The following is a 141,739-nucleotide window of genomic DNA, read 5'->3' as shown; positions in this document are numbered from 1 at the left end:
CTGTGACTTACCATTCGCTTAGCCAAGCGCACATGACCATCACCACCGTAGTTGTGGAACGACTCGGTCCCACGGTTTCCCCTGTTCCTTTCGGAAATGGCACGAAACTCAGGGGAAGCCCACCATCTGCACAATGCCCGATAACCCTCTGATCGGGTGGCCATCCACGGCACCGACACCTACATGAAATTTTTTAAATAAAGCAAGCAAATACATGGCTTCGTGCGATATGAGAGGCAAGAACCTGTTTACCTCTAGGTATTGCTCCTCCGTCAAGTAAATTGATGACCACTCGGCCTTGGTATTTGGCATCGGTCGATCATCAGCATTTGCTCTGTACCATGCCTTTATAGCCTGAATTCGTGCATAGTACATTGCATCTGCAACGACATCGTTCACGTTATACTCAAACACGTAACGAGCGTTCATATCATATGATCCATTGTCCGGCAACTTGTACCGTTTCTGCAAAAAAATTAGTGTTATCATAAAAGCAAACATGTATGGAATAACTAAAATAGTATAAATAATTCATACCCAGAATGCATCCCAAACTAGTGCCTGTGTGTTGCCAAACGTTCTACAGACACCATAGCGATAATGCTCCCAAGTGGTGGCGGGGACAGACTCGCCAGTAGGCAAAGTCACAACACCAGGCCAGTGCAGACGAACAAGATTACCAAGGACCATGTTCACCTACCTGTAGTGTCCTGTGCCTGTGAACGAGTCGTCGATCCAAGACCTGCAAATAGTATAAACAATGTGGAAATTAAAACATAACTTTCAATAACATTTAAGTAAAGACATGTCACTCACTTTCCACTAGGCTTTATCAAAACCCGAGATTCGGGTGGAAGCTCTGGAGGTGGTCCAACAAAATGCAGCTTCCTCATTCTCCTAACTCGAGAAGTTCCAGACCCAGCTGCGGAATCTCCACCAGCACCAGAATCCCCAGCATCGTCTCCAGCATCATCTCCCACATTATCTTCACCATCATCTTCAACATCATCTCTTGCATGATCCTCTACCACTGGTTCCTCAATTTCAGCATCCTATGAAACAAATACCTTACATCATACAATATTAAGTAACTCAAATAATGTAATTTAACAACTAACTTACATCTTGTGGAGGCAAATGTTCTGCCAGCGCTCTCCGTCTGCTCATGGTAGAACCTGTGCCCTGAAAAACTGAATCCTCACCCCTCGAGCTGCTCCTCGAGCTACTCCTCGTCCCAAGCAAACTACGAGCAAAAGACTTCATTTTCTTTGACATCCTATTTTAACAACAACAAGTTAGTACATAAATCGACAATAAAATATGCAACAAAATCATAAAATACGCAATAAAATAATAAAATATGCAATAAAATCATGTTCCATACTCGTCAATCGTAATCGTAATCAAAATCAGGATCTAGTTGCTTTCGTCGATTTAATGGACGCCAAGTAGCTTTCTTCTTTCTCGTCACTCGTTTTCGTTTTGGAGGAACCTCTACATCATTTTGATCACCTAATAAAGATTCTTCCAACATTTCAGTTTGTACATTAAACGTGCTTGTAAGTTCTTCGTCTTGGAAAATCTCAGCAGCCCCCACTTCGTGCTCGATTTGACTTTCAACATAACGAGCATCACCAGGAGCATATAGTCGTTCACGAGGATTAACTTTGTACACTACCCTCCAATCAACCAAACCCTTTTTCTTAGATGGATATGTCATATAATACACCTGCTCGCATTGGTGGGCAAGGATTATAGTGTCGTGGCCTTTTAATCTATCATTGTGTTTGACTTCCACCATGCCATATTGATTTTCTCGCGTTGAGTTTGGAGAAAACCAATCACAATCGAAGAACACCACTTTGAGTTGTTTATCTCCAAAAAACTTGTACTCGATTATATCATTAATGACTCCATAATAATTAGTCACCTTCCCTTCATCATCGACAACTCTAGTTACAACTCCGGAATTTGTCGTGGCTGCTAGAGGATGATCATCTTCGAACCTTGTGGAACGGAATCTAAAACCATTGACATCATACCGACCATAACGTCTGCCAGTTACTGCTCCTAGGGATAATTGTCGAAGGTCCGGGTGTATATTGTCATTTTTATCTACATAATCTCGAAACCAACACAAGAAATTAAGTCCCCCATCTTTTCCCTCTCGACGAATCTGGTCACGTTCACAGCCAGAGATGCAATTTTGAGAATCATATTCCCTGTTAGTACAAGGAAACAAACCTTTTAGTCTCACAACAAAAATTCTAGCGGCAATGACTAAAATAAAGTTTACACTTACAGGAGAAACTGACTCATCTCTTCCATGTTGTTATACATGTAGAGTAAAGCAGTCTTCCATTCGTCGTTGGTGAAACAGTATGTTGTGCTGGGTCCTACAGTTTTGCCCCTCCATTGAAAAAATTCAATATCACTGATAGGGGGCTCGTCGACATGATACCGCAACGTATGGGCATTGACATTGTGTTCCTCTGCAAAGTACAGGCCCGTGAACGATGCTATCTCTTTATATTTGAATTCTTCAGCGATGCAACCTTCAACTCGTCTCTTATTACCAACCATTGCATGTAGCTTCTTTAGTGTCCTTTCGATGTGATACATCCATCTATATTGCACAGGACCTCCTACCTTAGCTTCGTATGGTAGGTGAACAAGTAGATGTTGCATCGGATTGAAGAAACCTGGTGGAAATATTTTTTTCAAGTTTGCATACCAAAATCGGTATTTGTTGCTCAAGCTTCTCCATCATCTCTTTCTTTATTTCTTTGGCACAAAGATGTCTATAAAAGTAGCTTAGCTCCGCTAATGCTTTCCAGACATCATTTTTTACAAAACCACGAAACATAACTGAAAGGGAAATGTGCCCTTGGGCCATTTCTAAGTATTTTGGTGATTGAGTGTCAACACGAGTGCTTAAATGTGAATCAATGCCCATGGATGAACAAAGTGCAAATCTACAACAAAGGTATGTTTCTAAGTCTTAGTACATTGGTTTTGTGTACTAATATATTTGTCTAAGTGTTAGAAACAGATAGAAGAAGAGAAGAGAAGACTTGGCTGTGTACAGCCAAGGGGCTGTTTCGGTCTGGGGCATCGGACTGTCCGGTGGTGCACCGGACAGTGTCCGGTGGTGCACCGGACAGTGTCCGGTGCGCCAGGCTCCCTCGGCCGAAGAGCCCGCTCTCGGGAATTTGCTGACGGCGTACGGCTAAAATTCACCGGACTGTCCGGTGTGCACCGGACTGTCCGGTGAGCCAACGGTCGGCCAGGGCCAACGGTCGGCCGCGCGATCAGCGCAGGACACGTGGCCGAGCCAACGGTCGGAAGGGGGCACCGGACTGTCCGGTGTGCACCGGACATGTCCGGTGCGCCAACGGCTCCCGCATCTGCAACGGTCGGCTTCGCCATTTAAGGAAAGGAATCGGGCACCGGACACTGTCCGGTGTGCACCGGACTGTCCGGTGCGCCCGACGACAGAAGGCAAAGATGGCCTTCCAGATTTGTTCTCAACGGCTCCTAGCTGCCTTGGGGCTATAAAAGGGACCCCTAGGCGCATGGAGGAGTACACCAAGCAACTCTTGAGCATTCTTGATCATCCACACTCAGTCTTTGCGCATCCGTTTGTGATTCTAAGTGATTCGAGCTCTGTTCTTGTGAGAAACTGTGAGATAGTCTTTGAGCTCGAATCTTGGCCGTGTGTGTGCGCGTTTCGCTGTGGATTTGTGTGTGTTGCTTCCCTCCCTTACTCCGTGCTTCTTTGTGAATCTTAAGTGTAAGGGCGAGAGACTCCAATTTGTGGAGATTCCTCGCAAGTGGGATAAAGATAAGCAAGGCAAAATACTGTGGTATTCAAGTGGGTCTTTGGACCGCTTGAGAGGGGTTGATTGCAACCCTCGTCCGTTGGGACGCCACAACGTGGAGTAGGCAAGTTTTGTACTTGGCCGAACCACGGGATAAATCACCGTGTCTCCTCTGTGTTGAATTCTCTGTGATTGTCGTATTGTGCAAGATCTTCTCTTTAGCCACTTGGCAATTATTATGCTAACCTCTAACAAGTTTTTGTGGCTATAAATTAAGTTTTTACAGGATCACCTATTCACCCCCCTCTAGGTGCTCTCAATTGGTATCAGAACCGTTCTCTTCACAAAGGGACTTACCGCCCGAAGAGATGGATCCTAAGGGGAAGGGAATAGTGATCAACGACAAGGAAAAGGAGTTCTTCGTCAACGACCCAAAAGATGACAAATCCAACGACTCCGGCTCGGGGCATAAACGGAAGGAAGGGAAGAAGAAGAAGACAAGGCGCATCAAGGAGATCATCTACTACGACGATAGTGATGAGTCTACTTCTTCCCAAAAGGATGATGACAACGACTACAAAAAGACGGTCAATTCGAACTTTTCATTTGATTATTCTCGTATTCAACATAGTTCGAATTCGCATTTACTTTCCATTCCTCTTGGCAAACCTCCACACTTCGATGGGGAGGACTACGGATTTTGGAGTCACAAAATGCGTAGTCACTTATTCTCTCTCCATCCAAGCATATGGGAGATTGTGGAGAATGGAATGAAGTTTGATAGCTCGGATAGCCCTATGCTTATAAATGAACAAATTCATAGAAATGCACAAGCTACTACTGTTCTCTTAGCATCTTTGTGCAGGGAAGAGTACAATAAGGTGAGCGGCTTGGACAATGCCAAGCAGATATGGGACACCCTCAAGATCTCTCACGAGGGGAACGACATCACCATGCTCACCAAAATGGAGTTGGTGGAGGGCGAGCTTGGACGATTCGCCATGATAAGGGGAGAGGAGCCAACTCAAACCTACAACCGGCTCAAGACCCTTATCAACAAAATAAGGAGCTACGGAAGCACGCGTTGGACGGATCACGACGTCGTCCGCCTAATGCTCAGGTCCTTTACCGTTCTTGATCCTCATCTCGTGAACAATATTCGTGAGAATCCCAGGTACACGATGATGACGCCCGAGGAAGTACTTGGAAAATTCGTGAGCGGGCGGATGATGATCAAGGAGGCAAGATACGTCGACGACGCGTTGAACGGTCCACTCCACGAGCCTCAACCCATTGCTCTAAAGGCAACGAGGAGCAAGGAGTCGCTACCTAGCAAGATGGCGCAAGTTGAGGCGGCCGGGCTCAATGATGAAGAGATGGCCCTCATCATCAAGAGATTCAAGACGGCGCTAAAAGGTCGAAAGGGACAGCCAAGCAAGGCCAAGACCAAGGGAAAGCGATCATGCTTCAAATGCGGTAAGCTTGGTCATTTTATTGCTAACTGTCCCGAAAATGATAGTGACCAGGAGCAAGGGAAAAATGGGAAGAGAGAGAACAAGAAGGTTTACAAGAAGGCCAAAGGCGAAGCACACCTTGGAAAGGAGTGGGATTCGGATTGCTCTTCGTCCGACTCCGACGACGAAGGACTCGCCGCCACTGCCTTCAACAAATCGGCTCTCTTCCCCAACGAGCATCACACTTGCCTCATGGCAAGGGAAAAGAAGGTAATCACTCGTAATGCTAATACTTATGATTCTTCTAGTGATGATGAATCTAGTGAGGATGAAATTGATTACTCTAGTTTATTCAAGGGATTGGATAGAACTAAGATAGCTAAGATTAATGAGTTGATCGATGCCTTAAATGAAAAGGATAGAATCTTAGAGAAACAAGAAGACCTTTTATATGAAGAACATGATAAATTTGTTAGTGCACAAAATTCACTTGCTCTAGAAGTTAAAAGAAATGGAATACTTTCTTGTGAACTTTCTACTTGTAATGAAACCATTTCTTCTTTAAAAGGTGAAATTAACGATTTAACTGCTAAACTAGAAGTAGCAAGTAACTCGTATGTTGAAAATATTACAATTTGCACTAGGTGTAAGGATTTTGATGTTAATGCTTGTAGTGAACACTTAGTTTCAATTTCAAAACTAAATGATGAAGTGGCTAGTCTTAATGCTCAACTTAAGACTAGCAAGAGTGAAGTTGATAAAATAAAATTTGCAAGGGATGCCTACACAGTGGGTAGACACCCCTCAATTAAGGATGGTCTTGGCTTCAAGAGAGAAGCCAGGAACTTAACAAGCCATAAGGCTCCCATCTTTGTCAAGGAGAAAGGGAAGGCCCCTATGGCTAGTAGTGCTAAAAGGAACCATGCTTTCTTGTACTATGATAGGAGACATGCTAGAAATGCTTATAATGATTTTGATTCACATGCTTATGATTCTTATGCTATGACTGCTTCTAGTTCTCATGTTGTGCATATGCCTAGGAGAAATTTTGCTCATGTTCCTAGAAAAGTTGTGAACAAACCTTCTACCATTTATTATGCTTGCAATGCTCCCTTTGCTATTTGTAGAAAGGGTAAGAAGATAATTGCTAGGAAATTAGGGGCAAAATGCAAGGGTGACAAAACTTGCATTTGGGTCCCTAAGAAAATTTGCACTAACCTTGTAGGACCCAACAAGAGTTGGGTACCTAAGTCCCAAGCCTAAATTTGCCTTGCAGGTTTATGCATCCGGGGGATCAAGCTGGATTATCGACAGCGGATGCACAAACCATATGACGGGGGAGAAGAAGATGTTCACTTCCTACGTCAAGAATAAGGATTCCCAGGATTCAATTATTTTCGGTGATGGGAATCAAGGCAAGGTAAAAGGGTTAGGTAAAATTGCAATTTCTAATGAGCATTCTATCTCTAATGTATTTTTAGTAGAGAGTCTTGGATATAATTTGCTGTCTGTTAGTCAATTATGTCATATGGGGTATAACTGTCTATTTACAAATGTAGATGTGTCTGTCTTTAGAAGAAGCGATGGTTCATTAGCTTTTAAGGGTGTATTAGACGGCAAACTTTATTTAGTTGATTTTGCAAAAGAAGAGACCGGTCTAGATGCATGCTTAATAGCTAAGACTTGCATGGGCTGGCTGTGGCATCGCCGCTTAGCACATGTGGGGATGAAGAACCTTCACAAGCTTCTAAAGGGAGAACACGTGATAGGTTTGACTAACGTGCATTTCGAAAAAGATAGACCTTGTGCAGCTTGTCAAGCAGGTAAACAAGTGGGAGGAGCGCATCACAGCAAGAATGTGATGACCACTTCAAGACCCCTGGAGCTGCTGCATATGGACCTCTTCGGACCCGTCGCCTATCTGAGCATAGGAGGGAGTAAGTATGGTCTAGTTATTGTTGATGACTTTTCCCGCTTCACTTGGGTATTCTTTTTGCAGGATAAGTCTGAAACCCAAGGGACCCTCAAGCGCTTCCTCAGGAGAGCTCAAAATGAATTTGAGCTCAAGGTGAAGAAGATAAGGAGCGACAATGGGTCCGAATTCAAGAACCTTCAAGTGGAGGAATTTCTTGAGGAGGAAGGGATCAAGCACGAGTTCTCCGCTCCCTACACACCACAGCAAAATGGTGTGGTAGAGAGGAAGAACAGGACGCTAATCGATATGGCGAGGACAATGCTTGGAGAATTCAAGACCCCCGAGTGTTTCTGGTCGGAAGCCGTGAACACGGCTTGCCACGCCATCAACAGGGTCTACCTTCATCGCCTCCTCAAGAAGACTTCGTATGAGCTACTAACCGGTAACAAACCAAATGTATCTTACTTTCGTGTATTTGGGAGCAAGTGCTACATTCTAGTAAAGAAAGGTAGAAATTCTAAGTTTGCTCCCAAAGCTGTAGAAGGGTTTTTGTTAGGTTATGACTCAAATACAAAGGCGTATAGAGTCTTCAACAAATCATCGGGTTTGGTTGAAGTCTCTAGCGACGTTGTATTTGATGAGACTAATGGCTCTCCAAGAGAGCAAGTTGTTGATTGTGATGATGTAGATGAAGAAGATGTTCCGGCGGCCGCTATACGAACCATGGCGATTGGAGAAGTACGGCCACAGGAACAAGATGAACGAGATCAACCTTCCTCCTCAACTATGGTGCATCCCCCAACCGAAGATGACGAACAGGTACCTCAAGTGGAGGCGCTTGATCAAGGGGGAGCACAAGATGATCAAGTGATGGAGGAAGAAGCACATCCAGCACCTCCAACCCAAGTTCGAGCGATGATTCAAAGGGATCATCCCGTCGACCAAATTCTGGGTGACATTAGCAAGGGAGTAACTACTCGATCTCGATTAGCTAATTTTTGTGAGCATTACTCCTTTGTCTCTTCTATTGAGCCTTTCAGGGTAGAGGAGGCCTTGCTAGATCCGGACTGGGTGTTGGCCATGCAGGAGGAGCTTAACAACTTCAAGCGCAATGAAGTTTGGACACTGGTGCCTCGTCCGAAGCAAAATGTTGTGGGAACCAAGTGGGTGTTCCACAACAAACAGGACGAGCACGGGGTGGTGACGAGGAACAAGGCTCGACTTGTGGCAAAAGGTTATGCCCAAGTCGCAGGTTTGGACTTTGAGGAGACTTTCGCTCCTGTGGCTAGGCTAGAGTCCATTCGTATCTTGCTAGCATATGCCGCTCACCATTCTTTCAGGTTGTACCAAATGGATGTGAAGAGCGCTTTCCTCAACGGGCCAATCAAGGAGGAGGTGTACGTGGAGCAACCCCCTGGCTTCGAGGATGAACGGTACCCCGACCATGTGTGTAAGCTCTCTAAGGCGCTCTATGGACTTAAGCACAAGCCCCAAGAGCATGGTATGAATGCCTTAGAGACTTTTTAATTGCTAATGCTTTCAAGGTTGGGAAAGCCGATCCAACTCTTTTTACAAAGACATGTGATGGTGATTTGTTTGTGTGCCAAATTTATGTCGATGACATAATATTTGGTTCTACTAACCAAAAGTCTTGTGAAGAGTTTAGCAGGGTGATGACGAAGAAATTCGAGATGTCGATGATGGGCGAGTTGAACTACTTTCTTGGGTTCCAAGTGAAGCAACTCAAGGACGGCACCTTCATCTCCCAAACGAAGTACACGCAAGATCTGCTAAAGCGGTTTGGGATGAAGGACGCCAAGCCCGCAAAGACTCCGATGGGGACTGACGGACACACCGACCTCAACAAAGGAGGTAAGTCCGTTGATCAAAAAGCATACCGGTCAATGATAGGTTCTTTGCTTTACTTATGTGCTAGTAGACCGGATATTATGCTTAGCGTATGCATGTGTGCTAGATTTCAATCCGATCCTAAGGAGTGTCACTTAGTGGCGGTGAAGCGAATTCTTAGATATTTGGTTGCTACGCCTTGCTTCGGGCTCTGGTATCCAAAGGGGTCTACCTTTGACTTAGTTGGATACTCAGACTCCGACTATGCTGGATGTAAGGTCGATAGGAAGAGTACATCGGGGACGTGCCAATTCTTAGGAAGGTCCCTGGTGTCATGGAACTCTAAGAAACAAACCTCCGTTGCCCTATCCACCGCTGAGGCCGAGTACGTTGCCGCAGGTCAGTGTTGCGCGCAACTACTTTGGATGAGGCAAACCCTCCGGGACTTTGGCTACAATCTGAGCAAAGTCCCACTCCTATGTGACAATGAGAGTGCTATCCGCATGGCGGAGAATCCTGTTGAGCACAGCCGCACAAAGCACATAGACATCCGGCATCACTTTTTGAGAGACCACCAGCAAAAGGGAGATATCGAAGTGTTTCATGTTAGCACCGAGAACCAGCTAGCCGATATCTTCACTAAGCCTCTAGATGAGAAGACCTTTTGCAGGTTGCGTAGTGAGCTAAATGTCTTAGATTCGCGGAACCTGGATTGAATTGTAGCATACATGTACTTATGCTTTTGATCATGTTCCTTTTTGCATTTTATTGCTTATTATGGTGCTCAAGTTGTACAAACACTCCCTGGACCTTACAAGTCCGTTGCAAAGTGATGCACATGTTTAGGGGGAGATGTGTTACAACTTGACCCTTTGAGACTAACCATGTGCTTGAGTTTGATGATTTAGTCTCGAAGGAGGATTGAAAGGGAAAAGGTGGACTTGGACCATGAAAGACTTCCACTGCACTCCGATGAGAGGGTAACGTATTCCAAGTTCATCTCATGCAATATTATTGCCTTTGTATTCTTGTTGAAGATCTTGGTGAGGCAATGGGGTTAGAAGGCCAAGATTGATCCCGTTTTGGTGCTTGATGCCAAAGGGGGAGAAAATAAAGGCCAAAGTGATAAATGGATCAGCTACCACTTGAGAGATTTTGAAAATAGTAGAATAGAGTTTTTGTTTTGTCAAAAGCTTTTATTGTCTCTTATTGTCTCTATTGTCAAAAGTTGGCTTCTTGTGGGGAGAAGTGTTGATTATGGGGAAAATAGTAGAATAGAGTTTTTGTTTTGTCAAAAGCTTTTATTGTCTCTTATTGTCTCTATTGTCAAAAGTTGGCTTCTTGTGGGGAGAAGTGTTGATTATGGGAAATAGGGGGAGTTTTTTTTTTGAAATCTTTGATCAATCTCTTTTGAAATGACTCTCTTTATGCCTCAACATGTGTGTTTGACATAGAGATAGAGATTTGAGTTTGATTTGCAAAAACAAACCAAGTGGTGGCAAAGGATGATCCATATATGCCAAAATTGAATCAAAACCAATTTGAGTTTTTATTTGAAGTAATTTTGCACTTGTTCTATCTGCTTTATGTTGTGTTGGCATAAATCACCAAAAAGGGGGAGATTGAAAGGGAAATGTGCCCTTGGGCCATTTCTAAGTATTTTGGTGATTGAGTGTCAACACGAGTGCTTAAATGTGAATCAATGCCCATGGATGAACAAAGTGCAAATCTACAACAAAGGTATGTTTCTAAGTCTTAGTACATTGGTTTTGTGTACTAATATATTTGTCTAAGTGTTAGAAACAGATAGAAGAAGAGAAGAGAAGACTTGGCTGTGTACAGCCAAGGGGCTGTTTCGGTCTGGGGCACCGGACTGTCCGGTGGTGCACCGGACAGTGTCCGGTGGTGCACCGGACAGTGTCCGGTGCGCCAGGCTCCCTCGGCCGAAGAGCCCGCTCTCGGGAATTTGCTGACGGCGTACGGCTAAAATTCACCGGACTGTCCGGTGTGCACCGGACTGTCCGGTGAGCCAACGGTCGGCCAGGGCCAACGGTCGGCCGCGCGATCAGCGCAGGACACGTGGCCGAGCCAACGGTCGGAAGGGGGCACCGGACTGTCCGGTGTGCACCGGACATGTCCGGTGCGCCAACGGCTCCCGCATCTGCAACGATCGGCTTCGCCATTTAAGGAAAGGAATCGGGCACCGGACACTGTCCGGTGTGCACCGGACTGTCCGGTGCGCCCGACGACAGAAGGCAAAGATGGCCTTCCAGATTTGTTCTCAACGGCTCCTAGCTGCCTTGGGGCTATAAAAGGGACCCCTAGGCGCATGGAGGAGTACACCAAGCAACTCTTGAGCATTCTTGATCATCCACACTCAGTCTTTGCGCATCCGTTTGTGATTCTAAGTGATTCGAGCTCTGTTCTTGTGAGAAACTGTGAGATAGTCTTTGAGCTCGAATCTTGGCCGTGTGTGTGCGCGTTTCGCTGTGGATTTGTGTGTGTTGCTTCCCTCCCTTACTCCGTGCTTCTTTGTGAATCTTAAGTGTAAGGGCGAGAGACTCCAATTTGTGGAGATTCCTCGCAAGTGGGATAAAGATAAGCAAGGCAAAATACTGTGGTATTCAAGTGGGTCTTTGGACCGCTTGAGAGGGGTTGATTGCAACCCTCGTCCGTTGGGACGCCACAACGTGGAGTAGGCAAGTTTTGTACTTGGCCGAACCACGGGATAAATCACCGTGTCTCCTCTGTGTTGAATTCTCTGTGATTGTCGTATTGTGCAAGATCTTCTCTTTAGCCACTTGGCAATTATTGTGCTAACCTCTAACAAGTTTTTGTGGCTATAAATTAAGTTTTTACAGGATCACCTATTCACCCCCCCTCTAGGTGCTCTCAATAACAGGAAGGAGTCTTTCCATTATTATGTGGTAGTCATGACTCTTCAACCCAGAAAACTTGCCCGTCTTCAAATTCACAGACCTTCTAAAGCCCGCGGCGTAACCATCTGGGAACTTTAAGTTTTCAACCATTTCATCAATTGTTTCTTCCTTTTAGGTTTAATACTGAAAGGAGCACGTGGCTTCTTCTGATTCTCTCCTATCTCCATAGTTGGTCTTCTACAGATTAAGGCCAAGTCTTTCCTTGCCTTAGGGTTGTCTTTTTGTTTTGTGAGTGATATTCATGCAAGTGCTGATAATGCTTTCACCCATATTTCGTTCCTGGTGCATGACATCAATGTTATGCATTAGAATCAAGGCTTTCATATAAGGGAGTTCCCATAGACCACATTTGTGAGTCCAATTATGCTTGGTTCCATAACCTTCAAAATGATTTCCATGTTCGTTTAGTTTCAAATCATTAAGTCTCGCGAGAATCTCTGGACCACTTAGATGCTTGGGTGGTCCCCTCGTCACAATCGTGTCCTTTTTAAAAGCGTTCCTATCGAACCTGAATGGGTGATCCTCTGGCAAAAAACATCTATGGCAATCGAAGTAAAATATCTTTCCACCAAACTTTAGTCGAAAGCATGAAGTGTCTTCAACGCATATCGGACATGTCAAAATCCCATGACAACTCCATCCAGCAAAGATACCATAAGCCATAAAATCATGAATAGACCATAAAAACGCGACTCTCAGGTTGAACTTCTGTTTCTTGTAACAATCGTACGCCTCGTCTCCTTCCCACAAAATTTTCAATTCTTCAATCAGGGGCCTCATCATCACATCGATCTTTGTTCCAGGATGATCCGGACCAAGTATTACAAGACACAAGAAAATAAATTCATATTTCATGCAAAGAGCTGGTGGAAGGTTGTATGGAACAGCAAAGACGGGCCAACATGAGTAGGACGTTGCAGTTAGATTGAATGGCGAGAAACCATCTGTTGCCAAACCGAAGCGAACATTCCGCACTTCATCAGCAAAGCTAGAATCAAAAGCATCTAATGCCTTCCATGCATCTGTATCAGCTGGGTGCACCATGACATTTGGATTCTCACGTACCCCTTCTTTGTGCCACCTCATGTGTCTGGCTGTATTCTTGGAGATGAACAAACGTTTCAACCGAGGTATAAGAGGCATGTAACGAAGCTGCTTACGTGCAATCTTCGTAGTCACGGTCAAACCATCGTCGTTTTCAACCTCAACGAATCTACGCTCACCACATACAGTACACTCCTTCTCAACCGCGGTCTCCTTCCAGAAAAGCATACAATTATTTTCACAGACATCGATTTTTTCGTAGTCCATACCGAGCCCAGATAACAACTTTTTAGACCGATACATGTCCTTTCGCATCTTGTGATTCTCCGGAAGTACATCACTGATTAAGTTCAAAAGCTCCTTGTAACAGTTGTTTGAGAATGCAAACTTAGACTTAATAGCCATAAGTCGAGTCACAAATACAAGGACTGTCACTTTTGTGTGCTCATGCAACGGCTCTTCGGCAGCTTTAAGGAGCTCGAAGAACTTCTGAACCTCAGGTGTAGCTGGATCCTCAAACTCGGTGGGTTGACCGGGGTTCTCCCAATCGACTGTTAGAAGCTCATGGCGTACATCGTCAAGCATCTCTTCCATCCTATCGTAGTCCTCCTCTTCATGTGACTGAACTTCCGATACAATACGAGGAGGTGGATCCTCACCGTGGTGCACCCACACCTCATAGCCTGGCATATAACCGTTCTTGCAAATATGTATCGACATAGTCCTCCTGTCAAGGAAATTAATGTTCCGACACTTGCTACAAGGGCACCTAACATCGATTCCAGTCTCTGACCGAGCAAAAGCACGGTCGAGAAAAGCATCAGTCTTGGCAACCCACTCACTTGATAGAGCACCTCTTTTCTTCCAACCATCATACATCCATCGACGATTCTCCTCCATACTAGATACGAGACGTTAACTTAATTAGTTATGATTACTAATTAACCACACTAATACAATAGCCACTAATTAACCAAACTAATACAATAGCACTACAAAAAATCATTTCACGGGACCCTAAATCAAATAAAACAACCTTATTTCCGAGGGCTTAATAATTACCCTCGGAAATTAAAAGTTTAAATTATATAACCACTAATAAATAAATTAAAACAAGCTAATTTAATTGCATAATTAAATTAAGCCGTCGGACATAACAAAACTAAACATTGCTAATAGCAAACAATATATGCATATACAAAATTATACTAAACATTATAAAATTCCTTACTTTGTCGGACGATTAGCTGATGAAGCGGACGCCGGCGGGGTCGGGGCGGGCGTCGGTGGCGTCGGGGACGGGGGCAGAGGCTCCGGCGGCCGCGGGCGGCGTCGGGGCGGCTCCGGTGTCGCTTTGGCGGCGGTGGAGTTGCCGGTCGACGTGGACAGAGGATCGGGCGCGGGCTAGGCGTCGGGACGGGGCTGGAGGTCCCCGGGAGAGGCTTGGGCGGTGCTGGGCGACGACGGTGGCTCGTCGGCGATGGTGGCGGCGGCGTGGGCTAGGCGGCGGCGGCTACGCATGCGAGCAGGCGGAGAAGACAGACAGAAATGAAACCGACGCGGGGCGCGGGGCGCGGTTAAAATCCATTAGTTCCGACGGCCACCTAGGAAGCCGTCGGACATAAGCTTATGTCTGACGGCTTGCCTGACAGCCGTCGGACATAAGCTTATTGAAAGTCGCCTAGAGGGGGGGTGAATAGGGCGAAACTGAAATTCTCAAAAATAATCACAACTACAAGCCGGGTTAGCGTTAGAAATATAATAGAGTCCACGAGAGAGGGTGCAAAACAAATCGCAAGCGAATAATGAAGTGAGACACGCGGATTTGTTTTACCGAGGTTCGGTTCTCTCAAACCTACTCCCCGTTGAGGAGGCCACAAAGGCCGGGTCTCTTTCAACCCTTTCCCTCTCTCAAACGGTCCCTCGGACCGAGTGAGCTTTCTCTTCTTAATCACTTGGAACACAAAGTTCCTACAAGGACTACCACAAGATTGGTGTCTCTTGCCTCAATTACAAGTGAGTATGATCGCAATGAAGAATCAAGAAAGAAGAAAGCAATCCAAGCGCAAGAGCTCGAAAGAACACAAGCAAATCTCTCTCACTAGTCACTAAAGCTTTGTGTGGAATTTGGGAGAGGATTTGATTTCTTGAGTGTTTCTAGAATTGAATGCCTAGCTCTTGTAAGTAGTTGGAAGTGTGAAAACTTGGATGCAATGAATGGTGGGTGGTTGGGGGTATTTATAGCCCCAACCACCAAACTAGCCGTTTGGTGCAGGCTGGCTATCGTATGGTGCACCGGACAGTCCGGTGCACACCAGACAGTCCGGTGCGCCAGCCACGTCACCAAAGCCGTTGGGTTCCGATCGTTGGAGCTCTGACTTCTGGGCCCGCCTGGATGTCCGGTGGCGCACCGGACATGTACTGTAAAGTGTCCGGTGCGCCAGCATGGGCGTGCCTGACCTCTGCGCGCGCTGGCGCGCATTAATGCACCGCAGGTAGCCGTTGGCGCCAGAAGTAGTCGTTGCCCCGCAGTTACACCGGACAGTCCGGTGTACACCGGACAGTCCGGTGAATTATAGCGGAGCAGCTGAAATGAATTACCGAGGCTGGCGAGTTCCTGAGGCCGCTCTTCCTTAGAGCACCGGACACTGTCCGGTGTACACCGGACAGTCCGGTGAATTATAGCGGAGTTGTCTCTGGAATTTCCCGAAGGTGACGACTTTGAAGTCGGAGTCCTCTGGTGCACCGGACATGTCCGGTGGCACACCGGACAGTCCGGTGCGCCAGACCAGAGGTGCCTTCGGTTGTCCCTTGCTCCTTTGTTGAACCCAATACTTGGTCTTTTTATTGGCTAAGTGTGAACCTTGGGCACATGTATAACTTATACACTAGAGCAAACTAGTTAATCCAAATATTTTTGTTGGGCAATTCAACCACCAAAATTAATTAGGGACTAGGTGTAAGCCTAATTCCCTTTCAATCTCCCCCTTTTTGGTGATTGATGCCAACACAAACCAAAGCAAATATAAAAGTGCATAATTGAACTAGTTTGCATAATGTAAGTGCAAAGGTTGCTTGGAATTGAGCCAATAAATGTTACTTACTAGATGTGCATGGATTGTTTCTTTATTTTTAACATTTTGGACCACACTTGCACCAATTCTTTTTGTAAATCCTTTTCAAAGTCCTTTTGCATCATAGTCAAAGATAGATGAAATTTTTGCAAAGCATTTTCAAGTTTAAAATTTTCTCCCCTTGTTTCAAATGCTTTTTCTTTGACTAAACAAAACTCCCCCTCAAATAAATTCTCCTCTTAGTGTTCAAGAGGGTTTTAAGATATCACGTTTTGAAAATACTACTTGCTCCCCCTTTAGAACACAAAGAGATACCAATTTGAAATTTTCCAATTGAAAACCATTAATTTTAAAATTAGGGTGGTGGTGCGGTCCTTTTGCTTTGGGCTCATACTTTCTCCCCCTTTGGCATGAATCGCCAAAAACGGATATTTTGAGTGAGATATAAGCCCTTTTCTAACTACTTTCTCCCCTTTGGCAAATAAAACATATGAGTGAAGATTATACCAAAGATGGAGAGCGATGCGGAGCGACGGCGAAGGATGAGTAGTAGAGTGGAGTGGAAGCTTTTTCTTCGCCGAAGACTCCAATTCCCTTTCAATATACCTATGACTTGGTTTGAAATATACTTGAAAACACATTAGTCATAGCATATATAAAAGAGACATGATCAAAGGTATACTTATGAGCTATGGGTGCAAGTTTAGCAAAAGAAATTCCTAGAATCAAGAATATTGAGCTCATGCCTAAGTTTGGTAAAAGATTGTTCATCAAGTGGCTTGGTAAAGATATCGGCTAATTGATCTTTAGTGTTAATGTATGAAATCTCGATATCCCCCTTTTGTTGGTGATCCCTAAGAAAGTGATACCGAATGGCTATGTGTTTAGTGCGGCTATGCTCAACGGGATTATCCGCCATGCGGATTGCACTCTCATTATCACATACAAGAGGAACTTTGGTTAGTTTGTAACCGTAGTCCCGCAGGGTTTGCCTCATCCAAAGCAATTGCGCGCAACAATGACCTGCGGCAATATACTCGGCTTCGGCGGTAGAAAGAGCGACCGAATTTTGCTTCTTTGAAGCCCAAGACACCAAGGATCTTCCCAAGAACTGGCAAGTCCCCGATGTGCTCTTTCTATTTATCTTACACCCCGCCCAATCGGCATCCGAATAACCAATCAAATCAAATGTGGATCCCCGAGGGTACCAAAGCCCAAACTTAGGTGTATAAGCCAAATATCTCAAGATTCGTTTTACGGCCGTAAGGTGGGATTCCTTAGGGTCGGATTGGAATCTTGCACACATGCAAACAGAAAGCATAATGTCCGGTCGAGATGCACATAAATAAAGCAATGAACCAATCATCGACCGGTATACCTTTTGATCCACGGACTTACCTCCCGTGTCGAGGTCGAGATGCCCATTGGTTCCCATGGGTGTCTTGATGGGCTTGGCATCCTTCATTCCAAACTTGGTTAGAATGTCTTGAGTGTACTTCGTTTGGCAAATGAAGGTGCCCTCTTGGAGTTGCTTGACTTGGAATCCTAGAAAATACTTCAACTCCCCCATCATCGACATCTCGAATTTTTGTGTCATGATCCTACTAAATTCTTCACATGTAGATTCGTTAGTAGACCCAAATATAATATCATCAACATAAATTTGGCATACGAACAAATCATTTTCAAGAGTTTTAGTGAATAAAGTAGGATCGGCCTTGCCGACTTTGAAGCCATTTGCAATAAGAAAATCTCTAAGGCATTCATACCATGCTCTTGGGGCTTGCTTGAGCCCATAAAGCGCCTTAGAGAGCCTATAAACATGATTAGGGTACTCACTGTCTTCAAAGCCGGGAGGTTGCTCAACATAGACCTCTTCTTTGATTGGTCCATTGAGGAAGGCACTCTTCACGTCCATTTGGTAAAGCTTGAAGCCATGGTAAGTAGCATAGGCTAATAATATGCGAATTGACTCAAGCCTAGCTACGGGTGCATAGGTTTCACCGAAATCCAAACCTTCGACTTGTGAATACCCCTTGGCCACGAGTTGAACTTTGTTTCTTGTCACCACACCATGCTCGTCTTGCTTGTTGCGGAAGACCCACTTGGTTCCTACAACATTTTGGTTAGGACGTGGAACTAAATGCCATACCTCGTTCCTCGTGAAGTTGTTGAGCTCCTCTTGCATCGCCATCACCCAATCCGAATCTTGTAATGCTTCCTCTACCCTGTGTGGCTCAATAGAGGAAACAAAAGAGTAATGCTCACAAAAATGTGCAACACGAGATCGAGTGGTTACCCCCTTATGAATGTCACCGAGGATGGTGTCGACGGGGTGATCTCGTTGGATTGCTTGGTGGACTCTTGGGTGTGGCGGCCTTGGTTCTTCATCCTCCTTGTCTTGATCGTTTGCATCTCCCCCTTGATCATTGCCGTCATCTTGAGGTGACTCATCTCTTTGATTTTCTCCTTCATCAACTTGAGCATCGTCCTCATTTTGGGTTGGTGGAGATGCTTGCGTGGAGGAGGATGGTTGATCTTGTGCATTTGGAGGCTCTTCGGATTCCTTAGGGCACACATCTCCTATGGACATGTTCCTTAGCGCGATGCACGGAGCCTGTCCTTCACCTATCTCATCAAGATCAACTTGCTCTACTTGAGAGCCGTTAGTCTCATCAAACACAACGTCACAAGAAACTTCAACAAGTCCTGAGGACTTGTTAAAGACTCTATATGCCCTTGTGTTTGAGTCATATCCTAGTAAAAAGCCTTCTACAGTTTTAGGAGCAAATTTAGATTTTCTACCTCTTTTAACAAGAATAAAGCATTTGCTACCAAAAACTCTAAAATATGAAATATTGGGCTTTTTACCGGTGAGGAGTTCGTATGATGTCTTCTTGAGGATTCGGTGTAGATATAACCGGTTGATGGCGTAGCAAGCGGTGTTGACCGCCTCGGCCCAAAACCGATCTGATGTCTTGTACTCATCAAGCATGGTTCTTGCCATATCCAATAGAGTTCGATTCTTCCTCTCCACAACACCATTTTGTTGTGGCGTGTAGGGAGAGGAGAACTCATGCTTGATGCCCTCCTCCTCAAGAAAGCCTTCAATTTGAGAGTTCTTGAACTCCGTCCCGTTGTCGCTTCTAATTTTCTTGATCATTAAGCCAAACTCATTTTGAGCCCGTCTCAAGAATCCCTTTAAAGTCTCTTGGGTATGAGATTTTTTCTGCAAAAAGAACACCCAAGTGAAGCGAGAATAATCATCCACTATTACAAGACAATACTTACTCTCGCCGATGCTTATGTAAGCAATCGGGCCGAATAGATCCATGTGGAGTAGCTCAAGTGGCCTGTCGGTCGTCATGATGTTCTTGTGTGGATGTTGGGACCCAACTTGCTTTCCTGCTTGGCATGCGCTACAAATCCTGTCTTTCTCAAAATGAACATTTGTTAGTCCTAAAATGTGCTCTCCCTTTAGAAGCTTATGAAGATTCTTCATCCCAACGTGGGCTAGTCGGCGATGCCAGAGCCAACCCATGTTAGTCTTAGCAATTAAGCATGTGTCCAGTTCAGCTCTATCAAAATCTACCAAGTATAGCTGACCCTCTAACACACCCTTAAATGCTATTGAATCGTCACTTCTTCTAAAGACAGTGACACCTATATCAGTAAAGAGACAGTTGTAGCCCATTTGACATAATTGAGATACAGAAAGCAAATTGTAATCTAAAGAATCTACAAGAAAAACATTGGAAATAGTATGGTCAGGTGATATAGCAATTTTACCCAATCCTTTGACCAAACCTTGATTTCCATCCCCGAATGTGATAGCTCGTTGGGGATCTTGGTTTTTCTCATATGAGGAGAACATCTTCTTCTCCCCTGTCATGTGGTTTGTGCACCCGCTGTCGAGTATCCAACTTGAGCCCCCGGATGCATAAACCTACAAAACAATTTTAGTTCTTGACTTTAGGTACCCAAACGGTTTTGGGTCCTTTGGCATTAGAAACAAGAACTTTGGGTACCCAAACACAAGTCTTGGAGCCCTTGTGTTTGCCCCCAACAAACTTGGCAACTACCTTGCCGGATTTGTTAGTCAAAACATAAGATGCATCAAAAGTCTTAAATGAAATGCTATGTTCATTTGATGCACTAGGAGTTTTCTTTCTAGGCAACTTAGCACGGGTTGGTTGCCTAGAGCTAGATGTCTCACCCTTATACATGAAAGCATAGTTAGGGCCAGAGTGAGACTTCCTAGAATGAGTTCTCCTAATTTTGCTCTCGGGATAACCGGCAGGGTACAAAATGTAACCCTCGTTATCCTGAGGCATGGGAGCCTTGCCCTTAACAAAGTTAGACAAATTTTTAGGAGGAGCATTAAGTTTGACATTATCTCCCCTTTGGAATCCAATGCCATCCTTGATGCCAGGGCGTCTCCCATTATAGAGCATACTTCTAGCAAATTTAAACTTTTCATTTTCTAAGTTATGCTCGGCAATTTTTGCATCTAATAATGCTATATGATCATTTTGTTGTTTAATTAAAGCCATGTGATCATGAATAGCATTGATATCAACATCTCTACATCTAGTACAAATAGAAGTGTGCTCAACGGTAGATGTAGAGGGTTTGCAAGATTTTAGTTCTACAACCTTAGCATGCAACATATCATTCTTAGTTCTAAGGTCAGAAATAGTAGTATTGAAAACATCAAAATCTTTAGCCTTAGCAATTAAATTTTCATTTTCTACTCTAAGGCTAGCAAGAGAATCATTCAATTCCTTAATCTTAGCAAGCAAATCAACATTATCATTTCTAAGATTAGAAGTTGAATCAATACAAACATGAGAATCAACCTTAGCAATTAATTTAGCATTTTCTTTTCTAAGGTTGTTAATGGTCTCATGGCAAGTGCTTAGCTCACTAGACAATTTTTCACATTTTTCAACTTCTAGAGCATAAGCATTTTTAACCTTAACATGCTTTTTGTTTTCCTTAATAAGGAAGTCCTCTTGAGAGTCCAAGAGATCATCCTTCTCATGAATAGCACTAATCAATTCATTTAATTTTTCCTTTTGTTGCATGTTAAGGTCGGCAAAAAGGGTACGCAAATTATTCTCCTCATCACTAGCATTATCATCACTAGAGGATTCATATTTAGTGGAGGATTTAGATTTAACCTTCTTCCTTTTGCCGTCCTTTGCCATGAGGCACTTGTGCCCGACGTTGGGGAAGAGGAGTCCCTCGGTGACGGCGATGTTGGCGGCGTCCTCGTCGGAGGAGGACTCGGTGGAGCTCTCGTCGGAGTCCCACTCCCGACAAACATGGGCATCGCCGCCCTTCTTCTTGTAGTACTTCTTCTTTTCTCTCCTCTTTCCCTTCTTGTCGTCCCCCTGTCACTGTCACTAGATATAGGACATTTTGCAATAAAATGACCGGGCTTACCACATTTGTAGCACACTTTCTTGGAGCGGGGTTTGTAGTCCTTCCCCCTCCGTTGCTTGAGGATTTGGCGAAAGCTTTTGATGATTAAAGCTCCTCATTGTCGAGCTTGGAGGCGTCAATTGGTTGTCTACTCGGTGTAGACTCCTCCTTCTTCTCCTCCGTCGCCTTGAACGCCACCGGTTGAGCTTCGGACGTGGAGGGTTCGTCAAGCTCGTTGATCTTCTTTGAGCCCTTAATCATACATTCAAAGCTCACAAAATTCCCGATTACTTCCTCGGGAGTCATTAGTGTATATCTTGGGTTACCACGAATTAATTGCACTTGAGTAGGGTTAAGGAAAATAAGTGATCTCAAAATAACCTTAACCACCTCGTGGTCATCCCATTTCTTGCTCCCGAGGTTGCGCACTTGATTCACCAAGGTTTTGAGCCGGTTGTACATATCTTGTGGCTCCTCCCCTTGGCGAAGACGGAAGCGACCGAGCTCCCCCTCGATCGTTTCCCGCTTGGTGATCTTGGTGAGTTCATCACCCTCATGCGCGGTCTTGAGTAAGTCCCAAATCTCCTTTGCATTCTTCAACCCTTGCACCTTGTTGTATTCCTCCTTGCTTAGAGAGGCGAGGAGTATGGTTGTAGCTTGAGAGTTGAAGTGCTCGATTTGGGCCACTTCGTCCGTATCATAGTCTTCATCCCCTACGGATGGTACCTGTGCTCCAAACTCAACAACATTCCATATACTTTTGTGGAGTGAGGTTAGATGAAATTTCATTAAATCACTCCACCTAGCATAATCTTCGCCATCAAAGGTTGGCGGTTTGCCTAATGGAACGGAAATTATGGAGTATGTTTAGATGTACGAGGGTAGTGTAAGGGGATCTTACTAAACTTCTTGCGCTCTTGGCGCTTAGAAGTTACGGACGGCGCGTCGGAGTCGGAGGTCGATGTTGATGAAGTATCGGTCTCGTAGTAGACCACCTTCCTCATCCTCTTTTTCTTGTCCCCACTCCGATGCGGCTTGTGAGAAGAAGATTTTTCCTTCTTCTCTTTGTGGTGAGAAGAAGAAGATCTTTTCTCCTTCCGTTTGGAGGAGTCCTTCTTCTTCTCCTTCCTCTTGGTGCGGGACTCTTCCGATGAAGTGCTCCCTTGGCTTGTAGTGGGCTTGTCGCCGGTCTCCATCTCCCTCTTGGTGTGATCTCCCGACATCACTTCGAGCGGTTAGGCTCTAATGAAGCACCGGGCTTTGATACCAATTGAAAGTCGCCTAGAGGGGGGGGGTGAATAGGGCGAAACTGAAATTCTCAAAAATAATCACAACTACAAGCCGGCTTAGCGTTAGAAATATAATAGAGTCCACGAGAGAGGGTGCAAAATAAATCGCAAGCGAATAATGAAGTGAGACACGCGGATTTGTTTTACCGAGGTTCGGTTCTCTCAAACCTACTCCCCGTTGAGGAGGCCACAAAGGCCGGGTCTCTTTCAACCCTTTCCCTCTCTCAAACGGTCCCTCGGACCGAGTGAGCTTTCTCTTCTTAATCACTTGGAACACAAAGTTTCTACAAGGACTACCACAAGGTTGGTGTCTCTTGCCTCAATTACAAGTGAGTATGATCGCAATGAAGAATCAAGAAAGAAGAAAGCAATCCAAGCGCAAGAGCTCGAAAGAACACAAGCAAATCTCTCTCACTAGTCACTAAAGCTTTGTGTGGAATTTGGTAGAGGATTTGATCTCTTGAGTGTGTCTAGAATTGAATGCCTAGCTCTTGTAAGTAGTTGGAAGTGTGAAAACTTGGATGCAATGAATGGTGGGTGGTTGGGGGTATTTATAGCCCCAACCACCAAACTAGCTGTTTGGTGCAGGCTGGCTGTCGTATGGTGCACCGGACAGTCCGGTGCACACCGGACAGTCCGGTGCACACCGGACAGTCCGGTGCGCCAGCCACGTCACCAAAGCCGTTGGGTTCCGATCGTTGGAGCTCTGACTTCTGGGCCCGCCTGGATGTCCGGTGGCGTACCGGACATGTACTGTAGAGTGTCCGGTGCGCCAGCATGGGCGTGCCTGACCTCTGCGCGCGCTGGCGCGCATTTAATGCGCCGCTGGTAGTCGTTGGCGCCAGAAGTAGCCGTTGCCCCGCAGTTACACCGGACAGTCCGGTGAATTATAGCGGAGCAGCTGAAATGAATTCCCGAGGCTGGCGAGTTCCTGAGGCCGCTCTTCCTTGGAGCACCGGACAGTCCGGTGAATTATAGCGGAGTTGCCTCTGGAATTTCCCGAAGGTGACGACTTTGAAGTCGGAGTCCTCTGTGGCACACCGGACAGTCCGGTGCGCCAGACCAGAGGTGCCTTCGGTTGTCCCTTGCTCATTTGTTGAACCCAATACTTGGTCTTTTTATTGGCTAAGTGTGAACCTTGGGCACCTGTATAACTTATACACTAGAGCAAACTAGTTAGTCCAAATATTTGTGTTGGGCAATTCAACCACCAAAATTAATTAGGGACTAGGTGTAAGCCTAATTCCCTTTCACTTATGTCCGACGGTCCACCTGCCAGCCCTCGGATATTCTCCCTTATGTCCGACGGCTGCCAGTGGCCGTCGGACATAAGCTTATGTCCGACGGTTTCCTAGGCAGCCGTCGGATATAAGGTAGCCGTCGGACTTGTATCGTTTTACTGTAGTGTATGTAATAATTTATGTACTAAAATGAATAAAATAAAGGGATTAAAAATCAATCACTATAAACCAAACAACGCGTAGAGATACACTAGCTACTAGTATAGATGCATAACGCGGCCATTGGCGGATCCAAGAATTAAAGACAGCCTAAGTAAGATTACACTTGGCATGTTTGGTTGGCTTCTCTAAGTAGCCTAGCTGCATGAGCCAGGCCGATGGAGCCTAACTTCAGAGATGCGACCAATTTTCTCGCGCCTGCAGAACCTAGCCTAGGGTGCTTTGAGTATCATTCCAGTCTGGCTTCACATTTGCACGCAGGTAACCAAACACACACCTCGCACGTGTAGAGTCTGGTTGACAACAACCAAACACCAGCTGCGGGATGCAATCACCAGCAAATACAGACAACCAAACATATGGATAGGGTCAGATTGGTTGTCTCTAGAGCTCATCCAGATTCTCTAGGTGCAAATCACATATGTTTGATTACCTACATAGCTTTCCCAACCGGATCCAGATGACTTGTTTTTATTTATTTTTGTATGTTGTTAAAATATCTAATTACCAAACACAGTTCACATTCTTGATATTTTTACGAATGGAACCAGACTAGTTTTATCATATAAATTTATAAAGATAATAATAGTATTTTATTTAAAAAATATTCTATCTTTATGTTAATTGCTAATGCATCTAACCAAACAACACCAAAATTTAAAAATCATATACATATTCTCTTAAAGATGTTCTAGATCTTCCTTTTAAAGTAAAATAGTGTCTGGACTAGTAAGGGCACTATAAAATGTCACTGCCATATAATATCGTCTCGACACGATTAGACATTGTAGTATTGTGCCTGAATAGGATTAAGTGTAATATTTCCTCCACTATAGAAAAATACCAATATAGCTGTTGGTGACTTTTTGGGCGTCAATCACTGCGTGAGAACCGGCGGCGGTGCTCTCTGCACAGGCGCGGACGGTCCGCGACATGGGGCAGGTGTCGGCGTTTCGAGACAGGGGGGTCCCTAAGCCGACGAGTGAGTGTGCTGCGTGCCCCAGCCCAGATGGGTCGAGCGCGTGGGCGAGCGCGAAGGGGGGAGAGGCGAGGCGGCCGGAGCCGAGCGTGAGAGAGGTGGAAGTCCCGCGGCCTTCGTGTTCGTCCCGCGCCCAGGTCGGGTGCGCTTGCAGTAGGGGGGTTACAAGCGTCCACGCGGGTGAGGGAAGCGAGCGGCCCCAAGAGAGCGCATGTCCCGTCCTCGGTCCCGCGCGGCCAACCCTCTCTGAGAAGGCCCTGGTCCTTCCTTTTATAGTCGTAAGGAGAGGATCCAGGTGTACAATGAGGGGTGTAGCAGAGTGCTACGTGTCTAGCGGAGGGAGAGCTAGCGCCCTAAGTACATGCCAATGTGGCAGCCGGGGAGATCTTGGCACCCTGCTGACGTGATGTCGTGGCTGTCGGAGGAGCAACGGAGCTTGGTGGAAGGACAGCTGTCGGAGCGGTCGAGTCCTTGCTGACGTCCACCTGCTTCCGTAAGAGAGCTGAGAGCCGCCGCCGTCATGGAGCTTGGGAGGCGCCATCATTGCCTATCTGGCGGAGCTGGTCAGATGGGACACCGGTCTTGTTCTCTGCGGCCCGAGTCGGCTCGGGGTAGAGTGGTGATGGCGCTCCCTGTTGACGTGGCGGGCCCGCGCCCGAGGCCGGGCGACGTGGGGTTTCCTCCGAAGCCGAGGTTGAGTCTGCCTTCTGTTGCCGTGGCCGAGCCCGAGCCAAGGGGTCGGTCGAGGCGGAAGTCGTTCGGCCGAGGCCAGGGCGGAGTCCGAGCCCTGGGGTCGGGCGAGGCGGAGTTTCGTCGTCTTCCGGGTCTTAGCCCGAGTCCGAGCCATGGGGTCGGGCGGAGCGGAGTTTGCCGTCTTCCGGGTCTTAGCCCGAGTCCGAGCCCTAGGGTCGGGCGGAGCGGAGTTCGCCGTCTTCCGGGTCTTAGCCCGAGTCCGAGCCCTGGGGTCGGGCGGAGCGGAGTTCGCCGTCTTCCGGGTCTTAACCCGAGTCCGAGCCCTAGGGTCGGGTGGAGCGGAGTTCGCCGTCTTCCGGGTCTTAGCCCGAGTCCGAGCCCTGGGGTCGGGCGGAGCGGAGTTCGCCGTCTTCCGGGTCTTAACCCGAGTCCGAGCCCTAGGGTCGGGCGGAGCGGAGTTCGCCGTCTTCCGGGTCTTAGCCCGAGTCCGAGCCCTGGGGTCAGGCGGAGCGGAGTTCGCCGTCTTCCGGGTCTTAGCCCGAGTCCGAGCCCTGGGGTCGGGCGGAGCGGAGTTCGCCGTCGCGCCTTTGGCGAGGCCTGACTGCCTGTCAGACTTACTCTGTCGAGTGGCGCTGCAGTCGGAGTGGCGCAGGCGGCGCTGTCCTTCTGTCAGACTGGCCAGTGGAGCGGTGGAGTGACGGCGGTCACCTCGGCTCTGCCGGAGGCGCGTGTCAGGATAGAGGTGTCAGGCCTCCTGTGCGTTAAATGCCCCTGCAATTTGGTCAGTCGGTGTGGTGATTTAGTCAAGGTTGCTTCTGAGCGAAGCCAAGGCCTTGGGCGAGCCGGTGATGTGTCCGCCATAAAAAGGGGGCCTCGGGCGAGACGGAAGTCTCTCGAGGTCGGCTGCCTTCGGCCGAGGCTAGGCTCGGGTGAAGCGTGATCGAGTCACTCGTGTGGACTGATCCCTGACTTAATCATGCCCATCAGGCCTTTGCAGCTTTATGCTGATGGGGGTTACCAGCTGAGAATTAGGCGTCTTGAGGGTACCCCTAATTATGGTCCCCGACAGTAGCCCCCGAGCCTCGAAGGGAGTGTTAGCACTCGCTTGGAGGCTTTTGTCGCACTTTTTTGCAAGGGGACCAGCCTTTCTCGGTTGCATTTCGTTCCGGTGGGTGCGCGCGAGCGCACCCGCCGGGTGTAGCCCCCGAGGCCTCGGAGGAGTGGTTACACTCCTTCGAGGTCTTAATACTTTGGCTGGTCTGGTTGTTCCCTCATGCGAACTGGCCGTAGCCCGGGTGCACGGTCGGGGCCCAAGCTCTCGGGCTGGTATGTTGACGCTGTCAACGATTTGGCCGGAGCCGGTTTTTGCGAGAGCAGCCCCCGAGCCTCTGCACAGGGCGAGAGGACGATCAGGGACAGACTCGGCTTTTTACATACGCCCCTTCGTCGCCTTTCCGCAAGGAGGAGGGGGGGAGTGCGCCATGTTACCCTCGATGGGCACCGAACATGGTGTCTCCGGTGAGCTGCAAGCGGGTAATCCGAGTGGACGTCCGTGCCCCGTTCGTTGGGGGTCGGCTAGGGGCCCAGAGGCACGCCCAAAAGTACCTGCGGGTGATTTGCCGGACCCGGTCCCCTGGCGACGGGGTCCGAGGGCTCGATGCCTCCCTCCGATGGGATTCCGTTACAAGATCGTTCCCACTGGTCTCGGAAATGTCCTAGGGTACCTCGGGAGCGCAGCCCGAGCCTCGGTTATGTATCGAACGTACCCCTGGTCATCCCTCGCTCGGTGTCTGAGGCGACTGTGAACCCTTCGGGGGCCAGCCTTCGAACCCCTGATCAGTAATGGGCGCGGAGCCCGAGTAGCCTGAGGCGGCCATGAAGCCCTTCGGGGGGCTGGCCTTCGAACCCCTGACCAGTAGTGGGTGTCGGGCCCACGCGATCTGAGGCGACTGTTGAACCCTCGGGGGGCCAGCCTTCGAACCCCTGATCAGTAATGGGGGGCTCGGAGCCCGGTTCCTTCGCGGAGAAGGATCCCTTTCGGGGTATCCCCCTTTCCCGGTCCCTGTTGCAAGAGATAGAGAAAGAGGAAAACGGAAAAGGATACGAAATCGGACGACGTGGCGTACCTTTTCTGACGCGGTTATTACGGCGAAGGTGAAGCGTCGCGCGCTCCTCCTGCCAGAAGCGCCGCGTGTCTCGCCGCGGAGTTAATGCGACGGGGTGAGTGGTTGGCGGGGCGCCCGTTGCGCGCGTGCGATCCGTTCGAGGAATGGGTCACGGGTGCACCGTCTTCACGCCGTGAGAGGAGGCTCCCTTGCTGTCTCAGGATGGGACGTGAGCCTGGCTGACGACGTGACTGCTGCGCCCGCCCGCCTGCCACCGCCATTACTGCTGGCCCACTTTCGGTCGCTTTGACCGACGCGCCAGTCTGGCGCTGTTGGGTCGCCTCGAGTCGTGGCACAGGCTTCGCAACCGAAGAGGCGCGATGGTGGCACAAGTGGCGGTGCGGTTGCTTGCACGCAGTAACTGGCGTGCCGGTTGCTCGACGCGTGGGCCCGGGTTCCAGGCTGGCGTGTCAGAAGTCGGAGAAGCACGTCCATCTGGCGCGGTTGCATGCCGCCTGCATGGCTGCCCGCCCCTTCCGCCCGTTGGTCTGGGCGAAAATGGGGGGTCGCCTGTAACCGCTGGACGGTCGTGCGCACCATGCGCGGCGGTTTGGCTTCTTCTGCCCTGAGCCGACTTGCATGACATGCGGGACCCAGCCCCCGAGTCGCAGGGGAGGGCCTTGGAGCGTGTTGGAGAAGACTCGGCCCGCGGCGCTTGGGGGCGCATGTAGGGGGAGTTGCCTTTAAAAGGAGGGAGGCTCCCTTCGTAAGGCAACCATGTCTTCTTCCTCCCTTAAGCGTCGGGTCTTCCCGTCTTCCAAGCCCCCGGATGGGGGGTATCCGCCGCCTTTCCGCCTCCTCGTTGGAGGAACGCAACTCCATGGGAGTTGGTACCTCTCAGCCATCGTTCGGCTTCAAGGATTTTCATCACGCAGCCTGGCCATACCCCGCCACCGGCGGTCACCCAAGATGGTGACCTCTAGTTCGACGGTGGGGAAAACGGGCCAGGCCGCGGCTTCTACCCCTCTCCCGGCCTCAAGGATTTTCGTCATCCAGGCCAAGATGGAAGACGAGGCGAGTCGGGGGGCCGCCTCCGCGTGGGTCGGCTGCCCCTTTCTTCCCCCTGCGCCTGGGGGTGAAGGGCGTCCTTGAGCCCCACGGAGACTTCCTCCAGCCATGCCAGGATATGCAGGGCGCTAGGGGCCCTGGGTCCCCATCTCCCTGCCTGAATGGCTGGTTCTCGTCCTCAGCGGGGGGGGAGCCCTTCTGCCGTGACACCTCCCCCAAGGCTGCTGCTTAGGCTGCTTCGCTGTCTGGGGCAGGGGAGGTGGCCGTCGCGTTTGGAACGGGCGGCAGCGAGCCGCCCATCGTTCTTCAGCTACTCCGCAGGCCTTCCCCTTCGGAGGGGGGTTGTTCGTTCATTGTGGCTGTCGAGGCCTGAACGTGTATGTAACTTCGGCACTGAGCCGTGTTTTTTTTTCTCATTTTCGAGCAGCCTGTTTGATTATCTGAACCGCTTTACCAAGCATGAGTTGCCCCGCGTCAAGGTGACGGGTGAGGTATCCGTATCCCGGAGGCGTAGGAATCCCTCGGCCCGTTCGGCCTTGTTATGTGAGGCTCCTCTAGCTTAGTTGAAGAGACCCCTCGGTCGCCCTTCGGTGGATCGAGGCCGGGGGTAGCGATATCAGTATGAACAGAGGCGGAGTTGGCTCGAGAATGGGAACCTGGTTGGCCGGAGCCTAGTCGTGTTGTCCGTCAGCGGGGCCGACGCCAAAGTCGATCAGTCGAGGCCTCGGATCGGGCTGGCGCCCTTGGGAGCCGGTTGACCGAGGCCCCAGGGGTAACCGGTTGAGCCGCCTGCTCGGGCCGGATTCCCGGAGGAGCCCCTGGACCGCGACGCCGCCCGAGGCTGGGTCGGGCTTTGCTGAAGACGTCGTCGATGCCGAGGGTGCTACGGCTCCCTTCGGCGCGAAGACCCGAGCCTGCAGGATCCGATCATCTTGTAGCGTGTGCTTCCTGCGGCCGCCGAGGCCAGAAGAAAACACCCTCGCTGCACTTGCGAAGCTGCGCCTTTTTTCCTCCTGTTTCGAGCATCTGGACTTCGCCGGTAACAGGGATGTTTGTGTGAGCAAGAGCTGCTTTTCGCGGAAGGGACGAGTGAGGTATCCGTATCCCAGAGGCGTGGGAATCCCTCGGCTCGGTCGGCCTTGTCGCTTACGCGTACTTTCACCCGTCCATGAGGCCCTGTCCCCGACTTAGTCGAGAAAGCTTGAAGGACTGCTTCGGCAGGAGAGCTTCCGAACGTGATGACTCGTTCGGTCCACGGAGTCGCTTTATCCGAGCGCAAGTTACTTATCGCAGAAGGGGACGAGTGAGGTATCCGTATCCCGGAGGCGTAGGAGTCCCTCGACTCGGTCAGCCTTGGCTGCTTACGTGTACCTCGTCGTTTCCAGGATCCGCTTTCCGAAGTAATCAAGAAGCACGAAAGAAATCCTGCTAAAAAGAGATCCTTTTTCGAGGAAAAATTCGACGCAGAGGGGGTCTCCCCCCTTTTAGCCCCCGAGGGAGGGTCGGGTTTTGCCGAGGCTAGGCCGACCCTTCCTTGACAACTAAACTTTGCGTAGGTGCGAGGTATATGAACAACTTGAAAACATCTTAAGGATAGAAGCGACGTAGCTGTTTGATGTTCCAAGCGTTGCCGTAGATCTCGCCTTGATTGCTGGCCAGCTTGTATGTTCCGGGCTTCAGAACTTTGGCGATGACGAATGGCCCTTCCCAGGGGGGCGTGAGCTTGTGCCTCCCTCGGGCGTCTTGTCGCAGCCGAAGCACCAGGTCGCCCACCTGGAGTTCTCGGGACCGGACCCCTCGGGCGTGGTAGCGTCGCAGGGACTGTTGGTACCGCGCCGAGTGTAGTAAGGCCCTGTCCCGAGCTTCCTCCAACTGGTCCAGCGATTCCTCTCGGCTGGCTTGGTTGCTTTGTTCGGTGTAGGCCCTCGCCCTTGGGGAGCCGTATTCCAGGTCAGTGGGCAAGATAGCTTCAGCCCCGTAGACCAGGAAAAACGGCGTGAAGCCCGTGGCACGACTCGGCGTCGTCCTTAGGCTCCAGACCACCGAGGGGAGTTCCTTCATCCATCGCCTGCCGAACTTGTTGAGGTCGTTGTAGATCCGAGGCTTGAGCCCTTGTAGAATCATGCCGTTGGCACGCTCTACCTGCCCATTCGACATGGGATGAGCCACGGCGGCCCAGTCCACCCGGATATGGTGATCTTCGCAAAAATCCAAGAATTTTTTGCCGGTGAACTGGGTGCCGTTGTCGGTGATGATGGAGTTCGGGACCCCGAAGCGATGGATGATGTTGGTGAAGAATGCCACCGCCTGCTCGGACCTGATGCTGTTCAGGGGTCGGACCTCGATCCACTTGGAGAATTTGTCGATGGCGACCAGCAGGTGCGTGTAGCCCCCGGGCGCCTTCTGCAAGGGACCGACGAGGTCCAGACCCCATACAGCGAAGGGCCAGGTGATGGGTATTGTCTGTAGAGCCTGAGCGGGCAGGTGTGTCCGCTTCGCATAGAATTGGCACCCTTCGCAGGTGCGGACAATTCTAGTGGCGTCAGCCACCGCCGTTGGCCAGTAGAAGCCTTGCCGGAAGGCATTTCCAACAAGGGCTCGGGGTGCTGCGTGGTGGCCGCAAGCCCCCGAGTGTACTTCTTGCAGCAGTTCCCGACCTTCGGTGATGGGGATGCATCGCTGGAGGATGCCCGAGGGGCTGCGATGGTAGAGTTCCTCTTCGTCGCCCAGCAAGACGAATGACTTGGCGCGTCGCGCTACCCGCCGAGCCTCGACTTGGTCGAGGGGTAGCTCTCCTCGACGGAGATATTGCAGGTATGGGGCCTGCCAATCTTGGTCTGGCGTGGCCCCGCTCTGCCCTTCCTCGACGTTCAACGCCCCGCCCTCGGGGGCCGAGGGTACCTCGGGCTGAGCCGAGGGTACCTCGGGCTGAGCCGAGGGTACCTCAGGCTCGGGCGCGTCGTCGAGCTTGACGGAGGGTTGATGTAGATCCCGGGAGAAGACGTCCGGGGGGACTGTCGTTCGCCCCGAGGCTATCTTGGCCAGCTCGTCTGCGGTTTCGTTGTAGCGCCGAGCGATGTGGTTGAGCTCGAGCCCGAAGAACTTGTCTTCCAGGCGCCGAACCTCGTCGCAGTAGGCCTCCATCTTCGGGTCGCGGCAGTGGGAGTTCTTCATGACTTGGTCGATGATGAGCCGCGAGTCACCGCGGGCGTCGAGGCGTCTGACCCCTAGCTCGATGGCGATCCGCAATCCGTTGACCAGAGCTTCGTACTCGGCCACATTGTTGGACGCCGGGAAGTGGAGGCGCAGCACGTAGCGCAAGTGCTTTCCGAGGGGCGAGATGAAGAGAAGGCCTGCACCGGCCCCCGTCTTCATCAGCGACCCGTCGAAAAACATGGTCCAGAGCTCCGGTTGGATCGGAGTCGTTGGTAGTTGGGTGTCGACCCATTCAGCCACGAAATCCGCCAACACTTGGGACTTGATGGCCTTCCGAGGGGCGAACGAGATCGTTTCGCCCATGATCTCCACTGCCCACTTTGCGATCCTGCCCGAGGCCTCTCGGCACTGGATGATCTCCCCCAGGGGGAAGGATGACACCACAGTTACCGGATGGGACTCGAAGTAGTGTCGTAGCTTCCGCCTCGTCAGGATCACAGCATACAGCAGCTTTTGAACTTGTGGGTAGAGGATCTTAGTCTCGGACAGCACTTCGCTGATGAAGTAGACCGGCCTCTGAACGGGCAATGTATGCCCTTCCTCCTGCCTTTCGACCACAATCGCGGCGCTAACCACCTGAGTGGTCGCGGCGACGTAGACCAAGAGGGTTTCTCCGTCCGCCGGCGGCACCAAGACTGGCGCCTTTGTAAGGAGCGCCTTCAGGTTGCCGAGGGCTTCCTCGGCCTCAGGGGTCCAAACGAAACACTCGGCCTTCCTTAAGAGGCGGTACAGAGGCAGACCTCTTTCGCCGAGGCGTGAGATGAAGCGGCTCAGGGCCGCGAGGCATCCCATGACCCTCTATACCCCTTTTAAGTCCTTGATGGGCCCCATGCTGGTGATGGCCGCAATCTTCTCCGGGTTGGCCTCGATGCCTCGCTCAGAGACGATGAACCCTAGGAGCATGCCTCGGGGCACCCCGAAGACACACTTCTCAGGATTAAGCTTGACTCCTTTCGCCTTGAGACACCGGAATGTCACTTCAAGGTCGGAGAGGAGGTTGGGAGCCTTCCGTGTCTTGACCACGATGTCATCGACGTAGGCCTCGACTGTGCGACCGATGTGTTCGCCGAACACATGGTTCATGCACCACTGGTACGTCGCGCCTGCATTCCTCAGGCCGAACGGCATGGTGACGTAGCAGTACATGCCGAACGGCGTGATGAAAGAAGTCGCGAGCTGGTCGGACTCTTTCATCCGGATCTGGTGATACCCCGAGTAGGCATCGAGGAAGGACAGGGTTTCGCACCCAGCAGTGGAATCCACGATTTGGTCGATGCGAGGCAGAGGGTAGGGGACCTTCGGACATGCTTTGTTGAGACCAGTGTAGTCTACACACATCCGCCATTTCCCCCCTTTCTTCCTCACAAGCACAGGGTTGGCAAGCCATTCGGGATGGAATACCTCTTTGATGAACCCTGTCGCCATTAGCTTGTGGATCTCTTCGCCGATCGCTCTGCGCTTCTCCTCGTCGAATCGGCGCAGAGGCTGCCTGACGGGTCGGGCTCCGGCCCGAATATCCAGCGAGTGCTCGGCGACATCCCTCGGTATGCCGGGCATGTCCGAGGGACTCCACGCAAAGACGTCGGCGTTTGCGCGGAGAAAGTCGACGAGCACTGCTTCCTATTTGGGGTCGAGCCCGGAACCGATCCGGATCTGCTTGGTGGCGTCGCCGCTGGGGTCGAGGGGGACGGCCTTGACCGTCTCCGCTGGCTCGAAGTTGCCGGCATGGCGCTTCACGTCTGGGACCTCCTTGGAGAGGTTCTCCAGGTCGGCGATGAGGGCCTCGGACTCGGCGAGGGCCTCGGCGTACTCCACGCACTCCACGTCGCATTCGAACGCGTGTTTGTACGTGGGGCCGACGGTGATGACCCCGTTGGGGCCCGGCATCTTGAGCTTCAGGTAGGTGTAGTTGGGGACGGCCATGAACTTCGCGTAGCATGGCCTCCCTAACACGGCGTGGTAGGTTCCTCGGAACCCGACCACTTCGAACATCAGGGTCTCCCTTCGGAAGTTGGAGGGTGTCCCAAAGCAGACCGGGAGATCGAGTCGCCCGAGGGGCTGGACGCGCTTCCCAGGGATGATCCCGTGGAAGGGCGCAGCGCCTGCTCGGACGGAGGACGGATCGATGCGCAGAAGCTTGAGGGTCTCGGCGTAGATGATGTTGAGGCAGCTGCCCCCGTCCATCAGGACCTTGGTGAGCCTGACATCGCCGACAACGGGGTCGACGACGAGCGGGTATTTCCCCGGGCTCGGCACATGGTCGGGGTGGTCGGCCCGGTCGAAAGTGATGGGCTTGTCGGACCAGTCTAGGTAGACTGGCGCCGCCACCTTCACCGAGCAGACCTCCCGGCGCTCTTGCTTGCGGTGCCGAGCCGAGGTATTCGCCGCATGCCCTCCATAGATCATGAAGCAGTCGCGGACCTCGGGGAACCCCCCTGCTGGTTGTTCTTCGTTCTTGTCGTCGTCGTGGGCCCTGCCACCCTCGGCGGGTGGCCCGGCCCTGTGGAAATGACGCCGAAGCATAACGCACTCCTCGAGGGTGTGCTTGACGGGCCCCTGATGGTAGGGGCACGGCTCCTTGAGCATCTTGTCGAAGAGGTTTGCACCTCCGGGGGGCTTCCGAGGGTTCTTATACTCGGCGGCGGCGACAAGGTCCGCGTCTGCGGCGTCGCGTTTCGATTGCGACTTCTTCTTGCCTTTCTTCTTGGCGCCGCGCGGAGCAGACGCCTCGGGAGCTTCTTCCGACGGGCGGCCCTGGGGCTGCTTGTCCTTTCGGAAGATAGCCTCGACCGCCTCCTGGCCGGAGGCGAACTTGGTGGCGATGTCCATCAGTTCGCTCGCCCTGGTGGGGGTTTTGCGACCCAGCTTGCTCACCAGGTCGCGGCAAGTAGTGCCGGCGAGGAACGCGCCGATGACATCCGAGTCGGTGATGTTGGGCAGCTCGGTGCGCTGCTTCGAGAATCGCCGGATGTAGTCCCGGAGCGACTCCCCCGGCTGTTGCCGGCAGCTTCGAAGGTCCCAGGAGTTCCCGGGGCGCACGTATGTGCCCTGGAAATTGCCAGCGAAGGCTTGGACCAAGTCGTCCCAGTTGGAAATCTGCCCCGGAGGCAGGTGCTCCAACCAGGCGCGAGCAGTGTCGGAGAGGAACAGGGGGAGGTTGCGGATGACGAGGTTGTCGTCGTCCGTTCCGCCCAGTTGGCAGGCAAGGCGGTAGTCCGCGAGCCATAGTTCCGGTCTCGTTTCCCCCGAGTACTTTGTGATAGTAGTCGGGGGTCGGAACCGGGTCGGGAATGGCGCCCGTCGGATGGCCCGACTGAAGGCCTGCGGACCGGGTGGTTCGGGCGAAGGACTCCGATCCTCCCCGCTGTCGTAGCGCCCCCCACGCCTGGGGTGGTAGCCTCGGCGCACCCTTTCGTCGAGGTGAGCCCGACGGTCGCGTCGATGGTGCTCGTTGCCGAGGTGGCCCGGGGCCGCAGGCGCGGTGTTGCGCGTGCGCCCGGTGTAGACCGAGGCCTCCCGCATGAATCGGGAAGTCGCGGCATGAGGTTCCGAGGGATATCCTTGCCTCCGGGATGCAGTGCTCTCGGCCCGCCGGGCCGCAGCGCCCTCCAGGAGATTCTTGAGTTCTCCCTGGATTCGCCGCCCCTCGGTGGTTGACGGCTCCGGCATCGCGCGGATGAGCATCGCTGCGGTCGCCAGGTTCTGACCGACCCCGCTGGATGCGGGCGGCGGCCTGATCCTGACGTCGTTGGCGACGCGGTGCTGGAGACCTTGGGGCAGATGACGTATTTCTCCGGCCAGGGGTTGGCCCACCCATGCCTGTCCGGCGTCCCGACGGATCGGCTCAAGCGCCCCTGTTCCCTCATTGAGCCTGGCCTGCGCCTCGCGGACTTGCTCGAGTTGTGGGTCGTAACCCCCCGCCGGAGCGGGGACCACAGCTAGCTCCCGTGGGATGTCGGCGCGAGGCACCGGCCTAGGGAGATCACCATCCTCCGGCATGCCAAGATGGTTGCTTTCGGTGGGATCCCCTAGCTCGATGTGGAAACATTCGCGGCTTGGGCCGCAGCTCTCGTCACCGAGGCTGTGGCTTCCGTCGGAACGGTCGGATAGACAGTAGTCACATGCGGTCATGAAGTCCCGCATGGCACTGGGGTTGCCATGTCCGGAGAAATCCCAACCGATGCCGGGATCGTCATCTTCCTCGGACCCGGAGGGCCCGTAGGTCGAGACGTCCGTCAGTCGGTCCCAAGGCGACCGCATACAGAACCTCAGTGGGGTTGCACTCGCCTCAATGAGAGCGCCCGCCAAAACGAGGTCGTTTGGCGGGTTGAGGCCGAGTCGAAATGACGCAAGATGGGAGTTAGTCGTTACCTTTTGGTCGACGTGGAGCGACGTAGTCACATCGGGGACTGGTTGCGCCGTCATCTCTGGTTCGAGGGCGACGTCCTGCAGGCTTTCCGCGAGCGCGCCGGCGTCGTCTTCTTGCTCGGGGTCAGCGTGCCGCGGGGGGGACGGCGCTTGCCTCTGTCTCGAACGCGAGGTCGACGTCCGGCGTGCCTTCCGTCGGGGCGTCGGGGGCGTCGATTCGCTCGACGGCCGGCGAAGCGTGGCCTCCCGTCTGGCCTTGACGGCTCCGCCTCCTCCTCCGTTGGCGGGGGAGAGAACGGAGCGAGCCCGAATGTTGCTCTTCCACCACGCGGGGTAGACGTCGTCGATTCCGCCGCCGGCGGGCGGGTTGTCGGCCGCCATTGTCGTAGTCGCGCGGCGGTGGAAGAAGTGTCATGTCGTAGCTGCCGTCGAAGGACATGAACTCAAGAGTCCCGAAACGAAGCACCGTCCCGGGCCGGAGAGGTTGCTGGAGACTGCCCATCTGGAACTTGACGGGGAGCTGTTCGTCAGCACGCAGCAGGCCCCTACCTGGCGCGCCAACTGTCGGCGTTTCGAGACAGGGGGGTCCCTAAGCCGACGAGTGAGTGTGCTGCGTGCCCCAGCCCAGATGGGTCGAGCGCGTGGGCGAGCGCGAAGGGGGGAGAGGCGAGGCGGCCGGAGCCGAGCGTGAGAGAGGTGGAAGTCCCGCGGCCTTCGTGTTCGTCCCGCGCCCAGGTCGGGTGCGCTTGCAGTAGGGGGGTTACAAGCGTCCACGCGGGTGAGGGAAGCGAGCGGCCCCAAGAGAGCGCCTGTCCCGTCCTCGGTCCCGCGCGGCCAACCCTCTCTGAGAAGGCCCTGGTCCTTCCTTTTATAGTCGTAAGGAGAGGATCCAGGTGTACAATGAGGGGTGTAGCAGAGTGCTACGTGTCTAGCGGAGGGAGAGCTAGCGCCCTAAGTACATGCCAATGTGGCAGCCGGGGAGATCTTGGCACCCTGCTGGCGTGATGTCGTGGCTGTCGGAGGAGCAACGAAGCTTGGTGGAAGGACAGCTGTCGGAGCGGTCGAGTCCTTGCTGACGTCCACCTGCTTCCGTAAGAGAGCTGAGAGCCGCCGCCGTCATGGAGCTTGGGAGGCGCCATCATTGCCTATCTGGCGGAGCTGGTCAGATGGGACACCGGTCTTGTTCTCTGCGGCCCGAGTCGGCTCGGGGTAGAGTGGTGATGGCGCTCCCTGTTGACGTGGCGGGCCCGCGTCCGAGGCCGGGCGACGTGGGGTTTCCTCCGAAGCCGAGGTTGAGTCTGCCTTCTGTTGTCGTGGCCGAGCCCGAGCCAAGGGGTCGGTCGAGGCGGAAGTCGTTCGGCCGAGGCCAGGGCGGAGTCCGAGCCCTGGGGTCGGGCGAGGCGGAGTTTCGTCGTCTTCCGGGTCTTAGCCCGAGTCCGAGCCCTGCGGTCGGGCGGAGCGGAGTTCGCCGTCTTCCGGGTCTTAGCCCGAGTCCGAGCCCTGGGGTCGGGCGGAGCGGAGTTCGCCGTCTTCCGGGTCTTAGCCCGAGTCCGAGCCCTGGGGTCGGGCGGAGCGGAGTTCGCCGTCTTCCGGGTCTTAACCCGAGTCCGAGCCCTAGGGTCGGGCGGAGCGGAGTTCGCCGTCTTCCGGGTCTTAGCCCGAGTCCGAGCCCTGGGGTCGGGCGGAGCGGAGTTCGCCGTCTTCCGGGTCTTAACCCGAGTCCGAGCCCTAGGGTCGGGCGGAGCGGAGTTCGCCGTCTTCCGGGTCTTAGCCCGAGTCCGAGCCCTGGGGTCGGGCGGAGCGGAGTTCGCCGTCTTCCGGGTCTTAGCCCGAGTCCGAGCCCTGGGGTCGGGCGGAGCGGAGTTCGCCGTCGCGCCTTTGGCGAGGCCTGACTGCCTGTCAGACTTACTCTGTCGAGTGGCGCTGCAGTCGGAGTGGCGCAGGCGGCGCTGTCCTTCTGTCAGACTGGCCAGTGGAGCGGTGGAGTGACGGCGGTCACCTCGGCTCTGCCGGAGGCGCGTGTCAGGATAGAGGTGTCAGGCCTCCTGTGCGTTAAATGCCCCTGCAATTTGGTCAGTCGGTGTGGTGATTTAGTCAAGGTTGCTTCTGAGCGAAGCCAAGGCCTTGGGCGAGCCGGTGATGTGTCCGCCATAAAAAGGGGGCCTCGGGCGAGACGGAAGTCTCTCGAGGTCGGCTGCCTTCGGCCGAGGCTAGGCTCGGGTGAAGCGTGATCGAGTCACTCGTGTGGACTGATCCCTGACTTAATCATGCCCATCAGGCCTTTGCAGCTTTATGCTGATGGGGGTTACCAGCTGAGAATTAGGCGTCTTGAGGGTACCCCTAATTATGGTCCCCGACAGCAGGGTTAGAGTTTCCTGTCTGACGGACCGAACGGTCCGCGTATACAGGTTGTCGGCGGCGCCTGGATTTCGCCTACAGACCGTCCGGCTACTCATTTTGGTGCTCAACAATAGCTTCTTAATATGTCAAACACTATTCAATTTGAGCAAACAAATATAAAAAACTAATATTTATAATATGTAAAAAAATTGCTAGGCTAATTATTAGATATGATTTTTATAATAGATGCATTTGAAATTGCAGATGTTGATAATCGAGATTTAGGGGGGAGGGGGGTAACGGAGACGGTAGTTTGTAGCCGTGTTGCTATTATTAAAATAACACACACTCGTCGTGTGCATGCATGACTTGATCTGAGCCTCTGAGGTGGAGAGCTAGAGGGCCACCGCGGTGCGCGGGCTCCACCACCGCCAGACCCAGAGTCGTCCGACACGTCTGCCATGCCCGGGCCATCCTGATTTCTGATCCTAACGTCGCGCCGGCCCGGCGGCCCCGTCACCCGCACGAACACTCCGGCCCTGGCTGCTCCTCACAGCGCCCGCTGCACAAATGCATTGGGTTTGGCGGTGGCAGTGGAAATGGCAGTGGGCAGTGGCAGGCACTGCAGCTGCACTGTGGCGACCAGCAGGGTCGACCAGCGAAAAATGCGGCGCTCTCGAGCACCACCCCTGGCATGGTGGCCGGCCGGCGAGGTGAGCGGTGATGATGCACGCATGGAAGGGGAGCAGAGCAGATCAGAGGCTCCTAGGACTGTATGAGGATTGAGTAGTGGGAGTGGGAGTAGCCGAGTAGGAGTACTCGCGTCGCGTACCACGAGTGGTACGTAACGACTCGGAGCGGCGGGCGCATACTGATACCGCTTCTAGACGTACTGGCGCCTAGATCGAGGTTTGCCGCTGCAGGCACGAGCAGCAGCTGCTGGTATTGTCGCGTCAAGCGCCATTAACACTAGCGTCCCATAGACCTGTGAATCTGATCTGATGATGGCCTCAGATTACCTCAGCGGGACATTATTATGACCGCAGCGAACACGCACGTACCAATGTCCAATGGCAATGATGCTTCGCTTCACCTCCAAAGCTCATCAGTTCCGACGACGACCTCTGCACCCGACGTGTTCAGCATTCCGCGCCGCGCCTCCCTGGCGGCACCTTCGTCCCCCGCCACCACCGCCCGCTCCGCACGATGCACGGACGGGACTGGAACCGTGGAACACGGCGTCGACAGCTGCCGGTCCCGGAGGCTGGTGACCCGGTGGACTCGGAGCACGGCCGCCACCGACTTCCGGGGCACTCTCCCCAGCAGGGGCGGACCGAGAGGGGAGGGGGGGGCAAAGTAGGCCATGGCCCCCCTCAATTTTCTCTCTCTTATATATCTAATATTTATTTAGTGTTAGTATAGAGAAAAATTAAAGTTTTAGGTCGGTTGAAGTTTTCTGTTTATATAAGTATAACACTGTCTCCAGCAGGTAGTGTAAAATAGGGGACACAGAACTGTAGATGATACTGTTTGTAGAGTAAGGTTTCAAATAGAGGATAAGATAAGAAATCTGATAGAGATAGCCTAAGTTTCAATGGTATAATGAGATGATATTACACTGGTGTTAGTTTGTTATTGAAATTTTAGAACACGACCCTTGACCCATAGAATCAACCCGAGATCATCGGCCCATTAGAATCAACATACTAAATTCATAATATTCCTGTCCCATAGATGTATACTTTCCTTTTTAAAGTGTCGACCAACGACCCATGACACCGCTCTTCAATTCAATCGATCCAGAAACATTTTAACTATGGCCCAGTCCCATTCTTATCGATACCGTCTGATCCCGTCCCATAGATGTATACTTTCCTTTCTCGGCACACCTATCCATCGAAGAGATCAATATTCGACAAGGTATACCCAATTTTTTATTAGGCTAGTAAGAACTTAAGAGTATATTTACTTCTTTTGTTTATTTTTTTTCTTTGAATTTATGTCGTGTATTGATATAAAACTTGAATTCAATGCAACACTGGTTTTTACAATCTTTTGCTTGATTTGTCATGTGAGTTTTTGCCCCCATGAATTTTCGTCCTGCGGCGTCCGCCACTGCTCCCCAGATCAGAGGCCTCTCTGCTCTAGGCTCTGCTCTGCTCTGCTCTTCTGGAGTGTGGAGTGTTCTCATAAAAAAATCGGAAAGGGAATCCTCGCCGAGATCCTGTCGCTGCCGAAAGAAACATTTTTTTACTTTTAATCGCCGGCAGCGTGCGCTCTGCTTTTTGTCACGCCCGACTCGAGTCTGGAAATTCACCGTTCGTCCTCTGCTGTTACTCACGGCGTGTGTGGCACAATTGAGTAAGAAGAGTACACTGCCACGTATCTGGCCACGCCGCCACGGTCACGCTCGGCTCCGCTGCCTGCAGTGGGGTAAAACTGGAGAGAAGGCCTCTTTTGACTTGCCAATTGACCAAAGGGTCGGTCAAACGTCCGTTACTGCAGCTGCAGGCCAGGGGTGCACACACAACGCCCCGCGGCCCGACAAGACATCCACCAATTCCTTCATGTGCCCGTACTCGTCATAAAAAAACTTATCAAAAAAGGGGAAAAAATGCTGTGCCCCATTTCCCTACGCGCACGCACCCACCCACCGGGCGAACGGGCGAAACCAGACGGCCCGAAAAGCGGGGAGCAGAGGAGAAAGCACTTCCGCTCGGCCGGTCGGCTGCATTTTTTGTATTTTAGCCCTTAAACAGAAGTAAATTCACGTTTGGACCTAAAAAAATTTTAAATGCAGTTTTGGACCCTTAGCTCGGCGCCATAGGCTGTGGCGCCGAGCTAACGAGCTGTGACGTGGCCGCAACGGCTAGCTGCGTCCAGGGCTAACCTGGCGCTGACGTGGCGGCGGCGCGGCCTCGTAGCTCGGCGCCACAGATCTTGGCGCCGAGCTACGAATTCCTATAAAAACGCCCGCGCGGCTGGCCGAGAGCAGCTCATTTCATCCCATTTCCAAACTTCGTAAAAATTTCCTGGATTCAAAGATTTGAGTTGGTTCACTTCGTAGACCAAGGTATGATTTCCAACTGATTCCTTTTGTATATTAGATTGTTAGTTTAATAATTTGTATACACCTATTATATTATCATTTCGATTATTAGTTTGTGTAAACTTATTATAAAGCATAATAGGTACAAGTGATAATTATAATCGTTTATTAGATGAAAGACATGTACCGAGAGGCGTTGTGGCAGAAGAGAGGTCGTCCTCGGGAGTTATATCCGGACGTATCTAGTAAGGATGCTCCTGTTCCTCCTGAACTCCCCGTGCCTAACTGTGACTGTGGCAGACTGGCTTGGGTACATCAATCACAACATCCAGACACGGCTGCTCGCTGCTACTACCTTTGTGGCACTTTGGACGTACGTAGCTTATGACTTGTCACTTAATTTTGTTCGCGTTCATTATTTTGTAGATATGTAATAGTGCATCTTTCCATTATTTTAGGGACATCAGAGGTGTTTCTTTTTCCAGTGGATCGATGGCCCTGATAAATTTGACCCTCGATATCTTCTTTTCGTTAATTGGTTGAGTGGAAGGACCAGTCATGAGCGTTTTAAGCGTTGGGTACCTCCTCCCCCGAATCCTCCACCAATGACGGATGCGGAGAAGGAGGTAGCAACAGAAAGACGGATGGACTCACCGCCTCGATGCGATTGTGGAGACCGTGCTGTCATCGACGAAGACTATGACAAGCAGTTCTGTTGTCCGAACATTGATTATGTGAGCCCATTGATATGCTAAATGTATGAACTAGTTTTTATTTACAATAAATTACTAATTTTTTCTCTTGTAGCCATACGGGTGGCGTAAGTGTCGTTTCAGAGAGTGGTTGTATGGTCCTTTGTCCCATTGGCCAGAGCCAGAGGTAAAGGAAAAGAGATACATGGGGTGGGCGGCAGAAGAGGTCAAATTTGATCCAGTACTCTGCAAATGTGGTATTGAAGCTAAGTATGGATTAGTTCCTTCGGAGCTTGGTGTTGGATATTTTTGTGGACATATGGTCGATTACGATGAGGTTGGTATTTTTTTTGCACCAGATGTAATGTTATAGCGGTACTTACTATATTTTTTGTAGGAGACGAGGAAATGCAGTTGGGAGAGTTACGACGACAAAGGAGAGGTGATGCGCACAATAGAGTCGAAGAGAATAATGGGACAGAAGATGCGTTGTGGATCTCGGCTCGTTGATTCGTACATTAACGATCGCATACGCGACATGCGTAGGGAAGCAAAATCTGCCTTTTATGATAGCCCGAAGCGTGCAGAGTATAGGAGGTTGAAGGCGGCAGATGAGAAGAGAGCACAGGATGCAAGGGAATGGGAAGCGGCTCAAGCCGAGAAACAGATGTTGGATAATCTTGCTGATCGCCTCAAGGGAAGTAAGTGAGATAAATGATATTATAATTATGTTAGTACAATTTATTTATCCTGACTTTGCTAACTTAATTTTCTCATTATATTTGCAGAGATTGGAAGCGGCGTAAACTATTTGGCCGATGAGGCGCATGCGAGATATGTTCAGGATAAAATGGCAACGGTTGAGCTGATGGAGGAGGAGGACGACGACACATCTAGATTGAGTGAGCTTATCGCCCTCGCAGAGGCAGGATTACATGAAGAAGAGGAGGACGACATGTCAAGGTTGAGTGAGCTCATAGCACTAGCTGAGGCTGGATTACGTGCTCAAGAGGAAGAGGATGAGTTTATGTCACAGGCCGCCGCAGAGGTAGAGGCAGCTTATTACAAGAAGAAGTCTGATGAGGCTGAGGCTGAGGATGAGCTATTCTCCCAAGCTGCAGATGAAGCAGAAGCCAATTATTACAAAAGAACTGGTGACAAGTGTGATGCAGGACAATGCAGCAAGTGGAATGAGGTTGTTGTTGAGGATTGCGCGACGGATGACTCCGAAGATGAGTTACTCATAGATTGTGATTCAGACTGAAGAATTGTAGCCTATTATGTAGTATTTACGTATCAAAAATAATTTAGAACTCTAAAGATGCGTTACTTATTGCTTATTATGTTTTTTACAGTTCACAAAAAAAATTTGCAAGAGTTCCCCTTGTTTTATTAACAACCACAGTTCAAATAATCACATATCATAAGACATATAAGCATTTCAACATATAATACATCACAAAATAACATCGAATATAAAAACATCCACAGAACATAGTTCTTCATATAATGTCCACAAACAAAGTCCAAAATACAAGTTCCCCAACACATTGTCCAAAACACATAACATAGTTCATATTACAACGTCTCCAGCATAAGTCCAAATCACACAGTCCATATCACAAAAGTATTCATTTCCTCCTAGTCTTACCCTTGCCCTTGGCCCCAAGAGCGTCGGTGCCTGGAGTGTAAGGGTCTCGTGGACGCCTTCTACGTGGTGTCAGCTGTGATGGCTGAGTTGTAGGAGCATCCTGCAACTGAGACGGTCCAATCTCCACCTGACCTGCGGCGCCAGCGCCAGCGCCAGCGTCGTCGTCGTCGTCGTCGTCGTCGTCGTCGTCCTGGGCCATGTTCTCAAACGTGTCCCGCGTCGATCGCGACGAGCTGAGTCCTGCTGTAGATGGTCCAACTGCACACATGGGAGGCAGAACGTCCTGCTGCATACGAGGCACAGGCAGCTGCACGTCAACGCCCGCTAGAGACCGGCATCCACACCGAGCCGCTGCTCGACGAAGACGACGTGATACCCTCTGTAATCGAAATGTTAGTTAAAGACATATGTTACACCATACAAATAAACAAGTTTTCTGTTAGACATTGATACTCACTGATAGTAACGATAGCGTAGTAGTATCTGAAGTTCTCTGTGAGATACGCTCGAGTTCAACAACAGATACGAGCATAGAGTTTCCCTATCACAAGTTAAGACATTAGGATGCTCAAAACTAGACATAAAACATTGAATTGAAATCTCTAATTTTAGTAAAGAAATAGTTACCACTCTATCAAGGATTGGAGCAGCCTCAATTTGGGACCCGTGTCGAGCAGCTATGTCGAAAGCTGTGTCTTCGTCGTCTGACGATTCTTGCTCGGCGTAGTCTGCTGCTGTCCACTGTCCCTTCAGCTTGCACCTAGTCACACCCGAATACCAAATCAAATACCTCCGGAAGTTGTAGTTTGTGTGCGCCTGGTCATTCTCATAGTTCAGATCCCCCTGCTGGTCCCATTCATCAATGTAATCACGATGGTGCGTCTCGAAGTCTGTGACCTTCTTCTGTCTCTTTCTGTCGAACCTGCAAAAGTTAGAACCATATATTAGCGACTAACTGATATTTCAATTATTAGTTAGAATAACAAGTGCATGTAGTAACTCACTTATGAAGTTGTATTGAAGTCGAGAATGGCTCCACCGGAAACTCCTGGCGCAATCCGAACTGTCGAGCAACTCTGTGGGGCAAGTGGTACTCAACATGAAAGGGAAATAGGCTTTAAACCTTTTCCTAAATGATTTTGGTGATTGAATGTCCAACACAAACAAATTGGACTAATAGTTTGCTCTAGATTATATGTTCTACAGGTGCCAAAGATTCAACATAAAACCAATAAAAAGAACAAGACAAGAGTCAAAATAAAGGAGCAAAGGGGCAACCGAAGGCACCCCTGGTCTGGTGCACCGGACTGTCCGGTGTGCCACCGGACAGTGAACAGTACCTGTCCGGTGCACCAGGGAACGCAGACTCAAACTCGCCATCTTCGGGAAAGTCCAGGGCCGGCGCGCTATAATTCACCGGACTGTCCGGTGTACACCGGACAGTGTCCGGTGCGCCAAGGGAACGCGGCCTCAGGAACTCGGCAGCCTCGGGATTTCACGAAGACTGCTCCGCTAAAATTCACCGGACTGTCCGGTGTGCACCGGACTGTCCGGTGTGCTAGCGGAGCAACGGTCATCTTCGCGCCAACGGTCGACTCTGACGGTATACAGTGCAGAACAGTACACGCGGCAGAAGTCAGAGCAGAGGATCAGAGAGGCACCGGACTGTCCGGTGTGCACCGGACTGTCCGGTGCCACATGAGGACAAAAGCCTCCAACGGTCGACCAGCTCCAACCCCAACGGATAGGATGACGTGGCTGGGGCACCGGACATGTCCGGTGTGCACCGGACTGTCCGGTGCGCCCATCGACCAGCAGCTTCTCCAACGGCTACAAAATTGGATGGTGGCTATAAATACCACCCCAACCGGCCACTTCAAGAGGAGGGAGCCCAAGCAACATTCCAAGTCATCTAGTTGACATACTCAAGCCCTCCCAACCACCTATATTCATTGATCCATCCTATACACAAGATTTAGTCCACTACAACCAACACAAGTGCCACAAAAGAGAGAGCAAGCAATTGAGAGCTACTCAATTGAGTTTAGCCCTAGCGCCTTGTGAGATTCATTGAGAGATAGTGTGTGCTACATCTTCGTGTTCATTTGCGCGTGGAGTTTTTGACTCCCATTCGAACTTCCTCCAAAGTGTTGGAGGCTTGTAAAAGCTAGCAAGAGACACCAAAGATTGTGGTGGTCCTTGTGGGATCGAGAGTGATCCTTGAGAAGAAGAAGAGCTCGCCGATCCTTGTGTGATCGGGAGAGAGGGAAAGGGTTGAAAAAGACCCGTCCTTAAGTGGACTCCTCAACGGGGACTAGGCCTTCGAGGGCCGAACCTCGGTAAAACAAATCACCCGTGTTCATTGTGCTTTTGCTTGTGATTTGTTTGCTTTCCCTTACTCTAAGTTCTCTTGCGCTATTCTTTGCTCATATCATTTGGTGTTGCTTCAAGTTAAAATCTCATTTAAGCGAAGCAACACTCCGCAAGAAAAGAACTTGAGTTAGTGCTCTTTTTCATCTAAGCTTCCTTGCTTTGTTATCATAGAACTATTAGTTGTATTGATTTATCACTTCCGCATTATTTGAAAGCTATACTCCTTTCAAGCAAGAACTTAGTTTCTATTCTCCGATATTTGTATATCTTGTTCTAACCACTAATCAAGGGATCTAGTTGGGGGATAAAGTTTTAATTTTCAGGTTCCGCCTATTCACCCCCCCTCTAGGCGACTTTCAATTGGTATCAAAGCTAGGCACTTCATCTTGAGTCTAACAACTCGAAGTGATGGCTCGTAAAAGATCCCAAAAGAACAAGAAGACATCTTCCAAGGAAAACACGGAGGTAACTCTTGAAATATTACTTTCCGATTGTTCTAATTATGATTCATGGTCTACTAGAGTTATAAATGCCTTTAGAACCGTAGATCCACAATTAGAACAAATTTTAGACAAGAGTATTATCCCTCCTAACTATGCTAGGGAAAATGTTTCCGATGAAGACCAAAGATGTATTCGCTTAAACTATCTAGCTTTTGACATCTTGGTTAATTCTCTTAGCAAGGAAGATTATCATGCCCTCATAATGAATCATTATGAACATATTCCCGATGCGCATGATATTTGGACTAGAATTAAAAGCAAGTCTAATAAGTCCAAAAATGATAGTTCATTTTGTGCTTCTGCTTCCTTTGGTATTTGTGATACTAACCCTTGCAAAGGAGAAGAAGAAAATGAACGATGGAGACCAAACGATGAATCCACCTCTCCAAAAGGTTTGTCTTCCCATTTCGATTCCCACATGTGTTGTGTAGCTAATGAAAATGATAGCGGAAGCACAAACGAGGATGAGGAGGAAGAAAGAAGCTTTGTGCATCTCTACGCTCGCCTAAGCCAAGAAGATAAGGCGGTCATGCTCAAACTTCTAGAAAGAGCGAGAGAACAAAGCGAAGCTCGTCAAAGGCTAGAAGATATTCTCTCCATAAAGATGCAACACTTTGACGAGTTGACTAAAGAACATGAGGAGCTAAAGTGCTCTCATGTTGATTTGGTCCAAAGGTATGAAACTATTTCAATTGAGCAAGATAACGCTTTACATTGTATCGCTCAATTAGTAAATAGGAATACCTTGCTTAAGGACCAAATAGAAAAGCTAAAAGTTGAAAATCTAGCTTTTCAAAATAAATATGATATGCTTCTATGTTCTCATGAAAATCTTATAGATGATCATATCATATTAAACATTGCTCATGAGGTTGTGATAGAAAATTTAAAATCCCAACAACCTCACTCATGCACATGTATTCAAATTGATACTATATTACCATGTGCTAATGCTTGTTGTTCGTCGACAAGCAAATCTTCTTTTGAGCTAGAATCTACAGGAACAAATGATGATTCATATCAAAAGCTCAAAGAAGAAAATGAGAGGCTAAAGAAGAGCTTGACACAACTTAAAGGGAAATGCATTGCCCAACCTTCTCAAGATAACCGTGATCACATGGTGAAGAAGCTTGAGACGGGAACAACCGTGGCATGCACTACATCCCTTGAAGAAAATGTCAAGGATTTGAGGATTGCCAAGAGGAATAAACAAAAGAAGAAATTCAACACCTCCTCCAAAAGCCTCAACCACGCCTCCACAAAAGGTAACATCCAAGGTAATGATCAAGCCACACTTCACATTAAGAGGTGTAGTGAATGCTTTAAAGAGGGGCACTTGATTAGGTCATGTCCCTACATTAAAAATGGCTTGATTATTAACAAGGATGATAGACTTTGTTTTAAATGCTCCAAGAAGGGACACTTGCTTAGATCTTGTCCCCATTTAAAACAAAAAGGCATAGGGTTAGAAAAGAAGGTTTTTACTAACCATGTAGCAGGCAACAAACAAGGAAAGAAGAAATCTTCAAAATTTGGAAAACGCCTATGCTACACATGCCGAAAGAAGGGACATCAATGCAAAGATTGTCCCATTGGTAAAAATCTCACTCCTAACTTGTCATTTGATTCATATATAACTAGGCAACCCAAGATTGCAACTTGTGCTAGAAAGGTAACAAGTTTACCAAGCGCTAGCACAAAGGACACTTGGGTTCCTAGATCTTTGTTTACTAACCTTAACGGACCCATCAAGCGATGGGTACCAAAATGTGCTTGACAAGATTTGTAGGAGAAGGAGATGATATGAAGCCTTGGGGTGCTTGAGGGAGTTAATTCAATTCTTATCAACTCAAGCTATCAATCTTCAAATGATCTACATATTCAAGATTGACCCAAGGTTATTTCAATATTGTATTCAAAACCCATATCATCTCGGAAAGATATTAATGTTGTAGGAAATAAAAGATCATCATGTGCGGAATATCAAAGCCTACAACATGAAGGAAAGTCAAAGGATGGTAACACTTATATTCTTAAGTGCAATTATCTTAAATTGTCATGTGTCTTGTGTAGTCGCATAGAAATAGAAAGCACTTAAGCATGTTTTAAAATTATGTCATCATTCTTTGAAGAAATTCCTCTCATATGGTAGATTGTGTATTTATCAAATTCTATATTATGACAATCTACATGTCTTTAAATTGTTGCAAGTTTACATGGCATGTCTTTACATTAACTATTCTATTATTGCCATGTTCTAGATATAGAGAGATATTTCATGTTCTTAAAAGGAATAAGGTGTCATGTAAGAAATTCAAATTCTAAAGACACTTATAAAAGGGAATCTTTCTTTATGTCTAGAATAGTGAGTCTAATATCTAAGTAACTCATGTAGTCTCACTAGTAGAGAATATGTTTCTAGTTGGAGATGCGTAATTTATCATGACAAGGAAAATCAATCCAATAATGTATGTTATATGTTTTATTGCTTAAAATTGGATTTGATTCTTCTACATTTATCGCTCTCCATGTTATGAATTAGATTTATTCCCTTAAGTCTCAAGAATTTAACCATGCTTGTTTTATGAGTTAAAACTAGGCATACTTCATGGAATAATCTAGTTCATATTAGAAAGTTTCCATGCCAATAGTAATTCACTTTTCATTCTTTGTCAAAATGATTACTAAATGGAAACTAGTGCTTGTGTTACTAACGTATCTCTTGAGCTTGCTTATAAATATGCATAGAAGGGAAAGTACACAAGCCTCATGGGTTGATCTTCACCCAAAAGAAGAAAGGTAAAAGCAAAGGTATGGGAACTCATCTCTTTAATATAGTTCCCTTCAATGGTTATTCACTCTAAATTATCATTCTTGAAGAATAGATTCTTTGGAGGACTAAATTTGTCTTGATGTGCACTCAATCACATTCTCATAAATGCACTTATCCATTAGAATCTAATTCATGGCTTTGCTATATTTGTTTTCATATTGATAAGCTTTCAAGTCATGATGTTAAAATTCAATATGAAGAAGTAAAATTTCCTAAGATTGTTCAAAATGTTTAGAAGGTGCATATCCCTCTTTTTATGGTGTGCACCAATATTAAGGATTTTTCTTCACATCTATGTGACTTGTGGATGATGAATTATGCATGTTAGCTATCTAAAGAAATCATCCCTCGCCATATACTCCCTTGCGTCATTAACATCTCTCTTGAGTATTTTCAATGAGTTTGGAAGGAAAAAGAGACGACTACAAAGGGAGGACACTCAAATGAAAAAGGAAGAACATCAAGGACAACAACACCTACTTGGACAATAAGGTCTTCGCAATAATCAATGGTGTGGTTGTAAGCATTCTAAATTCTTTTTCATTATGAGATTACAAGGCTTAAGTTGTCTGTTGCTAAATTTGTGAGCCTTGATCAAAATGTATAATGCTTCTCCCTTTATGTTCTTTGAAGTAAATGCATCGAAATCATTTTTTTTATTACTTGATGCATATCTTTAGGGGGAGTCCATTATTATATTTTGATTATGTTGAGACTATTGCTTTGTCTTAAAAATTTCATATAGTCTCTTGCATGAGAATAATGTTTCTCATATAGTATGCTACTACACATCAATCCAACTTGTTAAAATAATGTCGCTTTTATCAAGGATTGTTGCTTTCATTTCTAAAGTAGCATGCTTATTGGATTCTCCTATTTTTAAGCCTGATTGAAAGTTTAATGTCCTTGTTGCTCTCTTGATCGCATATTGGTTGATCATTAAACAACTTCGAGTATCACTTATGCTTCTTAGTGCCTCATGTAATTTCAATTTGATCTCAATTGGTAATTTTAATTGACATCCATCTTGATAAGCACTAAGGAAAAAGGAGAATTCATGATTCATTTATGCAACTTGTGATCCATTTGATATATGCTAACAATAATGTGAAAAAGATCACTAGTTGTAGAACTCTCTCTTGTGCAAAGTATTTCCATATATTGTCATTGAGTATAGGTCTTAAGCAACAAAGACTAAGGACAAAGCACAATGAAGAGAGCGTCAACTTGTACCTAAATCTTCCTCTTATAAGCATTCTTTGCATATCTTATATATAAGGAAGAGAAAGCATGTTCCTTTGCATTTATCCCTGCTTCATACCTAGTTTAACCTCTTAAAATTCCACTCATGCATTATTGCATCTTTGCTAAAACTAGATGAAGTGATTCCATTGTCAAAGAGCTTAAAGCTTAACCTTGTAACGAGGATAAGCTACCTTTGTTCCAAAGGTGGATGGTCCTTAAGCCTCTTTGAAATCCTTAAGGGAAAATGCTTAAAATATTTGTAACATGCTTTCTGTAGTGCATAAACTGTCATGAGCATCACACTTATCCCATGACACAATGCACTTCACATTCTACATGATTTAGATATGTTCTCATTAAACCTAATTATGTGCAATTGGCATTTTAGGCCAAACTATGTGTTCTCTCCATGCACATATTTAGGGGGAGCAATCTATGTTGTATAGAACTATGATCATGCTTAATTGACATATCTCTTGATCATATCTCTTTCATTGTGGTACAAATGCATATATCCTATTATTCCCGTACCATGACTACGACTAATATATTTCCAAGTATATTACTATGCTAAGTCGTAGATTGAAAGGGAAATGGAGTCTTCGGCGAAAACAAAGGCTTCCACTCCGTATATCATACTTCGCCATCACTCCAAGCAACTCTCTATTCTTTGGGGGAGAAATGAGCATCAAAGAAAAGGACTTCGTCTCTGGAAGAGAGTAAGAGCCCAAAGCTAAAAGACCAGACTTCGCCTTTGGTATAATCTTAACTCATTTATTTATGCCCAAAGGGGAAGATAGCACTTCAAGGGCTCTAATGATTCCGTTTTTGGCGATTTATGCCAAAAAGGGGGAGAAATAAGCCCAAAGCAAACGGACCGAGCAAAAGGACCGCACCACCACCACCAAATTCAAAAACTTAGTACTTTCCAAAAGTCTTTATCATTTGGTATCCTATTGTGTTCAAAAGGGGGAGAAAGTAGTATTTCAAAATGGTATATCAAAACCCTCTTGAACACTAAGAGGTGGATATCTTTTAGGGGGAGTTTTGTTAAGTCAAAAGAAAAGCATTTGAAACAGGGGGAGAAAATTTCAAATCTTGAAAATGCTTTACAAACTCTTATTCATTTACCTTTGACTATTTGCAAAAGATCTTTGAAATGGATTTACACAAAGAATTTGCAAAAACAAAACATGTGGTGCAAGCATGGTCCAAAATACTAAATAAAATAAAGAAAGAAAGCATCCATGCATATTTTATGAAATGAATATTGGTTTAATTCCAAGTAATCTTTGCATCTATTCTATGCAAACTAGTTCAATTATTCTCTTATATATTTGCTTTGGTTTGTGTTGGCATCAATCACCAAAAAGGGGGAGATTGAAAGGGAAATAGGCTTTAAACCTTTTCCTAAATGATTTTGGTGATTGAATGTCCAACACAAACAAATTGGACTAATAGTTTGCTCTAGATTATATGTTCTACAGGTGCCAAAGATTCAACATAAAACCAATAAAAAGAACAAGACAAGAGTCAAAATAAAGGAGCAAAGGGGCAACCGAAGGCACCCCTGGTCTGGTGCACCGGACTGTCCGGTGTGCCACCGGACAGTGAACAGTACCTGTCCGGTGCACCAGGGAACGCAGACTCAAACTCGCCATCTTCGGGAAAGTCCAGGGCCGGCGCGCTATAATTCACCGGACTGTCCGGTGTACACCGGACAGTGTCCGGTGCGCCAAGGGAACGCGGCCTCAGGAACTCGGCAGCCTCGGGATTTCACGAAGACTGCTCCGCTAAAATTCACCGGACTGTCCGGTGTGCACCGGACTGTCCGGTGTGCTAGCGGAGCAACGGTCATCTTCGCGCCAACGGTCGACTCTGACGGTATACAGTGCAGAACAGTACACGCGGCAGAAGTCAGAGCAGAGGATCAGAGAGGCACCGGACTGTCCGGTGTGCACCGGACTGTCCGGTGCCACATGAGGACAAAAGCCTCCAACGGTCGACCAGCTCCAACCCCAACGGATAGGATGACGTGGCTGGGGCACCGGACATGTCCGGTGTGCACCGGACTGTCCGGTGCGCCCATCGACCAGCAGCTTCTCCAACGGCTACAAAATTGGATGGTGGCTATAAATACCACCCCAACCGGCCACTTCAAGAGGAGGGAGCCCAAGCAACATTCCAAGTCATCTAGTTGACATACTCAAGCCCTCCCAACCACCTATATTCATTGATCCATCCTATACACAAGATTTAGTCCACTACAACCAACACAAGTGCCACAAAAGAGAGAGCAAGCAATTGAGAGCTACTCAATTGAGTTTAGCCCTAGCGCCTTGTGAGATTCATTGAGAGATAGTGTGTGCTACATCTTCGTGTTCATTTGCGCGTGGAGTTTTTGACTCCCATTCGAACTTCCTCCAAAGTGTTGGAGGCTTGTAAAAGCTAGCAAGAGACACCAAAGATTGTGGTGGTCCTTGTGGGATCGAGAGTGATCCTTGAGAAGAAGAAGAGCTCGCCGATCCTTGTGTGATCGGGAGAGAGGGAAAGGGTTGAAAAAGACCCGTCCTTAAGTGGACTCCTCAACGGGGACTAGGCCTTCGAGGGCCGAACCTCGGTAAAACAAATCACCCGTGTTCATTGTGCTTTTGCTTGTGATTTGTTTGCTTTCCCTTACTCTAAGTTCTCTTGCGCTATTCTTTGCTCATATCATTTGGTGTTGCTTCAAGTTAAAATCTCATTTAAGCGAAGCAACACTCCGCAAGAAAAGAACTTGAGTTAGTGCTCTTTTTCATCTAAGCTTCCTTGCTTTGTTATCATAGAACTATTAGTTGTATTGATTTATCACTTCCGCATTATTTGAAAGCTATACTCCTTTCAAGCAAGAACTTAGTTTCTATTCTCCGATATTTGTATATCTTGTTCTAACCACTAATCAAGGGATCTAGTTGGGGGATAAAGTTTTAATTTTCAGGTTCCGCCTATTCACCCCCCCTCTAGGCGACTTTCACAACAGCATAAAAACAGATGAGGGGACACCTCATGAGGTAGAGGTTCTCGTCTATTGAGCACATGCTGCTCAACTGTATGCTGGCGAAATATGGATCAAGATACGGTTGCCAAGTCACCTGCAAAAGTTTTAGAAAGCCCATGTAAGCACGCTGGTGTCGTGTGATAAAAGTAGAAAGGACATGTAAAAAGAAAAAAGGAGACAACTGACCATCGAAGGAGTAAGTGCGTCGAGCTCGTTTGAGTACTCCACGTAAGCACGCTGGTGTCGTGCGAATGGCTCCTCGACCTGGTCCCAGCGGTAAGCAGCCGTGGGCTTAAGCCGATGTCCGGCTACCACGAACCACTCACGAGGAGGAAAATATCTCTTTGCCGTTCCTCCATTCATTAGGTTTGGGGATGTACTCGTAATGCATGCCTGGGTTTTTTGCTTTCATTGCATTGAACAATGCTGGTAACTTCTCGTAACCCTCCTCCCAATCCCCGTATATCATCTTCCATGCTCGCTGCTTTGCCCTCCATGCTTTCCCATATTTGATCCTGTAACCAAACAGCTCCGAAGTCATGGTCATAATTGACTTCACCTTCAAGTTTGGCTGACCCTTCAATATCCCCAATATCCTTTTCGCAATCAGGGTAGATGTCAACTGACGATGCTTAGAGCTCAGCTCTGTCTGGGCACAAGTGTGTGGACCTACAATTTTGGTGATCTTAAACTTTCCGGTGTCCTTCTGCCTTCGGGCACATACCCTCCAATTACATTCTGGCACCTCGCACACAACAGTGTAACGACGCTGTGCATACGAATGTCTCACCTTGAACGGCCTCTTCCGGTTCACAGAATATTCCTGTAGCCATCGTCTCAGTGTAGGCAGATCCTTGAAAAGTAAGCCAACCTTAATCTCAATGCTGTCGGCGTTATCCGGAGCCTCTAGCAGTTCATCGTCACGTCCTTCAGCATACGCACGGGTGGAATGACTTAAACTGCTAAATTCATGTACTGCAGGGTCTCGCTCCGGACACAAACGTCTTATGAGTTCAATTTCTTGCTCGGTCATTTCTTGAACCGGACGGTCATCATCAGAATCTACGGCCCGTGCAGCCTCATATGGCTCCTCCTCATCCTCAATCTGAACATCAACACTATTGGATGCCCTGCATATGTTGTCCATATTATATGACACAGGCACATCAATCTGAACATCAGCATTATTGATATGTGGAGATCCTGCATCGGGTCGGAGCAAGAAAAACCACATTAAAAAGTCTAATCAAACGAAATAATGATGGATACGAACAATGTGTCGAAGACACTTACTAGGATGATCGTCAACTGGATCCTGGGTCAATGGGATCTCTTGGGGGGGTACCACCGCATTAGAAGCCCCACAAACGCCGGGAATAGGACGAGAAATCCCATACTCGTGCGGACCCGATTGAGCATCGGGCACAACAACGACTTCTTCATGAAGCTCTACCAAAGGAGCTTCAATACGAGATGCATTTGGCATTTGTGGAGACAACCCGACTGGACCTCCGCAATGACTAACAGGTAACTTTTGAACAACCACATCCAAACATGGTGGAACCATCGTCTTCACAATTCTTAAATATATCACCCAATCATCTTCTGAGGTAATGGAGATCAACCGTCGGACAACTGTTCCATATGTAATATGGGACAACAAACCCTGAATTGATATTCTAGGGTCGTTTATGTCGCAACTAATCTCCTCACAAGCTCGAGCCAAAAGCTGGTCAAAAGTTGGTCTTTCAACGAACAACATGGTCACGATCTTCATACCATCAAAAGTAACACTCCAATAAGCATCTATCTCCACCCTTCCTCCATGGTATAGTGTTACTAGGCTGTCCATCTATTTCAAAAATGGATTACTAACTCAATAATGGCTACATACTTAAGCCTACTAACTTACTAAGTAATAAATATATATTAACTAATAACTATACAATAAATATTAAATAAACACATCAAACGAAATTACATAATCTATAAATAATGTACGAAAACTATGTATACCTGAGAACGCGTACGACTCCAGCTAACGGTGGAGAAGGTCAAGTCGGACGAACACCTACGTACAAAAAAACTTATTGTCAGTAAAAAATTTGGCAGCACCTCCCCTGTAAAGTGATGTTTATAGAACCTGCGAATAAACGACAACACGATGGTTGCCAACACAGAAAACATGTAATACCAATGCGCTAAACAAAATGGTAACTATATAATCACTAAGAATTTACTAAACACTAACAATATGCTAACAATTTACTAAACACGAACAAGAGCTAACAATTTACTAAACAATTTACAAGTAAATGGCTAGCTAGTATACTAAATACTAAACTAAATAAATACTAACTAAATGCTAAACACTAATGTAACCACTAACCCTAAACACTAAACCCTAAAATGCTAAAAGCTAAATAATAACTAACCACTAACGAACAACTAAACACTAAATAACTAGGTAATACCAACTAAATACAAAAATATTAAGTAATAATTATAAAAAATTATTACCTTGTGAGCTGGAAGGCCGGAGGGAGAGCGGCAGGCGGAGGAGAGCAGGCGGCGGTCGGAGTCGAGCGAGCTCGGCGGCGAGCTCGGCGGGAGAGGCGGGCGCCGGGCGAGCGGCGAGCTCGGCGGCGAGCTCGGCGGGCTGCGGGCGGGCGGCGCGCTCGGCGGGCTGCGGGCGGGCGGCGAGCTCGGCGGCGGCGGCGGTATGAGCGACGGCGGGCGTAGGAAAATGAAGACGCGAGCGAAACAGAGAAGAAACGAAGAGGAAAGGCGTTTCGGTTAAGTTTCCTAGCTCGGCGCCAAGATCTGTGGCGCCGAGCTAGGTGTGCCACGCGGCTGCCACGTCACGAAGCTCGGCGCCATAGGCTGTGGCGCCGAGCTGTGTTAGCTCGGCGCCACGGCCTATGGCGCCGAGCAAAGGGTCCAAAACTGCATTTAAAATTTTTTTAGGTCTAAACGTAAATTTACTTCGGTTTAGGGGCTAAAATACAAAAAATTCGGGCCGGTCGGCCACTTCCCACTTCTTCTTCATCGTCTCCCACTCTCCCTCCTGTTCTAAACAAGGCACCACCACCAGGCACCAGGCACCAGGCACCAGCCGCACCATCGCCTATTCGCCTCCTCTCGGGCTCGCTCGCTCGCCCCCACTCTCGTGCTTCTGCTTCCCCACCCAGTCACCTCGACCTCAGCCCCTCTCGCCCTCCCTAATCTCGACTCCGATGCCGCCGCCGCTCCTCCAGGCGCGCGACTACATGGGCGCCGGCGCCACCCCTCTGTCCTGCTCCTCCAGCGGCGAGGGCACGGGGCCGCACCTCGCGCTGCGGCTCGGGCTCCCAGGGTCCGACTCCCCCGGCCGCGACGCGGGGCCGGAGCCGGACCACGCCCACGTCGACGCCGCGCTCACCCTCGGCCCTGCCCCCGCCCCCGCCCCCGCGCCTCCCAGGGTCGGCGCAAAGCGCGGGTTCGCCGACTCCCGCGACCGGTGCGCGAAGCGGGACGCCACTGCTGCGGATGACGCTGCTGGGGGAGTGACCGGGGAGGAGAAGCGGGTAGGTGCGGCCGCTGCCGGAGCTCCGCCGGCTGCCAAGTAAGTGGGTGCTGCCTTTGCCTGCGCTTAATTTGTTTCGGTTCGTCGTATACTCGTATAGTCGTATGGTGCAACTTTTGCTTTTTGCTACCATGCTTTGTGGGAGGAGGACCGAGGATGTATGCGATTGGTAGCTTGCCGGTGGCAATATTAGAACTTAGAAGCAAAAGCAATAATTGGAACCTAAGCACAGAAACAGAAGACGTAGCTGCTGTTTTTTTAATTGCTTCAGAGAAAAAAAGTGTACGCCCGCTTTTATAGCAACCATAGTATATCGTCGTACTCCTAATTAACGCTGGGTTGCCTGACACACCATCAGGACCGGGCATTATTATCAATATGGTAGTCTGTTTTACCAAAGAAGGCTTTTGTGTTTTCCCTTGTCACTATCTCCACTGATAAACGGTGCGTGGTTCCAAGTTCAAGCTATAGCCACTTTTGGTGGAGTTGTCACAGAGGCCACAACGAAGTTGCTTGAGATGGAAGCGGCCACATTCTGTTTCGTGCAGGCTCTACATGCATCTAGGGTAGAATGGAATATGTGGAGTATCCCGGAGGTCTAGACATAACGCACTCAAATGGGTCTTGTGATTTTGTTCGGCAATCTTTCTCATGATGTCTTCAGTGGCATGGACTTAATTAAAATCTTTTGGCCCCTGGTGTTCTATAGGGCGCAAGTTGTTGGATGGCCGCCTGTTAGGAGCTACCGGAAGAACACACTAGCTATGAGTGCCACAAAGACAAACGGGGAAGATGAAGGTAGGAGTGAGGCGGGATGCTGTTATGTTAAGGTCAGCATGGATGGAGCCCCATACCTAAGGAAGGTGGACCTCAAGACCTTTTCGAGCTATGAGGACCTTTCGCTTGCTCTGGAGAAAATGTTCACCTGCTTCATCACTGGTGAGTGCTTCTGTTTTCTGTTAGTTCTTATGCCAGATTTACCAATTTACTTGTTCCACATCTGGTTATTTACCCCTGTTATAATGATGTAATGAGTTACTTTGTCACCAGTACATGTACACTTAGGTATACTGTTTTCCGCATAAAGTTTTGAGTATTTTATTGGAAGTAATTGGTAAAGGAGTAAAGGACGATGCATGGTTAATTCATAATTAGTTACATTAGCTGAACAATGGCCTCTGCACTTGACTTTCAATCTTGGTCAATAATCTACAAGAATGTCATTTCAAAAGAAAAAGAGAAGTGGCATTGCTTGATTGCTAACTAAGGTGCTAAGGTCGAACCTACCCAAGTTGATGTTGAAGCAGCTGATGGTGAAGTCCTCCTGACAGATGTGCATGGCCATGTTGAGTGCTACACCTTGCAGGGAACATGGTCACCATTGGTCACCGTGACCCGCATGTTGGTTTTTTTCTTTCTCGAAATGCGCATGAGAATTGTGCCCCATAATATATTAAGAAGATATAGGAAAAGGTCTAAAGAAGACCAGAAACAAAACAGCTTCCTTACGGAGGCCAGTAGCAAGCATACAAAACTGAATCCATCAAAAATAAACAAAGGAACACCCTAGAAATCAATTAATGGGGCAGCCAGAGAGCAAAGGCCTTTTGCCCCAGCTGTTTCCCAACGACTTCTCTCCTTATCAGCAGATGCCAAGATTGACGATAGACTTGGAGTCCTTCCATCGAAGACACATTTATTTCGATGATTCCATATTGTCCAAGCGTCCAGGATGATAAGGGAATCAAGACCTTTTTTTAGTAAGTCCGGAAACCACATCTGAAACCTCTTCCCACCAACTCCAGAAGGAGGTGACAGCCGGCTGAGGGGCAAGGGAGTGCAGCCCATATTTTCTCAGAAGCTGATACCAGAAAATTCTTGAAAAAGAACAAGCCACAAGGAGATGGTCCAAAGTTTCTGCCTCTTGGTCACATAAAGGACATTTCTCAGGGTGGTTTATCCCTCTCTTAGCTAATCTATCAGCTGTCCAACGTATGTTGGTGTTGTCCACCGTAACTTGTCCGATATGGCGCATGACCCTTGGAATTGATGAAGTTGTGGGTCTAGCTGGTTACCATGGATGTAGGTGTGGAGATGCATGATGACCTTGGTGCGTATGACAACGATTACGTGGAGGGAGACGACTGGGCGTTGGGCCCATCCTCAAGGACCACCTTAGTGCCCTCGTCGGCTTGTCCTCGGGTGCCTTGTCGAGCAGGTTGTTGTTGATCTCAAGATGGAACATACGTTGGCACTGTGCCCCCACACGTAGGTTCATCGTAGCTGTAACACAACCCTTGGCGATGGTGCTCGGTCATCTCTGCCATTGTGAGGCTGCTGAACTGGTACGAGGAAGCAATCATGGTCGTCATTGGAGGTGGTGCAGGCAACATATACGCAACTGCAGCAGTTTAGTGCGCCGGGCAGATACAACGGTGGGCGCTAGGGAGGCTGGGCAGCTTGCTGCTCCGGGTGGCCGCAGCATGACGCTCGTAGGCCGGTGCCAGGGGCATGGCTGTCTCCAGGTCAGGCAAGATAATTGCCTTGATTAGATTAATACATCTCCTCTCCTTATATAGAGAGGCTTACTTGACCCCAAAGCAAGTTATCCTTACTTTTATGGAAAACTTCTAATCAACAATCAATATTGATCGTATTTTATGAAAACAATGTAAAATATCTAAGGAAGGAAAATTTTGGCATTTCGCCAATAACTGTCCGGCGGTTGTAGGTGATGCCCATCATAACACCTTCCTTTGTTCTGTAAATATAGATGTTTCTCAAATAAATACATACATTTAAACTAGTGATATTTCAGGTCAAAGCGGTTCGTGCAAGACTTCAAGAAGGGAGAGGCTTACTGATGGTTCTAGGGCTGATGCCCTTCAGGACCAAGAATATGTCCTTACTTACGAAGATAAAGATGCTGACTGGATGCTCGTTGGTGATCTCCCCTGGGAGTAAGTTCCTAACTTGGTATAGTTTGCAATATTTATCCAAACTATAGTGTTCCTTTTCTGTTTATATGCAAATGATATAGGGTTCTTTTTCTTGAAACCAGTGGAAACCGATACGATTTTGGTGCAGCGGTCTAGACTGGGTGCAATTCATTAGAAAACACTTGCATTTAAGATGTGGCAACTGAAAAAAGAGGGAAAATGGTTCCAGTGAAGACTGTAATTTGATCAAATGTTTAGATTCACTCATGTGTGAAATTAGCTATTCTAGTTTTGCACTTATTTTGGATCAGAGGATTAAGATTAGCTAATGCGTGTATTCGTATGAATATCTCATTTCACCTTTGTAAGAGAGAAAGTGTTCCCTATACTCCATTCCAAATAGTTTACACTCTGGCTTTGTCACAATCAAATTTCTCGGACTACCAAGGTTTTAGAAAAAAAATATTAACATTTGCAAGATCATATAAATGCTTTATCAAAATATTTTTCATGGAGAATTTGATGAAACTAATATGGTGTTCTAGATGTCTGTGCATTTATTTTAATTTTTTCTTAAACAGTTGTTTGTGATCCATCCCTGACATGAATTATTCACATCTTTCTTACTTCCTTTCTTATTGCTTAAACAGCTATGGATGTATTAGACATTTACTAGTTATTTCTAATGTCCTTTTTTTGCAGCTTGTTCACCACAATTTGCGGGAAACTTAGAATCATGAGAGGCTCTGATGCTGCTGGCATGGGTATGTGGACATCTTTGACTGTTGGAGTCTCTTTGATGCTAAATATTATATGCTGTGGTTTTATTTTCTTGGGCTGCTTCTAATGTTAGTTCCTGATCACTATTATCTGTCCTTGTGTTAGTTTATATTGAACTAAACTATGCGTTTGGATATGTTTTTTTTATGCTGTACACATAAAAATAGATGTAGTAATAATGTTAGGGCAGATTAAATTTCAACGAAAATGTGAAGGCCCGTGGGAAAAGTGTTGGCTGAGCACGCATACTATGCTTCTACTACTATTACTGTCGCTGTCCGCTTATGACTTGGGCTGCAATTGAACATATATGCCCTTATTTTGCTTGGAAACTGCTAACGGTTATGACCAACTATAACTGTTTGCTGGATGGAACCAAGTAACTCGAAACCTTTCCGTGAAAGCAAATTGCATCTTGGGCCATCACCCTTTGTGCTGATACACGATGGCATTAGTGAACATTGTCTGCTCTTTCGTATAACTGTACTTGGTTGTTCACGCATGCACCAGTTTCGTATATAACTGTTTGTTGCTCTGGATTCAAAAAGTATCCAATCTTCCTGCAGCTCCAAGATCACCGGAGCAGATAGTTGGGACCAGAATAAGGAACGTTGCCCGGCATGCAGAGTCGTGAACTGAAAGGAAAGGACAGAGTTTACATGGCGCTGAAGGGAGCGGTGTTTTTACGTGAAGTGCTCCGGTTAAGTCTCTCTCTCTCTCTTTTTTTTTGTAACCCCCACATGTGCAATGAGATGTGTGTGGCCCTACTGTAAGACACCCCATTTTGCCCACGAGGTTGTCACGTGTTATTGTAGATGGTCGCCTTTGTGTTATGAACGATCAAACTCGGCAGTAGCCTGCTTGCTGCTTCCTCTATGATACTTTCCTCCGTATTTGGAAGCTCGTACTTCATATGGTAGAAGTAAGAAAAAAAAAGCCCATGTTGCCCATTAAGATTTTTTGTTCTCCTGATGTGTGTGCGAGTGAACTAAACTATTCAGTGGATCTAGAAAGAATCTGATCACTGAGTCTGTTAGTCAGCTCTGTTGTTTTACCTGATGATGGATACTCCTATAGAGCTCCGTTGTTTAGACCGTTGTAGCTGAAATCTATCTAGACAAAACCACTTTAGAAACAGTCGTTAAGCATACAGGCTGATTGTTTTTATTTTTTCAATAACACCCTATCCAAACAAGTGTACCACCTACACCTTTGGTAGGCGTAGTTGGTGGGAGAGCAAAAAGAAGAAGAAAAAAAGGGAGGCTGAATGACCGTGAAGGAAAGTAGTAATAGTACTGGAGCATCGGACGACAAGGAGGTGTGCCCGGGCTGGCGCTCGGTGAGATCTGGTCGGGCGGATGAGCGTTGCCAACCATCGCAACAACTCCAGATCCCGCGGCCCCAGACCAGTTCGCTGCCGCTGCCATTCTCGCAACCCGACACGTCTGCCGCTGCGCTGCGCTGCGCAGTGCGCACCTCGTGGGGCCCTGTAGGACCCGGACCCGGACCCGGATCCGAAGCTAGCGAAACTGCTTTATTAGCTGCCTGCGACTGCGAGAGAACACGCCTGGTTACTACTACTACTAGGTAGCAGCAGCGATCGATCGGGACAGTGAAAGGTCTCCAGCACAAAACTGGCACCCTGCCCCGTCCCTCTTGTGCCCCTGCAGTATTAAAAACATCGTCACGCAGAATTGCACGTCTGTCACGGGTCCTGTGCGTCCGGCTCCGGCCGCCGTGCCCCGTCCTGGCGCGCTGCCTCCGTGATTGTTCATTCGTTTAGCGCGGACGGGGGCCGACCCTGGCAGCTACAGCCTGGTGCTGGTGCTGGTGCTGGTGGCGGCGACCGGATCACCAGGCGTCCAGTCAGGCCGAGGGGGACCCAACGGCACGGTGGCCAGTGGCAGTGGGTGACGAGGACCACTGCGATCTCGACGCCACATGCACGGCTCGGGTTGGGGACTTGGGGTTGCGGGCTCGACGACCAGACCCAGCGTCCCGCGGCGCACGAGAGCGGGAGCGGGACCAGCCAGAGCAACCAGCATTGCCTCGGCAGTCAGCCCAGCGCGCGATGCCGATATGCCATCGGTGTTCGGCGGGCGACCGCGACGGAACACGGCCAGTTGCTTGCGCGCCTTGACTCGCAGTCGCAGTCGCAGCGGCGCAGCGCCCGCGGGCACGGACGGACAAGCCCCAGTGGCTGGTCACATGGCCGCGGGCCCGCCCCCTCCCCTCTCTGCCTACGCCTACGGACGCCGTCCCCGTTTCGCCATGCCGTTGCCCGTTGGAGCATGGGTATCCGCCCGTCTGCACGCGTTTGCAGTACGTACATCAGTAGATGAGTTGCTTTGCAGTTATGGATGTCACGCGCGCGTACATGCCATGCCATGCCATTGAATGGACACTCGGGCACGCATGTACTGCTGCGCCAAGTGGGGGCGACCCTTCAGAGAGTTTACACGAACACATGAACTGTGCCACGGCATGCATCTAGGCATGGTCCTCGCGTGTGCTCTGTGTCTTGCTCCATGTCTCTTTGCCTCTCTCTCTCTCTCTCTCTCTCTCTCTCTCTCTCTCTCTCTCTCTCTCTCTCTCTCTCTCTCTCTCTCTCTCTCTCTCTCTCTCTCTCTCTCTCTCTCTCTCTCTCTCTCTCTCTCTCTCTCTCTCTCTCTCTCTCTCTCTCTCTCTCTCTCTCTCTCTCTCTCTCTCTCTCTCTCTCTCTCTCTCTCTCTCTCTCTCTCTCTCTCTCTCTCTCCTCTCTCTCTCTCTCTCTCTCTCTCTCTCTCTCTCTCTCTCTCTCTCTCTCTCTCTCTCTCTCTCTCTCTCTCTCTCTCTCTCTCTCTCTCTCTCTCTCTCTCTCTCTCTCTCTCTCTCTCTCTCTCTCTCTCTCTCTCTCTCTCTCTCTCTCTCTCTCTCTCTCTCTCTCTCTCTCTCTCTCTCTCTCTCTCTCTCTCTCTCTCTCTCTCTCTCTCTCTCTCTCTCTCTCTCTCTCTCTCTCTCTCTCTCTCTCTCTCTCTCTCTCTCTCTCTCTCTCTCTCTCTCTCTCTCTCTCTCTCTCTCTCTCTCTCTCTCTCTCTCTCTCTCTCTCTCTCTCTCTCTCTCTCTCTCTCTCTCTCTCTCTCTCTCTCTCTCTCTCTCTCTCTCTCTCTCTCTCTCTCTCTCTCTCTCTCTCTCTCTCTCTCTCTCTCTCTCTCTCTCTCTCTCTCTCTCTCTCTCTCTCTCTCTCTCCTCTCCTCTCTCTCTCTCTCTCTCTCTCTCTCTCTCTCTCTCTCTCTCTCTCTCTCTCTCTCTCTCTCTCTCTCTCTCTCTCTCTCTCTCTCTCTCTCTCTCTCTCTCTCTCTCTCTCTCTCTCTCTCTCTCTCTCTCTCTCTCTCTCTCTCTCTCTCTCTCTCTCTCTCTCTCTCTCTCTCTCTCTCTCTCTCTCTCTCTCTCTCTCTCTCTCTCTCTCTCTCTCTCTCTCTCTCTCTCTCTCTCTCTCTCTCTCTCTCTCTCTCTCTCTCTCTCTCTCTCTCTCTCTCTCTCTCTCTCTCTCTCTCTCTCTCTCTCTCTCTCTCTCTCTCTCTCTCTCTCTCTCTCTCTCTCTCTCTCTCTCTCTCTTCTCGATCAGGAATACCTGATGCATCCTATTCTCACCTCCAACGACATGCTTGTTACGATTCTTATCCCACCGCAAGCCCACCCCAGCAAGCAATAATGCAGGGGGGCGATCCCACGAGCGCTTGTTTTATCAGTGGATCGAATTAAATTGTAAAGGGATTAAATCTATTTTAAGTCAACATTGAACATACCAGATTTATTACTCCCCTTAGTCTTCTATCTCGTGCAAACAAGGGCTAAGAGCAACTCTAAGAGAACGCTTAAAACAACCCGAAAAGAATTTATTAGCAAAACATCTCGTTTACACCATTCCAATAGTCCCTCCATTTTCTCCCCCCCCCAATACTTCGCATCGCGAATAAGTGTCCCTCCTCCCTCGCATATTTTCGCCTCGGTGACTACTTCCCCAATCGATCGCTCTCGGGGTTTTCCCATAGTCACTCTTCTATGATTCACCGAACTGTCCGGTGTGCCACCAGACTATCCGGTGAGCCAATGGAGCAACGGTCAACTGTGCCCAACGGTCAACTGCGGTGAACAGTGAACATTGTACAGTGCAGAAGTCAGAAGTCATAGCTCCGAAGTCAGAACACACTGGACTGTCCGGTGTGCCACTGGACTGTCCGGTGCCGCAAGAGGACAAAGGACTTCAACGGTCAACCGCTCCAAACCCCAACGGTCGACTGACGTGGCACACACCGAACAATGAACAATGTCATGTCCAGTACACCACTGGACTGTTTGGTGTGTCCATCGATAACAACGACTAGAATAGTGGTTGGGGCTATAAATACCCCCAACCACCTCCATTCAAGCCATCCAAGCTTCCTACACTTTACATTCAATACAAGAGCAAAAACATACACTCCAAGACACAATCAAAAGATCAAATCATATCCAAGCTTCAAAATCAACTCAATTGCTTAGTGACTTGAGAGAGAGTGTTCTGTGTTTCTTTTGTTGCTCTTGTTGCTTGGATTGCTTTCTCCTTCTCATTCTAATTCTTCTAAGTGCTTTGTAAAGCTAGCAAGAGACATCTAAGTGTGTGGTGATCCTTGCGAGGTCTTAGTGACCCAAGTGATTAAGGAAAAGCACTCGACCGGTCTTTTGTGACCGGTTGAGAGAGGGAAAGTGCTGGAATAGACCCGGCCTTTGTGGCCTCCTCAACGGGGACTAGGTTCTTTGGAACCGAACCTCGGTAAACAAATCACCGTGTTCATTTGTGTTGATCTCCACTCGATTTGTTTCCCCCATTTTCCTCTCTCTAAAGTTCCCTCGCTCATATTGATTTGAGTTTGCTCCCAAGGTTATCCGCATTGGTTGAGCAACTCATAGCAAGGAGAACTATCTTCCGCACTCCGATTTATTTCTAACACTAACCCCGGGCATAGTGCGTGTTCAAAGTTTATAATTTTCAGGTTTCGCCTATTCACACCCCCTCTAGTCAACTTTCAAAGGGAAACCACTCGAGTGGATCTCGCGCCTGGCCCCAGACCAACCTGTCATAAATGATCGGCCGCATTATCTGGGCATGGTGCCGAGCCACAGTGGAGGCACCGGTCCGCCTTCTACTCATGACCTACGAACCCTTTAGGTCGCACGTCACTCATGACCTACGAGCCCCTCAGACTGCGATGCATTTATGGCTCATGCATCCCCGACCTGTGATGCACTCATGAACTATCAAGACTAAGCTTGAGTGCACAGGCTGCTATTAGGGCGCAACATGACGAACCATGTCGAGCCCCAAGCTACAATAGGCCATGAGTCGGCATAGCCCGAATGATGATGTTTAGGCCCCACACTGCCCGCATCGTCTGCCATAAAGAATGCAAAACAACCAGGGGATCGTGAGCATGCGTGGCTTTACCCCGTGGTAGAACTGGTAGAACGTCCAGTTGTACCGCCATCCGGTTGCTCCTTCCTATGGAAGCCACCGCTGACTAACCCCCTCTTTGGCCTATAAAAGGAGGAGATCGGCCCCCTGATACGAAGAGGGTTCTTTTCTCTCGGACACACAACAGAACCCCAAACGAGGAGACGCTCAGAAGGACTGACGAACAAGAGGAGGATCGAGAGGTCGGAGCCCTGCTACCAAGCCAAGACTTAACTAGAACTCCACCTTATGACCACCTCCACCATGAATAAGACATTTGCGAGCCTCTCCTTCCTCTCTCGCCCCGCTTGTAACCCCTGCTACAAGCTTTGATGATCAATGGTGCCGGTAGCGTAAGCCGCCGATGTCTGAGAGTAGGGACGTTCTGTCCGAACAGTATAAATCTTGCGGCCATTGTGTATACCGCCTGGAGCTCAAAACACGTACAATAAATTACTTGTTGGAGCGAGGTTCTAAGCATCAACCTCATCCCTTGTTGTAGGGTCAAAGGCATCATCACCGGTGCCTCACAGGCGTTGTCCGAGCTGCGTCACCGGTGGTCAGGGCGGACATCAACGCCATCTCGCTCGTCAATCCCATAAATAATCCGATCTAGATTCTGGATTTTGTGACATTCTGTGCTTTTGGTTCGGCTATGCAGGGAACAATATAGGATTTGGATTTCGTGGTACGACTTATATATATATATATGATATAGGATAAATTTTGTTTTAATAAAACACAAAATATATGTTTTCTATTGATTAGGTGAGTGTGAAAGTGGAGCAAACAACTAAAATTAAACACTCACTTATATATAATTTTATCTTATTTTTTTATATACACTCTGTTATTATTGTAGTAGAGATAGAAAATATTATAGAAGTGTGGCTTGATTCTACAAAAATGTAGGTTTTTTTGAAAAATATTGACGCGGGATGACGGTTGAAACTGATGCTTTAATATAGTAAAAATAAAGATTGTTCTACAATTCAGCATGTATCACGTTGTTCTGTTGGCGTGTAAACAGTGTTGTTTCTCGTTACTAGGGAAATTAGCAAAATCCTCTTCCTCCGTAAAATGCGATCGTCCGTCAGCCGGAACAGTTCATTCGCTCTTATTCTCTTTCCAGCTGTGAATCGGATCCGTCTCCTTATCCAAGGACTGTTGGACGACACACGTCGAGCAAGAGTACGTCCATTTTAAAGCTGAGAGGAGAGAGACCATGTAAGTTTGGAGAGTGGATCACGGACATTGAATTTTGGTCTGTTTGTTTCGACTTCTGGCAGCTTCTGGCCACCAAAAACTGCTGTGGACTGCCAAACGCTCAGTTTTTCAGCCAACTTTTATTAAATTTGTTGAGGCAAAAACCATCCAAAATCAACATAAACACATAATCGATTAAGTCGTTGTAATAGTAGGAATCCATCACTTTCTAGATCCTGAGTCCTATGAACAACTTTATCTTTCTCCACGCGTAATCATAATGATACTCAGATTCTTCCCACAGCTAGATTCTCTCTATAGCCAGATTTTCAGAAAATCTGGTCAGAAAAAAGCTGAACCAAACAGACCCTTTGACTGCTGGATACGGAGTTTTCTGGAAGATGAATAGTGTCGCTTAAGGCCTTGTTTGGGAACAAAGTTTTTGAAAACCACAGTTTTTGAAATACTACAGTATACTTTAGTCATGACAATACCGCAGTTTACAATACCGCAGTTTTGAAAACTGAGGTCCAGAGCTAAGTTTAGAATGCCTTAAAACAATTGCAATACTTCAGTTTTGAAAACAGAGATTTTAGCTAGCTTGCCAAACACTATTCTGTACATAATACTGCAGTATTTGAGAATACTGCAGTATTCTTCCAAAACTGTGAAAAAACTTCACTCCCAAACACCCCCTAAACGTGTGCGGAGTTAGATACGGAGTTTGTGGAAAATACACAAACATAATCTAGAATATATGTGTTGATTATATTTGTTGTTCTGCGTTCTGCATTCTCTATCTATGTCCTGCAATTTGCCAATTTGATGCCCTTTTGTTGGCTTGCAGATAGTGTTATTTTTCTTTACCAGGGAAAATTGGCAAAAGCTAATCATGGCAAACACCTGTCACACCCGGTTTCGCTGTTGCCGGGCACTGGCAGTGTGGCCGTACGCCCGCGCAGGCACCGATCGCTATCAGCGAGGGGCGTCCGGGACGAGATGACGAGGCATCTGGTTGTAAGATTCATGGGTGACGCACGCAGGCACCAATCAGCCAGCAAGAGAACGGGGGACGAGGGCAGGGCGCAAGGCTACGGCGATCGCTGCCCCGCACATGCCACGGGCATGCTTGCCCCATATGGGCTATGGGGTGGTAGTGGTACCCGGATCCCGGCGGCAGCCTTGCTGATCGCTTTGCCTGTCCCCTTTTGATCCCAGTAAAACGTTGCCTCCATGCCCCGCTCGTCCTCTCCATCTGCGGTTTCATTATTTATTTTTTTACTGCGCCGTTAAACGCCACCGCCGCCGTACCCCGTACCTACCTACTTAAACGCCACCACCGCCGCGCCGGGCGCCGCTCGACAGCAAGAGCATTCAATACACTCCATATCAACCAGCTAGCTAGCTAGCTCGCTCTGAGCAAGGTTCGCGTTCGCGGCGATCAGCTCAGCGCGGTGGCGGCTGCGACGGCCGCGAGATGAGTCGCGCCGCGCAGACAGGAGGGGGCGGGGCCGGAGGGGCGGCGAGGCTCAAGGCGTCGCCACGGGCGCTCTTCTCCTGCGGCATCTTCAGCACCTGCACGCACCCTGCGCTAAGCCCGACGGCGACGCCCAACAACAATGTGGTGCCAGGGAGTGGCGGCGGCGGCGGCTCGGGCGCGCCCTGCGCCGAGGCGTCGTCCGCGTCGCCTGCGGTGCTGGAGGCGGCGGCGGCGGCGGCGGCGGCCACGGCACCTCCTCCGCAGCGGCAGCACCAGCACCAGCGGGCCGCGCAGAGGAACGCCGGCCCGTCGTCGTCGTCTTCCTCGTCGTCCTCGTCCGCGTCGCAGAGCTTCACGCAGTGGAGGCTGCCGGTGCACCACCCGCCGCAGGCCTCAGGAACCGGCGGCGACGCGCTGCTGAGCGCCGAGGAGAAGTTCGCGACGGGGGAGGTGGTGGCGGCGCTGCGGGCGGTGGAGCGGGAAATGGAGGCCGCGGCGAGGCCGGTGCCGGCGGGGGTGGTGGCCGGGGTGGTCGCGGCGGTGCGGGAGCCGGCCACGGCGCGCCTCGCCGCCAAGGTGCTGCTCGTCGTGCTGCTGGAGGAGGGCAACCGGGAGACGGCCGTGGAGGCCGGCGCGGCGTCGGCGGCCGTCGAGGCGGTGGCGGCGTCCGGGCCGGCGGGGGCCACGGCCGAACGCGCGCTGGCCGCGCTCGAGCTCCTCTGCACGGCCCCCGGCGGCGCCCCCGCCGTGCGGAGGGAGGCGCTCGCGGCGCCGGTGCTGGCGCGGGCCGTGGAGGCGATGGCCGGCCGCGGCCGGGAGTGCGCTATCGGCGTCCTGGCCGCCGTATACGGTGGCGCTGCCGGCGGGGAGGACGGGGCCTCGTCCTCGCCGCCGCCGCCAGCAGTGGTGAAGGCGGTGGTGGCGGCGATGCAGGGCGAGTGCAGCGCGCGTGGGCGTCGCAAGGGCGCGCAGCTGCTGCGCGCGCTGCAGGAGGGCGGCCGCCTCGGGCTCGCGTGGGACGGCATCGGCGATCAGTGAATCCTCTTCGGCTTACACGTGGGACCCTGGTCGCAGTGACCAGTTCTTAGGTAGTTGCTGTGGGACCTAGGCCACTGAAGCGTGGGACCGAGTCAGGACGGGAGGGAGCAGTGACACGGTCGGTGGGGTGATTTGATTGATATGTTGTGGTCACCTTTTGTAGCCTGTGATTTGTACCATCAAAATTTATCGCGCCCCTGACGCGTCTGCTCTGCGCCCGTTGTTTGCTGAACCTGCAGGCTGTAATAATCCCACGATTTTCACGGAAAATTATAAATGAACCAGTTCAAATAAACGTCGATGAGAGGGGAAAAAAAATCTTGCATTCTAAACGCTTTTCACTGGCATCTTTTGGATCTAGTTGGATCCCATTTTTGGTTTAGTAAATTTCACCATTTCAGATTGAAAAAAATAGAGTAAAAATAGAGTATTGGATACTCAATAGTAGAGATGGCAAACGGGTCGTCCGCTCCGGTGAAGCCCGGCCCAAAATGGGCCTGACCCACTAGGCACGGTAAGAAAGCCGGGCTAGGACGTCTAAGCCCGCGGGCTCGTTCTCTTGTCCGAGCCTATCTCGATACGGGTCTAAATAGGCCGGGCCAACTCGGCAAGCACAGAAAAAACGGGTTAAAACGAGTTAAATGGGTCGGTAAACATGATTTAGTGTAAAAAGCGGGCTTGATAGGCTTAAAGGTAAACGGGTCATGTCGGGCTAGCCTATCGTGCTTAGTTTCCTATCCGGACCTAGTCCGCTTATTCATGTCAGGCCGACCCAGGCCCGTATAAAAGTGGAGCGTACCGGGCAAAAAAACGTGCTTCGGGTCAGACTTTCATGCTTCGTGCTTTCTATACATCTATAATCAGGGCCTGTTTGTTTACCCCCATGGATTATATAATCTGGATTATTTTTGGAGGATTATATAATCTAGATTATATAATCTGGATTATATAATCTGAGTAGTCCTGTTTGTTTACCAAGATTATTTGAGTTGTTAATAGGATTCTTTTGTATGAGGAAGACAAGAATGCCCTCTATATTTGTACTAGGTTGAAACTCATATATGAAAAAAAATAATTCAATTGACATTGGCAAATATTGCATTAGCAATATTATCACGGAAAGCATTATGTCACCTTCTTCATCCCCAAATTGACTAGTACTAGGCACAAAACGATTCAGTGGATTATAATGGCAATGGTGGGTAATTTCTAGGAAACTTGAAAGGGTAGTGGGGAAGTGGGAAAAAAATAATCTGAAATAAGCACCTCCTCACTTGCTTATGGATTATCATAATCCAAGGGGTTAGATTATATAATCTGGGCAAATAAGCTGGACTGTTTGTTTGCCTCTTAGGGTTATTTAATCCAGATTATATAATCTGGGGGGTAAACAAACAGGCCCTCAATAGTATTGGACTACATAAACGATAGAAACAGTTCCTTTCATAAGCTACACAAACATGCCTAATTTAAAATCCATCGGAGAGTCACTAATTGCTAAAATAGTTTCAAAAAATCCAACGAGGGTTCATTAACGTCCCGTTTGGATCATTGGAATTGAATTACATTCTAATAATAGTAATTTAGTCATATATCAATTAAGATAATTCGGTTTTATACAAAATATATTTGTATACTATTATTAGCAAGATGTCGAAGATATTAATTTGCTACATTTTTACTATTTTTACTATAGAGGAGTGAGACGAAGAGTGTCATGTAAGTTACAGAGTATAAACAAATTCTACTAATGCATAAAATCATTTCTCATCCTATACCCCATAAATTTGAGATAGACTTATATCTGAACTTTGGAAAGTGGTGGAATGTTAAATTCCAAACTAAATAAGTTATTTTATTGAGTGAATTCCAATTTCTCTAAAATGAAGGGTCCAAACGCCCCGTAATATTAATTCATCAAAACTGCTGCGCATATAATCGTCCAAATATACCTGGATTCTAAAGAATCACGGGGAAATCAAAGCACGGTGAACATCACGATGCAAAACATTTATGACTTGATATATCAAAATAAGAATTGGATGCTTGACCATTATTGCACCCTCCTCCATACTCTTGATCTCCTTTATATATCCAAAAATACATATCCACATTCATTGTACTAGATATATCTAGATTTGCGTTGATGTTTTTATTTATTAGATCAATCTAACTACTAACTTACAAGGGGCCACTGTATCTACAACAATACAATGCATGAATAAAAGATCCCTTATGAATATATGCATTTATGAAAAGAGCAAAAGATTGCAGCAAATAAATTATGAATGCTTGCTTCGTGGTGACACATACATGATGCCACTATATATATATAGTAATATAGAGCTCCACAAGACCACAAGTGAAAAAATAGTATTGGGGAGCAAACTAATTCTCACTGTGTATGTAGCAAAAGCCTTCCCTCAATTTTGTAGATTTGGTTTTGCATATAATGCACGCTAACCTATATCTTTTACATATGATTTGTTTTATGTAGGTGCCAATGGATGAAACTAGTACAAGATATTGCAGCAAAGGGGAAGAAAGAGCTTCATCCTTGCCTAAGAAGCGTGGAAGGACCGCTAAAAGCATCCTAGCCAAGCCAAAGGAAAGGAAAAAAGGGTTTGGGATTGCCAAGCTTGAAAGAATGAGAGAAGAGGAAATGAGGGTAGAAGAGGAAATGAAAGAGTATTTTAAAGACAGCCTTAGGCAACCACCAATTTATGGAGCTGATATCCAAGACTTGGTAAGCACACTTGTAGTTGTAGGGGTATGATCCACTCGTACTGTTCCTTATAATGTTGTGTCTTATATTTAGGGGTGGTAATGGATCATGATCCAAATGTTTCTTCACAATTCTTTTAAGTATTTAATTAATTTTAGTCAAAAATAAATAGAAATAGACTTTGATCCTAATTTGATTTAATCATAAAATTAAATTTTATAGTATAAAATTTAGAAACCATTACTACCCCTACTTATATTATGTCATGGATTACTTTCTCTCCTTCGAAGCACTTTTATGAGAATTGACCTATACCAACTGGTATATTCCTTTGCTTATGATATTGCTTCATTTCTCTACCAACACGTTCGAATTATGTTGGCAAAATGTGAATAGGTATGCATTACTGCAACACGGACCTTTTTATCTGCATTTTTTAAAAGGTAATTATCACCAATATATCCACTAAAATTATTTTACTAGAGAATATCATCAAGTGTGAGGATGCCATATGTATATTCTAAGGCTACTATACAGCATGGTTACAAACAAAAGTGGTATTTTCAAAGCCAGATGATTTTGTTATGGAATTTTCAGAATTTGAAGCAAGGAAGCATAATGTTGCCTCATTACCCATTGAGGTCCTATTACCACCCTTGCTCATGCTTCAATGCCATGCCAAATTCTTCAAAACTTCGTGGTGTATGAGCCTTCTATTAATTGTTACGTCTATTCAAACCTGAAAGCATCACTTTTTTCTCTCCAAATATGTACAAATTTTGCATGTACAATACCAATACCATTTCCCTTACATCTATTCAAACCTGAAAGCATCACCTTTTTTTCAAATTTGTACAAACGTTACCTGTACAATATCAATCGCATTTCTCTTACATCATGTCCTTAGCATTGTATACGATGGCGTCTAATGCGTGGACCATGGCTGGCCCTCTTATGATTTATTGTAGATGGCATATGGAGCAAGAGAAGAGATGAGTGGACGGTTCAAGCTTCCTATGATAAGGTACACACATATAAACGATTATTTTCCCATCTTTATATATACTCTTCGAGTTAGAGAGCTAGTCGAGGATGGCTATGCAGTATTTTTTTTTTTGTAAAATCTTTTTGCTTTCAAATGGGACCCCCTAAATCATGATCAAATATTTCATGTCTGACCGGTGTCAAATATATGACTAGGTCGCTAGGCACCTCCGGAGCAGCATCTTATGTCAATCCAAATAGCACGGTTCCTATAACGCTTGATCTCTTTGAAGCACCTGATCATAGGGTATACATCTCTCTGTCTCATGGTCCACTTTTATATACAGCACAAACTTGTTATTGTTGTGTAGCATTATTTTGAAATATGTTGCAGTATTTTTCTCGGACATAGACAATACCTTTTATGAAATATATGTTCAATGATATATACACAATGCTAAACAAAAATGTCCCCCTAAACACTCAAACGTTGCAGGCAGGGAACATGTGCATGGTATTCAACTGCATAGACTATCAAGCTTAGTGATAATGGTCGTGTTCTAAATTTCTAATGCTTACAGGAACATGAATACATTGACTTGAAAAGGAAGGATGCTGAAAACTTATCGGAGGACCCACGAGACCTAGACCTTAACCTGAAGCTATAATTCTAGAATTCATAGAAGTGTCTTGTGCAATCGTTCATGATGGTGGTGGTTCCAACATTTTACAAGTGAAACCGTATGAGTTTGATGCATGGTTTTGAATTTGAGAAACAGTGTTGATTCTATGGACTAATAAATAGCATATGACCAACTAGATCAAGGAATGCTCCCTTCCCCTCAATTGTAAGGCTAGACTATGGATTCCTGTTTGAATTGGTTTTAAAATATATTTGATAGTTTATTTGGTTGCATTTTTTTTGCTACGACTACGAAGTAATGAAATTCGAGTTTCCTGTCGTGAGAATGTGAGACTTTGGAATCTACCTCTGCTACGATATATGATGTGAATAAAGTTCTTTTGATATAAGTAGAGCAAGAATACTGGAATTATGTGTGTGTATAGTATAAAAGTTGCGCACACGCATGACATTAGCGTTGTAGCCAGGCAAAACCTATATACACTAGCTTTTGCTTTGCGTAACAAACACAGCCTTACGCCGGTGGTAAGAACTAGAAGGATAACCCTTCACGAGCAAGACCGTCTCTGTTTCTCTCTTTTTTTTCCCTTCTTCAAATACTTGCTCTTTTGTTCCTCCCTAATACTAACTGCATGCCCAATGAGCACATCGTCTATAGATCAAAATCCAACCATAGCATTGGCAGTCCATGTGTCGCACGCATTGCACTAAAGATACACAATTTTTGTGCTCAAACAAAGCTCAAAATACAAGAACCCTAAACCTGCGTGATAATTAAGAATCAATATGAGATGAACACGGAGCATTACAGTGAAAATGGCTGATATAGACACAAGAGGCGTAAGGATTTATTAGTCAAGCATTCTCTGTGAACCGCTAAATTAATTTTCTGCAAATTTGACATTTGGTGCAATGCCTGGCCTTATGGGAGGACCCATTAGAGAGAGTCCTCGATCAGCCTTCTTCTCATCTTCAGCATGAGCAGACGAGGAAGTACTTGCCTCTGCAATTTACCAAACGAAAAATGAAAAACATGCATATATAATTTTGACAGCAAACATTTTTTTTTCTTGAATACGCAGGAGAGCTGCGTATTTTTGTATTAAGAAGAAGAATAAAATGGGGAGAAAAAACCCCAGTACAAAGGTGTTACATTTGGCAAACCAAAACCAAAAAACACTCCCCAGACAACTAAGACACCTAAGACACCTCTTCTAAATGAAAGAAAGAGAGCGCTTTGGCTCCAGCCATACGCCAACCCATCAACTCCTCCCTTGCAGCTGCCAACACCACCGCAGCGCTAGGGTTACAGTTATCAAAAACACACCTATTTCTATGCTTCCACAAAGTCCATGCACCCAAAATGACAAGAGAATTGAATCCCTTGGATAAAGGCATGCCCACCCTGGCAGCACTATTCCTCCACCAGGTTTCAAAACAGACGTCATCATGGGAAGGGCAGAGCTCCTGGAAGCCACCCGACCGCAGAAGGCTGAACCAAAACTGTTTTGCAAAACTGCACTGAACCAGCAAATGGTTGATAGTTTCTTCCATCTGGTCGCATAAAGGGCAGGACTCTGGGTGATCCAGGCCACGCTTAGCAAGTCTGTCAGCCGTCCAACATCTATCGTGCTCCACAAGCTAGAGGAAGAATTTACACTTTCCTGGAGCCCAGGATTTCCAAATGCGTTCAGCAGGCTCAAAGCTAACAGAGCCAAGAAGCAAAGCCCTGTAAGCTGAACTAGCCGAGTATTCACCCGATTCACTGAACCTCCAGGTATGCACATCAGGAACATCCGGCTGCAGAACCATCCCCTCGAGTAAGTCACAAAGGTCCATGAGATTAGCAAGGGCTGTAACAGAAATAGCCCCTCTCAGATCAGCCAACCAATTGAGATCAGGCAAGGCATCCTTGACCAGGCGTCTAGAAGCAATACGCTTGGGCACCATACCGAAGACAGCAGGTGCCACCTCCTTAATACATTTGCCATTCAGCCAATGATCTTTCCAAAACAGAGTATCAGACCCATCTCCCAAATGAGTGATAACAGCCGCAGCCAACAAGCTTTGCACAATGTCGCAAGTTTGAATCTGGAAGTCCGACCATGGCTTAGTCCTATCAGATTTTTGCAGCCAAGGCCACCTAGCCCGCAGTGCCCAGCTCATGATCCGAAGATCACTAATACCCAGACCCCCCAGGTCCTTGGGTCTAGTGACTTTGGGCCAAGTCAGCAGACAATGGCCACCATTCACCTCCTTCCTCCCTCTCCACAGAAAGCCTCGTCTAAGCTTATCAATTGCTTTAAAAGCCCAAGAAGGGATGTCCAACGCCAGAGCAGCATAAATCATTCTTGATGTCATCACAAATTGAACATAAATGGCTCTACCAGCCTTTGTCATCAGATCAGCTTTCCACCCAGGTAACTGTGCTGCAGTTTTATCGACAATTGCTTGAATTTGACTTCTCTTAAGCTTTCCAAGAGAAAGCGGGAGGCCAAGGTACTGACAGGGAAATTCCGAAATGGAACATGGAAGAAGCTCCTGAACACAAGCAAGATCCGCCTCAGAACATCGGATAGGAAAAACATTACTCTTCTGAACGTTGGTCTTTAGACCGGACGCATCCCCAAAAATCCGAAGGATTTCCAGAATCAGATTTATGTCTGAAGGCACCGGCTTGAGGAAAACCACTGCATCATCCGCGTATAAAGAGAATCGGTGCTGCAAACTGTTCGTGGAAAGAGAGTGAAGCAGCCCTTCATCAGAGGCCCTCTGGATCAGCAAGTTGAGAGTGTCCATGACTAAGATGAACAACATTGCAGATAAAGGGTCCCCCTGCCGAAGACCCCGCTGGTGAGCAATGTAGTCCCCGGGAACACCATTTAATAAAATTCTCGTCGAAGAAGAGGCTAACAGCCCACAAATGATGTCACGCCAAATCTGCCCAAAACCCAACTTCTGCAAGACTTCTAGCAAGAAAGCCCAAGATACCGAATCAAAAGCCTTAGAAATGTCGAGCTTGAAAAGAATGCGGGCTTGCCTTTGACGATGAAGAAACCTTGCAGTGTGCTACACAAGCATGAAATTGTCTAAGATAAATCTTTTCTTAATGAACGCTGTTTGATTCGGAGAAACCATATCATTCAAATGCCGAGCCAATCTGTTGGCCATCATCTTTGTTACTAACTTTGCGAAACTATGGACAAGGCTGATCGGACGAAAATCTTTCACTTGGGTTGCACCCTCAACCTTAGGCAGAAGAGTGATAAACGCTGAATTGAGCAGCCCCATGTTCCTAAATTTCTGAGCCCAAACACAAGAGATCGCTACCATAACATCAGCTTTGATTGTTACCCAACAAACCTTGTAGAAACGGCCGGTGAAACCATCCGGGCCCGGAGCTTTATCCGACGACATAGATTTTACAGTACCCCAAACTTCTTCCTCTGAGAAAGGCACATCTAGCTCATTGAGATTGAAAGAAGGCATCTCCAGGGCATCAAGATTAAGAGAATTTTCTCTCCTCAAAGTAGTCCCGAGCAAGGCATCATAGAAATGGAACAACTCATCAGCCTTATCCTCATGCGATGTCAAAATAAGCCCTTCACTTGTAGATAATGAGCCAATAAAATTCTTCTTCTTTCTTATTCTAGCCTGAGCATGGAACAGGGAAGTATGAGCGTCCCCTTCTTTCAACCAATTAATTCTGGACCGAAGACGGGCTATAGATCTCGACAAGGAGGAGAGCACCAAGATGTGCTTCTTAAGGGTACGCCTCAACCACTCCTCACTTGGAGATAGAGTTCTGCTGTCATGAGCCATCTCCAGCCTATGAAGGAGCTCCCGAGCCATTTCAAGCTGTAGTTTTAAATCCCCCACTTTATTATCACTCCAACGCTGCAAAGCCTTTGCCATAGCCTGTAATTTCTTGGAAAGACGAACAAGAGGGCACTGGCCTGCGGGAATCGAACTCCATGCGTTAGCCACAACATCCTGGAAATCCTCCAATTTCACCCAGAAGGTCTGAAAATGGAAGCGCCCTTTCCTTTTATTAATATCACACAGGCCCAACAAGAGAGGGCAGTGATCCGAATCTTGAGTAGCAGCACTCTGGAGAAGGCAATCTGGAAATAAATCTTCCCAATCAGCAGTACAAAACATCCTGTCCAATCTGACTAAAGTAGGGCAGGCATGCCCATTCGACCAAGTAAACCTGCGGCCAATCAGAGGAAGCTCTAGGAGGGCAAGATCGTCCTTCCACCTTCGAAATCTGCCCATCATAGCACGATCAACATTGGAATTACTCTTGTCTTCATCACACAGAATCATGTTAAAATCGCCAACAACCAGCCAGGGCCCAGAACAGTGGGTCCTAATCAATCTGAGATCTTGTAAGAACTGAATTTTCTCATGATTCCCTTGAGGGGCATAGACACATGACAACCACCAAGATGACCCAGTCTCAAGGCTAAAATTCACCGAGACACAATGGTCATCAATCCTAGAGCCACATGAGCTGATATTATTCTTCCAAGCCACTAGAATCCCTCCACTAGCCCCAACTGAAGGTGCGAAAACAAAATTCTGAAACTCAGACCCAAGCAACCGGAACACAAACAAACGAGAGAAAACCGACATTTTTGTTTCCTGGAGGCAAACAACATCAGCCTTGACTGAGTCCACCAAACAACGAACAACATCCTGACGGGCCGAGCCATTAAGACCCCGCACGTTCCAGCACATAATTTTTGACGGATCCATTTGGAAAAAACATTGAAAAAACGACCATCAATACACACAGAGGCGATCAGGCCTGCACCACTGCACCCTGCAAGTCTTCTGGGACAGTCCAGTTGAAGAGAGCTGCAAGAGCTTTAACTTGCAGATCAGTCAGCCGCTCACCGAAAACCTTGGCATAGTTATCGAGAACCTCCAGGGACAGCGATTCAGATGGATCCCCACCAAGAAGGCCGAGCTCATTAGCAATCCTCCATTTTCCTTTCGAAACTTGTGCTGGGGCCATTACCTTTTCAGCCAAGCGCCTGCTCCACCGAGGTAGAGCCCCCTCACAAGGTGCCCTGGGGCGACGCTGCCGCTTCTGCTTCTGCGGCCCACACAGGACCCGAGCGGCCGGCCTGGACACTCTAGCGATGAATTCAGCAGTGGTCGCAGACTGAGCAGACGAGAGAGGGGATTGTGAAGCAGCAGCCCCTCTGCACTTCCTTCTGAAATACTTGATTGGGGAACACGGCCACCTCCTGAGCCCTGCCCCAACAGCCTTCATGGACGGCTTCAACACAGTCCCCACACGGGTAGCGATGGCAGGGCCACTCGAGGGGGATGAAAATGCACTCAAAGTTTCCACCGCCGGAACAGAAGAGTCCACATCAACATCAGTCATGGACAAGAAGACTTCACCACCCGGGCCATCGCAAGCACCTGGAATCTCCAAAGTCTCAGTGCCAGGCCCATGAACATTCTCCAGGGGCAGACTCAACCCAGCATCCATGCAGCCAATCACCGGCTCCACATCATCAGTATGCGTGTCCCCAGTAACCAAGGCAACGGAAGGCGCCGAGTCTTTCACGGACAATCCAGCCTCCACATGTCGAACAGAGACCGGGGCAACACCCAGCCTTTCACGGACTGGCCTGCGCGCTGCAAGTGCTTCCCCGGACTCAGCATGCCCCATCTGAACTGAACTGTTGAGCCTACGCCGACGAGGCCCGTTGTCCTGATCATCATCAAACGCCGGCGACGGAGGTGCAACAGCGCTATGCACCGGCGGAGAGATCAGAGACACAAGGGCAGTCACTTGGTAAGCGAGCAATCTTCTCTCAAGAGAGGTAGAGCCAGGCGTCATCATCAATGGTTCCGGAACAAGGAGCTCCACCAAATTTGGAATGAGGTGTGGACGTCGGCACCATCCAAAAACCTTGAAGGAAGAGAAGTCGTGTCGATTCACCGTGTCAGGATGGAGCTCCACATCAGTGCAGTGATCCCTCAACAAATTCTGAGCAGTAGCCAAATCCCAAGCATGAATTGGAATCCCTTTGAACTCCACAAGAACAGGAGATGGAAAGGCCACCACCTCGGCATGGGCAAGTCTAGACCATCTCAGGAACTTGAAAGACCCAGAAAGAGAATTGAAAACAGCACCATTGTTGTACACCTGATTGGCCAGCTCTTCGGAATTCAGGATTAAGACAAAATCTTCTGGGCACGAACGATGAACGGAGAAGGACGACGCATCCAGCCCGAAACCAGCAGCCACCTCATCAGCAAGAGTCTCAGCAGCCACCCTCGGTCTTGAACCAGTGACAACAACGAACAGAGCACACCGTCGCAACCGCAGTTCTTCTCTAGCAAGCGCATCCGCACGGTCCAAAATGCAGAGATGTGTGGCTTCCACCATATCAGGAACAACCGGTTGAGGGGCATGCACCCTGACCGGCTCTAGGGAAGAGAAACCGGGTGGAGGTGCAACTTCACTGGATTCCTCCAAAGGTGCAACGGGGGCGGTCTTAGGCCTTCGACCCCGCGTACGATGGCGGCGTTTCTTCGTGCCACCCAAGGTAGGGTCAGCCACACCGGACCTCTGGATGGCCGGGATCGGCGAAGAGACCCTGCGCCACTCCATGACGCGTCTAGGAGAGTCCAAAGGCTTGTGAACCAGCCTAGGGCCAAGACGATCCCACACCGAAACTGAAGCTTTGATCACTTGCGCCGCACTAACCTTGCACTGGACTGCACGATGTCCGAACCCCCAACACTTGAAGCAGCGCACCGAACGTCGGCAATCCGCCGCCCGATGAGAGGAGGCCAGACAGTTAAAACACCTACCCCGGAGATCCTCAGGGATCGATCGACGGGGAGGTGGCGAAGGGGGGAGTTGACGTCGACGAGGTTCGACCCTAACCCAGCCCTCCTGGTCAGGAACAGGCCTGCGCACCGTTCCAGGACGTTGCACCACCGCAAACTTCGGTCTGTGCGGAGGTTGAGGGAGGGACTGCCGGGCAGACGGCAGGGGCGGAGGGAGCAGCAGCACGTCCTTGAAAGTCCTCTGCGAGGCACCGCTTCTGAAAGGGAATTAGGCTTACACCTAGTTCCTATATAATTTTGGTGGTTGAATTGCCCAACACAAATCTTTGGACTAACTAGTTTGCCCAAGTGTATAGATTATACAGGTGTAAAAGGTTCACACTCAGCCAATAAAAAGACCAAGTTATGGATTCAACAAAGGAGCAAAAGGGCAACCGAAGGCACCCCTGGTCTGGCGCACCGGACTGTCCGGTGTGCCACCGGACATGTCCGGTGCACCAGGGAGACTCAGACTCAAACTCGCCACCTTCGGGAATTACCAGAGGCGACTCGGCTATAATTCACCGGACTGTCCGGTGTACACCGGACAGTGTCCGGTGCGCCAAGGGAGGTCGGCCTCAGGAACTCGCCAGCTTCGGGAAACTCCAACGGCTCGTCCGCTATAATTCACCGGACTGTCCGGTGTGCACCGGACTGTCCGGTGCGACTCCGGAGCAACGGCTAACTCCGCCCCAACGGCTACCTGCAGAGCAATAAATGCGCGCGCAGCGCGCGCAGGAGTCAGAATCGCCCATGCTGGCACACCGGACATCAAACAGTACCTGTCCGGTGTGCACCGGACACCCAGGCGGGCCCACAAGTCAGAAGCTCCAACGGTCAGAATCCAACGGCAGTGATGACGTGGCAGGGGGCACCGGACTGTCCGGTGTGCACCGGACTGTCCGGTGCGCCATCGAACAGACAGCCTCCCAACGGCCACTTTTGGTGGTTGAGGCTATAAATACCCCAACCACCCCACCATTCATTGCATCCAAGTTTTTCCACTTCTCAACTACTACAAGAGCTCTAGCATTCAATTCTAGACACACCAAAGAGATCAAATCCTCTCCAAATCCCACACAACGCCATAGTGACTAGAGAGTGATTTGCTTGTGTTCTTTCGAGCTCTTGCGCTTGGATTGCTTTCTTCTTTCTTGATCCTTCTTTTGCAACTAAACTCACTTGTAATTGAGGCAAGAGACACCAATCTTGTGGTGGTCCTTGTGGGAACTTTGTGTTCCAAGTGATTGAGAAGAGAAAGCTCACTCGATCCGTGGATCGTTTGAGAGAGGGAAGGGTTGAAAGAGACCCGGCCTTTGTGGCCTCCTCAACGGGGAGTAGGTTTGAAAGAACCGAACCTCGGTAAAACAAATCCGCGTGTTACACACTTCATTATTCGCTTGCGATTTGTTTTGCGCCCTCTCTCGCGGACTCGTTTATATTTCTAACGCTAACCCGGCTTGTAGTTGTGTTTATATTTGTAAATTTCAGTTTCGCCCTATTCACCCCCCCTCTAGGCGACTATCAATTGGTATCAGAGGCCGGTGCTTCATTAGAGCCTAACCGCTCGAAGTGATGTCGGGTGATCACGCCAAGAAGGAGATGGAGACCGGCGAAAAGCCCACTACAAGCCACGGGAGCACTTCATCGGAAGAATCCCGCACCAAGAGGAAGGAGAAGAAGAAGGACTCCTCCAAACGGAAGGAGAAAAAGTCTTCCTCTTCTCACCACAAAGAGAAGAAGGAAAAATCTTCTTCTCACAAACCGCATCGGAAAGGGGACAAGCACAAAAGGATGAGGAAGGTGGTCTACTACGAGACCGACACTTCATCAACATCGACCTCCGACTCCGATGCGCCCTCCGTCACTTCTAAGCGCCAAGAGCGCAAGAAGTATAGTAAGATCCCCCTACGCTACCCTCGCATTTCCAAACATACACCTTTACTTTCCGTCCCATTAGGCAAACCACCAACTTTTGATGGTGAAGATTACGCTAGGTGGAGCGATTTAATGCGATTTCATCTAACCTCGCTCCACAAAAGCATATGGGATGTTGTTGAGTTTGGCGCGCAGGTACCATCCGTAGGGGATGAGAACTATGATGAGGATGAGGTGGCCCAAATCGAGCACTTCAACTCTCAAGCAACAACAATACTCCTAGCCTCTTTAAGTAGAGAGGAGTATAACAAAGTTCAAGGGTTGAAGAACGCAAAAGAGATTTGGGATTTACTCAAGACCGCGCATGAAGGAGATGAGCTCACCAAGATCACCAAGCGGGAAACGATTGAGGGGGAGCTCGGTCGGTTCCGGCTTCGCAAAGGGGAGGAGCCACAACACATGTACAATCGGCTCAAGACCTTGGTGAACCAAGCGCGCAACCTCGGGAGCGTAAAGTGGGATGACCACGAGGTGGTTAAGGTTATTCTAAGATCACTTATTTTCCTTAACCCTACTCAAGTTCAATTAATTCGTGGTAATCCTAGATATACTAAAATGACCCCCGAGGAAGTTATCGGGAATTTTGTAAGTTTTGAGTGCATGATCGAAGGCTCGAGGAAGATCAACGAGCTTGATGATGCCACCACATCCGAAGCTCAACCCGTTGCATTCAAGGCAACGGAGGAGAAGAAGGAGGAGTCTACACCAAGTCGACAACCCATAGACGCCTCCAAGCTCGACAATGAGGAAATGGCGCTCGTCATCAAGAGCTTCCGCCAAATCCTCAAGCAAAGGAGGGGAAAGGATTACAAGTCCCGCTCCAAGAAGGTTTGCTACAAGTGTGGTAAGCCCGGTCATTTTATTGCTAAATGTCCTATATCTAGTGACAGTGACCGAGGCGACGACAAGAAGGGGAGAAGAAAGGAGAAAAAGAGGTACTACAAGAAGAAGGGCGGCGATGCCCATGTTTGTCGCGAGTGGGACTCCGACGAAAGCTCAAGCGGCTCCTCCGACGACGAGGACGCCGCCAACATCGCCGTCACCAAGGGACTCCTTTTCCCCAACGTCGGCCACAAGTGCCTCATGGCAAAGGACGGCAAACGGAAGAAGGTTAAATCCAACTCCTCCACTAAATATGAATCTTCTAGTGATGATAATGCTAGTGATGAGGAAGATAATTTGCGTTCCCTTTTTGCCAACCTTAACATAGCTCAAAAGGAAAAATTAAATGAATTGGTTAGTGCTATTCATGAAAAGGATGACCTTTTGGATTCCCAAGAGGATTGTCTAATTAAAGAAAACAAAAAACATGTTAAGGTTAAAAAGGCTTATGCTCTAGAAGTAGAAAAATGTGAAAAATTATCTAGTGAGCTAAGCACTTGCCGTGAGATGATTGACAACCTTAGAAATGAAAATGCTAGTTTAAATGCTAAGGTTGATTCTCATGTTTGTAATATTTCAATTCCCAATCCTAGAGATAATAATGATGATTTGCTTGCTAGGATTGAAGAATTAAACATTTCTCTTGCTAGCCTTAGATTAGAGAATGAAAATTTGATTGCTAAGGCTAAAGATTTTGATGTTTGCAAAGTTAAAATTGCCGATCTTAGAGATAAGAATGATATACTTCGTGCTAAGATTGTTGAACTTAATTCTTGCAAACCATCTACATCTACCATTGAGCATGTCACTATTTGTACTAGATGTAGAAATGTTGATATTGATGCTATTCATGATCATATGGCTTTAATTAAACAACAAAATGATCATATAGCAAAACTAGATGCTAAAATTGCCGAGCACAACTTAGAAAATGAGAAATTTAAATTTGCTCGTAACATGCTTTATAATGGGAGACGCCCTGGCATCAAGGATGGCATTGGCTTCCAAAGGGGAGACAATGTCAAACTTAATGCCCCTCCAAAGAACTTATCTAACTTTGTTAAGGGCAAGGCTCCCATGCCTCAGGATAATGAGGGTTACATTTTATACCCTGCCGGTTATCCCGAGGACAAAATTAGGAAAATTCACTCTAGGAAGTCTCACTCTGGTTCTAACCATGCTTTTATGTATAAGAGTGAGACATCTAGTTCTAGGCAACCAACCCGTGCCAAGTTGCCCAAGAAGAAAATTCCTAATGCATCAAATGATCATGCCATTTCTTTTAAAACTTTTGATGCTTCTTATGTGCTTACTAACAAATCCGGCAAGGTCGTTGCCAAGTTTGTTGGGGGCAAACACAAGGGCTCCAAGACTTGTGTTTGGGTACCCAAAGTTCTTGTATCTAATGCCAAAGGACCCAAAACAGTTTGGGTACCTAAAGTCAAGAACTAAATTTGTTTTGTAGGTTTATGCATCCGGGGGCTCAAGTTGGATACTCGACAGCGGGTGCACAAACCACATGACCGGGGAGAAAAGGATGTTCTCCTCATATGAGAAAAACCAAGATCCCCAACGAGCTATCACATTCGGGGATGGAAATCAAGGTTTGGTCAAAGGATTGGGTAAAATTGCTATATCACCTGACCATACTATTTCCAATGTTTTTCTTGTTGATTCATTAGATTACAACTTGCTTTCTGTTTCCCAATTGTGTCAAATGGGCTACAACTGTCTTTTTACTGATGTAGGTGTCACTGTCTTTAGAAGAAGTGATGATTCAATAGCATTTAAGGGTGTGTTAGAGGGTCAGCTATACTTAGTAGATTTTGATAGAGCTGAACTCGACACATGCTTAATTGCTAAGACTAACATGGGTTGGCTCTGGCACCGCCGACTAGCCCATGTTGGGATGAAGAATCTTCATAAGCTTCTAAAGGGAGAGCATATTTTAGGATTAACGAATGTTCATTTTGAGAAAGACAGGATTTGTAGCGCATGCCAGGCAGGGAAGCAAGTTGGAGTTCATCATCCACACAAGAACATCATGACGACCGACAGGCCGCTTGAGCTACTCCACATGGATCTATTCGGCCCGATTGCTTACATAAGCATCGGCGGGAGTAAGTATTGTCTTGTAATAGTGGATGATTATTCTCGCTTCACTTGGGTATTCTTTTTACAGGAAAAATCTCAAACCCAAGAGACCTTAAAGGGATTCTTGAGACGGGCTCAAAATGAGTTCGGCTTAAGGATCAAGAAAATAAGAAGCGACAACGGGACGGAGTTCAAGAACTCACAAATTGAAGGCTTTCTTGAGGAGGAGGGCATCAAGCATGAGTTCTCCTCTCCCTACACGCCACAACAAAATGGTGTAGTGGAAAGGAAGAATCGAACTCTATTGGACATGGCAAGAGCCATGCTTGATGAGTACAAGACACCGGACCGGTTTTGGGCCGAAGCGGTCAACACCGCCTGTTACGCCATCAACCGGTTATATCTTCACTGAATCCTCAAGAAGACATCATATGAACTCCTAACCGGTAAAAAGCCCAACATTTCATACTTTAGAGTTTTTGGTAGCAAATGCTTTATTCTTGTTAAAAGAGGTAGAAAATCTAAATTTGCTCCTAAAACTGTAGAAGGTTTTTTACTTGGTTATGACTCAAACACAAGGGCATATAGGGTCTTTAACAAGTCCACTGGACTAGTTGAAGTCTCATGTGACGTTGTGTTTGATGAAACTAACGGCTCTCAAGTAGAGCAAGTTGATCTTGATGAGATAGGTGATGAACAGGCTCCATGCATAGCGCTAAGGAACATGTCCATTGGGGATGTGTGTCCTAAGGAATCCGAAGAGCCCCCATATGCACAAGATCAACCATCCTCCTCCACGCAAGCATCTCCACCAACTCAAAATGAGGATAAGGCTCAAGTTGATGAAGGGCAAAATCAAGACGATGAGCCACCTCAAGATAATGGCAATGATCAAGGGGGAGATGCAAATGATCAAGAAAAGGAGGATGAGGAAGAACCAAGACCGCCACACCCAAGAGTCCACCAAGCAATCCAACGAGATCACCCCGTCGACACCATCCTCGGCGACATTCATAAGGGGGTAACCACTCGATCTCGTGTTGCTCATTTTTTGTGAACATTACTCTTTTGTTTCCTCTATTGAGCCACACAGGGTAGAGGAAGCTCTCCAAGATTCGGATTGGGTGGTGGCGATGCAAGAGGAGCTCAACAACTTCACTAGAAATGAGGTGTGGCATTTGGTTCCACGTCCTAATCAAAATGTTGTAGGAACCAAATGGGTTTTCCGCAACAAGCAAGATGAGCATGGTGTGGTGACAAGGAACAAAGCACGACTTGTGGCCAAAGGATACTCCCAAGTCGAAGAGTGCCTTCCTCAACGGACCAATCAAGGAAGAGGTCTATGTTGAGCAACCTCCCGGCTTTGAAGACAGTGAGTACCCTAACCATGTCTATAGGCTCTCTAAGGCGCTTTATGGGCTCAAGCAAGCCCCAAGAGCATGGTATGAATGCCTAAGAGATTTCCTTATTGCTAATGGCTTCAAAGTCGGCAAAGCCGATCCTACTTTGTTCACTAAAACTCTTGACAATGATTTGTTCGTATGCCAAATTTATGTTGATGATATTATATTTGGGTCTACTAACGAATCTACATGTGAAGAATTTAGTAGGATCATGATAAAGAAATTCGAGATGTCTATGATGGGGGAGTTGAAGTATTTCTTAGGATTTCAAGTGAAGCAACTCCAAGACGGCACCTTCCTTAGCCAAACGAAGTATACTCAAGATATTCTAAGCAAGTTTGGGATGAAGGATGCCAAGCCCATCAAGACACCCATGGGAACCAATGGGCATCTCGACCTCGACACGGGAGGTAAGTCCGTGGATCAAAAGGTATACCGGTCGATGATTGGTTCATTGCTTTATTTATGTGCATCTCGACCGGACATTATGCTTTCCGTATGCATGTGTGCAAGATTCCAATCCGACCCTAAGGAATCCCACCTTACGACCGTAAAACGAATCTTGAGATATTTGGCTTATACACCTAAGTTTGGGCTTTGGTACCCTCGGGGATCCACATTTGATTTGATTGGTTATTCGGATGCCGATTGGGCGGGGTGTAAAATTAATAGGAAGAGCACATCGGGGACTTGCCAGTTCTTGGGAAGATCCTTGGTGTCTTGGGCTTCAAAGAAGCAAAATTCGGTCGCTCTTTCTACCGCCGAAGCCGAGTACATTGCCGCAGGCCATTGTTGCGCGCAATTGCTTTGGATGAGGCAAACCCTGCGGGACTATGGTTACAAATTAACCAAAGTCCCTTTGCTATGTGATAATGAGAGTGCAATTAAAATGGCCAACAATCCCGTCGAGCATAGCCGCACTAAGCACATAGCCATTCGGTATCATTTTCTTAGGGATCACCAACAAAAGGGAGATATCGAGATTTCTTATATTAACACTAAAGATCAATTAGCCGATATCTTTACCAAGCCTCTTGATGAACAAACTTTTACCAAACTTAGGCATGAGCTCAATATTCTTGATTCGCGCAATTTCTTTTGCTAGATTGCACACATAGCTCATTTATATACCTTTGATCGTATCTCTTTCATATGCTATGACTAATGTGTTTTTCAAGTCTATTTCAAACCAAGTCATAGGTGTATTGAAAGGGAATTGGAGTCTCCGGCGAAGACAAGGCTTCCACTCTACTCTACTACTCATCCTTCGCCATCGCTCCAAGAAAAGGACCTTGTCTTTGGGGGAGAGAGTAAAAGCCCAAAGCAAAAGGACCGGACTTCGTCTTTGGTATAATCCTAACTCATTTACTTATGACCAAAGGGGAAGATAGTACTCATGGGCTCTAATGATTCCGTTTTTGGCGATTAATGCCAAAGGGGGAGAAAGTAAGAGCCCAAAGCAAAAGGACCGCACCACCACCAACTTCAAAAACTTAGTTCTTTCCAAAAGTATTTTTCAATTGGTATCCTATTGTGTTCAAAAGGGGGAGAAAGCAGTATTTCAAAAATGGTATATCAAAACCCTCTTGAACACTAAGAGGAGTATCTCATTTAGGGGGAGTTTTGTTAAGTCAAAGGAAAAGCATTTGAAACTGTTGGGGTCGTGCTTCGGTACGCCGAAGGTCTCACACGAAGAAGCAGCTTCGGCCAAAGTCGTTTCTAAGAGATGGCCGAAGGTCCCTTTTCATGAAGCTTCGGCGTTTTAAACCGACATAGAGGCAGAATGACCTTTTTATACATGTATGTCCGAGTTAATGTTGTAAACTTCCGCAAGGGGCATAATTGTAATTTGTCACAGGCTGCGACCTGTGTCTATAAATAGATGAACAGTACCTCTGTACTGTTCACGCGAACCTGCTTTTTTGCCTTCGCATCACATTCGTACTTTTTGCCTTCCGCAAGACCGAAGGTACATTTGTACTTCAAAGTCATTTATATTCATTAATACAAGTAGAGATAATTCTATGATAATATTTACATGTTTATTTCATGATTTATGTGAATGTTTTATTCTTCATTGTTATGCTTACGAAGGTATGTCCTTTGTAACCTTCGTCCGAGATGCTATATATCCCGAAGGGATATATGGTTATGAAGGACGAAGGACCTTAACACTTAACATTTTCTGTGTTGCCTTGTTCTTAATTCGAAGCATTTGAGAACAAGTCCCCAACATTGGCGCCCACCTCCGGTCAACTCACTTCCACCTTTCTGAGCTGATGGCTTCGTTCAACACTCAAGCTGGAGCTGCTTCGGCTTCGAAGCTGGTGCTCCCGATAACAGGCGGTTCTTGCTCAGAGCCAGCTAACAAAAAGCAGAAGAAGGAGGCTCAGAGAAGGGTGCAGCATGTTGGAGTGCAGGGACCCTTCATTAAGTCAAAATGGTCTCACATTCCAATTACCTTCTCTCAGGAAGATCTTCAGCTCAAGGACTATCCTCACAATGATGCTATGGTCATTTCTTGTGTGATCAAAGGGTTTCTGGTTCACAATGTCCTAGTTGACACAGGCAGTGCAGCTGACATTATATTTGCCAAAGCCTTCAGACAGATGCAAGAGCCTGAAGACAAGATTCATGATGCTACGCACCCTCTTTGTGGCTTCGGAGGGCGGCAGATTGTGGCACTCGGGAAGATTACCATGCCGGTAACCTTCGGATTTGTTAATAACACAAGGACTGAGCAAATTGTGTTTGATATTGTTGACATGGAATACCCCTACAACGCCATCATTGGTCGTGGTACCTTAAATGCTTTTGAAGCAATTCTTCACCCAGCTTATCTCTGCATGAAGATACCTTCGGACCAAGGGCCTATTGCTATTCATGGGAGTCAGGAAGCTGCCAGAAGGGCCGAAGGAAGCTGGACTGATTCCAAGGCAATCCATAATATAGATGGAGTTGAAGCTTGTGAATAGTACAAGTTCAGGAGGGAAAAAGCAGCTTCGGCTGATCAGCCGAAGCCCATGCTGCTGTGTGAGGATATAGCAGAGCAGAAGGTGCTATTGGGCTCGCAATTATCTGAAGATCAAGAGAAAACCTTGATAAGGTTTTTATTCAACAATAAAGATGTTTTTGCATGGTCAGCCAATGATCTTTGTGGAGTGAATCGGGATGTTATTGAACATTCGCTCAATGTTGACCCATCCTTCAGACCCCGCAAGCAGAGGCTTCGGAAAATGTCTGATGACAAGGCCGAAGGGGCTCGCAACGAAGTAAAAAGACTCCTAAGTGCAGGAGTTATCAGAGAAGTGAAGTATCCAGAATGGCTAGCTAACACTGTTATGGTGAAGAAGGCCAATGGAAAATGGAGAATGTGTATTGATTTCACAGATCTCAACAAGGCTTGTCCGAAGGATGAGTTCCCGCTGCCAAGGATAGACTCTTTAGTTGATGCAGCAGCTTCTTCGGAACTCATGAGTCTCCTGGATTGTTACTCAGGCTATCATCAAATCTGGATGAAAAAGGAGGATGAGCCGAAGACTAGTTTCATAACCCCAAGTGGTACATATTGCTATCTTCGGATGCCTGAGGGGCTTAAGAATGCTGGAGGGAGTTTCAGCAGGATGACTGCGAGGGTTCTCCAATCTCAGATAGGCAGAAATGTGTTGACCTATGTTGATGACATTATTGTAAAAAGCACGAAGCAAGAAGACCATATTGCTGATCTGCAGGAGACCTTCGCCAGCTTCAGACAAGCTGGTCTGAAGCTGAATCCAGAAAAATGTGTCTTCGGAGTAAAGAAGGGTAAGTTCCTTGGATGCTTGGTTTCAACAAAGGGAATTGAAGCTAACCCAAATAAAATCGAAGCTATACTTCGAATGGAGCCACCAACCACAAGAAAGGGGGCCCAAAGATTGACAGGAAGACTGGCATCTCTTAACAGATTTATATCCAGATCAGCGGAAAGAAATCTACCCTTCTTCGAGGTGCTAAAATCAGCTGAAGTCTTTCAATGGGGCCCAGCTCAACAAAAAGCTTTCGAAGAACTCAAGCAATACCTGATAGATCTAACAACATTAACTCCACCAATGCCAGGGGCTCCTCTGTTGTTGTATGTGGCAGCTTCGCACTCAGCAGTAAGTGCGGCACTTGTGCAGGAGAAGTTTGATGGACAAATCAAGAAGCAGGTCCCAGTATATTTTGTATCTGAGGTCCTTAGTGTCTCAAAGAAAAATTATACAGAACTGGAGAAGGTGTTGTATGCCGTTCTAATGGCATCCAGGAAGCTTCGGCATTATTTTCAGGCATATAATATTATTGTTCCTTCTTCGCAGCCGTTGAAAGATATCATGAGAAATAAAGAAGCTACTGGCCGAATTGGAAAATGGGCTGCGGAGCTTAATGAATTTTACATTGATTATGTGCACAGATCCTCGATCCAGTCTCAAGCATTGGCAGATTTTATTGCCGACTGGACGCCAGGGGCTCAGGGCGAAGAAGCGAATAAAGATGCCGAAGCATGGACAGTGTTTTGTGATGGCTCCTGGGGAACCTTCGGAGCAGGAGCAGCTGCTGTTTTGGTTTCACCGTCCAAGGTTAAAACTTGCTATGCAGCAAGACTGGACTTCAGCTGCACAAATAATATTGCTGAGTACGAAGCCTTGCTCCTGGGTCTTCGGAAACTAAAGGCGATGGGGATCAGGAGGGCGATCCTTAAAACTGATTCTCAGATTGTTTCGGGTCATATTGACAAAAGTTGCAAGGCTAAAGACCCGAAGCTTGAAAAATACCTAGACACAGTCCGAAGGATCGAAGCTTCCTTCGAAGGATTCTCTGTTAAGAATATCCCTCGAGGGCAAAATGAACATGCTGATTTGTTAGCCAGGTCTGCAGCACAGGGGCTGCCGCTACCTTCGGATGTATTCTTCGAAACAATAAAGGCACCTTCAGTGGAGTTACTTGAAAGAGCAGTTCTTACTATTTCTCCTGTGTACAGTGAAGATTGGAGAACTGAAATAATTTCTTACCTTCAGGGCAAATTCCTATCAGATGACGAAGCTTATAATAAAAGAATAGAGGCAAGAGCTCGTCCGTATATCATTATAGAAGGGGAGTTATACAAGCATGGAGTTTGTGCCCCGCTGCTCAAGTGCTTGTCCAGAGCCGAAGGTATAGAGTTGATGAAGGAGATACATGCAGGCCTTTGTGGATCCCACATCGGATCCAGGCCGTTACTTGGAAAAGTGTTCCGTCAAGGATTTTATTGGCCGAAGGCAGCTTCGGATGCAGCTGAGTTAGTTCAAAAGTGCGAAGGTTGTCAGAAATGTGCAAGAGATCAAAAACAACCTTCGTCTTTGACACAGCTAATACAACCCATCTGGCCATTGCAAAGGTGGGGCCTCGATTTGCTGGGCCCATTACCACCGGCTCAAGGCAATCTGAAATATGTTGTAGTTGCTGTGGAATATTTTTCGAAGTGGATTGAGGCGAAGCCATTAGCTACAATAACTTCGGCCACTGTCCAAAAATTTTTCTGGCAGAATATTGTCTGTCGCTTCGGAGTGCCGAAGGCTATAACTGTAGATAATGGAACACAATTTGACTCCGAAGAATTCAGAAATTTTTGTGATCAAATTGGCACGAAGATCCACTTTGCGTCAGTCAGGCACCCGGAGTCGAATGGGCTTGTTGAAAGGGCCAACGGCATCATAATGACAGGAATAATGAAGCTAATCTTTAATCAACCAAGGGGAAAGTGGCCAGATCAGCTTACCAAAGTGGTATGGAGCCATAACACAACAACATCAAGATCTACAGGCTTTACCCCATTTAAGTTGTTATTTGGTGACGAAGCAATAACCCCGGAAGAAGCCAAAGCTGGATCAATAAGAGTGGTAGCTTCGGCAGAATCAGGTCCCGAAGATACTTGTCTCGTGGAAAAAGATGCCTTAGAAGGGATCAGGCTTCAGGCCGTGGAGAATATCAATAAGTACCAGGCTGAAACAGTTAAATGGCGAGATAGAAAGGTCCGGCTAAAAAATATTGAGCCAGGACACTTGGTGCTTCGGAGAGTGGCCAATCCGGATACAGTGGGCAAATTGCAACTGAAATGGGAAGGGCCTTTCTTAGTAGCATCTTCGTCAAGGCCTGGTTCGTACAGACTGAAGGACATGGATGGCAATGAAATTCCAAGATCTTGGAATGCGGATGAGCTTCGGCGGTTTTATGTATAACTCGATGTAATTTTGACTTTTCTTTTCTTTTTCATGGCACCCTTTTCCTTTCTAAAGGGGGAGAAAGGTTTTTAATGGGGCCATCATATGTAATTTCCTTTTTAGTTTTATAAGAGCAAAATCCCCCAAAGAATGTAAATGTAAAAGCTGAGAGCGCACCATCGAGTGCCGAAACTAAAAAAGAGAAGAAGCTCCAAAGACGTCCCTAAGGGGATGCAGAGCTTACAGCGAAAAGTCAACGCTGATTCCGCCGAAAGTAAAAGGCGAAGAAGCTCCAAAGTCGTTCCTAAGGGAATGCAGAGCTTATACCGTCTAAGTAAAAGACGAAGAAGCTCCAAAGACGTCCCTAGGGGGATGCAGAGCTTACAGCGAAAAGTCAACGCTGATACTGCCTAAGTAAAAGGCAAAGATGCTCCAAAGTCGTTCCTAAGGGAATGCAGAGCTGACGTGTGTTTGCTCCTAAGAAAATGATGGATGAGTGTGGCTTCGGACATACGCTTCGGACATTCATTTGCACATTACATCATGGCATTTGCATGCATAAGCATTCATTCATAGCATTTGTGTTCCTAAATGGTTGCTTCGGCACAGAGAAAAGTTTCGGATAAATGGTTTGTTATGATTCGTTATGTAAAAGAAAGGTTTCGAAGAAGTGGTTTTTTATGAATCGTTGTGGATAAGAGTAGCTGTCTTTTATGTTTTGTTATGTAAATAAAAGCTTCGGCAGATAAGAGTAGCAGTCTTTTATGTTTTGTTATGTAAGGAAAGGCTTCGGCAAAAAGAGGAAGCGGCCTTTTATGCTTCGTTGTGTACGAAAAGAAGGGAAGGTGTTTTTTCGCCTTCGGCTCAAAAAACTGATTTCGTCCACATCAAAGCACCTCAATCGAAGGGTAAGAATATATTACAAGGTATGTACAAAGTTCCTTGAAGAACAGTTTAATTCTATTTACAAGAGTTGTTACAAAATTATCCTGAGTTTTTCTAAAGCACACTTCTGCTAGTCTTCATTAAGCTTCAGCTTCGACAACAACTTCGGCGACATATCCTAGGCATCATCTTCACCTTCGTCATCCTACATGAGTCAAGAAATCATAAGAATCAAGCCCAAAGGAAAAGGTAAGCACGAAATGTCATTTCTTACTGGTTCAAGATGACTTCGGGCTTCGTCTCCAGCTTTCTCTCGCCCGCCCTTTGTCCATACCATTTTTATAAATCTATTGGAGATACTTCGGGCGAGGTCGGGCATATCATCCAGGATTGATGAAGATAAGGTAAAGTTGGGCCTGTTGACAACCTTTCCATGTTCGCAGCCGGCCTTCAGAAATGCAGCAGCGGTACCCCGAGAAGCTACCCAGGCACAGAAGTCGCCGTGCCCGGCTATAACTTCGTCAAGCTCTTCGATTTCAGCTTCAATATGATCGAAGGCCTGGGGTAAATTTTCCGCCGAAGGGTTAAATTTCCCACTGCTGGCTCCAACAGAGTAAAATATCTTCTTTAATCGTCCAATACAATTATTGCCAAAGTTCAAGCATTTGTCTTGAAGGCTTGTTAATGCTTTCTTCAATTCTGAGCTGGTCTGGACTTCGGCTTTAAGCTTCGAATTCAGTTCTAGCTTCTCCTGATCAAATTGTTTTGATTGATTGATAAGCTTCGAATTTAACTCTAATATTTTAGCCTCAGTTTCAGCCAGCAAGCCTTCGGTCGATTGGAGCTCGAAGTCTTTCTTTTCAATGATGGCAGATTGCTCTTTTATTTTGCTTTCCAAGTTTTCAATTATAGCTTCGTGCTTTTTGTCCTCCAAGTCTTGTTGCATCTTCAGAGCTTTGCTCAGTAGCATGCTCTGAACAGAAACAACTTATGTTAAGTAATATTTTCATTGTTAACGGCAATAAAAACCAGAGAAAAAGGTTGTTTACCTTGAAGTTAGAATAAAACAAGCTGCCGACGATATGTTGTCGTCGGTAGCGGCTGATGTCTGTCTCTAACTTCGGAAAACCGATACTCTTCGATAGAGTACTGATTACCTTAGCTCCAGTCTGGTCTCGAATACAGCCTAGTTTTTCATCATCTACACCCCCAAATAGAAGGGCTCCTGGCTTGTAGCCGCAAGATTTGGCATAGTCTTTCAGTTCTTCTATTTCGTCCTTCGTCAGTTTCTGCCCAATTAGATTCTGGAAAGAATAGGCTTCGTCGTCCGGAGTTTCTTCGACTTTTTCTTTCCCTTTCCCTGGCACTGTGGCCAGGATTTCTTCAGTAACGGTGGCAGCTTCTTCAATGTTTTCTGTCAAAATTTTGTCAATATTTTCAAGAGTAGTTTCTAAATTTACATCTTCGGGTGTGGCAGCTTCGGTAGCCGCGACTTCCGAAGCTCTACCTTCAGCAGCTGCCGTTTTCTGAATTGACAACCTAGGTGGAGTTTTGTCGATAACCTCAGTTACCGCAATAATTCTTTGCCGTTTGGGTTTGTTTATCTTCGGTTGATCCGGCTCGTCCACCTTTTCAAAAAGCTTCGTCAGTTGGAGCCCTAGTGGACTTAGCTTCGTAGGCATGGGTTCAGTCATTACCTTTAAAATTTCCTCCACGTCGCTGGTAGAAGGCGGTGTGGGGGTCTCCTCTTCTTCGGGTGATTTGCGCTTCGGAGCAGATATTTTTCTTTTCTTGAAAACTTTCTTCTCCTTTGCTGGTATTTCTTCATCCCTGATCAGAGCTTCGGCTACTCTTTTTCTTTTGAGGCCCTCGGCGCCCTTGTTCAATTGTTCGTAGTCTGGGTATTCGAAGCCTAGGGCGTCAAGCACTCGGTTCAGCCTTCGTTTCGGTCGGGCACCGAAGGCTGCTGTCATTAGTTGATCCTCTTTTTTGGAGTAATTCCCCAGGATTTCGTTGCACATCACCTCAACAGTGTCTAACCATTCTTTGCAGGGTTTTTTGAAGAACTTCTTGAACTTGAAGTAATAGGGAAGCCGGACAAGCTCCCCCTTCTTCTTCTCTCCCTCTAGCTTCGGCATCTCCCACTCTTTTAGAGTAGGGAAAACTTTGAATGCCAAGAACTCTTGAACTAGATCCCTGGTGCCAATATGTTCTGAGATAATTTCAAATTCACCCAGAGCAGCCCAGGTGGGACCTTTTAGGTCGCCAATGTGGCATTGTGGCCTTGTCTCTCCGAAGATTAACTCCAGAGGGCTTTGTACCAATTTTTCTTTGTCTTCATCGACTTTTACATAAAACCACTCAGATTTCCAACCTGCTGGCCATTTGCTTCGGTAGCTGATGACAGGACACTTTGTTGTCTTCCGGTAGGCAAAATTATAGCAACCGAAATTATCATGTAGCCCATCTTTTCTGGCCTTTGTTTGGTAATGTAATTCGTGAGCTCGGCAGAAGCTGTCAGCAAATGGTTCCACAGCTTGGCTTCGGAGGGCCCAGATATAAACATTGAGCCTAACGATGGCGTTAGGAGTCAATTGATGAAAGTAGATACCAAACCTCCTTAGTATCTCTGCAACAATACCGTGGAGAGGGAATCTAAGCCCAGCTTTTAAAAAACTCTTGAAAATAACAATCTCATCCTTCCTTGGCTTCGGGGTGGTTTCTTCTTCCCCGAAGCGGAGTAGCTTCTTCTGGTCCTCATTGAAATAACCTGCTTTCACCATCTTCGAAAGGTCAGCTTTTGAAACAGTTGATTTCCCAAAATCCAGGTGACTGGGCTTGCTGGGCGTAGCAAGGTGATAGTCATCTTCGGAGTCAGTCCCTTCAATGTTTTCTTTTCCTTCGGCAGTTGTTGGGCCTGCTTCGGCAGCAGGCATTTCTTCTGTAGTCAGTAGACCGGAACGCTGCATTGCTTCGGAGATGGGCACAGTGTCTGAACCTTCGGCTTCGTCTCCCTCGCGTACAACTTTGGCAGTAGATCGTATTCTCGCCATTTGATTTTAAGTTTGGGAAGTCAAAAACTTTTTTCCTTTTTTCTTTTCTCCGAAGCTCTTTTTTCTGACGAAGCGGACGTTGAGAGGCACCTTCGTTCGATTCTGAGACTTAAGCTTCGGCTATGGTGAAAAATTTTGGCAGCGAAACAGTGCAAATAGCAATGAATGCTGTGGTAACTTCACACCCACCTGTTTGTTTATATAGTGCTGCAGGTAGGAAGGCGAAGCGGTGGAACTGTTACATCAGGCGCGCAGTAACTCATACCCGCTGTGCAGTGGACCGCAAAGACCAAACAGTAACTCTACAAAGTGGGCTTGGCACGCGCTCGGAAGTCGGATCGTTTCTCCGCAACGAGCTCAGGGAAGGTGTTTTTTGGACCTTCGGCTTCCCGAAGCTGAAGAGGTTTTTTTTCACGGGCCAAGCTCGTTACGAAGAACGATCTAGCACCGCGAAAGGGGCTACTGTTGGGGTCGTGCTTCGGTACGCCGAAGGTCTCACACGAAGAAGCAGCTTCGGCCAAAGTCGTTTCTAAGAGATGGCCGAAGGTCCCTTTTCATGAAGCTTCGGCGTTTTAAACCGACATAGAGGCAGAATGACCTTTTTATACATGTATGTCCGAGTTAATGTTGTAAACTTCCGCAAGGGGCATAATTGTAATTTGTCACAGGCTGCGACCTGTGTCTATAAATAGATGAACAGTACCTCTGTACTGTTCACGCGAACCTGCTTTTTTGCCTTCGCATCACATTCGTACTTTTTGCCTTCCGCAAGACCGAAGGTACATTTGTACTTCAAAGTCATTTATATTCATTAATACAAGTAGAGATAATTCTATGATAATATTTACATGTTTATTTCATGATTTATGTGAATGTTTTATTCTTCATTGTTATGCTTACGAAGGTATGTCCTTTGTAACCTTCGTCCGAGATGCTATATATCCCGAAGGGATATATGGTTATGAAGGACGAAGGACCTTAACACTTAACATTTTCTGTGTTGCCTTGTTCTTAATTCGAAGCATTTGAGAACAAGTCCCCAACAGAAACAGGGGGAGAAAATTTCAAATCTTGAAAATGCTTTGCAAACTCTTATTCATTTACCTTTGACTATTTGCAAAAGATTTTTTGAAATGGATTTACAAAAGAATTTGCAAAAACAAAACATGTGGTGCAAACGTGGTCCAAAATGTTATATAAGAAAGAAACATTCCATGCATATCTTGTAAGTAGTTTTATTGGCTCAATTCCAAGCAACCTTTACACTTACATTATGCAAACTAGTTCAATTATGCACTTATATATTTGCTTTGGTTTGTGTTGGCATCAATCACCAAAAAGGGGGAGATTGAAAGGGAATTAGGCTTACACCTAGTTCCTATATAATTTTGGTGGTTGAATTGCCCAACACAAATCTTTGGACTAACTAGTTTGCCCAAGTGTATAGATTATACAAGTGTAAAAGGTTCACACTCAGCCAATAAAAAGACCAAGTTATGGATTCAACAAAGGAGCAAAAGGGCAACCGAAGGCACCCCTGGTCTGGCGCACCGGACTGTCCGGTGTGCCACCGGACATGTCCGGTGCACCAGGGAGACTCAGACTCAAACTCGCCACCTTCGGGAATTACCAGAGGCGACTCGGCTATAATTCACCGGACTGTCCGGTGTACACCGGACAGTGTCCGGTGCGCCAAGGGAGGTCGGCCTCAGGAACTCGCTAGCTTCGGGAAACTCCAACGGCTCGTCCGCTATAATTCACCGGACTGTCCGGTGTGCACCGGACTGTCCGATGCGACTCCGGAGCAACGGCTAACTCCGCCCCAACGGCTACCTGCAGAGCAATAAATGCGCGCGCAGCGCGCGCAGGAGTCAGAATCGCCCATGCTGGCACACCGGACATCAAACAGTACCTGTCCGGTGTGCACCGGACACCCAGGCGGGCCCACAAGTCAGAAGCTCCAACGGTCAGAATCCAACGGCAGTGATGACGTGGCAGGGGGCACCGGACTGTCCGGTGTGCACCGGACTGTCCGGTGCGCCATCGAACAGATAGCCTCCCAACGGCCACTTTTGGTGGTTGAGGCTATAAATACCCCAACCACCCCACCATTCATTGCATCCAAGTTTTTCCACTTCTCAACTACTACAAGAGCTCTAGCATTCAATTCTAGACACACCAAAGAGATCAAATCCTCTCCAAATCCCACACAACGCCATAGTGACTAGAGAGAGTGATTTGCTTGTGTTCTTTCGAGCTCTTGCGCTTGGATTGCTTTCTTCTTTCTTGATCCTTCTTTTGCAACTAAACTGACTTGTAATTGAGGCAAGAGACACCAATCTTGTGGTGGTCCTTGTGGGAACTTTGTGTTCCAAGTGATTGAGAAGAGAAAGCTCACTCGATCCGTGGATCGTTTGAGAGAGGGAAGGGTTGAAAGAGACCCGGCCTTTGTGGCCTCCTCAACGGGGAGTAGGTTTGAAAGAACCGAACCTCGGTAAAACAAATCCGCGTGTTACACACTTCATTATTCGCTTGCGATTTGTTTTGCGCCTCTCTCGCGGACTCGTTTATATTTCTAACGCTAACCCGGCTTGTAGTTGTGTTTATATTTGTAAATTTCAGTTTCGCCCTATTCACCCCCCCTCTAGGCGACTATCAGCTTCCAACGGCACCAACGCCCAAGGCCGATGAGGACGGGTTGGTGAGGCAGGAAGACGCCCACCGCTGCGCCTTGGAACGCCCAGCGGGGGAGAACGGACAAGCCGCGGGAGACAAAGTCGCCACACGGGAGGGGGAGGGGGAAGTGGTCGCCGGAGTCGGGGTGAGCGCCGGCGAGGGGCTAGGTGGTGCGGGGAGGGTGGGGCGGGCGCCGTTACCGGAGCGATGGGCGGGGGAGGCGGAAGGGCATGCAGGGAAGGCGGGAGGGCGGGGAGCCGAACGGTCCGCCGAAATGACCGCCGAACGGTCCGCCGAAATGACCGCCATCACACTAGCCTGTTTTTATTAAAGCAGACTCATTTTGGGAATTTTTTGACAGCAAACATCGCTAGCTCATAGCTTAAAATGGAATTTCCTTCCACAGTTTATCATTTTGCGCAACCAGATTACTGGCAAGCAATGCATAAAAAAGGCCCCACAAGTAGAAATATTGTGAAAAAAATTTAAAGGGCTTAATGACATGCCACCAGTATACACCAATCATGTAACTAACCAATGGAGGAACAGCCCGGGCTGTTAGGATGGAACCATGGTTTAAATCTTCTCTAACATCCATTGCTAACCAGACACATGTTACATAAAATCAAATGTTTTAACTCTAGATTTTGTTAACAAATATATTTTTTTAGAAGCAGACATCTTTTTTGTTAATATTTAACTGTCACCATAAAAAGTATCACACAAAAATGTAGTTTTTTTTCTTCATTTTTCTGGGAAGGAAACACAGTCACTAACCCTGAGGCTCCTTGCCATCGTCAGTTTGCTTGCTTCCTGTTTGTTCAGCTTTGCCTTTTGCAGTAACACAAGACACAACCTGAGGTGGAGCACCAAATGCCCATGAAGAGATTGTTTCAAGTGTTGGTAGCTGGACCGCTGGGTAACCACAAGCAACCTGAGAGGCATTACCCATTGTCTGGACAGCTAGTCCACCGTTTGTGGGTGGCCTCAACTGCACAGTACATACCGGGTGAAAATTTGGTGCATTAGTTACGGTAGGAGGTCCAGAAACTTGAGCTGGGACTTGATATGGCACAACCACTGCATTTGATGCCTGCATCTATAATGGATTCCCAGGTGTCAGCTTTCTAGGGATGGACTCGATTCCTGAGAAACTTGGTTGCCTCTTTCCTTGAAAATCAACTGCAGTATCATCGGCAGATCTTTTCCTATCAGATCCCTTGTTAACGACAGAGCCCTTAGCACTGTCTTCACACTGTGCAACCTGTTAGGTGGTCGCACAAATCAGTTCAACCCAAAAGTTTAAACTGATAAGAAAAAGTAGTGAATCCACTTATACACTTCAACACTCACACCCACGTGCAGCCAGAGAGAAATACGCAATCGTGAAATAAATGGACGGAGACACAAATAAAGCCTCTCCTCTGGCTTTGGTAACATGCTAGAGCTGACGCAATAATCAATTCAACTCAAAAGCTTAATCTGATGAGATAAGGTAGTCAATCTATTTATACATTTCAATACAACCAACCAAGAATTTGAGCCTTCTGCTTCTGACTTACAACATCCTCATTTTCACCGGTTGAACCATCATCCATACTAATTGAGATAGGTGCATTTTTTGCACCTCCATCAGAGCTCTTACTGAATGCATCAGGCTGCTCACTAGCTGTCTGATGCTTCTTCTGAAAGTTCATCTCTTCAGAAAGCAAATTGTGGTTACTCGAGACTGGCTTCTGCTCCTCGGAATTATTTCCATTGTTATTTGGCATCCTTCCATCTTGATAACTGCAAAGCTGGGGTTAATGGCTCATTGGTTCAACCGGCCCATCTACCATTGGACCAGAGAAACTCCCTGGTTGTCCCCAGAAGTTCCCAAATTGTGGTGCAACAGGGTTGTGTCTCTGTTTACTATTCTGTTCTTGGTTTTCAGCGTTCTTTTGATAAAACTTCCCAAAAGGACCGTCAGGAGTTTGTCAACCACCTTTGCTACTGCTTTCTTCAACTTGGGGTTCTGCTTTTGGTTCTAGAGGTGCATCTCTAGACCTGGCCTTCCCTGACGACCCACCCAAAGATAGGCCCAAAGTAAGCTCAATCCCATTATCACCGTCCATTTCTAGTTCTTGGTAGGCAACTCATCCTTTCCTTTATACTCAAAGGTGAAACTATTGTCTGCTTCTTAGTTTTCCAAGCAATAATGCTACCAAAAATCACAATATGAAAAAAACATCGAGGGTCAGAGAAATCACTTGGCCACGTAAGAATCATAGAAGACTTATAACGGTAAAGAACTTGTGCGCGAAAAAACATACGACACGTAAGACACGAAGCAGATCATTTCAAAGTCATTTTACAGTTTATAAGTGTATTAATCTTATTTTGTAGATATTAAAAGCACAAAGTAGATCAAACAAAAAGAAGATATAGATTTATCGTGGAAAACCTCTCCAAAGCGAAGGAGAAAAAACCATAGATGCGAGCCAGCAACAATATCACTATTTTTTAGGTGGTTACAGATCGCAGGAGATTTACAAGTGTATTTATAGAGGTGTGTTGGGATCCAAATTGAGTGGATGGTCTGGCCCTTGGACCCGGACAGTCCGCGTGCCCCGAGATTAGATTAACTTGAGTGTTTATCCTTATCCCGTGCGTGGTTATCTATCTAATCGCGTAGGAGCTGTTGGCTATCTCTTAGGAAAAGGTCCAGACCTCCTCCCCTATAAATATAAAGGGGTACGGCCGATTGAGAACCCCCGAACACATTCCAATCGAACCAATTACTTTACTTACTTTTCCTGCCCTAGGAGTAGATGTAGCGTAGTTTTAGTTGTAGTCTTCCACATATCCACTTCCACCCCTATTCGACTCTATGTCGTCTAGATCCGTCTTGGGTGGTCTGCCGATCCCAAGACGACCCTAGGATCTCACCCCTCCCGGGAGGCAAGATCTAGTTGTCCATCCAAGACCTCTTCTTCGAATTGATCTCTTAATTCCTAGGCGACTCCACGTCGTCTGGGGACGCCCCAGGTGACCTGTCGACCCGGAGCACCTTAAGATCTTTTCCCCAGGGGACGATATCTAGATTCCAGCAAGGAGGAGGAAGATGACCATGTCGCCAGGTCGCGGACCGTCCGGCCCAAAGCTGCGGACTGTCCGGTGTGACGCAGGGAAGACACCGCTCCTGCGCCCAGGTCGCGGACCGTCCGGCCCAAAGCCGCGGACCGTCCACGCTGCCGCAGAGGGCACCGCCAGGCGGTACAGCACCTATTGCGTTGTCCAGATCGGCGCCGCAGAGGGCACCGCTGGGGACGAGGTTGCAGATCTACAAAATCAGGCTTACATGGCCGATTCTAAAGATCTCAACGGTGCTTCTCCAAACAGCAACACAAGGGTGACTAATTTATCGGCCGCTGAGCGTGAAAGATTAAAAGATGACATGAAGAAAATAGACGAGGAGGTCCAGCGACAAACAGATCAGGTGCTCAAGGTGGCGGATAAGTGGTTCCTCTCGCACTTCAGGGTAGATTGCCACTAGAAGGCCGTCTAAGAGAGGGACATAAACGCCGAGTACATGTCAGCCATGCTGCAACAGCTCCCCACGATAGGTGATGCCAGGTCAGCCGATGATATTCCATTTATTAAAATTTATTTTGATAATCGGATTAAAAGTATCACGGAGGACATAGAAAGGATGACGCATGCATTAGGAAAAACTCACATGCCTAATTTTTTATCACATAAATTAGGCGCCAAAACAATTGTGTCAAACACATCGGCAACAAATGGGTTTCCCCAGCCATATTCTGGTATGTCGATGAACTTATATCCAGGACGACCGTCACCACCATCTTCGCTAAATGGTGAGTCAACTCTGAGCATGGCCGGACCGTCCGCACACAATCGCGGACCGTCCGGCCCTCCATCAGACCGTCCGGCACCCTACGCTGGACAGTCCGAAGTTACACATAGCCCACCACAAGGGTCACAGGTGTTGCCTGACGTGACCGGATAGTCCGGGGATAGTACCGGGCCGTCCGATCCACTCGCAGACCGTCCGACTGCGCAGGTCAGACCGTTCGGAGCACCAGAAGTCACCTGTGATCCGCCTAGTGCGGAAGGCCGGCATAAATATAACCGGCCACCCAAGCCCCAAGAACCAAAAAAGTCACATGTCCCTGAGTTTGTTTGGCCCACTAAGGCCAAACCTTCTATTCGCTCTCACCCGCACTCGACACAAAAGGAAAAAGTTAAGTTCACATTTAATATTACTAAGTGTGATAAAATATTTGATGAGTTGCTTAAACACGGTAATATTAAATTGTCACATGTAATTCCTCCGGTTGAACAATTAAAAGGGCACGTTTATTGCAAATGGCATGGCTCCTTTCTCCATAACACCAATGATTGTGTCGTCTTCCATCGACAAATACAATCGGCTATAAATGAAGGTTGATTGAGGTTTCAAAAGGAGGTGAGGATTGACGGGCCACCTGTCCCTGCCACCACATTAGAGCCGACAAGCAAAAAAGTCATAGTTCGGCCTTGTGCGGCCGATAAAAGCAAAGATAAAAATGTCGTCATTGGTGATCCCCGCACACCAAATATGTTACGCAGAGTAGTTACTTGGAAGGCTCCGGACAAAAGAAAGACCGGAGGCGCTGAGGGGCAAGCACGATCCGACACCCGATCACGGTCACCTATCCTGTGTACGCCGGACGATCCAGGTACTAAGGGACAGTCCGAGACAGGCGCGGACAATCCGTCTATGATGGCCGGACGGTCCATAGATGGTCAGAAGCAGCAACCTCAGACCATCAGACCACAACGTTCCAACACAAGTGTTAGGAAACAAAACACTACTAAGACGTCTGGACGACTCAGTAGAGTGAAAGGGAAATGTGCCCTTGGGCCATTTCTAAGTATTTTGGTGATTTAGTGTCCAACACAAGTGCTTAAGTGTTAAACTATGCCAAATGGTGGACAAAGTGCAAACCAATACAAAGGTATGATTCTAGACTTAGTACATTGGTTTTTGTGTACTAACATATTTGTCTAAGTGCTAGAATCAGAGAAAATACAATTAGATAAGTCTTGGCTCGAGCAGCCAAGACTCTGCTCGGTCTGGGTGCACCGGACTGTCTGGTGGTGCACCGGACAGTGTCCGGTGCGCCAGGCTGGCTCTGGTGAAAAGGCTGCTCTCAGGTCTCGACGGCGGCGTACGGCTATAAATCACCGGACTGTCCGGTGGTGCACCGGACAATGTCCGGTGAGTCGGCTGCGGCGAAGTCGCCGCTCTCGGGAACCAAGTCAACAGCGTACGACTATAATTCACCGGACTGTCCGGTGAGGCACCGGACTGTCCGGTGAGCCAACGGTCGGGCGCGCCAACGGTCGGCCGCGCAATCCGCGTGTGACGCGTGGCCGAGCCAACGGTCGAATGGGAGCACCGGACTGTCCGGTGTGCACCGGACAGTGTCCGGTGCGCCAACGGCTCCAAGTCTCCAACGGTCAGCTGCGCCAGAATGGGAAAGAAATCCGCACCGGACAGTGTCCGGTGGTGCACCGGACTGCCCGGTGCGCCAGTCGACAGAAGGCAAGAATTGCCTTCCTGGATTGCTCTCAACGGCTCCTAGCTGCCTTGGGGCTATAAAAGGGACCCCTAGGCGCATGGAGGAGTACACCAAGCACACTTTGAGCATTCTTGATCATTCACACTTTGTCTTTGCGCACTTGTTCGACATTCTTAGTGATTTGAGCTCCATTCTAGTGAGAACTTTGTGATATTCATTAGAGCTCAAGTCTTGGCCGTGTGTGTGCGTATTTGCTGTGGACTTGTGTGTGTTGCTCATCCCATCCTTACTTTCGTGTTCATTTGTGAACATCTTTTGTAAGGGCGAGAGACTCCAAGTTGTGGAGATTCCTCGCAAATGGGATATAGTGAAAGGAAAAGAAACACCGTGGTATTCAAGTGGATATTTGGATCACTTGAGAGGGGTTGAGTGCAACCCTCGTCCATTGGGACGCCACAACGTGGAGTAGGCAAGTTTTGACTTGGCCGAACCACGGGATAAATCACTGTGCCTCTCTGTTTTGATATCTTTGTGGTTATTGTGTCTTGCAAGAATTCCTCTCTAGCCACTTGGTTTTATTGCTCTAACACTTAATCAAGTTTGTGGCTTCAAGTTTTAAGTTTTTACAGGATCACCTATTCACCCCCCTCTAGGTGCTCTCAATTGGTATCGGAGTCGTTCTCTTCACGTAAGGAACTAATCGCCCGAAGAGATGGATCCTAAGGGCAAGGGGATGGTGGTCAATGATAAGAAGAAGGAATCCTTCATCAATGATCCAAAAGATGACAAGCCTACTGACTCGGGCTCGAGCCACAAAAGAAAAGACGGGAAGAAGAAGAAAACAAGGCGCATCAAGGAGATAGTCTACTACGACAGCGACGAATCTTCCTCTTCCCAAAAGGACGACGACGACTACGAGAAAAAGAAAACGATCAATTCAAACTTTTCTTTTGATTATTCTCGTATTCCGCAAAGCTCCAATACTCATTTGCTTTCCATTCCACTCGGTAAACCTCCTCACTTTGATGGAGAGGACTACGGATTTTGGAGTCACAAAATGCGTAGCCACTTGTTCTCTCTCTATCCAAGTATATGGGAGATAGTTGAAAATGGAATACAATTTGATAGTACGGATAGTCCCATATTCATCAATGAACAAATTCATAAAAATGCATAGGCTACTACTGTTCTTTTAGCGTCATTGTGCAGGGATGAATATCATAAGGTGAGTGGCTTGGATAACGCCAAGCAAATTTGGGACACCCTCGGGATCTCTCATGAGGGAAATGACATCACCATGCTCACCAAGATGGAGTTGATGGAGGGCGAACTTGGGAGATTCGCAATGATCAGGGGAGAGGAGCCAACCCAAATATACAACAGGCTCAAGACCCTCGTCAACAAGATAAGGAGCTATGGAAGCACGCGATGGACAGACCACGACGTCGTCCGCCTAATGCTAAGGTCTTTCACTGTCCTTGATCCACATCTTGTAAACAATATTCGTGAAAATCCTAGGTACACCAAGATGTCGCCCGAAGAAATACTTGGAAAGTTCGTAAGCGGGCGGATGATGATCAAGGAGGCAAGATACGTCGATGAGGCGTTGAATGGTCCAATTCATGAGCATCAAGCCATTGCTCTCAAGGCAACAAATAACAAGGAGGCGCTACCTAGCAAGGTGGCACAAGTTTAGGCGGCAGGGCTCAATGAGGAAGAAATGGCCCTCATCATCAAGCGCTTCAAGACGGCGCTAAAGGGCCGCAAGGAGCATCCTAAAAAGAACAAGACGAAGGGAAAGCGCTCCTGCTTCAAGTGCGGTAAGGTTGGTCACTTTATTGCTAATTGTCCCGATAATGATAGTGACCAGGAACAAGGAAAGAATGGGAAAAGAGAGAACAAGAAGGTTTACAAGAAGGCTAAAGGCGAGGCACACCTTGGAAAGGAGTGGGATTCAGATTGCTCTACGTCCGACTCCGACGATGAAGGACTCGCCGCCACCGCCTTCAACAAATCATCTCTCTTCCCCAACGAGCATCACACATTCCTCATGGCAAAGGAGAAGAAGGTATGTACTCGAAACAATACTACTTATGCTTCTTCAAGTGAGGATGAATCTAGTGATGATGAAATAGACTATGCATATTTATTCAAAGGCTTAGATAGAACTAAAATTGATAAGATCAATGAATTGATTGATGCTTTGAATAAAAAAATAATCTTTTAGAAAAGCAAGAAGATCTTTTATATGAAGAGCATGATAAATTTGTAAATGCACAAAATTCTCTTGCATTAGAAGTTAAAAGAAATGAAATGCTTTCATGTGGATTGTCTACATGCCATGAATCTATTTCTAGCTTAAAGAGTATCAATGATGACTTGAATGTAAAACTAGAAATAGCTAATAAATCAAGCTCTTGTGTAGAACATGTTGTGATTTGCAATAGGTGTAAAGATTTTAATGTTGATGCTTGTAGTGAACACCTAGTTTCCATTTCTAAATTAAAGGATGAAGTGGCTAGTCTTAATGCTCAACTTAAGACTAGCAAAAGTGAATCTGATAAACTAAAATTTGCAAGGGATGCCTACACGATTGGTAGACACCCCTCAATTAAGGATGAACTTGGCTTTAAGAGGGAAGCCAAGAACTTAACAAGTCATAAGGCTCCCATCTCTGCCAAGGAGAAAGGGAAGGCCCCTATGGCTAATAGTGCTCAAAAGAACCATGCTTTCATGTACCATGATAGGAGATATTCTAGGAATGTTCATAGAAGTTATGATTCTCATGCCATGATTGCCTCAAGTTCTTCTATTATGCATGATAGAAATTTGGCTAGGAAAAATGTTGTTCATCATATGCCTAGAAGAAATGTTGTTCATGTACCTAGGAAAGTAAGTAATGAACAGTCTACAATTTACCATGCTTGCAATGCTTCCTTTGCTATTTGTAGAAAGGATAAGAAAGTGGTTGCTAGGAAATTAGGGGCAAAATGCAAGGGAGATAAAACTTGCATTTGGGTTCCTAAGACTATTGTCACTAACCTTGTAGGACCCAACAAGAGTTGGGTACCTAAGACCCAAGCCTAATTTGCCTTGCAGGTTTATGCATCCAGGGGATCAAGCTGGATTATCAATAGTGGATGCACAAACCACATGACGGGGGAGAAGAAGATGTTCACCTCCTATGTCAAGAATAAAGATTCCCAAGATTCAATCATATTCGGTGACGGGAATCAAGGCAAGGTTAAAGGCTTAGGCAAGATTGCCATCTCAAATGAGCACTCTATCTCCAATGTATTTTTAGTAGAGTCGCTAGGATATAATCTTCTATCGGTTAGTCAATTATGTAATATGGGATATAATTGCTTATTCACAAATGTAGATGTGTCTGTCTTTAGAAGGAGTGATGGTTCATTAGCTTTTAAGGGTGTACTAGACGACAAACTCTATTTAGTTGATTTTGCAAAGGACGAGGCTGGTCTAGATGCATGCTTAATTGCTAAGACTAGCATGGGCTGGCTGTGGCATCGCCGTCTAGCACATGTGGGGATGAAGAACCTTCACAAACTTCTAAAGGGAGAACATGTGTTAGGTCTAACAAATGTGTATTTCGAAAAAGATAGACCTTGTGCAGCATGTCAAGCAGGTAAACAGGTGGGAAGCTCTCATCATATCAAGAATGTGATGACCACGACAAGACCTTTGGAGTTACTTCATATGGACCTCTTCGGACCCGTCGCCTATCTGAGCATAGGAGGAAGTAAGTATGGTCTTATTATTGTTGATGATTTTTCCCGCTTCACTTGGGTATTCTTTTTGCAGGATAAATCTGAAACCCAAGGGACCCTCAAGCGCTTCCTAAGGAGAGCCCAAAATGAGTTTGAGCTCAAGGTGAAAAAGAAAAGGAGCAACAACGAGTCCGAGTTCAAGAACCTTCAAGTGGAGGAGTACCTTGAGGAGGAAGGAATTAAGCACGAGTTCTCCGCTCCCTACACACCACAGCAAAACGGTGTGGTAGAGAGGAAGAACAGGACGCTCATCGACATGGCAAGGACGATGCTTGGAGAATTCAAGACGCCCGAGCAGTTTTGGTCGGAAGCTGTGAACACGGCTTGCCACGCCATAAACCGGGTCTACCTTCATCGCCTCCTCAAGAAGACGTCATACGAGCTACTAATCGGTAACAAACCCAACGTTTCATATTTTCGAGTTTTTGGGAGTAAATGCTACATTCTGGTAAAGAAAGGTAGAAATTCAAAATTTGCTCCCAAAGCTGTAGAAGGTTTTTTGTTAGGTTATGACTCAAATACAAAGGCGTATAGAGTCTTCAACAAATCATCGGGTTTGGTTGAAGTCTCTAGCGACGTTGTATTTGACGAGACTAATGGCTCTCCAAAAGAGCAAGTTGAGCTTGATGATGTAGATGAGGAAGATGTTCCAATGGACGCGATTCGTACCATGGCGATTGGAGACGTGCGACCGCAGGAACTCAAGGAGCAAGATCAACCTTCTTCCTCAACGATGGTGCACCCCCAACTCAAAATGATGAACAGGTTCCTCAAGAAGAGGCGTGTGATCAAGGGGGAGCACAGGATGTCCAAGTTGAAGAGGAAGAAGCACCACATGCCCCTCCAACTCAAGTTCGAGCGATGATTCAAAGGAACCATCCCGTCGACCAGATTTTGGGTGATATTAGCAAGGGAGTAACCACTCGCTCTAGATTAGCTAATTTATGTGAGCATTACTCTTTTGTCTCTTCTATTGAGCCTTTTAGGGTAGAAGAGGCCTTGCTAGATCCGGACTGGGTGTTGGCCATGCAGGAAGAGCTCAACAACTTCAAGCGTATTGAAGTTTGGACACTGGTGCCGCGTCCCAAGCAAAATGTTGTGGGAACCAAGTGGGTGTTCTGCAACAAACAGGACAAGCACGGAGTGGTAACGAGGAACAAGGCTCGACTTGTGGCAAAAGGTTATGCCCAAGTCGCAGGTTTGGACTTTGAGGAGACTTTTGCTCCTGTGGCTAGGCTAGAGTCTATTCGTATTTTGCTAGCATATGCCGCTCACCATTCTTTCAGGTTGTTCCAAATGGATGTGAAGAGCGCTTTCCTCAATGGGCCAATCAAGGAGGAGGTGTACATGGAGCAACCCCCTGGCTTTGAGGATGAACGGTACTCCGACCACGTGTGTAAGCTCTCTAAGGCGCTCTATGGACTCAAGCAAGCCCCAAGAGCCTGGTATGAATGCCTTAGAGACTTTTTAATTGCTAATGCTTTCAAGGTTGGGAAGCCGATCCAACTCTTTTCACTAAGACATGTGATGGTGACTTATTTGTGTGCCAAATTTATGTCGATGACATAATATTTGGTTCTACTAACCAAAAGTCTTGTGAAGAGTTTAGCAGGGTGATGACGCAGAAATTTGATATGTCGATGATGGGCGAGTTGAACTACTTCCTTGGGTTCCAAGTGAAGCAACTCAAGGACGGCACTTTTATCTCCCAAACGAAGTATACGCAAGACTTGCTCAAGCGATTTGGGATGAAGGACGCCAAGCCCGCAAAGACTCCAACTGGGAACTGATGGACACGTCGACCTCAACAAAGGAGGTAAGTCCGTTGATCAAAAAGCATACCGGTCCATGATAGGTTCCTTGCTTTATTTATGTGCTAGTAGACCGGATATTATGCTTAGTGTATGCATGTGTGCTAGATTTCAATCTGATCCAAGGGAGTGTCACTTAGTGGCTGTGAAGCGAATTCTTAGATATTTAGTCGCTACGCCTTGCTTCGGGATCTGGTATCCAAAGGGCTCTACCTTTGACTTAATAGGATACTCAGACTCCGATTATGCTAGATGTAAGGTCGATAGGAAGAGTACATCAGGGACGTGCCAATTTCTAGGAAGGTCCCTGGTGTCGTGGAGTTCTAAGAAACAAACCTCCATTTCCCTATCCACCGCTGAGGCCGAGTATGTTGCCGCAGGACAGTGTTGCACGCAACTACTTTGGATGAGGCAAACCCTCCGGGACTTTGGCTACAATCTGAGCAAAGTCCCACTCCTATGTGACAATGAGAGTGCTATCTGCATGGCGGACAATCCTGTTGAGCACAGCCGCACAAAGCACATTGACATCCGGCATCACTTTTTGAGAGACCACCAGCAAAAGGGAGATATCGAAGTGTTTTATATTAGCACCGAGAACCAGCTAGCCGATATCTTTACCAAGCCTTTAGATGAGAAGACCTTTTGCAGGCTGCGTAATGAGCTAAATGTCTTAGATTCGCGGAACTTGGATTGATTTGTAGCATACATGTGTTTATGCCTTTGATCATGTTCCCTATGCATTTTGTTGTTTATTTATGGTGCTCAAGTTGTACTCATGATCCCCGGACCTCACAAGTACAATTGTAAGTGATGCACTTATTTAGGGGGAGGCATGCTACAACTTGACCCTTTGAGACTAACCGTGTGCTTGAGTTTACTTGATTTAGTCTCAAAGGTAGATTGAAAGGAAAAGGTGAACTTGGACCAGGCAAGACTTCCACTGCACTTCGATGAGAGGGTAACTCACTCCAAGTTCGTCTTCATATGTTTATTGCCTTTTTACTCTTAGTTGAAGATTTTGGTGAGGCAATGGGGTTTAAGGGCCAAGATTGATCCCGTTTTGGTGCTTGATGCCAAAGGGGGAGAAAAAAAGGCCAAAGCAAGAAATGGATCAGCTACCACTTGAGAATTTTGAAAATAGTAATAGAGTAGAGTTTTGTTTTGTCAAAATACTCTTATTGTCTCTTAGTGCTAAAAGTCTGTCTCTTGTGGGGAGAATGTTTGATTATGGGAAAAAGGGGGAGTTTTTGAATCTTTGATCAATTTCTCTCGGAATACCTCTCTTTATGTCTCTACAAGTGAATGTGACTTAGAGATAGGAAATTGAGTTTGATTTGCAAAAAAAAAACCAAGTGGTGGCAAAGAATGGTCCAAATATGCCAAATTTGAATCAAAATCATTTCTTGTTTGAAATTACATTGATATTGCACTTCTTTTAGTTGCTTTATGTTGTGTTGGCATAAATCACCAAAAAGGGGGAGATTGAAAGAGAAATGTGCCCTTGGGCCATTTCTAAGTATTTTGGTGATTTAGTGTCCAACACAAGTGCTTAAGTGTTAAACTATGCCAAATGGTGGACAAAGTGCAAACCAATACAAAGGTATGATTCTAGACTTTGTACATTGTTTTTTGTGTACTAACATATTTGTCTAAGTGCTAGAATCAGAGAAAATACAATTGGATAAGTCTTGGCTCAAGCAGCCAAGACTCTGCTCGGTCTGGGTGCACCGGACTGTCCGGTGGTGCACCAGACAGTGTCTGGTGCGCCAGACTGGCTCTGGTGAAAAGGCTGCTCTCGGGTCTCGACGGCGGCGTGCGGCTATAAATCACCGGACTATCCGGTGGTGCACCGGACAATGTCCAGTGAGTCGGCTACGGCGAAGTCGCCGCACTCGGGAACCAAGTCAACAGCGTACGACTATAATTCATCGGACTGTCCGGTGAGGCACCAGACTGTCGGGCGCGCCAACGGTCGGGCGCGCAATCCGCGCGTGACGCGTGGCCGAGCCAACGGTCGAATGGGAGCACCGTACAGTGTCCGGTGCGCCAACGGCTCCAAGTCTCCAACGGTCAGCTGCGCCAGAATAGGAAAGAAATCTGCACCGGACAGTGTCCGGTGGTGCACCGGACTGTCCGGTGCGCCAGTCGACAGAAGGCAAGAATTGCCTTCCTGGATTGCTCTCAACGGCTCCTAGCTGCCTTGGGGCTATAAAAGGGACCCCTAGGCGCATGGAGGAGTACACCAAGAACACTTTGAGCATTCTTAATCATTCACACTTTGTCTTTGCGCACTTGTTCGACATTCTTAGTGATTTGAGCTCCGTTCTAGTGAGAACTTTGTGATATTCATTAGAGCTCAAGTCTTGGCCGTGTGTGTGCGTATTTGCTGCGGAATTGTGTGTGTTGCTCATCCTATCCTTACTTCCGTGTTCATTTGTGATCATCTTTTGTAAGGGCGAGAGACTCCAAGTTGTGGAGATTTCTCGCAAACGGGATATAGTGAAAGGAAAAGAAACACCGTGGTATTCAAGTGGATCTTTGGATCACTTGAGAGGGGTTGAGTGCAACCCTCGTCCATTGGGACGCCACAACGTGGAGTAGGCAAGTTTTGACTTGGCCGAACCACGGGATAAACCACTGTGCCTCTCTGTGTTGATATCTTTGTGGCTATTGTGTCTTGCAAGAATTCCTCTCTAGCCACTTGGTTTTATTGCTCTAACACTTAATCAAGTTTGTGGCTTCAAGTTTTAAGTTTTTACAGGATCACCTATTCACCCCCCCTCTAGGTGCTCTCATAGAGTCGGCCCTACTTTTGGTCAGTTGCTTGCCAAATATATGAAGAAGGCCGTTCCACAGAATCGGCCAATAAAACAAACGAAGTCAAAATGGTGATCTGTGCGAAAGCAAAAGCCAACTAAACAGACCTAAAAGGTAGCACAACCAAGATCACCTTGTCATCCTCCTCCAGGGATAGCATGGTGTGTCCCGTTCTATCCATCGTCGATGTGTTGTCCTGCTCATGTGTGGGGTGGTACGGCGATAAATTCGTATTACTGGCCCAATCCATTTGCTTATTTGGGCTGGGGGCACCACAAGTTTTTGCCTATTGATAGGTTGATCAGGCAGACAGGGCCGAAGAGGATGCAATCCGAAACGGCCTCTGTGCATTAAAGTTTCATCAAGTATTTATATTATCTGATCGCAAGAGCCGATGACTTGCATCGAGCTAAGTCCTTACTTCAGGAACAAAGTAGCTCATGAAGTCAATTGTTTCCGAGGTTTTCGCTAGTGCTTTTGGTTCGCCAAGCTCCACCAAAAGGCAGGGGGCATATGTTGGGATCCAAATTGAGCGGACAGTCCGGCCCTTGGACCCGGACAGTCCGCGTGCCCCGAGATTAGATTAACTTGGGTGTTTATCCTTATCTCGTGCGTGGTTATCCATCTAATCGCGTGGGAGTTGTTGGCTATCTCTTAGAAAAAGGTCCAGACCTCCTCCCCTATAAATATAAAGGGGTATGGCCGATTGAGAACCCCCGAACACATTACAATCGAATCAATTACTTTACTTACTTTTCCTGCCCTAGGAGTAGATGTATCGTAGTTCTAGTTGTAGTCTTCCACATATCCACTTCCACCTCTATTCGACTCTACGTTGTCTAGATCCGTCTTAGGTGGCCTGTCGATCCCAAGACGACCCTAGGATCTCACCCCTCCGGGGGGGCAAGATCTAGTTGTCCATCCAAGACCTCTTCTTCGAATTGATCTCTTAATTCCTAGGCGACTCCACGTCGTCTGGGGACGCCCTGGGTGACTTGTCGACCCGGAGCACCTTAAGATCTTTTCCCCCAGAGGACGATATCTAAATTCCAGCAAGGAGGAGGAAGACGGCCCTGTCGCCAGGTCGCGGACCGTCCAGCATAGAGCTGCGGACCGTCCGGTGTGACGCAGGAAAGACACCGCTCCTGCGCCCTGGTCGCGGACCGTCCGACACAAGGCCGCGGACCGTCCGCGCTGTCGCAGAGGGCACCGCTAGGCGGTACACCATCTAGTGATTGGCGTTGTTCAGATCGACGCCAACAAGATGAAACCCTAAACCTTCCGGTGACGGACCTCCGCTTCGCTTACCAACTTAGTCGCCTTTTTCAGAATTTGGATCATAAATATAATGGTTATAAATGATTATGAATAAAAAAAAGAAAATATGTGACCCACCCTAATATTATAACGTTGTGTTCGCCATGGGTTACCATAAAATCCAAGTGATTAGTAAGTGTAAGCTTGTAATTAGACCAGATCCGAATACGAACAGTTAAACAACCCACGACTAGGGTTTGGGTGCTCTGTTTCCGACAGCAAGAACGGAAGAGAAGTGTGGCTGTGTGGGCGTACCTGTCGGGTGCCTTCGTCGACGAAGGCACAGAAGCGTGATCTGGCCCATGGTGTAAAAGCGCAAAACACAAGGGGGAAAATAAGATACGAGCACACCAAATGACCAAATGGCACTAGACCACGGCGCCGAGCACATCTTTCTCTTTCCCTACCGACCGAGAGGGAGATGAGCGGTGGCGTGCGGAGGGTCCTGGAGGCGTGGAGGCTCGGCGTGGTGAAGTACGGCGAAGCGCTCCAGCTGCAGGAGCGTCTCGTCGCGGACCGCAAGGCCGGCCGCGTCGGCGACCTCGTTCTGTCGCTGCAGCACCCGCCGACCTACACCCTGGGCAAGCGGCGCGAGAAGGCGGAGCGGAACCTGCTCGCGCCGGAGGCCGACCTGCGCGCCCTGGGCGCCGAGATCCACCGCACGGAGCGCGGCGGCGACGCCACGTTCCACGGCCCCCGGCAAGCCGTGCTCTACCCGCTCCTCTCGCTCCGCACCTTGGGGCTTGGCGCGCGGAGGTACGTCGAGGGGCTCGAGTCCGCGATGATCCAGGTCGCGGCGCTGCACGGCGTCTCCGCGAGGCCCGGGGACCCCGGCGAGACCGGGGTGTGGGTCGGGGACCGCAAAATCGGCGCCATCGGGGTCAGGATCTCCTCCGGGTTCACGTGGCACGGTCTGGCATTTAACATTGACCCCGACCTGGAGTACTTCGAGCACATCGTGCCATGCGGCATCGCCGGCAAGGGGGTGACGTCGCTGCGGCGGGAGGTGGGGGACGGAGCGGAGCTCCCGGCCGACGGGGTCATCCATGACCAGCTCGTGGGGTGTTTGGCGACAACTTTGGGTTTTACTGATGTGGAATTCAAGGATGATTCTGAGCGTGGAGACCTGATCGGAGTTACAGCTTCACAGTACTGACGCCTGATTCAGTTTTGCGTTAGAACGTCCTGTAATCAAATTTCGGAATGTTTTTTTTTCTTCATCAGATACGTCCTGTGATCCATTTTTGAAGCACAGCTTGTCCAGGAAAGGCACAACTCTGTCTGTACATTGTTTTTAGAATTCGAATCGTCAGTGAAAACTGATTGCAGCAGGCAACTGTCGATGCTATGATCCTCTTCAGTTCTCTGATTTTTTTAAGTACTGAACGTTTGAAAAGATGGGGCAACGATGTCCAAGAAGAAACCTCGACGCTGTCACGATGATCTGCTGCTATAGGTCCACAAGAAATCAACTATCACTCTCCAGAACACAAACATGTTACTAGAAAGCACAAATATTTTGCTTTCTTACTGCTTTTGTGTTTCGTTGATGGGTTATTTTTCTCTTCCCTCCGTTGTGGTTGTAAGATACTATTTTCAGCTAGAGTTAGTGTATTATGTGTGGTTAACTTTTAGCACATCTACTAGAGACTAGCTAAATGACTTGTTAAAATTTAAATAGACTAACTAAATGACTCGTTAAAATTTAAATATTTAACATCAAAATAACTTTCTAACAGACTAGTCATCTAACTAGCTAAGTCATCCGGCTCTCCAAATTGCCCCATAGCTAGCTAAACTTGGCCAGTCACTCCAACTAACCATAATAAGTTGCATGTTAAAGAGTCTGTTGAGATGTTATATATAGAGTGTAATCTTTATAGAGAGATAAATAAAAAGTTAATTAATGAATATAAACATATATAAAAACTATTTTTATAGATTAATTAATGAATGTATGTTTAATCTAAAACAAATTATATTTCGGGACGGAAAGAGTATTAGCTAGCTAATTATTAGTATAGGGTTGTTCACCTATTTAGCACTTCTAAGTGAATTTAATAGTCAGTCTACTAAGGCCATTTTCAATATAAGCTTCATACTCATTAAACACGATGACACATCATCGCATTTGACGGCATGACAGTGCAATTAATAGAAGAGAGATATAGAGTTTTTATTGGAGATGGTAGAGTTTTATGGGGATGAAACTCCGCATAAATGGTTACCTAGTTTAAATATGATGTAGCATCATTGAAAATAGTGCATGAAACTCATCGATAGCCTAATAAATCAGATTTTTCAATACTAATTGCTGTTAACTACTCCACTAGATGATATAGCTATCCAAACATGTCCTAAGCCCGTAAGTGGAATCAGATTGCCCTTCACTCAATGGCTAATCCATATCCATCTTTCATCAGACTCCACAAGGTTTAAACTTCAAACCCTGCTGATCAGTGTTGATCTGTCTACTTGGCATCCCTTGCTAAGACTCGAGAAGGTTCAAACTTCAAACCCTGTCTACTCGGCCAGTTCCCAGTTGCCACTTGGCGTGTGCACAGCACAGTTACACACTGATTGCAACATTTTGATATCAAGTGACACATTTAGAGGACATTGAAGTGCAAATCAGCCCTTAATCACAGCATAAATCATATAACTGCTCCTCAGGAACGTCAAAACTCAAAACAGCCAACAGATAAGTTTCAAATTTGGTTACTATGTAAACTAACATCGTCCTTTCATTATACCCTTATTTGTTTGAGATCTTGACAGATCTTTGGGATGAAGAAACATACAAAAGCTACATCAAAGCCAAACAGCTATTTTTTTAATCCTTTGGCTGATTAGGAGGGCTCTCCGGTTTGCTGTTCTTGTCAGGAGATGTACCCGCTTCATCCACAATTCTGAACCCAAGCTCTGACATGTCTTGCTTGGCCATCAAGTTTCTGAGTATGGTAAATAAATTCAGAGATTTTAGAACCACACACAGAAACAATGATTTGAAATCATAACGCGAGCAACAGAAAACAGGAAAAAAAAACTGCATCTTGCTAGCCAGCAAACATTTTCCAACACCTTGTTATGAGCTCAGATACTGAATTTCAGAGATCAAAAATGGTAAGTATTCAAGTTCAACCCAGTGCCAGTAAGAATTTCCAAGATAAAACAACAAATGTTCTTTCTCAACACAAATCAGTACACGCACCAAAAGTAGGAGCTGAGCACTTGTGGTTGGCGAGCTGGTTACTTCACATAATCACCAAACACTGACCTCGATGTGCACATTGCACACGTGTTGCACTTGCACCCGAGTATGCGAACCACTGAGCATTCTAGGAGGCCAAACTATGTTGCCGTAGGCTAATGTAGCAATAGCATTTACTTCACTCAACAACTGAAAAAGGGTCATAACAGGTGTAGCCTGGGGAGCATGTTCAATAGATCTCAAAATATTAAGTGCCCAAAAGAGATATTTGCCAACCAAAAAAAAATGCTGAAAGCATTTGAGTGCAGGAAAGAGAACTAATTTTGACCAATGTCTAGTGCGGTTGGTTGGTCGTTTCTGTTTCTTTTTATGAGTTTTGTGAGTGGTGTGCATTGGGGAGGGGCTTTTCCTAGCCGCACCCTAGTTTTTGTATGTACTCTTTCTTAATGAGATGACACACAACTCTTTTGTGTTGTTCAAAAAAAAAAAGATGATAATTTCAACAAAAAGGTCAACTATCTAGAAATTTGGATAGTTACTGATATTTTAACTTCAGTTCATCCATATTAATACATTTGCAGAGCTTCTTTGGGGTATCAAAGCTGTACAGTTTAGCATTGCAGCCAGGACAAAATTCATGTTTACAACACTTCATCATAGCCACCCGGGCTTGCACAAGATATTGCTTAACAAGATACAGAGTTTCCACCAAAATAGTTTAAATACCAGTGATTTATTGCATAAACATAACAACAAAGATCACAGAAACTACCCCGGTTTAGATAATTATATAGATAATCAAAAAAATGAGGTGATGTAACTATACCATTATAGCTTTTTACAGATCTGAATTTAGCATATATACAATAAGAACTGGGCATACTAACCTCTCCATCCGACACTCCAAATACTTCTTTGAGAACTGCCGACATTTTTCAGACTGGAATCCTGTAGATTTCAGGCAGCCAAGATAATCTTTCTTCTCCTGTTTGAACAGTTACTATCACTAATCATGTAACATGTATATGATGGTAGTGGTAACTGATGAAGAAGTTCTGCAGCCTTACCAAGTCGCACTCATGTAAGTGATCCAATGGGAACACACCTTTTTCAGGAGGTACAGGCCTCACCCCCCTATTTCCGCCAAAAGCACCACCTGTGAAAATTCAAGTTATTACCATCACATAGATATGATTAAAAAACAGTAAATACTAATAGGAATCGATTTTAGGAGCTTAACACCTAGATAAATAAACCTCATTACCGGCACTCATTTGCCAAAAAGTTCGGGTTTCGATCAGGAACAATCAAGAATAAAGTCCTGCAGGAATAAAGTCAGTTTGTGTGAACAATGCTCCGCACTGCAACAACACAAAGAAGGCACAGGTCAGTGATGCTAATAGCATGTCTAGCATTAACACAGTTCATTTTGTAATAAGCGCATTATAATTGGTAAGTGCAGTGTAGAAAATATATCAACTGAAACTTTGGTTTAGTATCAGTAATGTCTACCTGTTTAAATCAAATTGCAGGATGATTAGACAACCTTTTAGTGCACTACTAGAATGTCGACAAGTATGTGAGGATGCATTTTTTTAGAAAAAAAAGTTTTAGCCAATGCAAGTGATTTTTTTACTAATGCAGTCTGTAAGTTGCAAGTTGCAACAATAAACAACCACCGGGTGCATGAAGCTCTGAATATGCATCTGAACAAGAGTGGCCAATGAACTGACAAGCATGTATCAGGAGTTCAGAACATACAGATGCAGCCAGCTATGGATCTAAAAAACTATTAGTGTGGCTGTGGGTGCAAGAATGCAGTGGCGTAATTGGTGGGAAAGCTAAAAAGCATTTCTGATTCCTAGGGCAAAAAAAAAAAAAAACTGTCCCAGAAGTGGTGAATTGACACACATAGGGCAAATTGGTGAAACTGCGCACCTAGGGCCACTTAATCGTCTAAATCACCCACAGTTTACATACATATAGACATCAAAAGCACTAGAAATCAAGAGGTGGGCACTGTGGCATTGTATTGCAGTTTTGAAGTAAATGTGAAATAAGAACTGAGGATTGTGTGGCTTTGGGTGCTCGAGTGCAGTGGCAGAGCTGGTGAATTTCCTAGGGCCACCATTGAGTTTAAATCACCCACAGGTATGCCGATTGACAACTATCGTACTAGAAACCAAGAACTGGGGATCGTGGCATTGTACAATTGAAGTTTAAAAGCAAATGCGAAATGTAGTATCCAGATATCAAATACCCGATGAGCTTCTGCTGCCCCACACCGCCGGACTCCTGCTGGTCGTTGTTGCCTGTCCCGCGCGCACCTGGGCGAGTCGGCGAAGGGCCGCCGGCGCTACAGCACCCCGCCTTTGCTAGTTGCGGAGCGTCCTCTCCGCAGTCTGGACCCACCTACCATAGAGAGACATATGGGCAAATGACGGAGCCTGGACCCACTTGCCATAGGGACAAATGCTGTGAAGTCTATAAAAACACAACCTTCCCACCCCACATCAACCAAACCCTAAACCCCTCTGATCTCCCTCTCGCGCCGCCGCCACCATGTCGCCGCCGCAGCCACCACACCCGGTGCCCCGAGAGACGGTGGCCAGCGCTGTCGCTTCCCTGACAACGTGGATGAAGAAGCGCGCTGCGGAGGCGCGCCCGAACCTCCTCGCCGACGAGCGCGACGACATCGTGGTCCTCCAGCTCTCGCTACGCCGCATCCCCGCCTCGCGCAGCACCAAGCCGCGCCTCCTCCCGATGCCACATCCCGTTGTTGGGCACGACGGCGCCTCCGTCTGCGTCATCTCGGACGACCGCACCAAGTCGCGGTCCCCTTCCGCCTCCGACCTCCACGCGTCCATGTCGCTCCACCGTTTCCCCGTCTCCGAGGTCATCCCGCTCTCTACGCTCCGCACGGATTACCGCCCGTACGAGTCTCGGCGCCGTCTCGCAGCCTCCCACGACCTCTTCGTCGCCGACCGCGCCATCCTCCCCCTGCTGCCGCGCGTCCTCGGGAAGGCGTTCTACTCCACCAAGAAGGCTCCGATTGGAGTCGATTTCACCCGCATCGGATGGCCGGAGCAGGTCCGCAGGGTTCTTGGCTCTGCTTTTCTGTACCTGCGGTCAGGGACCTGCTCGGGGATTAAGGTGGGTAGGCTGGACATGGAGGAGGAGGATATCGTGGACAATGTGATGGCCGCGGTGGAGGAGGCTGTCGAGAAGGTGCCAAAGAAGTGGGGCAATGTCAGGGCGCTGCATCTGAAGGCTGTGGATTCAGTTGCCCTACCAATTTACCAGGTTGTGCCGGAGTTGGGTATGAAAATCGAGGTGCCTGAGCCTGACATTGTTGGATCTGGGGAGGTCATCGAAAAGAAGGCGAATGCTGGTGCCGATGGAAGAGAGGTATTTGCCAATGTGAGTTCCAAGAGGAAGAGGAATAAGAAGGAGCAGATTGAGGAGGGTGTTGTGATGCAGGAAGAAGTTCAGGTGGATACAGAGAAAAAGAAGAAGACGAAGAGCATCATGGTTGATGATAGCCAGGAGGTTGGCAAGAAGGGTAGAGTGAAGGGCAAGCGTGCTACCGAGGAGGGAAAGAAGAGGAAGAAGAGCATAAAGGGTGATCGTCGGTAAGAAGATCAAGGGGGAGAAATCAGATGACATGTCAAGAAGTTGAGGACCAAGGTTTATATGATGTAGGCTTCACTTGAGATGGCCACCAATCAATTATACTGCAGAACTTGGCCCCTCAGGTTTTTCTTCAGGTTTTGTTAGCTTAGTAGCTCAAATGTATGGGTTATAGAAGTATGGCAAAACTGTTTCTTGTTAGTATGGCAAATCTGTTTCTTGTTAAGACTATGTGCTTTGCTCGACTCTCAACGATCAATTGTTGATCTTCTAAGAATATGCTTATGTTGTCCTGCCCTCACTGAAGTACCCCTCATGATCTGTCTCCTAAATAACGATGGTTCTATCTGGTATTTTAGGCTGCATTATTTGCATTATGAAACTGGCGCTGTGCATTTTCTCTCACCCCATGTCACTGTCGCCCAGATTTGAGCCAGTTATGTTGTCCTCTATACCCTTATGAACTGTCACTGTTATCATAGATGATGATGGATGAATATTCTCCCTTTTGTGGGATCACGTCTGTTGAGCTACATTGTAGTTTGCAGGATCTTAGCTGAGTTCATTCATGCCGTCAATCATTTCAAGAAAAATCTTGAAATCAGCTTTGTTGTATTACCAATCATCATCTCTGTCGGCATACTGGATGAAAAAACAGGAACCGTGTTCTGCAACCCCATTCCCCCGTTACAACACAGTACTTCTCTCATGGTAAACCTGATGAACCTTTTTGGTTTGAACAGAACTGACATTCGTCTTTGAGGGATAACCCCACCCCACCAAACAACTGAATCGATCGTAGATTTGTCATTCCATTCCTGTACTGGTGATTCTGAATCCCTCTCCCTCCTGAATTGATGATAATAAACTTGCCATTTCATTCCTTCAACCGGTGATAATAAATTTGCATTTCATTCTGTGTACTGACTTGTACTGGTGATTCTGAACATCTGGTGCGAAGCTAGAGAAATTTGCCATTCCATTCCTTGTACTGGTGATTCTGAACACCTAAAGTGAAGTAGCCGCTTTGTAAGATGCCTCCCTCTGAATTGATTATCTGCTGGGATGCCTGTAGCTTCGGGTTGTTAACTGTATTGCCAACTTTTGGATCGCTGCAAGCTCTAATAAGTCACAGTCTTATCAACTTGTTCGCCTGTCAACACACCGCAGCCGTGTCGACTGCACCTGCCTTGCCGACGCCAGTGGCCAGATATGCCAAGCCGTGCCGCTGATCACGAGAGCGGAGTCAACACCAATGCACGACGTCCTCGCGTCGCGCTATCTCGTTCTCTGGCAGCCGAACCGCCCAACGCCGCAGCACGGATCTCTCATCTGCTCGCTCTGCGCCACGGAGAAGATGTTGTCGGACGCGTTGCATTGATCATTGGGGAAGCGACGGCAACGTCGGGGTCAAGAGGCCAACCTCTCTCACACAGTCCCAATGTCCCATACGCGATCGGGATTCGAGAGGAAGCCGCTGGTTGCGGTGACGATAAGCTCAGAGCAAAGGGCCACCGGGCGCGGGCCCCACCCGTCGGGCTCGTACGCCCCGATTGGCGGGCCTCCCGTTCCAGAAATGCCGGGGGAGCAGCACGCGCCCCCACGCATGGCGTGCCACGGCTCGCGGCCGCGCCTCCCACGCGGCGCCCATGCGCGCGCCCTCCCGTGTGGTCGGCCTCGGGCGCGTCACCGGTGACGGTGAGTCGAACCGGATAAACCTATTCAGCCCCGTCCCATCCCATCCCTGCGCTCTCTCGCTCCCGGATCGCCGCGAGCTCCTTTTTGATCTTTGACTCGCATCGCGTCTCCTCTCGCCTCCGTTTTGGATAAGCCCGTCTGGAAGCCTCTCCTGCTTTCATTTCGCCGGCCCGCGGAGAACAGCTCGGCGGGTTCCCTTCGTGCAGCGTTCGGAGAGCTCTTCCTGCTGCTCTGCGACGGACGGGGACGGAGAGGTACGCCGGCCTACGTACCTACCAACTGCATGCGGTCCAAGTGTTTGTCGACATGGCTGTGTCCTGTGTGTGTGTGATTGGCCGTTGTTTTGCTTAGGAGTTGGGTGGCGGGGACGCTTACGCACCTTGTCGTTTTGATTGGCTCGTCACATCACGTCACGTCACCTTTGATTCCTTAGTCTCATTTGATCCGGGAATTGAAGTTGCTACTTATTTGATGCATGTATGCTTTGCCCTGATCCACATTTCGGAGCTTCTCCTTCACTATTTTTTCCCTTTTGAGGGTGTTACATCCTGCAAGGGTTAGCTATGATGCGATTGGGCAATGACAATGTTTCTCTGCTAGCAATGGGCATAATTGTCGTTACACAATGTTAACTTACCTCACAGTTTATTAAAAATAAAAATCCATGTACGATCTGTCGGTGGCTACGTTGGCAGTGTGGATATTATCCCCTGCCCTACCAATGTGTTGATCTTCTCTTGCGTCATATACACATAAAAGAATAGTCGGTGGTCTATTATGCAGGTAATTTAAGGAGACAGCATCTCTTATATAACTTACCTCACAGGGCTCTTGATGTGTTCTTTTTTTTTGTTCTTTTGTTAGGTCAAAAATGTACCATCACGGATGATGGATGGTCTCCGGTATCATCTGCGTGGGACATAGATGGAGGACTACTTTTCACGCTTCCTAAACCTTGGTTGGCAGCTAAGACAATACTTGACAGAATTAATAGGTACCAGGACCAGTAACTTGAGCTTGCATCTCTTAGAGCATCTCCAAGAGACTCCTCATTTTTAGCTCTATATTTAACTATCTATTTAACTTTTCATAAAGATTACACTCTATATGTAGCATCTCACTCCAACAGACTATCTATCTAGTTTGCCTAGTCAGGTGGCTAGCCAAATTTGGCTAGTGAGAGAGTCAATTTGAAGAGTCGGATAGCTTGTCGAGTCAGATAGCTAATATGTTGGAGAGTTATTTTGCTATTGAGTAGCCAAAATTTGGCTTGGCGCGTTATTTAGCTAGTCTTTTGGAGATGCTCTTAGTTCACACTTCACAGACAGAACTGCTTGGAATTTGGGTATGCTGATATTTTAGAGCTCCTAGCCATCTTGTTTCTTTTGCTGATTCTGAGTTGCAAGTTCCTAATTACAGGATTCACGTTTTCTTTTCTTTATTTATATGAACAATTAGTCTGATGCTTGACTACTTTCTGTTAGATAATAGTAGCCCTGGATGTATGGTTATTTGAGACACACATAACATTTTTTTAGGCATTGTGGTTAGAATATCCGGGCCTTTGATTGGATAAGATTTGTTTGAGTGCCAATGAGACAAATCCTTCTCAAAACTAGAGAAGCCTGAAAATTTGATGTTTTTGTTGTGTTCTTCCTTTTTATGTGTGTGTCTTCATCCTCGCAGAAAATTTGGTTCGGACCATTAATCGGATTCCTCAACGTCTTGGAGTCCAATTCTCTGCTAGCCATGGAGGATCATTGACTGGCACCACAGTATACTTTCATGAAAGGGCATCTACGTTATCTGTTAATACTATTACCACTACAGAAAAACAGACTGCAAATGGAACATCTGAAGGCGCAATTTTCAGAAAAGGACTTTCCAGTATTTACGAAAGGTTCAGTTTCCTTATAGCTTTGTAAGCTGATTACATCCGTTGTTGTCTTGTGTCTCACATTCACTTTGCAACTATTTGTGTTGTTAGATCATGTGTCAGGTCTTCCTATCTTTTACATGGCTTCATGCTGGTACGAAGATTGGCATTCAGTGTGCGAGATCTGTGGAATCTATTTTCAAGTGAAGTACACGCCAAACTAACCAGGTTAGTTGATCCCTTCTCTGTTCAGACCTCTATATTTGCTTACATATTGCATTTTGTGGTCTGAGGACTCCGTGTAGGCTGCAGCCCAGTCCTCATTGTTCTGATTAGCTCTGCCATTTTTTTATCACAGGATCTTACATCGTTTCTGGACAACACTACAGGGATCTTGTGAAGACATAGGATGGTTGCAAAGAACTCGGGCATCACTTCGTTCAGTTGATGGGACAGGTCGCTTCAAGGAGATTTTGCATGAGATAAGGTGAATTTTTTGTGCCCAGTTTTAGGAACTCTTGACACACAAAAAGGAAAAACATTACACACTACCACTTCTTTCAGAAAGTATTTGTAGCATTTTTGACAACATTGTAGTGTGAAAATTTTAAGCATAAACTACCAATTAAGTTGGACTGGAAGTGATTAATCAGTTCGGAGAAGGCCGACGATACTAAAAGCTGCATTATGTTTCAGGAATGGCGTGCATTGCCTGCCTGATACACTGATTTACTTATTTATTCCTGGTGAGATATCTTTCTGGATGGAGCTAGTTTCTGCGGATGATCCTTACATGCCATCGCTTACAAATTATCCCGTCTGCTACTTCTTTATGCAGGCCTTTTTAGCAACCACAGTCCACTTTACTTCACCAATACGAAACGATTCTTTTCAAAAATGGGATTGGCTTGCCATATTGCGAAAATTCATAGCGAGGTATTTGAGCTGAAGGGTGGCATACAAGTGGTTTTTCTCCCCTAGTATTAGGTTTCTTTCTTGCTTCATTTTATGTCCTGAACCAGCTGCTACTTGTGCTAGTTTTTCCTACTGTTATTCCTTGCACTTACCGTTACCATTTACTTTGTGTCTAGGCGTCAGTGGAGAAGAACGCGTGGGAACTGAAACAGTACATTGAGGAGCTCTACTGGGGGTCTGGTAAGCAGGTTCTGCTCCTTGGTCATAGCAAAGGTGGAGTTGATGCAGCTGCAGCTCTTTCCTTGTACTGGTCTGAGCTCAAGGGTAAGGTTGCTGGCCTGGCGTTGGTTCAGAGCCCATATGGTGGCACCCCGGTCGCCTCCGATATCCTTCGAGAAGGCCAGATCGCTGATAAGGAGACAAGGAGGATCATGGAGCTCATCGTATGCAAACTAATCAAGGTCCCCGATTCCCCATCATGAACTATTTCTCAGTCAAATCCGTTGTTTACAAGACTGTTCGTTCATTATCTCATCCATTTCAGTCTTCAAAAAAAAATTAACAATTGCAGGGCGACATCAGGGCCTTGGAGGACCTCACGTATGCCAAGAGAAAGGACTTCATCTCCCAGCACAAACTCCCCATCGATGAGCTGCCGATCATCTCCTTCCACACCGAAGCCAGCACCGCGCCCACAGCGCTCGCGTCGCTGACCCGTGTCGCCCAAGCCGAGCTCCTCCCATGGCTACCCCTGCCACGGTTCTTCCTGTCTGCATCCGAGTTTGTCGAGTCAATGCTCGCCTCTCTGAAGGTCCCCGTGGTTGCGCCTGTGTCTGCAGCCATGGCGGTGACAGCCCTCCACCTGCGGCTGCGCTATGGGGAGAGGAGCGACGGGCTGGTGACACGGCGCGACGCCGAGGTGCCTGGGTCAGTGGTAGTTAGACCCGAGAGGAGGCTGGACCACGCGTGGATGGTGTACTCCACGCTGAAGATGGGCAGCGCTGAGGCCGATGCGAGCGAGATGTGCGAGGCTCTGCTGGCCATGCTCGTTGAGATTGGCAGGAAGAAATTTTGCTGACCATCTGGTCATCTGGAGTTCTCCATGGTTTTGGTTATATATGCACATATATGTCACGCATACTACAAATGATAGAGTATTACAGTCTTTACAGGGAACAGTGGAAATTAGATTAATTTCCTTGGTGAAAGCAGGGCTCTGTGATAAAACCATATGCTACTTTTTTTGACAATATGCATACTTTGTGGCAATATGCATTAATTTTGGACGAACCATAGGCTACTTTGGCTATGTAATGTTCTTCGCACTTCACATTTAATTTAGTTTTTTTTAATGGTTTTGGTTTATACACTCGGCTTTATTTTAGTAGGAGAGTCACTAACCATAGCGACTGCTGAGTAAAGCCTTTAAAAAAGTGTAAAGCTAAAAAACATGGTTTGAGTAAAATATAAAGCTAAGGAAAAGATGTTTTGATATGTTAGATTTCTAACCAAAAATAACTTTAGTGCATGTTTGGAAGGAGAGGTGTTTGGATTCTTGTGACTATTTTTTAGTCATTCTATTTTATTCATTTTAGTTCTAAATTATTAAATACGAAAATTAAAATAGAGTTTTAGTTTTTGTATTTAGCAATTTAGAGTCTTCCAAACACCCCTAAAAAATCCCCTACAAGTACGACGCTGTTTTCATGTACGCACATTTGGAATGTTTTTTTTAAGCCGGAACAAGAGCCTTGTGAAAGAGAGCCTCGGTAATTTCACACGAATATATGATATATCACTTTGAACCCTCATATTGTTCAGTTGCCTATTCTTTGATTACAAGTTGGTCAGGAACTTAATAAAAAATATCACACACAATTTTAGGATAAGCATTTTGAGTCTTTACAGCTTAGTTGATTTATCTTCACTCTTACATCACGTAGTTGGCCTTCTCTTTGAGGCCAGGTTTAATTTAGAGTGACTAAACTTTAGTTATTTTTAATCACTATAAAACTAAACATGGTGACTAAAATACTTCAATTAAAGTTTAATTCTCTAGTCAAAGAGGGTGACTCAAATTGACTAAAGTAGCACTTATTACTACATCTACCTCTCTTTTTCTTCTACGCCCTATTTAATAGGGGTAATGTAGTTTTTATATATAATAATTAATTTTCTTTAGTCAGGTTTAATCGCTGAAACTAAACAGAGTAATTTAGTGACTAAACTTTAGTCACTAAAAGACTCATACATGGTCTAATCTTTAAAGTATTGTTGGGACTTGTCTGGAAGGTCGATTGTTTTTGTCTGGTGAGGTAAGACCAATGTTTGATTATAAGTACGTGTCAAAAATGTTTGTATGACAAGAAAATCGTTTTTGATTATCTATAGAATTATAATGTATTCTATCTTCTTATATGTTCGTGTAATTTAGTTTGTGGTCATAAGAGTGTAGCTATATGGGATCTTGTGTTTGACTTTTCTAAGAGCGAATATTATGCGATTTAATGTTTTTGCGCCTTTAGTGGTAGACAACATTACGTTTTTGTTGTTGATAGCGAAACAACTATGGTGACTTTATCAATCATGTCTTGAGGATTTGTTGGTCTTCGAATATGCAACTAAATTACCTAACTGTAGTAATTGAGACATTCTCGTCAACAGCGAAGTGTTTGTGGTGACTTTTATCAATCTTGTATCGAGTATTCATCAATCCAATATCGAATGTGTAACAAAAGAAAGGTTTTTTGCCGCTCGATAGAAACCTTGAATGCACTTGTGCGACATGCACTACGAAGAGACGATTATCACCTCCTGTTTCGCTGCTACTTGAGTTATGTGGGTCTTCACTAGAATCATGATCTTGACTTCTTTTCAATAATTCATGATGTTAAGGGTGCCTTCGGCCATAGTTTCTTCATGGAAATTCTGGCGCCTGTGTTTTGGTGCATTTGGAAGCAGAGGATTGACTTCATCTTTAGGAATGAGGTTCTTTCTTTTTCTTATTGGCGACACTGTTTCAACGACATGTTGAAGTCGTAGATGCTGAGATTTAATCCCTCTTTTAGAGCTAGACTATTACTTTGGCTAAATTATCGATAGCTTCTTTTCTTGTTTTCTTTTGTTCCCCTTGTAATCGTATTTTTCATTCCAAAAAGCTTTAATAAAATCACGCGGTAGGATTTCCCCTATAGTATTTTCCAAAAAAACAAAATTAACTAATCACAATAATAGAGCTAGAGCACCAGCGGGCTAGGAGTTCCATTTTGTCGAGCATCTTCAAGAGTCTTTTTAAAATTTATCATCTAAGCACTAATTAGAAAGTCATTTAATGGAAAGTCACTTTCTAAGTCTTTATAACTTTAACATTTTCTCTTGCGAGCTCTATGTTTTTGTTTACTAAAATCCAAAAGAGAAGTTATCTCTAATTAAATTGTTTGTCAGAGAGTATTGTTTTACCAAGATCTCTATAACTATAAATCAGAAAGCATATTTAAAGAGTCCCATGGTGCTACTCTAATGGTTTATTTGGTATGATGCTCGAATTTTTTGCTTGGGTAAGCACGACTCTCATTACACGTACATAATTAAATTGTTCAACTAACCAAACAATAAGTTTGTTTGGATCTATTAGCATTAGAAATTAGTAGCTAAAATAGTACTTGTGGATCTTAATACACCTACTAGTAAATAGTTAATTATTAATTTGTGGGATGCTAACTATTAGTTCTATTAGCTGGTTGAAGTTACTAATAGTTTATATATACATTTGATTCACTATTTAAGCATATATTTATATATTTTATAATTCTAAACCCGCCAGAGATGTATGTTAACATGTAAGTTGTTTATCTTAATAGTCAACAATTAATATGCAATCAAGTGTTATATACAAGCATGTAAGCGAGTCTCTTGGTTCGTTAGATCATTATATAACTATAGATATGATCATGGTTTGTTAGGGGTTCTCTATTAATCTATACAAGTTGGTGGTGGAAAGATTTAAGTGTTAAATGTGATACGTGGTTCGATCATAATTTAACAAACTAAAAACATCGCTTGCACACTTACACATAAAACCTGATTGTATATTAGTTATTACCATCTTCATAATGCACTCAATTAAAACTCACTAGCATATGCATTTGTATGAAGAAGCATTTTATACATATCAAATTGCTTCAAGTTCTGAACCAAAAAAAGACCTAAGTTGAGTCCGGGTGTCTTTCAAACCTTCCACCCCTTAAACCCTCGTCAAAACCGCTGCTCACTGAATATTTCCATTTTTACCCTTTCCTCGCCCCTACCCCCGCCACCGCCGCCGCCGTCGCCGCAGCCATGGCGTCGCGGCGCTGTCTCCTCCGCTTCCTCTCGATCCGCCTCGTTCCTCAGAGATCTCAACCTCTTGCGCCGATCTCGACTGCGACCCGGACCCTAACCTCTTTGTCCGAGGCCCTCGGCTCCCCAGCTCCCCGGGCCCTCGCCTCCCCCCGGCTGTACTACCCCTCGCGCTGCCACTTCGCGACCCGCTCCTCCGGCGACGAGGACGACGGAGAAGACGAAGAAGAGCACTACGACGATGAGGGGAGCGATGGGGAATGGGGGGACGATGAGGAGGTGGTGGCGGCGAAGAAACCGAGCGGGAAGACCGAAGAGGAGAAGGTAGCGGAGGCGGCGGAGATCGGCTACAAGGTGTTGGGACCGCTCGGGGCTGACGATAAACCCTTCAAGCCCTACGAGCCCGTCTTCGCCGTCGTACAGGTCTGCTCCATTTGCCCGACTCTTTATTTTTGAGGCTGGGGTTTGGATGTAGTGCATGACTGCGTGTGCTTGTTTCTCCCTGCAGATCGGCTCGCACCAATTCAAGGTGAGCAATGGCGACTCCATCTTCACGGAGAGGTTGAAGTTCTGTGATGTGAATGACAAGGTAAGATTTGCGCTTCTAGTGCGACCTGATTTTTGTGTGACTTGTATATGATGCAGCTGCGACTTGTGCGATTAATAGTTCTGATGTTTGAGGTTGCGTTTTAGTATTGAGAGCTTATGGTCTTTCCTGTTTCATGTATTATATTATATTATATTCAGATTTCATATAGTTAAATTGCAATAAGAAAATGCTGCTATACTTGATAGTGTAAAGATATTTATAAGTTCATGAACTTGTAATGGAACCCCAGTGATATAACTTTTTTTATCTACTAGGGCTTGGACCATTGTAATTCTGCTCGAATTTATGTTGAAACTGACCTTGGACTATAGGTTCTAGTTATTAAATCTAGCTTGGAGGATGTATTTTTAGTCTCATTTTATTATGTATTCCTAGATCAAGGTTGTAGCATCTTGAGTTGTGATTAGTGGATTGAGAAGGATTATTGTTCAGGTCTTCTTGTTTTGGTTGGATTTTTGTAGTATGACTGTATCTGTTTTTCATGATGTTTTCTTTAGTTTATTAAAAACTACCAAGTTAAGAAGAGAAATCTACTATGTGGATTCATGAATTCCTTTTCTGATGCTAGCAGCCAGCATTGGTCTCATTGTGACATCCTTTGTGTTTTATTCTATTCATGATTTACTGATGGTGCTGTTGTCTGCTTGACTTTACTGCAGTTGGTCTTAAACCGAGTTCTCATGCTTGGTTCACAAGCTCAAACAGTTATTGGGAGGCCAATACTACCTGATGCTGCTGTTCATGCTGTTGTAGAAGAACATGTAAGATGAACAGTTGGAAACTAAATTCTTGAGCTCTTCTTTTTTGTTACCACAGCATTTTCACTGACGAAATTTATGAAATGATTACTAAACTCAATTTGACCGAAACAAGTCAGTAAGTGTATTTGCTCGATTAGTGGAATTTTGGTTTGCAATATATGTGTCAGACACTTTCTGTGTATCTGTGCAGATTTCAGATTTATTTGAGTGTATTTATTTTAGCAATTCAGTTGGTATGCATGCTCATTTACTTACTGAGTAGTGACTGTTTTAACCTACTGAGTACTGATTTTGATGCATTTGAAGTGGGCTAGCTGATATGATATGACTATATGAGTAGTCACATTGGCAGTGCCGGAGAAGCCTTATAGTCATCCGCAGTTTGTACACATTTTCTAGTGTATGTACTATTATGCTTGTATGATGTGATGATTATAGTTTGTAACATGTAAATCATGCCTCATTCTTTATTATTCAAGTCTTGTCCTGAAGGCATGTTCATGTATAGAGTGGTAAAATGTTGTCATGTATCTACTCAACAGAAAATTTACAATTTACTGGATATTTGCTGAGGACTACCTATCTGATCTGTTGATAACCATGTTGGACTGCATCATTTTTATGCTTATAACTTGAATGGCATCTGATGAGTTTGTGTTATAGTACCAGTTACAGATTTTGCTGATACCATATGCTTTTGTTTTCTATTTTTTTATAATTGCCAAAGATAGCAGTACGACCAATATATCTTTCAGTCTTTATGTCAACTTGCACATACCTTCTTGGCATCACCTTGCCAAAGCTCATTGATGCAATTGTCTGTTGTAACATATTGGTGTACTGATTTGAGTTCAATCTCTCTTGATAATCTTGACAGGCCTTAGATGCAAAAGTGATCATATTCAAGAAGAAACGGAGAAAAAATTACCGCCGGACGAAGGGTCATCGACAGGTACATTTTTTGTTGCATTTAGTTTGGCTAGTATACACTGTACCCCCAAAGAAACCGTGGATGTTTTCTTGGTACTTGCTGCCTTGTCCATGTGGATCATGTAGTTCTTACTGTACCCTGTAACCTTTTACAGGAATTGACAAAACTGAGAATAACCAACATTGAAGGAATAGATAAGCCAGAGGCTGCTGCTGTTGCTACCTAAACCCAGGGCAAAGAGAGAAAGTAACAGTGCCTTTTGTTTATGGCAGCAAGGCCTGCCTAGGCAATCATTCTGGCGGGTTGTGTTAGTCAATACCAGTGAAATGTCGCTTCTTTTCTTGTTTTAATTTGAAGGGTAGAACCGTAGAAGCTGTCAGCATTTACGATATCTGACATGATGCCAATGTACCGAGCAGTTTGGGTGGTGTGGATCAGCTATTGTAGTTTACAGTGGCACCCATTTTTTTCATTTTTGGTTAGCTTTTCTGTTCACATCCTTTACATGTGTTCTCAACTCCTGATATATCAGTTACATGTTGACGGCTAGAGTGTAATAATGAAACCGCGGTGCGTCGTTTCGATGTCTGAAAACTGTAAGACCTGGTTTATGCAAACTTTACACTTGCCTGCACTCTTTGTATCTTGCCCCATCTTCTAAGTTGCGATGCACCAGAAGTCCAAAACCGAAAGTGGGCAGATCCATTTGATTGACCCAGGAACCCTTGCACTTCGTCAATTGTCATGCTCTGATAGACTGCTCATAATCTGAAGATCTGCTGCTCTGTCGAGGTTATATATATAGACCAATCCTTCTTGCCCTCTCACGTTCCCTCGAGTCAACTAGGCCGCGTGTTTGATTAGTCATTGGGCAGACTGTTTCTTTCTTTCTTTCTTTAAAAGAAAAAAGTTCCTTTTGCAAATGGCAAGGCATTGTTTATTTACGTGATGATGCGGGTGGCACTAGCACCACCAAAGAACACTTTTCTATTTATTGGTGCTTAGATTAGTCGTTTTGAGTGTGATAGGTTTACTAGTCTGCAGGTTAATAGATTAGATTCGATTTTAATCGCTAGTGCTGCTGGTGGTGTGCTTGGTGATCGCTGCGGTGGATTGGACCTGTGGATGTGGACTCCTTTTGGTGCCATTTCGTGTGGTCGAGGATGCAAACCTGTGCTCAACTTTACATCGGTATACAATGGTATGTCTACGTACGTGGATGAATGCAGTTTGTTTCTATTTACTTTTTTCTCCAGAAGTACAGTATGCCAGACATATATATTGATAAAGAAGGAATCAAATACAATAAAAAGGAAACCTCCACTCACAAAAATAACAACAACAACAACACACATAAAAAAACAATCCTATACGCCACAGAAAACAAGCTTTGTAGTCAGAAAAGAAGGCTTTATGTTCGGTCTTCAATTTCAAACTCCACTCTACAACAGTTATATACGTGTCTGCTAGTCATAGTCTTACTAGACTAGAAAAATCTTATCATACAATATTCATCCGCAGTACAATCATCATTCTTTAACAACCTATTTGGATTCTGTAAATAGAAAGCAATACCTAAACTGTGCTTCTCATTTTAATACAATCAGATTATTTTTCAATTCCTCGATTAAGAAAAAAACAAAAGACCTAAGTTTCTCGGCCATTCACATCCCCACGCACCTATATATATATATAATGTATTTATATATTACACGTGGGTGCATTCAATATAGAGAATGCATCCAGGCCGAAACTACGCGGCAAGAGCACCTGGTCCGAGCCAACCGCCCCACCACCCTGCTGAGTTGCTCATCAAATCATGATTTGCAGGCCCTGACAACTTCAGTCTGCACCAAGACTAGCAGTTGCGATTATTGTTTTGTTTAACAAATTTTTGGACATAGTTATATAGAAGTTGCAATCACACCAGATCAACAATTGCAATTACATCAGACAACAATTGCAATCATTGTTTGTTTAACAGATTTTTAGACATAGTTATATAGAAGTTGCAATCACACCAGACCAGCAGTTGCAATTACACCAGACAACAGTTGCAATCATTGTTTGTTTAACAGATTTTTGGACATAGCTATATATAAGTTGCAATCACACCAGACCAGCAGTTGCAATTACACCAAACCAGCAGTTGCAATCATATTTTTTAATAAAATTTCCCAGAGTTATTCAGTACTTGCAATCACATCAGAGCAACTCAGCAGTTGCATCCACACCACACCAGGAGTTGCAATCATTTTGTTTACATTTTTTAATAGATATTTGAGTAGAATTATACAGCAGTTGCAATCACACCTAATGCGGGGTTGCAATCACACCACACCAGCAGCGACAACAATCTCCAAGGATTTAGGGGAGGAGCATCGAGGCGATTCAAGGTGCGGCAGCGACGGTGGGACCATGGATCTAGGGTTAGAGGATCGGAGGAAGAAGGAGTCGGCGGGTCAGGGAGGCGCGGCGGTGGGGGACAGGGAGGCGCGCTGACAGAGAGGCGCTCGACGGCGCGGGGACAGGGAGGCGCTCGGCGGCGGCGGGGGAGAGGGTGGCATGGGGACAGGGAGGCACGCGGCGGCGACGGGGGGCAGGGAGGCGTGCGTACAGGAGGGCCGAGGGCGTGTTCTTATGGGAAGGCGTGCTCGGGGTGTTAGGTGCTCTGGTCGGACAGAGAGTCTTAGGGTTTATGCATCCACAAACTAAAATACACATGATTGCATTTTAGTGTCGTCGTGTGTCTATATATATATATATATATATATATATATATATATATATATATATATATATATATATATATATATATATATATATATATATATATATATATATATTCTTGTAATAAATCCGACTGGTGTGCTATGTTTTCCCAACCCAAGAAACCAAGCAATTGCTGTATCAACACAAGATAGCCGCTTTCACGGATAGATGGATATGCATCCGTGCGTGCATGCATGCATCCCCTTCCAGACATCCACTTTGTATATATATATAAATAATAACTGTTCGTTTGTCTAGCAAACATTCACGAGAACGCGCGGGGAGATCCGATCCAAACAAGCAAATCAAAGCAAGCATGCAACTGTCATGGATCACGATGATCTTCGCAGGTAGATCCTGTCTCGCGTACTGAACAGAACTCCGCCGATGAGCCTAAGGCACGCGGTAGCATTTAGGCATCAGGACCCACGCAACCCAAGGGCTAATCGGAAGCCGTGTTCATCTACATCGCCTCCACCAACGCAAAGTCGCCACGCCAAAAGTCAGAGCGCCGAGCGCTGCTGCATAATGGTAGTAATGCGCAAGGGCAAAGCCACTTTTGGCAAAGCAGAGGAAAGGAAAGCGAAGCAAAGCAAAGCAAAGAAAAGCTAGGGCCGGCGCCAGCCACCATTGGTTTGGTGGGTGTCATCGCAGGTCTCACCTCCCATCCCGCCCGGGGGGGCTGTAATATAATGGAGGAACTGTGCTGGGGCATTCGGGTTGGAGACGGAGCATATCCTCCTCTCCTCGATCACCCTGCATTTTTTTTGGCTTAAACAACTGGCCTGCCGCCCTGCTTTGCTTTGCATCTGCCCTTTCTGGGTGCCTCCCCATTCCCCACCTCCTCCCGTTCCGTCCCGTCACGGTCACTCGAATCAGATCGAGCTTATCCAATTCCATCCTTCTCCCTGCATGCTGGCTGCAAGCAACTTGCGAGCCTCCTTTTTTTTTTTCTCTTTTCCCAGTCCCAGGCCATTGCCTGTCTCCCTGTTCATCCGCCTTCTTTTGGCACTGAAATACAGGTGCAACTGAACTCGAATCCAGCAGGCGACACATCTCGGCTGCGCGTGTCTTTTCTCGTGCCAAATTTTAGGCTAGAGAGGTGTAATTGTGTAAAGCTCATCTGCATACGCTGGGTTTCAGACCTTTTGCTTGTAAGGTCACGCTCAGAAAATCCCAGCCTTTCACCTTTGAATGTTAATGTTCATTAGGAGTATATGACAGAGAATATGCTGCAATAGTGGCCTGTGCCTTTCTTTTCCCCCCTTCCTTCCCCTTTGTAAAGTTAGTCTCAGGAAGGAAGATTCTGAGATTATTCTAATCCGAGGAGTTTTCTGCTAAGCTTCCATGCAGCAGACGCCAGTTGATCTGCTTATTTTGTCGCTCAACTGTTTGGAAAGTTGATGGCGCCACAAAGGATGGCATATGCTGCCAGAGTTACCTGTACTAAAGCTTGTTTTTTTAGGGATACAAAGACTCCATATGATGATCACGATTATTATTATTCTAATCCACGATCAATTGTACTTCGACATGGATTGTACTACCTTCCCTGGGGTGGGGAATTGTACTGCCTTCCTGAAACATGCATCAGTAAACACTTTCTAACACCGTCTATCGATGATGGATGCCTTCCTGAAATTGTACTGCCTTCCCGCAATTTTCAAGCTTTCACCAATCCACTGCTAGTATTGTAAATTTTGGAGAGAGGAAAAAAAAAACATGAGGATAGCAGCCAGGAATAGACATATTGGATGACCTGAATGCTGGTAGGCCCATTGGACTCAGTGGCTCCGAGATCTAGTGGGAGCAGCACAGGTGCTTCACTGATTAATTGATTGCAGAGTTGAACACGGCCCTGGTGCCATGATGACGAACTAATCTGGTGTTGACCTACTGCTGCGAGAAAGGGAATTCGAGATGGAGAGGCAGCTAGCAGAGAGCAGAGCACTATGAACAGCAAACACTGCATCATGCAAGCACAGTCCTCCCATTGCTATAACATTTTATGTTATCTTTACCAATAAAAAAGAGAATCCTTTTTGTATGCCTTTAATTTGCTACGTATCAAGCAATGGGCCTGGATGAATTTCAGGGGAAAAAAAGAGGACATCGTTAAACACACATGGCAAATGCATGTGCAAATCATGCGTGTACAGTGCGTCCACAACAGGACTTATGCGTGCTGTGCGCGACCATCGACGGTTACTCCAACAAGGCAATAACGTTCTCTATATATATGTAAATACTTATATTAAAGACATTTTTATTTTATATATATATGTATTTGTCATACTCTAAAATGTATTATAAATATTTTAGTTTTGATAAACCGGTTATTTAAAGTATTTAAATGGATAGAGGTTTGTTTAGAGAAACTCTCTCTATATAGAATCTAGCAGCATCCTCTAAATTTAGAGAACCGTTTGTAGGACGCTGTTGGAGAGCGTAGATGGCCGTTTGATCCTCTATGTTTAGAATAGATGAGCCTTTAGGGGCCTTTGTACATTTGAGAGTATGACAAATACATATGTACAAAAAAAAATAAAAAATGTTTCTAATATAGATATTTGAGTATAGAAGACGTGATTTAGATGACGTTGTTAAGAGAAAGGATTTATAGAGAATGAAATCTTTTGGAGAAAACTGTGAAGAATGAATATAAATGATAAATATAGAGGATGTTGCTAGAGACAACAGACCCGTATAGCAAACGAGCCATGCATATGCTAAGGGGAAAAAAAAAGTCAAGACGACGGTCCACAGACCAACTTCACGCTTCGGCTGAGATCTCGACCGGCTGTTAACTTGGAATCTATCCATCCAATTCCATATAGCTATCAACAACATAATAACAAGTTGGATGAGAAAGGAAGCATATTCCGCAGATCATCCGAAACCCATTTCGTTTTCAGCATTTAATTTACACGTACACTGGCACTGCCTTCCATTCCATTCCATGCATGTCTCTCTAGAATATCCACTCGAGATACCTCAGAAAGTGTAGCCCAGCACATGATCCATCAGATCCTTTGAGCTGAGAACGCCACTTGCCCCTCCCTCCTCTCCTCTCCTCTCCTCTCCTCAGTGTGTCCTACTGGTTCGCTGCCGCCGTCGCCACCGCTCTAGAAAGCCATCTGTTGCGATTGCTGAAATTATACACAAACTTGACATGAATCAGTCTTGTCTTGTAGAAAAAACGTAGGAATAGAAAGAAAGATCGCAAGCAGCCAAGCAGATAGCCGGGCGATGCAATGGCTTGCGTTCCGATCCAGTGACGCAACTTGCCGTTCTTTTCTATGCGTGTGATGAGAGCTGGGAACTACGTGCTTCTGGTGACCGCAAAGAAAGGAAGGCTGGCACTAAGCAAGCAAAAAAGGAGAGGCGGCCACTCCACTGTGTCGTGGCGCCGCCTGCTGCACTTCCAGCGGTGTCGCAACGGCCATGTGGAGGGATATTCTGCAGGCGATCCCGGGATCCTGCAAACTTGCAGGGGTAGTAGGGAGTATATTATTATGGCCGTCGTCAGCAGACCGTTCAAAACCATATTTTGCACAGCTGTTTTTTTTCTCCATTTTTGTTTTACTTGGTACCGTGAACTGCAACGCAAAAGTCTCATTTGAACTAACGACATTTTGGATGTTCTGCTCGATTCCAGTTGTCTTTGGTCGGACGAACTGTTCTTTTTTTTTGGGTGTGTGTGTGTGTGTCTAGAATAAAAACAAACAATTCAACCAAATATCAGTTAAGCTACCTTTTAGCTCTAAAAATGTCTATAGCTTTTTTTAGGCTGGATCTTTGCATTTATATGGTTGGTCAGAACACTAGCTAGCTATGCCCAGCTAAAATTTGAGTTGTTTCTCCGTGGGATCGAAGTGGCAAATTCCTGCAGCCAACAATGGGGATTCCAGAGCAATCGCGCTGGCAAAAGTAGAAGCGGATCCGACGAGAGCGAGACACGGGGAAGGAACTCAAGAGGGGCCCAATCGGCAATAATAGCTTCCCGTTCAGCTCGGGTCAACTCACCGGCCTGATCACCCTGACCCCGGTTAGGTCCGCGTCATTTCGGAGCAAGGAAATGGAAATTCGGGAGCCCACCAAAAGCTTTCGTCTTCAGTTCCCAACACCTGTATTGGTCTATTGGAGAGAGAAAAAGGGAGAGTGGAGGAAGAACACGCGAGCTCGTAAAAGTGGCAGGGTGGGGGATGGGATCCCATTAGCGCAGCGCAATTAGGCGCGCCCTCGGCTAAATAAAAGAAGCCAAAAGAATTGCGCGCGGCACCGGAAAGGCGAGGCCTTTGCGCTCGCGCACCGTAGAAATCGTTACCGGCACCGCCACCACGCCCACTCGAGCAAGCCGCCGAGCACCCAGCGAGAACCTCCCACTCCTCCCAGTGGCTCTCTGTCCTCTCGCGCCCCCTCGCGTCC

General features: G+C 47.0%; 9 protein-coding genes and 1 pseudogene across 14 annotated transcripts in view; 7 read left to right on the top strand and 3 right to left on the bottom strand.

Annotated features, from left to right (window-relative positions):
* Positions 1–44,250: 44,250 nt before the first annotated feature.
* LOC118472274 (uncharacterized) lies at positions 44,251–44,967 on the bottom strand. Its single transcript, XM_035960245.1, has 2 exons — positions 44,890–44,967; positions 44,251–44,811 (listed from the first exon to the last, which is right to left on the bottom strand). Exons 1-2 carry the CDS (start codon positions 44,962–44,964, stop codon positions 44,413–44,415), a joined length of 474 nt encoding a protein of 157 aa, XP_035816138.1. The 5' UTR covers positions 44,965–44,967; the 3' UTR covers positions 44,251–44,412.
* Positions 44,968–57,501: 12,534 nt separating this feature from the next.
* Positions 57,502–62,742, top strand: LOC100284944 (IAA19 - auxin-responsive Aux/IAA family member). 2 transcript variants are annotated; one of them, NM_001157839.2, is made up of 5 exons: positions 57,502–58,027; positions 58,698–58,927; positions 60,807–60,948; positions 61,630–61,691; positions 62,274–62,657. In NM_001157839.2, exons 1-5 carry the CDS (start codon positions 57,660–57,662, stop codon positions 62,339–62,341), a joined length of 870 nt encoding a protein of 289 aa, NP_001151311.2. In that variant the 5' UTR covers positions 57,502–57,659; the 3' UTR covers positions 62,342–62,657. The 2 variants fall into 2 exon arrangements, with proteins under 2 accessions (NP_001151311.2, XP_023156060.1); XM_023300292.2 differs by having other exon boundaries at positions 57,504–58,027; positions 62,256–62,742.
* Positions 62,743–73,229: 10,487 nt separating this feature from the next.
* LOC109940139 (uncharacterized) lies at positions 73,230–75,574 on the top strand. Its single transcript, XM_020539234.3, has 5 exons — positions 73,230–73,306; positions 73,402–73,650; positions 74,598–74,653; positions 74,830–74,920; positions 75,195–75,574. The coding sequence occupies exons 2-5, from the start codon at positions 73,408–73,410 to the stop codon at positions 75,279–75,281; spliced, it is 477 nt and encodes a 158-aa protein (XP_020394823.1). The 5' UTR covers positions 73,230–73,306; positions 73,402–73,407; the 3' UTR covers positions 75,282–75,574.
* Positions 75,575–76,137: 563 nt separating this feature from the next.
* LOC103630721 (ninja-family protein 8-like) lies at positions 76,138–103,377 on the bottom strand (annotated as a pseudogene).
* Positions 103,378–116,964: 13,587 nt separating this feature from the next.
* Positions 116,965–117,908, top strand: LOC103630720 (octanoyltransferase). The gene has a single exon (NM_001352085.1). It carries the CDS (start codon positions 116,991–116,993, stop codon positions 117,723–117,725), a length of 735 nt encoding a protein of 244 aa, NP_001339014.1. The 5' UTR covers positions 116,965–116,990; the 3' UTR covers positions 117,726–117,908.
* Positions 117,909–119,212: 1,304 nt separating this feature from the next.
* Positions 119,213–122,211, bottom strand: LOC103630719 (cytochrome c oxidase assembly protein COX19-like). Its single transcript, NM_001301541.2, has 5 exons — positions 122,041–122,211; positions 121,045–121,141; positions 120,848–120,936; positions 120,668–120,765; positions 119,213–119,520 (listed from the first exon to the last, which is right to left on the bottom strand). Exons 2-5 carry the CDS (start codon positions 121,052–121,054, stop codon positions 119,403–119,405), a joined length of 315 nt encoding a protein of 104 aa, NP_001288470.2. The 5' UTR covers positions 121,055–121,141; positions 122,041–122,211; the 3' UTR covers positions 119,213–119,402.
* A 110-nt stretch (positions 122,212–122,321) lies between these two features.
* Positions 122,322–123,710, top strand: LOC100191559 (uncharacterized). Its single transcript, NM_001136989.1, has one exon. The coding sequence runs from the start codon at positions 122,343–122,345 to the stop codon at positions 123,414–123,416; it is 1,074 nt and encodes a 357-aa protein (NP_001130461.1). The 5' UTR covers positions 122,322–122,342; the 3' UTR covers positions 123,417–123,710.
* Positions 123,711–124,722: 1,012 nt separating this feature from the next.
* LOC100274886 (uncharacterized) lies at positions 124,723–129,264 on the top strand. 4 transcript variants are annotated; one of them, XM_023300250.2, is made up of 10 exons: positions 124,730–125,362; positions 125,973–126,102; positions 126,795–127,008; positions 127,096–127,212; positions 127,343–127,471; positions 127,681–127,730; positions 127,823–127,920; positions 128,076–128,360; positions 128,471–128,658; positions 128,739–129,264. In XM_023300250.2, exons 2-10 carry the CDS (start codon positions 126,033–126,035, stop codon positions 128,839–128,841), a joined length of 1,254 nt encoding a protein of 417 aa, XP_023156018.1. In that variant the 5' UTR covers positions 124,730–125,362; positions 125,973–126,032; the 3' UTR covers positions 128,842–129,264. The 4 variants fall into 4 exon arrangements, with proteins under 4 accessions (XP_020394454.1, XP_023156018.1, NP_001142617.1 ...); XM_020538865.3 differs by having other exon boundaries at positions 124,723–125,108; positions 128,471–129,264; NM_001149145.2 differs by having other exon boundaries at positions 125,161–125,362; positions 128,471–129,264.
* Positions 129,265–132,137: 2,873 nt separating this feature from the next.
* LOC100194267 (50S ribosomal protein L21p, mitochondrial-like) lies at positions 132,138–135,170 on the top strand. Its single transcript, NM_001139306.2, has 5 exons — positions 132,138–132,660; positions 132,746–132,826; positions 133,507–133,608; positions 134,486–134,560; positions 134,694–135,170. Exons 1-5 carry the CDS (start codon positions 132,238–132,240, stop codon positions 134,763–134,765), a joined length of 753 nt encoding a protein of 250 aa, NP_001132778.2. The 5' UTR covers positions 132,138–132,237; the 3' UTR covers positions 134,766–135,170.
* Positions 135,171–141,269: 6,099 nt separating this feature from the next.
* LOC100502171 (uncharacterized) overlaps positions 141,270–141,739 on the top strand; it is an 8,526-nt gene continuing 8,056 nt past the window's right edge. Inside the window, exon 1 of one of the 2 annotated variants that reach the window (XM_020539152.2) lies at positions 141,270–141,739. This exon is cut by the window's right edge and continues 299 nt beyond it. The gene's annotated coding sequence lies outside the window, so the exon portion shown is untranslated. The other variant, NM_001363208.1, reaches the window with a different exon arrangement.

Source organism: Zea mays, chromosome 6, assembly GCF_902167145.1.
Source record: "Zea mays cultivar B73 chromosome 6, Zm-B73-REFERENCE-NAM-5.0, whole genome shotgun sequence".
NCBI classification, from domain to species: domain Eukaryota; kingdom Viridiplantae; phylum Streptophyta; class Magnoliopsida; order Poales; family Poaceae; genus Zea; species Zea mays.
This window is presented reverse-complemented; position numbering and strand designations above follow the sequence as displayed.

Coding starts and splice junctions, on each gene's coding strand:
- LOC118472274 (XM_035960245.1), bottom strand. CDS start 44,964: ATGCTCGTATCTGTTGTTGAACTCGAGCGTATCTCACAGAGAACTTCA. Junction 44,812..44,889: donor CTACGCTATCGTTACTATCA/GTGAGTATCAAT, acceptor TTTCGATTACAG/AGGGTATCACGTCGTCTTCG.
- LOC109940139 (XM_020539234.3), top strand. CDS start 73,408: ATGGATGAAACTAGTACAAGATATTGCAGCAAAGGGGAAGAAAGAGCT. Junction 73,651..74,597: donor GAGCTGATATCCAAGACTTG/GTAAGCACACTT, acceptor GATTTATTGTAG/ATGGCATATGGAGCAAGAGA. Junction 74,921..75,194: donor TTGAAGCACCTGATCATAGG/GTATACATCTCT, acceptor TAATGCTTACAG/GAACATGAATACATTGACTT.
- LOC103630719 (NM_001301541.2), bottom strand. Junction 120,766..120,847: donor ACTTACATGAGTGCGACTTG/GTAAGGCTGCAG, acceptor CTGTTCAAACAG/GAGAAGAAAGATTATCTTGG. Junction 119,521..120,667: donor TTGGAGTGTCGGATGGAGAG/GTTAGTATGCCC, acceptor TACCATACTCAG/AAACTTGATGGCCAAGCAAG.
- LOC100284944 (XM_023300292.2), top strand. CDS start 57,660: ATGCCGCCGCCGCTCCTCCAGGCGCGCGACTACATGGGCGCCGGCGCC. Junction 60,949..61,629: donor GTTGGTGATCTCCCCTGGGA/GTAAGTTCCTAA, acceptor CTTTTTTTGCAG/CTTGTTCACCACAATTTGCG. Junction 61,692..62,255: donor CTCTGATGCTGCTGGCATGG/GTATGTGGACAT, acceptor GGATTCAAAAAG/TATCCAATCTTCCTGCAGCT.
- LOC103630720 (NM_001352085.1), top strand. CDS start 116,991: ATGAGCGGTGGCGTGCGGAGGGTCCTGGAGGCGTGGAGGCTCGGCGTG.
- LOC100191559 (NM_001136989.1), top strand. CDS start 122,343: ATGTCGCCGCCGCAGCCACCACACCCGGTGCCCCGAGAGACGGTGGCC.
- LOC100274886 (XM_020538865.3), top strand. CDS start 126,033: ATGGAGGACTACTTTTCACGCTTCCTAAACCTTGGTTGGCAGCTAAGA. Junction 126,103..126,794: donor ATACTTGACAGAATTAATAG/GTACCAGGACCA, acceptor TCATCCTCGCAG/AAAATTTGGTTCGGACCATT. Junction 128,361..128,470: donor TCGTATGCAAACTAATCAAG/GTCCCCGATTCC, acceptor TAACAATTGCAG/GGCGACATCAGGGCCTTGGA.
- LOC100194267 (NM_001139306.2), top strand. CDS start 132,238: ATGGCGTCGCGGCGCTGTCTCCTCCGCTTCCTCTCGATCCGCCTCGTT. Junction 132,661..132,745: donor CCGTCTTCGCCGTCGTACAG/GTCTGCTCCATT, acceptor TTCTCCCTGCAG/ATCGGCTCGCACCAATTCAA. Junction 133,609..134,485: donor ATGCTGTTGTAGAAGAACAT/GTAAGATGAACA, acceptor TAATCTTGACAG/GCCTTAGATGCAAAAGTGAT.